Genomic DNA, 140,829 nt, shown 5'->3' on the forward strand with positions numbered 1-140,829 from the left:
AAGAGTGGGGGCTGTTTTACATATCACTGTCAAACGTATTTCAAAGCATATCTTCATCAGTTCACATATTAGCCATAGTAATTTCATTCTTCTTTAGCTTCCAAATAGGTCTGTGTGTGTGTGTGTGTGTTTGTGTGTGTGTGAGAGAGAGAGAGAGAGAGAGAGAGAGAGAGAGAGTGTTTGTACAGTATGTTTGTGAAAGAGAGATTCTGTGTGTCATGGAGCAGGAATGAGACAGAGTGTTCGTGTGTGTGTGTGTGTGTGTGTGTGTGTGTGTATGTGTTTGTTTGTTTGTTTGTTATCTTTTTTGCATATCAATTTGTAATCATAAAAAATTTGTCAAGAAGTGTTTCATGACCAGGTCATGATGTGAGTCATGATGTGAGTTCAGCAGACCATTTTTATCATAACCTGTAAAGCTCATTGTTAACATTGGTTTGGATGTAGAAATCACCTCCAATATCTCTTTTTGTATTTGAGAGAATTACCTAAGGACCACATGCTATTACATTTACTGGGTGTGTTACAGGGTAATTTAAACGAGGTAGTATGATGATGTTGTTGATATTTTACATTGAAACATGGACTATATTTTGAAGGATGCACATTAGCATTTCCACTATCATACACCATCGTGTATGTTCATTTAAAATTAGACTGGATTGAATTGAAATACGTCCTCTTTGTTCTGGGCCTTTCCTTTGATGAAACAAATGAAAACAAATGAATGTCAAATTTCAGTCTTTTCTTCCTACACAACCTGAGCAGATTCAGACCCAGTTGGCTACTTATAGCAGAAGACAGAGGAAACGAAAAGGGCAAACAGGCAAACAGCCTATCAAAAATAGGTTCAGATGTTAATTTACTGTTTTCTGTTTTTAGTTGAATGCTAAGGTTTTGATATTTAAATGTTTTTACTTAATTCAATAAACTAGTTTATATAGTGTTTACATTCACTGTAGTTTGAGTTTTGATAATAATAAATTAAAGATAGTCAAGGCTCTTGTGTTTTAACATTAGGACAATGGTAAGATAGACATACCTTTGTTTTTGTTAAACTGTATTTGCCATGTGGGAACAAGCTCATCCATTTACATTAGCAAACACTGTAGCAATGTAGTACTTAAACTATCAACACTTCAGAGAATTTGTGCTGTATTTATTATTGAACTACTGGGTACCTGTTATTGTAAATGTAAATGTATTAGTGTGATGATGTTGATGTTTTGTTTTGATCAAAACACAGACTTATATTTTGAAAAATGTACATTAGCCTTTACACGATCATGTTTCCTCAATTCCTTGTGTTCATACAGACAGGTGTTTTGTCCGTATGTTCATTTAAAATTAGACTGGATTGAATTTAAATTTGGGTTAGATAGTTTCTAAAAAGGGAAGTACTGCAGCATTTCATTTTCCAAATTACACTTGCTTCATTTCCAGTGGCTTTACTTCCTCTTTGTTTTGCGCCTTTCCTATGGAAGTTTATGCTACGCATTTGTTTTCGTTGTACCCAAAATGTGATGAAACAAATGAATTTCTTCACAGTTTCTGTTGGTGTGGGTGGCAGATATATTCCGTGAAGTGAGTCCTTTCTTTCTACACAACCTGAGCAGAGTCAGACCCAGGAGGTTATTTATAGAAGAAGACAGAGGAAATGAAAAGGGAAAACAGTCTGTTGCCTGTTAAAAATAATTCAGATGTTTTCTTAGGATTTGATATTTAAATGTTTGTTACTTTTTTCAATAAAGTGTAGAGTTTACATGCACTGTACTTTGATTTTTGAGATTATAAATTAAAGATGGCCAAGGCTTCTGTGTTTTAACATTAGGGAGGTGGTAAGATGAACATACCTTTGTTTTTGTTAAGCTGTATTTGTTGTGGGGCAAATTTCTATGGACTTTATCACTGACGTGGGAACAAATGCATCAAGTTACATTAGTATTACTATTATCAATGTACTATCAATGCTTCAGATTACAGCATAACCTTTAATTACCCGCTAACTAAAAGCAACAAGTGGGGAACTACCACCACATATACATGTAACGTATTCTGTAACTACAGAAAACAATTCAACAACAGTTTATTGTCAAAAGACTATTTTCATTACATGCAAAAGCAGGCTGTGCACAAAGCTGAAAAAGGGTAGGCCTAAGCTTGATGTTGATCCAACACAACTGCCAGAGAGAAGACTTTCAACATTTGAACGACCTCAAAACACCAAAACATAAGGGAGTGACATCCAGGGTAGGTGAGCCATGAAGACAGAAATGAGCGTTCAGTACTGAGGTTTGCTGCTGAGTGAGTCTTCAGAGGCTGACAGCATCTATGACGATACCCTGGACCTTTGTTCTGAAGTAAACGCACAGAGGCCAACATTATAAAGGAACAATGAAGTCTTTTTTTTACTTTGCTTGACAAGAGTTTTGGCCATCTCTGAGCAATCCAAGAGGGAAATTACTTTGCTGAGGTTAGTTTTTACATCTTCAGGGCAGATTGGAGTTGCTATCAGGCTAGCTGGTTAGCATGCTAACCTCAGATGTGATAGAGACAAGAGTTACGTTTAGTTTGGTGTTGCTTTCCACTGCTGGAGACAGCTCTTGGTGAGTAAAGGAAAGAAGTTTTGATGCTGAACTCGCAATGTTTCTTCAAGATTGGCAAGTAAACCGCTGTTAATGCTAACGTTAGCTAAAACTTACAAATAGCTCCTTTATGTGATGCAGAGGTCATCAGTTCATCTTCCCTGGAATTTCTCAACTTTTGCTCAGTTTCATGGTCACGCTCAAGGCCTATGCTGCAATTGTAATAGAAGTGGTGGGCTACCAAGTAGTTAAAGAGTAACTACAGTACCAATTCTCTCTTTAATTCTTCCTAAATGTCCATATTATTGCTCAGTAGGTTATATTAACCAATAACTTAGACAGTGAATAAAGATGGGCGTAGCCTCTGTGATGTCAGCCACAGGTTTCTGAAGAGCTCAGAGTGGGCTGCTCTGCTGGCGCCACCTTATCAGTGCCTTACTCCAATTAACTTCCGGCTAATTGGAAAATGGGCAAAGAGGTGGGGCATGTGAGGAGCTAAGACTTTCGTGTACGCCAGTGTGTGGCAAGCATACGCTCACTCACCTGTCACTCAAAGCAGCTCACCCTCAATTATGCATAACTTTAAGTTGTAATAAAATTTAAATGGGTGAGTTATATAAAAATTCACGCCCTGTACAGTTGTCACGAAGGGGGTAAATTTGCTATACAGACCAAAATTAGACCAGGCCGTAAACATGTTTATTTCTGCTGAAAAGTTGGGATTTTAACATGGGAGTGTATGGGGACTGGCTCACTTTTGGAGCCAGTTTTTAGCACTTTGGTGTTGGCTTCATTTTTCAGCCAGGAGGTTGGCACTTGGTAATAAAAGAATAGGCAACCAATTGTTACAAAATGTCTACATTGTAAGTTCTTTCAGATTGTTAACCTCTTGTTCGATTACTTCACATCCCCCAGTTTGCTGCAATGTGTACTGGTATTGCACTGGTACAATGTTTTTACAAAGATTACTCCATAACTCTGGACTAATGATGCTGTATGTTGCGGACTGTAATCTAAAGCATTATCATCATGGAAATATGAAGTTAGAATATAAATGCTTTAAAGACTTTTCATCCATGTTGCCTTAAATGTTGAGATTCATATTCACATCATTCATATTCACGTTATTTTTGAACTTAGAAACTCATAAATTACTTCTGGTGAGAAGCTCAGACCAAATTGAATATTAAGATCTATAATTCCACAACATCGGGGGAAACGTCCATCTGCTGATGAAGATCATGTGAAAAGACCAAAAGCTCCAGAAAGCTCTCATATTGCTGTTCCCAAGGCCAAGAATGAACTTTCAGTCTCAATTTGTATATTTCCAGTGCAATATGTGTTTACGCAAACCAAATCCTGCAATATTCTTGCAAATGCACAAACACCACCTGCCAGTATGATAACAGCAGTAAGTGGGCCTTTGATTGATGGATGCCTGCTTGTAGGCGCATGTGCATGCTGGTGGCAAAACGGATCATCAAGGAGAGAGGAGGCGTCCTGCACTGAATGAACCCTTGTTGCACTGAGCAGAGAGATACTTGTGAAAACAAACGAACATGGGTTAATATACAGGCTCCTCAGATCTGAGAGGTGCGGAGTGGTGTGTGCGTGGACAAACTTCAAAAGACCACCTGACATAAATCTAAACTTACATTTTTAACCGCAAAAGCATCGGATAAACACGCGCTCAAAAGCAACATGTTGTCAGTGTTACTTTTCACGTGAAAGCATCGCTGCTCCCCACGCATTCCCCGCGTAGTGGAAATATTTGCAGAATCCAGAGAAAAACACCTCAGAATTCACGTCCACATGGCTCCACTTTTTGCTTGTGGTGCCGTGTCATCACATGATCAAAAACCCCATTCATGCTTTCGTCCTCCTGGCTGACTCCCACCCACCCTCTGCCTGTCTGGCCGTCACTTTTTTCTGCATCAGAGTGGGATGTAGATTTCTATGAGGATCTTGCACGCAGCCTCTATTTGCGCTCCTGTTTTTTGAGCCCAGGAAATGATGGATCCTAGTCTGCTGGAAGCCGTTTGGATAGAGACGATTTTTTATTAATGAGGAGGAGAACATCGACTGGAAGTTGTTGGGGTATTTTTTTAATGTTTGCAGGTAGGAAATTTTGGGAATTTGTATTCCTTGCGTCTATTTCCCATGTGACATTTTTGTATCGTTTATGCACGAAGTGATAATCTTTTCAAAATAAAATCTCACATCACTAGCTTTCCTCTTAGTACTTACAAAAGTTATGTTTTTTTTTTTTCTTTTTTTGTATGTCCTTTTTCCCTGTACTGTTTCTTAACTATCCCGGACTTCAGACTGTCTAAGTTCTTTTCTAAAATGTATTACTCTTTATATAGGCTAATATAATAATATAAAGGAATAATATCTAATCTATAGGCTATATTGCAGAAACGTCAACCTTTCTCTGTGCCAGCAAATGACAGTTAACATTGGCTGTTGCATCTAATAATGATGGCATTTTGAAGTTTTTCATTCAACTGCAGACACCTGGTGTCAGTTAAAAAAACAAAATAATCACACTTTTCTCCCAATACACTTATTGTTTAGAAATTGATCTTGTGTGCCCCCTGCTGGCCAAATAATGTGTAAAAGCATCATGAATGCCGCTTGAAAGAGCGTGCACTCACTACTATTTCATTTTGTCTTCACTGTTTCAATCTCTAAAAAAGACTACGTCTAAGTGTTTCTCTCTTTTTGTATTTCTTTTCAGTGGAATGGGCCCAAAACACTTCCTCTGTCTGCTGCTCTGTGCAGCTTCCCTGAGAGTTTCTGGGGTTTTTGGTAAAGATGGGAACAGTGAGGCGTACAGGTGGACCAGGCAGAGCCTCCCGGTGCTGCTGGACACAAACACACAGTTTTTGAACACCCCTTTGTTCAGAGGGCAAGAGGAGAATGAGGAAAGAAAAGGCAGGGCAAAGACACTTTGTGGGATAGAGTGTCAAGGCAGCCTACCACCTGTGGACCAGACTGAGCAAGAGAGGATTCTGGGATATGAGACGATGTATGAGAATGGCACGCGCACACATACAGATATAAGTTTGCAGGGTTTTAATAAGACGTCTGCAAGAACACCAGCCAATTCACAAACCCGATCCCGAAGGAAACGACACATTTATGGACCAGATGGACGCTTTGTGATCTCTGATACGCATTTCATCACCAACTACCCGTTCTCTACTGCAGTCCGCCTCTCCACAGGCTGCTCTGGAGTCCTGGTGTCCCCGAAACATGTGCTGACAGCAGCACGCTGCATCCACGATGGGAGTGACTACCTAGAGGGTGTCAGGAGGCTTAAAGTAGGAGTGTTGCAGCTCAAAACCAAAAAAAGGAGAGGGGGAAGGAGGAGAGGAGGGCAGAGGAGGGGAGGGAGGAGAGGAGAAGCAGAGACGGGTGAGGAGAAGGGAGGAGAGCAGATAATGGAGGAAGCGGAGGAGCAGAATAGTATTGATGGAGATGTGGTGAGAGGAAGAAATAGAGGCAAAGGTGGGAGACGCAGAGGAAGAAGAGAGAGAGGTCATGCGGTAGCTAATGATGGAAGCACAGAGTTTAAAAGAAGAGGAAGGAAACGAAAGCGTCTCAACCGTTTTCGGCGCAGTGTTGAGCCAAAAAAGCAGCCTGTCTTCCGTTGGTCACGAGTTAAACAAACCCGAATCCCTCAAGGATGGATCCACACCAAGAACTCCACCAACTCAGTTTCCTCTGACTATGATTACGCCCTTCTGGAGCTGAAACGCCAAATCAAACAAAAGTACATGAAGCTCGGAGTGGCTCCCTCCGCCGCTCCCCTGGCACGGATCCACTTCTCAGGCTACGATGCTGACAAAAGCCTGCTGGATGGGCGTGGAGATGAGAAGGTGGTTTATCGTTTTTGCTCAGTGGCAAAGGAGTCTGATGATTTGATGTACCAGCAATGTGACGCGCAGCCAGGTGCGACAGGTGCAGGTGTTTACATTCGTCTGAGACAGGAAGCTGGGGGTGTAGATGGCAAAGGGAAGTGGCAGAGGAGGGTGATTGGGGTATTTTTAGGCCATCAGTGGGTGGAGGCAGACGGAGGTGAGCTGAGGGACTTTAATGTTGCTGTGAGCATCACTACCCCCAAGTACGCCCAGATCTGTCACTGGATCCACGGAGATCCAAGTCTTTGTGAAGAGGTCTGAACCTACAGAGCAATGGATGTACAAGAGCAAAAAAAAATCTGTCGTCACTTTCTAAGAGACTTAAAGATCAGGACTGGCATGTATAAAACATCACAGAACGGGTCCTATTGGTAAAAAGTAGGACTCAGATGCTTTGCTTAGGTGCTGACTGCAGTGATTCCAAATTGTTGTAAAATAAGGACTACAATCATGCCCTCCCTCCCAAAATGCCCTCTCTCAAGCACTGACACAGCCAATAAAGAGGCCTCCAAACGTGTCGTGGCTTTGTCACAACATCATGTACACATTGCCACCTTTAAGCCCACCCATCATTCATTGTAACCAACATTATAAGCTTCAGTATAAGAAGAAAGCTCATAAAAGATACAGTTATAGTTACAATATCAATGTGTACTATTTGGGATATTATTTATAAAAATCTTAAATGAGCCCAAAAAGGATAAAGCAATAATTGTTGAGCTAAACGTTAAACATTTCATTAAAAGAATATTCCACCAATTTATCAGTGCACTAACATTGTAAAATGAGGGGGGAATTACCTTTTAGTCTAAGTCAAACATCTGAGGGATTTAAAATCAAAATTTCACTGTGAGCAGCTTCTTACATACCAGCCCAGGAGTGCCGGTCTGATGTGATCTGGTGTGAATGACTCAAAAACTGCTAAAAACATGACCAAGTGTCTAAATTTGACATTAGTAAAATACTTCAATTCAGTTTTTTTTTGACAGAATTTAATTGTTACCTTTTCTAGACACCATAGTTGTTTGTCTGTCTCTGAAACACCTAATTTATATGACTGTAATAAACTGAGACTGTATGTAAAGGGGAAGACCAAATACTATGTTCTCACATGTTGCACAGTGTAAGAATCTTGCTTGGTTTGTTTTTGCAATAACGATTGTTAATGTTATTGCAAATCTGCGTATGAGTGTATGAGCAACTATGTCTTATATTGTCTTGTTATTGTTGTCTTGTCTGTCTGTTATTGACCTGGCCACAAACACATTTTCTTGTAACAAAATTAATTCATGTCTTGTTCATAAAACAAGCTGACAAAAGCAGACCAGCGATAAGTGATGAGCCGTGAGGATTGTTTGGATCAGTGTATTTGTCTTTTATTGCATCTCATTTGGACTCACATGCAGGTGGGGGTGAGGGAGGGAGGGCGATGCCATTGATATTAACCCAAAAAAAAAACCAAAAAAACAAACAAAAAAAAAGTCACAGCCTTCATATGAATACTTAGCAAACATTATTTATCCACATTCTTTTTGTTTTTATGTATCATAGTCATCTTTATTTTTCTTTCAACACTTTGTTAATGCCACAATGGATTAAGATACAGTCACTTTTGGAAATAAACAACACACAGAACATCCAGCGTATACTTGAGTACTTTACGGTGAGAGTCCCCAAGACTTCCAGTGACAGCACATGAAGAAATGTACTGACTGCTGCAGCGTCACAAATGACCCAAAGAGGACTGAGGCCACATTCCAATCACATACACAGATGCTTCCTTGTCTCCTTGGTTTCCACTTCAACATTAAGTCATTTTGTGTGGAGCGTGAGACAGGGAAAGGAGCTCTTAGAGAGTATTATGCAGAACGCATCCCAGATTGACCTGTGTCGCATGCTACAATGCAGTATCACTCCACACCAGCAGAGGGCGCAACAGTAAACACTCAGGGCAAAGTTTCCATTCAATACTGCCTCTGATTACAGATTGAAAGGTATGTACAAAGGAGGAGGGAAGTTTTTGAGTCTACTTGCCTTTTTTTTTTTGTCAACCATATAATTTGATGTAACTAAAAATATATGATACATTTTTATTCTCTCAAAATAAAGACTAAAGAAAATATGTATAATCTATCATTTAAAATAGTCTAAAATGCATATGTCAATTTGAACACATTTAACAAATTTTTGCATGTTCATACAATCCCTACAAAAAGATAAAGTAAAAATGAAACTGAACACTATGTGATGTGTTCGATGATAAGTCCAGATTTGCAGTGCAAGTTGTTTTCAGGTACATTTTGATTAAGAATCGTTGTCCAAAAACTTGAAGTAGACAGGTGGGAGGATGGATGGCCGAGTAGATATAGGAACAACCAAGTCTTTAATGACATAAACATAGCTCAGTATTAGTTTGGACGACAGGGGTAGAGGAGTGGGAGTAGGGGTTGGCCAGTGAAGTTACACACACCGAACACAGTCCACATTTAACAACACAGTCCTCGTCTGGGAGATGCGCAAAGAATCCAACATATATCCATTCCAAGTCAGCTGATACGCAGAAATCCAGAATGAATCTAAATACACATTTATAATTTTTTTGTTCATTTTTCAGAAGTATATTAAGTAAAGGTTAACACTGAGTTACACGCACACCCACACACACATAAACGGAATTTTGTTTTCTGCATCTAGGGTTCACATTCACAGTTGTGCTACAACATTAGATAAGGAGGGCAGGTTTCTTTTTAGGGGTCGCGGCTGGTAGGGGGTCAGAGGGCAAAGATCATAGATGTGATGGCTGGTTGGCTGAAGGGCTGGGGGCATGACTGAGGAGAGGCAGTGGGAAAGTGCAGACATCCACATCCACGGAGCTCCAGACACAATGACAAACCTACAGAGAGGGAAGCAGAGAGATAGGATAGAGACTTGATTAAAACAAGTGCTCTCAAGAGAAATAGGTCAGGTATAATAAAGTTGAGATCCCAGTGTGAACGCACAAAATATTACTTAGATTATTCAAAAGGTAAAAAAGTATCTTCTTCTACATCACTATGACATCATCAGAGATTATTCTCTCAGACTCGACAAAGCTCCTCCAGACCAACAGATCACAATAACCCATCCTATAAGTAAGGAGACAACAGGTGTACCTTGGGGGTTTATGGGTCAGTCAGTCTACATGAAGTCCTTAATATTGAGGTCATCCAGAGCGTTCCTGGGTGGTGGAGGCTTTCTGGGGCTCTGGGCCATTCCCGGAGACATCTGCAGACATGTCTACTTTTAGCACTTATATAAACTCATATGGACGTGTCATAACTGTGTGTGTATAATCGGTTTAAGAGTGAGTACATTACCGGTGCTCCGGGGGTTGCTCCAGTTGCAGGGAACCCTGGCCTCACCATGGGCATCATGGGAGCTCCAACACCTGGTGCTCCGGGCTTACACAGAGACAGACAAGAGGAAAAAGAGACAGTAAGACACAGTGTTGATTTTCTGATGGGTGTGAGGGACACCTAAAGGGAGTCATTGTCCATCAATGTCCAGTAATGTCCAGACTGGTTTAGGGATATTACTGGACTGGACTGGTGGTCTTACCATGCTGAAGCTGGGGTGAGTCCCCATAAAAGGAGGAACACCCATGGGTACGGTCTAAAGGTGTGGAGGGGAGGGAGAGGAGGAGTTGGGATGTTACTACACTACATATGAGACAGACACACACTGCAAGACAATGTACACACACAAAAAAAAAACAGTACACAATGCTAAAATGTTTTCTAGCAACATATAAAAGTAATGGTGAAAACAAATAGACTGGCACAAACCAAATGAAGACAGGCATGGCACAACAAAACCCTAACTTAACCTATGAGTTCGTATCCTTTATTTATACATGCACAAGGAGTTGAAGAGCAGAGGGGAAGCTTGCTGCAGGTAGTCTTCAGATGAGAGTGTGAGATCTATTTTTGCCAAATAGACAACTGAAATATCCATAAGAAGCAAATGTGTTGATGGAGGAGTGAGTTCAGCTATGAGGGGGAAAACCAGGTGTCTTGCCTGGACACTATCAGGCTACAAAGTAAATACAAACTCAGGAGAAGAAGAAGCTGTTTCCAAGCAACAGCTTCTGAATTTGGCACTCAATCATTTGCCACTTCATCACTCTCCAGTAGATATTTCATAAATATAAAACATGTTTTGAGCCAGACTTCATGTTAAAACTGCTTGAATTTCCGCCCTTGCTTTTGACAATTTTCTACACATTTCCTAGAAGTGCATGTGCTCTGAGGTTCTATGAGATTTATCATTTAAATAAATTCTACCAGTAAGTTATACTTTGATCAAGGTTTGTTATAAGTCTTGTTTCCTTGCTTCACTGTCACACGTCTCGGTTTCCTAGCTCTGTGATTGGACCTGGAACCTGGAGAGCCAGATGAAGGCAATGCTTGTGATTGCTGCTACAGGAATGCCCTGTCTGTCGCTGCCATGCAGCTCCACTCCATGCTATAAGACACAGACAACATTTACCATGGGAGCACCCCAACTGGGGGGAGCTACCTGAGGGGCCGCTGCGGTTCCCATTGTGAGATCTGAGACACAGACAGAGAGAGGGAGAGAAGAAGAGAGGTACTGCAAAATCACTGTTTTCATTAACTGACATTGTTGAGCCAACAGGATGTGATGCAATACAGTTGCAAGTTACAAGACAAGTTGAATTAAAGGAGTAGCTTAACATTTTGGGTAAAATTGATTACTTGCTTTCCTTGTGAGAGTGAGAGGAGATGATCCATACCAGTCTCATCTGTTAGCTAAGGAGCTTGAGCCAGGAGACGATTAGTTTGCTGTAGCTTAGCAGAGAGACTGGCAGCAGAGGGAAACAGCTAGCCCGGCTCTCTCCAAATTGCTTGCCTAACAATGCTTCCAAAACTCGCTGATAAACACGTTACATCTCTGCTTGATTCATTCTCAAAAAGTAATGTAAAAACTACAATTCAAGGTAGTTTTTACTTGTATCTATTTCCAGATGAACAAGAATCTCTAACTGGAAGTCACTGTGCCGGGCCACTAAGAAATATTATATAGCACATAACTCCCCATAAAACCACAAATATTTTTACGTTACTTATGTGCAGATAAACAAGACTAAGAATCTAAAGCGATATAGTGGCTTTGTGTAGTTGTGCTTGAGCTTGAGCTAACGTCAACATGCTAACATGTCCACAATGCCGATGCTTAGCAGGTTTGATGTTTAACATGTTTACCATCTTAATTAGAACTAACAAACTAACAAACATGTTCATTTGTTATCTTAGAAGTGATTGTAGGTGCATTTCAGAGAAAGCCAGGCTAGCTGTTTCCCTATGTTTCCAGTCTTCATGCTATGCTAAGCTAATTGCCAACCCACCCCAATCTATATATAATGTGCACGTGAGTGTGGTATTGATCTTCTCATCTTACTCTTTCTAAGAAAGCTAATGTCCCATAATGCTGAACTATTCCTTTCAGTCAGTATCTATGATATTGCCTCAGTTAATCTAAATGACTACTTACTACTTGCCATGTTAGCCATAGAGGTGTCAACATCACCCGCCTGAGGGGTCACAGTGGGCTTCATTACATCCCCTAGTCCATCAAATACTACAGGAGGAAGGGGGTTGGGGGGTGGGGCGGGGGAGATGAGGGGAGACGGAGGGAGATATTAGCATTCTTCAATGCGAGCTATCCTCACACTCAGTAGTAGACCTCCTTACTACTGGGGATTACCATGACAACCAATAGGTGTCTCCATGACAACAGAGAGAAGAGAGGAGCACTGGAATGTGAACTACCAGAGAGTAAGTTAATATCAAAAAACAGATATTAAGTATGATCTAAAGAAAATAGGAACATAGCCAATTTTTGCAAATTTATACAAATTTATATAAATGTTTTGTCATTTCAGTACAGAATCTGTATATAGACTGCAAGAAAAATGACAGTAGTATAATAATGTAGTGCAGGAGACATCTGTCAGGTCAGCTGCTCACTACTATTGCAATTTGGAGTCTGAAAATATGAACTCATCTAACTGTAATGATATGTGTCTGTGGGATAAATATGAATCTGAATTTGCAATCATATATGTGATAAACAGCACTACATCTTAACATCATAACATCACACACATTGTCAAGAATATATTTTCTGTGTTTATTTTGAGGTTTTTACTGTATCTGTGTGAGTGCAGCAGGAATTATAATGAGGGGGAAAGCACCGCAGCTAAAATGAAGCTGGGTTAAATGCTACAGAAGCACTAAATAATACTGCTACTTCACACACACTTTGTGACCATCGCGCTTCTGGTGGTAGAAGGGACAGTGCAGCTGAGCTTGCCTTACACCACTGCAATGCAGCAGTGCACTGTGGGAAATTAGCGTGTTAAAGAGCAAGGAAACTCACCCAATCAAATGGCAGGAAGCAAGCAATGAGCCAGCCCAAGAGCCAGATGGAGAGAGAGAAAGCGAGGAAGAGAGTGAGAGTGTGTGTGAGAGAGAGGAAAATAAGAAGCAGAGATGCCAGAGAGAGAGAAAAAAATGCAATGAGGTTTTAAAGGAGGGAGTGACAGTGAAACCATGAGAGGTTATTGTGCAAATGATAGAGAGAGGGGGAAGAAAGAGTTAAGCCTTAAAGCAGTAGTATTGCAGACCATCAGTTACATAACATGGAGACCAATGGCACAGGACAGGAGATGACCAGGAACCAGGTGAGCGGGACCCATGTTGCCATGGTTACAGTTACCATGGATATAATGGATTGTAGAGTCATGTAATGTGGAGATTGGAGAAATTCCCCAAAGACTAATGACAACAGTAGGACTATGCAAAACAGGTGATGCAATGATGATGCTATGACCACATATGGACATAGTCCAAATCCAGAGGACTCAAAAGTGACTTTACTTTGACGCTGAACCAACAAGAAGAAGTAGTTAAGAAAGAAATTACACACACGTTTCCAATGTACAACAACATATATAATCTAATTTTGTGTGTGAGAACGAGTGTATAAATCAAATAAAATGTAGAACAGCAAACTATTTCATTAACCATTACCAAAGTTAATAGAAACAGCGGCTGATCTACAATTAGCCACGTAGAAACCATCTTGTTAACAATCAAATGAAAGATGTCAACAAACTTGGCTTTAACTAACAATATTACTTCATTAGAATAGAAGAACAGAAGGCAGCATGCAATTACTAATGAATTAACAACATCTGTAGTCGGGCGTTTCAGTGAAATGGAAATATGCAATATGTTGGTATGCCCTCAACTGTACACATCGTCATGCAGGCTGGCACTTCACATTTAAAGGTTTTTACCTGACATGAGCTCAGCACCAGGGGCAGCAGGAGCAGCAGCTGCAGCAGCTGATGCATCTCCTCCTGTGGACTCTGGCAGGTTAACGCAACACATACCACGCCATACCATGCCAGGTCAAAGTAGGTCGAGCCGTTTCCATTGCAGCATAAGGGCAAAGAAGGGGTAATAATCAGCCTTCAGCGTCACACTGGTAATGCCAAACAAAGTGTTTAGAGTTAGAGAGGACGGCTGAAGGGATAAATAATCACATTCATTTCTAACAGAACTGAGAAACACTGCTTTTGGAATTTACACACACACATACACATGACTTATCATAATGCCATACTCTTTCAACAGTCACAGAAAAGCATCCCCATGCATTTTCAAATACACACATGTTCATACAATAGAATAGTTCTGACTACTCTAGCAACCTTGAATAAAGAACTAAAAATAAAGTAATGACAGAACTCCTGAGCCAAGTCATCGCAATAATTCGACTATTTAGATATTCAAGCTTCAGGTATCTGCTCGTTATGCTTCCATGATCTATCCACAAAGACATAAACATAGGAAACATAGAATATGCAGCAGCAAAATCTGTAGCTATGACCATATAGGGAAAGCATGACAGTATTAACATCAATATCAACTGTTTCATTTTATGTCCTCCTCTTCTTTGATGATGCGTTCATGAACGGGGGAGACAGAGGGGAGAGCAGGCAGTCATGTGAGTCACCCACCACCAAACAGGTTCATGAAGGCTCCCGTGTCAGTTTTGGATGGGGTTGTGGAGGAGAGGGTGGGGGCAGGGGAGATGAACACATCCGCTGGGGAGGGCAAGGTGGAGATGATGTTTAGAGCCCAAGCGAACTCACACAAATACACACAAGTACACACAAACTATTGACTGTGATTCATTATGATGCACATTTATCAACTGCAGATGCAGTGCACGCAGTACATGCTGAAATGGCAGAGGGGGTAGGAGTGATTTAGTAAACGTTTCAGACAGCTCAATAGCTTTTAGCTGACCCATGAGAGAGCAATCTCATTGCCTTCTTTTTCCCCCTTCCCTAATCAAAGCCAAGGACAAAAGTGGAAAAAACAGACACGGCAAGACAGGATATGAGAGTAGGAGCACACGCGAGATGGCAGACTGGGTGCAATAGGGTATACCTGCTGTAAACAAGTCAACACTGGGAGCGGGGTCTGCTTTGGTGAAGCTTGTGTCTGGCATGGAATCAAAGAGATCTACAAACACATGCGCACCCAGAGACAGGAATATTAAAATTCTCAAACACTTTAAAATGGTGGTGATGCTCACAAACAGCAGCCACGGTGAAGTGAAAGAGGCCTTCAATATGTGCACATTAGCCTGATGAAATCAATAAAGGAGAAGAACAAAAAGGGGTGATGAGAGATGAGAGAAGAGGACGGCAAGCAGACTAGAGAGCCAGGAGGATGCCAGTTAATATGACGAGACAGTGAGATTAGTATTGAAACACACAAATCTCTAACATTTACCGCTGAAAAGGTCAGTCGTTGGGTTGGCGGCACTGGGGGCTATGGGAGCTGAAATGGTTGCAGTGGTGGTGATGGTGCTGGATGCGGAGGTGAAGAGCGGTGAAGGGGAAGGGGACGGGGAGGGCTGGTGCACCACAGAGCTAAAACAGGCATCCAGCGAACTACCCGGGTTATTATTCTCCACTGTCATCAGGCCGAAAAGGTCTACACCTGAAGACGCTGCGTTGATGTTACCATCCGAGGGAGCGAAGGGGTCTTTTGGGAAGAGGTGGGTTGGAGGTGGTGGTGGGGCGAGGTGGAGATGTAACACATGGAGAGGAAGATGGAATGTTAGACAATTAGTTCGATACAAAACAGGGTGTCTCATGTGGGGATGATGAAAATACTGTAAAAATCATGAAAGCTGAGGTGAGAGAAATGAAAAAGCAAATGAGAGGAGTGATAGGAGGTGGAAATGTGCAGAGCTCCAACACACTCTCGCTGTCTGTTGAAACACTTATAGCTAAAAATAGCATTTTGATGAGAAAAAAAGTGACAAACAACTGAAGCGAGTCCTTCACAGTACATAAACCTAAAACCTACAACTAAAATCAGCAAACACCGTAGGCAACCTTTTCCATAACAGAAAAAGCACAAATCTTTTGAGGCCAAAAGATAAGAGACAGCTAAGAGCATCGTCCTCAGTCACCATGGTAACAACAATAGCACTATCCAGACACCAGCAGTAATGAATAGTGAATCTCTACGCCTACTATCCCTTCACAAAGCCTTGAGATGAAAACCTGATTAAAAATTGAGAGCAACAATAAAAGCACACACACACACACACACACACACACACACTAACACACACACACACAAGCATTTTCGCCTACACAAACTGTTCTGTAAGTTATTAAACATCTTTTTGTTCATGGTCAAGACACTCAAACGAGAGGTGGAAAAAGCATTCAGATCTTTAAGTAAAAGTAATATACCACAAAAAAATAAAAATATTCAATTGAACTAAGTTCTGCATTTTGAGTCTTTAAGTGAAAGTAGAGTAAAGGCTGTTAAATGTACTAAAAATAGCTCTACATTTTGGGAAATACGCTAATTTGCTTGCTTAAGAAGACTGACACAACTCTGATGTCTCTAAATAGGAAGCTACCACCAGCAGCTTGTTAGCATTGCTCAGCACAGTGTACTATTCTGTCAGTTTCCAGTCTTGAAAAAGGGAGAAACAGCTACTGTTTCTCTTTAAGATGACAAAAATCTGCCCACCAGATTATCTAAAGCTAAAGGGACAACACTAAAGCTTTAATTTACTCTTACATTAGTTATAATACACTGTTAGTGATTTTTACAGCAGGCATTTTAACCTGTGATAGAAGGAGAAGCACAGGTGTTAATATCATTAACAACTTTTCCTTATATTCAGGTGTCCCAGTGAGCTGTGACAGTGAGTCAGCAATAACATCAGGACCCTGAAACTGCAGCAGCACAATGAAATCCAGCCATTATTAACTTTATTATTAGCACCGCTGCTTTTTCTATTGTCACATTTCAAAATATCTTTAAAAAAGCTTACAGTGGATTATTGCTGTATTAGTTATTCATTCATGAACATAAACAACTGTCAGAGAATACAAAAGTAGACTTAAATACCCTGTTTGAAAGTTTGGACATAAGCAAAATATAATTAATCAAGTTAAAATATAGTTAAACCAAAATTAATGGAGTAAACAGTGCACCATTTTCTCCTGAGTTGTGGTGGAGCACAAGTTTGTCAATATTCCGAACAATTTTTAGACAGAAGTGGAACAAAAGAAATGGCTTTTCATTCATTTCATTTCTAACCAACAACTGTCAGTTTTGTGAGCTGAAATGACAACTGTAGCTAGTGTCCTCACCAGTTCATAATCCATGTAGACATGAAAACTAGTTCTTTTATTGCAGTGTAATTACACACAATTGCACATGTTCTTAGTCACTTTCCACCACTGACTCAAACACATACTCACTCACACACACAGACAGACTCAGTCACCCACCAGCTCCAGCGGCGGTGGCTGGGGCAGGCGTAGCGGCAGCCCCGCCTTCAGCTGCTGCTGCAGAGGCCTCAGTGGCAGGAGCAGGTGTTGCAAAGGCGTCTGAGGTTCACATAAACCCCAGCAGAGGAAAGAGACGCCCAGAGAGACGGATACGGATAAAGAAATAAAGATGAGAAGAGAAAATAGAGTCAAGAAACATGAGGAGCAAAAGAGAACATCATGGAAATAAAAGTAAGAATCGTAGCGTTTAAGACGACAGAGAGTAATCGGCACTTGTTACACTCTGTATTGAACTCCAAAAAACTGAAGCATACAGCATTGATATGTGACATTAATGACTCACAGGTGAATGGACAAATGGGAATACAGACAGGAGGCACTACAGCAAGGATTAATCTACTGTACAAAGAGCGGAATAAGCCTGAAATCTACAAGTGTTACAGCTGCCATCTGTAGCTGTAGCCATGTGACAGGGTTTGATAGAATTGCTTTTCACTGAGGTCAAAGAAAAGCATATCTGCCTATCAAACAAGACGCATGTGGAGAATGAGTGTAGCAGTATGTTTTTGTGCAGGCTGTTATTATGTGCAGTATATGTAGAGTGTGTGTGTGTGTGTGTGTGTGTGTGTGTGTGTGTGTGTGTGTTTGTATGTAACAGAGTAAATGAGATTACGTGTTTCTGTATATTATCATCTGGCAGGATCCGCAATATTTTGTATGGAACCCCAAGGTTGTCTATATTAAATAACTAATGGATCATAAAATAGTAATTAGTAAGTAATAAATAGCAATAAATTTATAGATAATCCAGTAATTTGTTAAATAATGAAAGGTATTTTTAAAATTTATAAAATAAATGTGATAGGGTTAGTGAAGACATAAAGGAAACTTAGAGTATGGGAATGACATACAGCAAAGGATCTCGTTGGCCGTGAAATAATGTGTTGAATATTGATTGAGTTTTAATAATATTTTACAATTAATTAATTTTCATTCATTGGTGTATTTGTTTTACACAATTTATTCATATTATCATTTCATAATGACTTATTTGTTCATTTTATATTGACTATATTACTTAGGGGCTCCATAATTTTGAGGCAGCTGATCGCTGAAAATGATGGTGGTGTGCATCAGTGCATTAGTAAGATCTGACTGGTCTTGATGATGTAACTTTGTTTGCAGGATACAGACAATACCACTGATAAATCAGCAAAGCCCTGTTCTGTTGGTGTTTGCACATGCATGTCTGTGTTATCATATTGTGTGATGGTTTTAGGTTTGAGCTTCCCAGAGTGATTCTTTTGTAGAGAATTTTCTGGAAGCTCACTGACCTCCCAACAGATCCATATTGGCGGCGCCAGGGGAAGTGGCGGCTGCTGTGCTAGTGGGAGGAGCTAGAGAGACTCCAGGTTCTGCCGCTGCAGGAGTGGGTGTTGCTGCTGCAGGGGAGGGGGCGGGCTCTGCCGTGAGGGTGGGTTCAGAAAGCAAGGAATCGCCCATTTCTGCGAGCACCAATGGGGTGTTTGAAATCCCCAAAGGAAGGCACCAAAATAAAGCCCCAAAAAGCAATAAAAATAACCAGTTGAGTCACCGTTCAAGAAGACAGTGACCAAAAGTAAGCCGAAACAAAGGCCCAATTCAAATCAAACCCAATTAAGATATTTTGGAATTGACCAACCAAAGCAAAATATATATTTTAACCAAATTAAAATTGCAAAATTATCCAACACCATCCAGTCATAATCAGCAAATAAAAAACCAACCAAAATAGCCCCCATTGAAAACCAAAAACAGACAATGGAGTATGTGGAGGGAGGGAAGAGAGGGAAGGTAGAGAGAAACAAAGAGACTACTCAGCCTAAAGAGAACAGCTTGAGGAGACAAACAGGGAGGTATCCATGTGACACTGGTACATTAAAGTCTATCTGAAAGCTCAGTTTGGAATAAAACATTGATGTTGTTTCCAGGTCACCTCAATTATAGATTAGAGTTTGTTGAAAATGAGAATTAGTTACACTGAGGTAACCCAGAGGATGATTTAAGGCTACACTAGTCTAGGCAAGAGGCTGGAGGAGAAGTGAAGAGTAGAGTAACACTCACCTGATCCAAGAAGGTCTGTGGAAGCAGAAAACGAGGGGACAGGGAAAATACATGTTTTATTCAACTGAATTAATATGTATTAGTTCAAGAATCAATATAAATCTAAGAATTTCAAATGACAAATCCAGCTATCAAGACTGACTGCAGGTAAATTTACCAAATGAACCAAATATACTGTAAATGCTGAGAGCATTCTTTCAGGTGAACCATCAGCTTATTTGACATCAAGGAGGCAGACTTACCTCCCCAAGATGTGGGGGCAGCTGATGGTGCTGAGGGACCCGAGGAGGACAGTGGATCCAGATCCAACAAGGAACTGGAGAGAGAGTGAGAGAGAGAGAGACAGACAGACAGACAACAACATCAGTTTGTGATCCTTTGCAGGAATCAGTGTTTTTAACTTCCTTTGTACTAAGCATCATAAATTCAGCTTCACAAGTATTTGGCCATAAACCAAAGTATTGGACAAATGAAAAACCTGAACCTTGACCTGATGATGATGATGAAAAGCCAAAGTTATTAGAATTTATCCACAAATATATTTTCAAATTTCAGGGAAAACAACAAAATACTCAATCAGTTAAATTCTTCCTCTAGGGACCATGAATGTTTGTATATATTTTCATAGCAATGAGATATTTCAGCACCTAAATAATCCAAGACATTATCACCTGCTACAAAATGAGCTTTTAGGTGTGGTTTTTAAACATTGCAAGGGCCATTAAAGGACAAACAATGCCAAATATGTGACCAAAAAAAGCTTTCCAAATATTTGGTGCAATGACGTGTAGCACACCAAATACTTGAGGTCACAGAAAGGCATGAGAGATGACACAGCACAGGGAGGTGACAGGTCACTTACTCTTCGGCTGGCTCAGGAGCAGCTGGAGCAGCGGCAGCAGCACTCTCCCCAGGAGGAGGCTGCAGTGTGGGAACAGCATTTGAAGATTTGGCTGGAGTCGATGTTGGAGACACATTGTTTGTTGGAGAGCCCTGAAACCCAGACAGGGAAGCCCCGTTTGAACAGTGCATCCAACTGGAACAACTTAACAAAAATGGAATACTATATCAAATGCGTATCTTACCTTCGTTGGAGACCTGAAAGAGTAAAAGAAGTGAAGGAATCGTAAGTGCTTTTGTTTGAAAAGGAGCGACCTGTGTGAAGACTGGGAGCTATTTGATGGATTTATTTTCATGTCTAAAAACCTAAACTCAAGAAATCAAAGAAATATGAAAGACAGATTGTATCATATGTGATCATATGAAGAGTTAATTTCCAAAGTAATATGTTGTATGTATGACGTATGTGCACAATATGAAAAAAGAAAGAAACCATCTGAAGGAGCCAATTGTTAAAAATACCCACTCTGTCCTACTAATTATTTTAACTTTGGAACAAAACCCTTCATATACTGATTCACATTGCATGTCAGGATGTGATAATGCACATGTGGTGACTTACTGTTTATCAACACATGTGTCTCTTGCAGAGTTCACACATGTGATCACACCGATACACACATTTCCACATGTGAACCTAGTTCCGCTAGTTTGGGTGCACAATGTGCAGAAGGTTTCTATCCACCTTCACACTGTGATTCACATGTGAATAATGTGTGAGTTTACCTCAGAGGGGAAATGGCAGTAAATACATCTGCACAGTTTTCTAAGAAATTAGTAAACTCCAAACAAAACATATAGTATATATGCTCACCCTTCACTGGTGATTCCAAATGAACATAAAAGGGAATAAGAGAGAGGAAGGGTTAACGGAAAAAACAGAGATATAGCACCTGAAAAGGCCTGTTTTCAACATTTCTCTTAGCTATGTAAGATTTTTAGTGACATAGCTCATAAAAAACAAAGAGGGATTTTCTCCAATGTCAGTCTCATTAACTGTGGCTGTTATGTGATCCTAATTCTTCAGTTCTGCCTTCACACTGGGTGTCATTCAGAGAATAAGAAGCACTTAAACTGAAATTTAAAAAATGTTATTAAACTTACCCCTTCTTTCCACCCTTTGTATCCTCAAGACCATTCATGTGTGTTTCCAGCGACTCCAGGATACTGCTGGGAGCCTAACAAAGAAAACAAAAACTGGAGTAATTAAAAATGTATCCTTTCCACACGTCTCCTGCATTCACAGTCCAAGTTTACATTTCAATTTCCAGAAAAAAAGCGGTAAAGCGTTGAGAGTGGCAGGGGCTTTGGAAAATCTCACTGCAATACCCACATGCATGTACACACACACACACAAACACACACGCGCCTGTGAGATTTGTGTGTTTGTCACATTGAATTAGGATCAACATGCTGACACTCCATCCTGCAAACAGGCACTCAGCCAGGGCGCCCTGTGTTTCTGTGGTTACCGGGTCCTCCAGAGGTTTAAAAGGACAGTCCTCATCATCTGAGTCTGCTAGATCCACCACTACCCCGGGGTGGAGACACTGGGTTGGGGAGATGGTGGTGGGTGAGACATGGGTGCTTCTGTGTGTTGCATGCGTGTGTTGTGTGTGTGTGAGAGAGAGGAGGGATGGGTGGCATTCATGTGCATCATATTCTTAGTCCCAGTGCTTCCAGGAAACAAAAAAACATGGGAGCCATGAGATGTGTTTACTTACGTAGTTGATGTCAGGAATGTCATTTTTGTCAACTCCAACTGTCTGTTGAATGAAAACAAATCAATAAATCAATATTGCTACACTGCTTTGTCATGGCATATACATCATTACAAATGCAAGGTTAAGGAGTGTCCTACCTCAGCCAGCTTCATGAATTCCCCAATCTTTGTCACCCTGGTCAGGAATCTTTTGTAGATCTCCAAGGCCTCCTTACAGTCGCTCTTCTTCATCTTGAAGTATTTCTCTGTGTGCGGAAAACAAGAGGTTTGCAGGTTCAGATTCACTGGGATCGTCGAGGTGCCAACGAGAAGTACTCATGCAGTACTGACCTAATAGGTTGATGATGCCGTCATTGTAGGATGCAAAGAGTTTGACCAGGTCCTTGAAGAGAAGCATAAATGCAGCATTGATGATCCCATTGTTCAGCTCCTTGGGATGAACCTGAAAGGATCAGGGACAGAGGTCAGAAGGGTTTTCAGGCAACTGTAAAACCTCCAAACTGAATAAAATAGTAGTAGAAATTAAGCAAAGTTGGACTCACGTCAAACTCCAGGAGTGTGTCGATCTGAGTCTGCAGAACAGGCATGCCTTTCAACAACTTCTCAGTGGTCATGGTCCTCATCACACCCTCAGCTCTGAGGAGACACAACAGACAGATGTTAAGATGCTCCGCAGGGATAAGAACGACCATAGGACATAACAAGTGACCGTAAGTGGAAAACTGACCAATGAGGTGAATTAGTGAATGACAAGGGCTCACTGATAAGCCAATGAAGTTCTTCAGCACAGAATATGATAATTATTGTTAACATACCCCTTCTTAACTCTGGTGAAGTCAAAAGCCATCTGGCGGTAGGCAAAAGCTTTCTCGTTCAGGTATCGTCCATACCGTCTGATGAACGTAGACATGTCATAACCTAAACACAATCAAATTCATGTCAGAGAGCACTCGGCAAAAACAGAGAGAGCTCATTTTTGTTCATTTTGAATAGCTGCAAATTTAGATAACACCCCCTTCAGTGCAAATACTATTTGAACCAGTGATTTTTGATTTGATGTGTTTGTGCCATAAACAGCATCTCATAATTCTTGGGCTAATTATGTGATGCCTATTCTAAGCTTTCCTTGAACCATGACAACGCTGTTTTCCAGAAGTTCATTTTGAGAGAGATGTAATGCCGACCAAATTTCATTTTTTAATGAAAATAATTTGCCCATGAGGACCTTGTGGTTGAATAAACTGCAGTGAACAGTGTCTTCTTATAGAAACAAGAACTTTTTGAAGTGCAGGACAAAAGGTCCAGGCAAAAATCTGTTAATACTGATCCATTCCTTCAAAAATTTACATTTTGAGTTAGGGAAAATCATTGAAATAACAATGATCATTAAAAAGGTAGAAATGTAGAGGTAGAAAAGCAGCATTTTTCTTGCAATTTTGACATATCATGCCTTTAAATATTTTCTTAGCACAGCTCTCTCTATATATATATATATATATATATATTGTATATACACACATATTGTTTTAATTATAGTAATAAAATGTTTGAATGTGAGAGCTTTAATTTAAATATATGTCATTAGATATTGGAGAGAGAGAAATACCAGCATCTGTTTGAATGCATGTGTGTATATGTATAAGAGTGTGTGAACAGCTGTGTGTACCAATACATGTGTGGTCCTCCTGTAATTTGTGTCATTCTTTCTATTTGCCAGACGGATCTATGTGTGCACCTCTTCCTGTTTCTATTTGCATTTCCAGATAATGAGAAGTTTGAGTAATGTGCCAGTATTGTCATCTGGAGAACAGATGATCTATGCACATACATTACACACTGCACACACCAAATAATCAGATTTCTGTGTTCTTACCGTGAGAGCCGGTTTTGTCGATAAAGTTGCTGAGGTTGAACAGGGAGGTCCTGGAAGCCAAGTACTGAATGAACCTCTGAGAAAGAGACAGAAAACACAGTAAACAGTCTTGTACCTGTCGAAGGCGGCGAAGGAAAGAAAGGTGTTACAGAAACACTCTAACACCTGTAACTAGGACTTGCTTTGCTGACATTTCATTCTATCATGTAGCAGCTTTTTACGAATCGGACTCCGTGGATGGCTGCTCACACAATGGACCCACAGGACTCATTTTTATTTGTTTGAGGAACTGTGGTCACATCTTATTTATCTGTCTATCAGCTCCATCAGCACCACTCAGAAGCTTTATCACACTCAGAGGAGCAATTTCAGCTCTCCAAAGTGGAAACCTCACAGGTTAATTACCAACACATTTATTATTTACCAAATCCGCTCATAGCCAGTGCCTTATTTCACTCTAAAATTGAAACAGTAACAAATTAAATGTAGCTTTCACATTTATCTAATATCACTGAATGAAAATGGAGTCAAGCTTGAACTGTATTTGCTCCAGATGTGATTCATCATCACATTCGCTGACCTCATTGCCGTGGACACACATGTGATGAGTGGTAACGAGGGCCTTGAAGACGACCACCCAGCTGGCATTGGTGGCTCGCTCAAACAGTGTGTCAGCCATCTGAGGGATGTTCACATTGGTGGTATTGGTGGCTGACACCAGGTCTGCAAAGAAACATTCGCACAAGGGTTAGATAAAACTGTCCCTTCCCTAGTTTGGGAAGCTTCACATTCATTTGGCATGCAAGACGAAAGTCACAGTTAGTATCCTTAGACAAACGCCTGCATAATTTCAATTGCCCTGATTAAACTTTGATTAAGTGTGAAAGCTAAATATTCAGAGCTTCTCTAGACACCCATGAGAATATTCAGCCAGGAGGGAGACCTGATGCAAATAGAAAATGAAGTTGGTGCACAAGCCCACACACACACACACACGTGCAAGCACACACACGCTGACAATGCAGAGAGAAAATAATGCTTTGTCATCTCCCCTCCTCTTACTGCCAGTTCAGACACTCAGACACAGAGAGGTCTCCAAAAGTAAAGTGTCCTGACCATTGCATGAAGTCAAATACAAGCAAATGTCTCATTGCTTGGACATTAATTATACATTTATCTGACTGAATCGAACACTGACTCATAGCTTTATTGAGGAATTGTCCAGAGATTTAAATTTCAGGAGAGTGTGACGCATAATTTCTCAGTCTATTTCAAGCACATTTTCTTTTGTTCCATAGTCACGAATGTGTTGCTGCAAATTACTTAAGATACCCCCCCTCCCATTTTTACCTGTTGAGAACATTATATTAAGTGTAATCGCCTGACAGTGAGGCAAAGAGATAGACAGAAGACAAATACTTTTTATGCACATATTCTATTATATATTACATTTGAGCTAAAAGGTAACAATTATTATCAATAATTAGTTAAGAAATCAATTAATCAACTTTTTAAAAGTTAAGAATAGTAAAAAATGCCTGACAAACACACCAAAACTCTGTTTGAAGAAGCTGGAACCAGAGAATGCGTGTATATCAGGATTTTTAAAACAAAATAGCCGCCAATTAAATTCCTGTCAAATAACACAGTTTGAATAACTGACTTATCATTTCAAACATTTGGACTACAGTGTATGTGTTGTGTTGTGTACATGGAGTCCATTTAAATAAAGTTGCAACAAAGCTGCTGCCATTTGAAATCTGCGTGTTAGCACTGCTCAAAATATAGGCTTTATAATGCAGGTCCCTGACTACCTGATGATGACATGCACTCTCACAACTCTTAATCAACAATGATTTATTTTTCAGCAGAAATATTTATTCATTCTTTGTCTGATGTGGGAGTTTCTATTGGTGCTGTTTCTCCGGAGAGAGGGGGAGTCAGGCAGACAGATGGCCACACAAACAGAAATCCAAATATAAAGTGAGAGCAAGAGCATTTGATCAAGCAAACAAAAGAAATGCCTTGAGAAAAGATTGACATTTTTAAATGTAGTGTTGCAGGATGTTTGCTGACAATGCCATATACATGACTCTAGGTCTGTAAATATGTTTGGCAGACATGATATAAATGTATTACATTTTCTGTGGGCACAGTGGTGGTGAAATACGAAGAGAATAACAATTTCAGTCTGAGCCTGACATTGATGGCTAAACAGCAAGGACGGGACTGAGTGTATCTATACAGAGTGCCAAAGAGGAATGCAGCAAATATTGGCAGGCAACTCTAATAATGGAAGGAGAGGAAGGCCGTTATATTGAACAGGCCTTGGTCTTGCCTCAAATAGGTAGGCACAAAACTGTAGACCCGAACATTCATGTGATGAGATGGCAGGAAGTAAGAGAGAGAGCAGACACTCAGGAGAGCGGCAGGGAGTCTGCTGAGGATCAGTTCTGTTGATGTGAATGTGTAAGAAATGAAGAGATATGAGAGTCAGAGCTGCTCAAGGTCATCAAAGCGTGGCAAGCTGGGATGGTTAGGGTGGTTGGGGGTTGTAAACAGATTATTACTAATCACTGGTTCTAGTCTTTCTATGGTGTCTGTCTCACTGCCCATCCCCCGTACAGCATACATACACCTGTTTTCACACCACCTGTTTCACACCATCTCTATTGTCTGCTTTTTGTCACCATTGCTGTTGAGTATAATGAGTCAGGTTTATTTCATTGTCTTCCTCCCACAAAATGGAAGAAACAATGTCAGTTTTAAGAATCAAAATGAAGTCAACTGCCAAATGAATTTTAAATATGAATGTCTTTTATCTGGTTTTAAGTGAATAGAGTAATCACTCAGCTCCGTCTGATCTTTGTGGAGCTAATTTTGCTGCAATCCATCTGTAGAGTTTGACCAGATGGTGACAGCCGCACAGCAACAGCTCTGTCTGTTGCTTTTATGTCTAATGATGGTTGCAGTAACATAGATCTGCTTCCCTACCATGGCTCCTATAGATATTACACAGTTCAGTAACACATTTCAGTTTTTATTCTAAAGGCTAATTTTCTCTCTCTTTCAAATCTTTTATTATTTCCAACCACTATCTTTGATTTCACTCTCTTTTTCCTGTCCCTCTTTTAGCCTCACATCTCTATGAAATGGCTGAAGGTTACACTCCCCTGCAGCTTTTTCAAATGACACACACACACACACACACACACACATACACACACATACACATAGAGACATGGTCAACAATGGCTGAAATGTGATTATATAACATTATCATGTCACTGGCACAGCTACTAAGTTAATATTCATTCTAGCATCATGAAGGCAGCTTTATCCACAGCTATTCCCTCAGACTTTCAGCTCATAATACCCACTTAGAACTGCGTATTTAGATATATCATAATATCTGTTTACTCATGTCTAATATGTTGCCATATGTGGCATATCATAGGCTATAATCTAGTTGTGGTATCATTACCCTGAAACATACACACATTCATGTAAGTAATGCGTATGTGTGTGTGTCTAATGAGGATTGGCCGAGCTAAATAAAGACTCTTACGGTAATCCACAGCCCACAGGAGAGATCTAAGAATGAACTGTGAGGCCTCATACTGTGCGAGTGTATGTTTGCGTGTGACTGTGTCTGTGTTAACTGTGTCTTTTTCTAGTCGGTCCCGGAGTCTGTCTACTATAACTGTGATTTAAAGTTGCACAACAAACCAATCCAGTAGTATCCAGAATAATCCAGATAAAATTAGACAGAACATACATGTTATCATTGTGTTAATGTGTAGATTTCATCCACATGGTCTAAATCCTGTCAGCTATCAACTAGTGGCACCTTGATGGAGCCTTTGAGGTGGTTTCAATTTACACCCTAGCTGTGTCCAAAATCACTCCGCTTCATCACTCCCTGTGTAATAGACACTCAAATCTATACTCAATTGTGAGCAGTAAAATAAGATTTTAATATGTAGCTATAAAGTTGAATATCTCTTCATGTTTGCATTCATTAAATGTGACGGTGTGTGTGTGCTGTGGAACTGTTAGCAAAATGCTAACATTGTTGAAATTTTTTAGGGCACTATATAGTCTAGCATATAAACTTTACACTCGGAATTTGGATGCTCACATAAAATGGCAAACCATGAATGCACAATAGAGTGCAAATGACATGTCAAGGTTTAATGAGTGGGACGACCCACCACTTGGCAGAGCAGATGAGTGGTTAAACATCTTAAATGTTAAAAGTAATAATTTTGCACTTTCAGAAAGTCACTTACTTCCATGCCAAGAGTTAGATGATAAGATTGTTCCCACTCTCATTTCCATATGCTAAATATAAAGCTACAGGTAGTTAGCTTAGCTTAGCACAAGGAAAGGAAACACATGGAAACAGCTAGCCCTCATTTTTACACTTTTTTTTTTTTTTTTTACAGATTAAACAAACAAGATATGGTTTGTTAAATACAGAGCTTTATAGGTGGTGTTAGGCAGATTTTTTTTATGTTTTTACCTTCAACCAGCTAGGCTAGCTGTTTACACACTGTTTCCAGTTCTTATGCTAGGCTAAACTAACTAGCTGCTGCCTGTATAACCTTACATTTTGGGCCCGGACATGAGTGTGGTATCAGTTTATTCATCCAACCATCAGCAGGAAAGTGTTTTTCCAAAATGTTAAAGAATATTTTTAATGACTACAGCAATTAGTTTAATTTCGACTTGCCCTCTTGAGATGCTAGCTGAACTGGCTCCTGCTATAGTGAGTCAAAGACACAGAGTAGTCTAGTGGAGACATATATTACACCCATTACATCCAGTACATTTACAACATGACCTCAGATGAATTCGAACCTATTGCCTTTGGTGCTGAGCAAACTGTACACTTTCAATTGACCTTGTGTAGAGCACGTGTTCTCTTCTGATTTGTAACACATTCCCTCCAGCACTCTTTTCATTAAATACATGATTACATAAATGCAAATATGAAACTCACTGGAGAGTGTTTTACAGTGAATAGCAAGAAATAACACATCTGTGACGCCTGGGTTTTATTCCCTGCATGCACTGTCTTACTTCACAAGAAATCTAAAACACGCATCAGAGCCAAAACGTAATGAGATATTGCTCTCCATACAGAGGAAAGTCCTGCTTTTATGTAGACCCTTTGCTAGTTTTATCTTGCAGTGTAATTGTGCGTCAAAAGGCACATTTCCACATCTGATGAGAAGACGATATTCTTTCCTCCTAAAAATCGACACAGGATTCTGTGAAGCACCAGCACAAATCATTTAGGAGCGCTTATCATTCAGTGTTTTGGCTTGGTTAAAGAACTCTACATTCATTTTGATTGTCTCTCCAGAGTTGACAGGCCTGTCATTTGCCGTCTTCCTTCTCACAATCTCCCTCTGTCATTACAGTGCCATCCCCTGGCATTCTCAATCTGTTGTCATGGCAACTGCACTGCACCGCCACCACCAACACACACCCACATCCGTCCACCCCAAGGGTCAGAGACTGTGTCTTTATGATAAAGGTTTAAATACGGCAAGTTATATATATATATCTAGTGTCAAATGGATCAAACAGGTTGAGAGGGACTTATTGTGTAGGCAGCCTTTACTTGTACTTTTTAGTGATTATGTTGCAATTACTTACAGGGCTTCACTTATTTGTGCCAAATTTATTTTCAGCCGAAACTGTATGAACACATTCAAATTTTATTTTTATTTAAATGTATTTTGTCTGTTTCTATTAACGTCTTGTTGGTCTCAGTGGAAATGTTTTTCAATTTTTTGAGGTTAGGAGTTTCCTCCAGCCAAGATACACCTGCAAGAGTAGCACAGTGGCCTACATACAGAGAGCTTGTTGAATTGCCCTAGAAATGGTTACAGCATAACCTCAAAGACTAAAATCCTGCAGGAAGACAATATTTCCATATGTGCAGTATAGCTTGATGAACTGGTTTGCAGGTGAAGCAAATAAGAATCCTTTTGTGTATCAAACATTGTTTGTGGTAACAAGGCTCTGTCCTAGGTCGTGACTCGTACCGGTGACAGTTTGCTAAGCAGCTACACGAGTCCAAGTCTGCGCTGTCAAAGTGAGAGACACAGAAAACAAACACATGAGAACAGCAGAAAAAAGGGGAAGCAATGGTCTCTGGTGCATTCTGGCATTAGCATTGTCACCTTTGGCTGTTTAAATAATGCAAAGCAGCCATTGGATGATTATTAAATTATTCAGCAGGTGAGCGGATCACAAGATATAAGGTCCCAGCCCAAGACACAGGACCAGACCTGCCCAGCGACCACACACAGACAGACAGACAAACATAAAACCAGAGGACACGTACGATTAGCTAGAGTACCCATCACTGTCTGTATTCAGTGCCACGCCACTGCTTTGGTCTGACTCAGTATTTGTGCTATATGATAGTGATTAATCATGATTTGTCATACGGTGGCCCCTGCTGTCATCAGTAGATGTGTCAATAAAGCTGTGAGGTTTGAATATTTTATTTAGCTGTGACTCTATGGTCCAATACTGAACTACAGACAACATGAAATCCAAATAAGTCTTTTTGCATGTTGTTTAGACAGCATCATATCCCGGAAATGTAATTTTAATTTAATGTGTGTGCACATGATTCACTAGCAGTATGCAGACCTTATCTGGTACAATAAATGCAATGTTAAGTAAAAATGACTTTGCAGGAGCACAGAAATCAATTAAATGGGATGACTTGTCAGTCTACTTAAAATATGACCTTTTCTCCCTACCTCTCTGTCTCCCACTTTCTCTCCCTCTCCATCATCTTTGCTAGGGGCGGACACACATGGTCAGCAGAGGGGTCGCCGTCGCGGCTACATCAATTCATTATGGCACCACACCCATTTAAGCAAAGGGAATTAACAAGTGACTGGTCATAATAGCTCTAAAGATTGTGATGGCATGGTGTGAGATGTGAGAGGCCTGTTTGCCCCCCACCCCCACCTTATAAAGCCAGGAAAGAAGATGAAGGACCACACTTACACTCCAGGTGCTTTTTCTTGGGCGCCATCACTTCATGAGTGGTGGCTTTGCAGACAGCCCGGGCCATATCTGATCCCGTTAGCTGGTATTGCGCAGCGGCAATGCGATCCGTGAGCGTTTGCCCCGACATTTTCTCTCCGCCGAATCGACCACCTCAGGAAATGTATCTCAACACGGGACGATGTTTTAAAAAAAAAAAAAAAAAAAAAAAAAAAAAAAAAAAAAGAAAGAATCCGACCAGTGGCTCAAGCAGCGGATCCCGTGCTTTCCTCTCCCCCGGCTGATAGGCCTGTGACCTTCTGTGTGGGCGGAAAGAAAACACACACAGGATGAGCTGGAAACACTAGATAAATGCTATTTTCGCATCAAATCACGTTGACGATATGTGTGGTGACATGAGTGGACTTACGCAAGGTTGTGAATTCCCCACGGCTTGTCCCGTTATAGGCTCCGGCCGTCCAGTTCAGCACCTTGGACAGCTAAAGCCACTCGGTTATGTAACACTCAGCTGGCGATGAAGGCTATTTTCTCAACCCCTGCTATTACTTCGAAAACAGACCAATGAAAAACGCTGCGCAAGCGAATCCCCTCTTATCATCAAAATGTTTTTTTGGAAATATAGCCTGTCGGCCTGAATCAGCTCTCCACAGGCCGGTCAAATATCCTGTTTGGAGCGGGCATCAGGTTTGGCTGCCTTTCCTCCCGCGTAAGTGCGTTAACAAAAAAAGAGAGATTTCAAAATAAGAGAAGAACCCGCAATGGTCCCTTCGCTTGTCAGACTGCGGTGTTTCTTCCCTCTCTGACTGTGTCCGTTTCGGCTCAGAAATGCCGCTTGAGATGCGCCGGTCCTCTCCTCAGACTGACAGAAAATGCGCACCGCTCCCAGGTAGCGTAGCCAACTCTGCGCAGCGCAAGATGCTCGAGAAGAGGAAAAGACAGACAGGAATTTCCTTATGTCCTTCCCCCCCCCCGTGTCGTTTGTTTATTTATTTGGCCTATCTATATGTCCATCTAGAATCTCCTCCCCCAACGGGTGCTTGCACAGGGTTGGATGACACACGTCGCATCCCACGTCTCTTAAAGGGGAGCCGACGTGGGGTCACTGTGCAGAAACTCCCGTCACGATGCGCCAAAAGGGTTAATGTCCTAATGCGTGGATGTGGCGGATGCGCCGCTGCATGTAGGCTCTGCATCGCACAGCATGCAGAACGACAGACGATGAAGGTGAAACATTTTCTACATGAGCAGACCCTCTAAATTGCCCAAATGTTTTGTAGTTATGATCATCAACGAGGTCATTAGATCCGAGCTGTGCTTTGGCACACAGCGCTTAAAGCTAAGCACAAACAGAGCATTACAAAAATGGATCCAGATAAATTGCGCTCAAAACATTTTTTTGGGGGGAAAAAAACAGCGTTTTATTGCTTTATTTAACAACATGTGTGTAACTAATAAAGTGAAATCATCAGATCCCATGTGGTCATTTAGCGTGTAGCTCAGGATGCATCCCTGCATCAGGGTGAAGTCACTGTGGGGAAGGCACGCTGAGCGTACTTGCGTCACATGACGTACGCGGAACTGGGGCCACGTCATCAGGGGAAGGAGAGGAGGAACCGCAGAAACAGGAAGCTTTTCATTGAGTACACTGCATACAAATCAACACAGTAAGTGAATTAAGAACAACTTCGTGTGCTAACTACTTTAACTTTTTTACGTTTAGCGCTGAGAACTCCACTTTGTTCTGTGTGTTGATATATATATATATATATATATATATATATATATATGTAGCAAGTCTGAGTGAGTCAGTTCAGTCATTCAGTTCATATGATTCAGTTTATTGAGCTTATCTTTTTAGCAGGCAACAGATTACTGCTGCAGTTTGCTGTAAACTTTGCCCCTCCTCCTGTCCTTTGACATTTTATACAAAAGTTTGGTCTAGGCTTTGTTTTCACAAAATATAGGTCTGTTATGTTTTAATGGATCTGTTTTCTTAAAAAACCTAAATGATGTATTTTCTTTCCTCAAACTATAGTTCCTGTCTTTGCTGTTTGGGTTTCTTCTAGTGATCTCTCAGGGATTTATCCCAGACAGAAACATCATTATTAAGAAATGCTTAATGCAAGTCTGTCTTAAGTTTTGGCTCCACCAATAGTTCCAGGAACTTAAATTTCTCAAGAACTGATGAGTAAGAATTTCACAGGGGTAAAAGTTCCTCCAGTGCTTTGTGATTTGCATTTCTACAGCAGGGACAAAGTACACTGGTCCCTAATGACAAAGTACGATCAAGACTGACAGAACAAATACTCCAACTCATGCTCCAAATCCAGAATGTAACAAATACCAAAACACATTCAACAAGAATTGCTATGAGAAGATTTGCTACACTAGAACTGCTCTGGTATACTAGAGGGAGAGATGGGCTCAATTTGGATAAACAGCATTGTTACAAGTAGACAGGGCAAAAGTTGCCAGTGAGTGTAGTAAAGGATACTCCTCTTATTCAATCTGTAATTAAAGGTTTCACACTCTGAGACCAAGTTTTATCTTCTCATATCTTTTTTATATTGCTTTTTATCTAAATGACTCACTCACGTATAGTGACACAGAGCCCTTTTGGCTCAGTGATTCTTGTTGCATGTGTTTTCCCTATTTCTATTTGAGAAAAAAGATTTGGTTACCAGTCAAACCAAAAGAATACTTTGCTGTTTTTGATGCAGTTCCCACTGCTTTTAGGCATGTTTTAAGGAACTGTAATGACATAAAGATTAACATTGTTAGTATTTGTATTGGAGAAATTGATAGGCCTATTTGACATGTTTTGAACCATGTTACATTTCCTGCAGAAAAATTTGTTTGGTCGTCCATTGTGGTTGATGTACTGTCTATATCCAATATAAATACAGCATTAGTGATAAAGAAGTGTCCCTCAAGGTTTTACATTATATTCACCCTGCATATAAGGATTGACCTGAGTGTTTCCTTCACCACTGACCAGTCTGTGTTTCATGTCTTTATAATGTTCAGTAATGGCCCAGTTCCAGGAAGTATCAGAGCAGTCCAGTCGGCATCCAAAGCCTGCAGGGTTGGTTTTGCAGTATGGCACCGCTGGCTTCAGGACCAGCGCCAATAAGCTGGACCACATCATGTTCAGGATGGGACTGCTGGCCACACTACGCTCCAAAAAAACCAAAGCCACCATCGGAGTCATGGTCACTGCATCACACAACCCAGAGGTCGTGTAATAAGAATTTGGATTTAAGTTTTAATTGTGGTGTTCTCATTGAAAAGCCACGCAAGTTTAAACAATCCCATAAACAAATAATCATAACTCTCCCCTTCACCCTCCTCCCCGTGCCTTTTTATTTGGACTGATGTAGGAGGACAATGGGGTGAAGCTGGTTGACCCCATGGGAGAGATGGTGACACCGGCATGGGAGGGCTACGCCACCCAGTTGGCCAACGCAGAGCAGGACGATTTACTCACAGCTCTGAGAGACATTATACAAAAGGAGGCCATAAACATGAGCCAGGAGGCTAATGTTTTTGTGGGCAAAGACACCAGGTACATTATGTTAACTAATCTGTTCTGTGTTCATCGTTATTGTGCTGACGTAGAGACTGGACCAACAATTTTCTTTTCAAATCTACAATCAAGTTTTAACCGAAAACTAAAAAATACCAGATTGAATCATTGAAAATACTCTGCTGGTTCACTTGAGAGCTGCATCTGTTTGACCTGACTTTTAAATCAACTGGAAATAATTGGTCCTCACCATAATATGCAACTAAACCTACAGATTTTCCCCAGAGTTGGTAAAGTAAAGCTAAAACCTGATTGTGATGCTTGAATTAATCTTTCTCATTCAAATTAAATATTTGTCCTTCATTCATAGGAGCAGTAGTGCCAGTCTTTCACAGGCCGTACTGGATGGGGTGTCTGCTCTCGGTGGTCACAGCAAAGGTAAGGTTAATTAAAGCAGTTCTCATATGAATTTATCTGATTCTTTACTTATGTTTGATACATTTCTTTTATAATTCTCTTCTCACCTCTTCTCACACTTTTTCCTGTCTTCTAATTCTCTCTGTCTGTCCTGTCAGACTATGGTTTGGTGACCACCCCGCAGCTCCACTACATGGTTTGCTGTCAGAACACGCAGGGTAAATATGGAGAGGCCACAGTGGAAGGATACTACCGCAAACTGTGCCAGGCTTTCATTCAGCTCATCAAGAATGTAAGAAAGCAGGCTGTGTCACGTGTTCCTGTGACTCCATTCGAACACAATTACTGTTTCCTGTTGGGTGTGTGTGTTTGTTTTTTCTGTTTGTCTGTTCAACAAGCAGTCACTCCTTTGTCCTTTCCCTCCATCTTTTCCTCCATTGTAGGCCTCCAACTGTACGGACGACCAGAAGCACCTGTCTGTGGATGGTGCCAATGGCATTGGGGCTCTGAAGGTGCGTGAGATGGAGAGTCACCTGAAGAGAGAGCTGCAGATTTCCCTCTTCAACGATGGCAGCAAAGGAAAACTCAACCACCAGTGTGGGGCCGACTTTGTCAAGGTGCAGCAGAAACCTCCAACAGGTAAAACAACAGTTTTAATGTCTGTCAGTTCTCCATATGGTTTAAAAGTGTGGAGAAAGCTCAAGAAGGTTTTTTAAAGAGCTGCTGCAGATGAAAATGGGCAACACATAAATAGATGTATTTATTTATCCCCATAAGGAAACTATTTCTGAACTTACTAAGCATGATATCTATCCAGAGTAACAGCAAAACCGTCGATATGATGTATTGTTTTAGTGGTTTATTTCATGTGAAATCATAGATGCAATGGTTGATCACAAGATGGAGACTTTTAATCAGCAAATTACTACAATAATTACTTCAATGTTTGGCCTTAAACTGACACAGTTTTTGCTTTTAAATTTTGAGTAATTTGCTGGTGTCTGCATCTCGACTGATGTAAAATGATCTGAATTTTCTAGAAATCCAAAAAGACAACCCACTAATGCTGATTTCTGTGAGTCTAGAATTGTATTAGAGAAGTGCTAGATTAATTTATATTGCAAAAGATACAAGAAGAAAAATGGAAAAGAAGCTGCTTTTGATTTAGCACTTCTCTCTTTTCCACCTTCTTTCTCTGCAAAGGGATTAAAATTAACCCAGGGGAGCGCTGCTGCTCCTTTGACGGTGATGCCGACCGAATAGTTTATTACTACACTGACTCTAAGGGACAGTTTCACCTGCTGGATGGAGACAAGATAGCTACTCTCATCAGCACTTTCCTTAAAGAGCTGCTCACTCAGGTACACACTCATATGCAAACATGTCAACAATAAATAGAAACACACACGCAAGCTCTTCATAAATAGTTTTTCTTTGTGGACGTACAGGCTGGTTTAGACTTGAAGATAGCAGTGGTGCAAACTGCTTATGCTAACGGCAGCTCGACACACTATCTGGAGGACACTATGAAGGTACGAAAACACACAAAGTGCATTCCTGTTATTTCTATTCTTATGTGGAGATGTTAGTGCTCATGTATTTTTCCATCACGTAGGTAATAGTGAGATGTACTAAGACTGGAGTGAAGCACCTTCACCATGCAGCCCAGGAGTTTGACATCGGTGTGTACTTTGAGGCCAACGGCCACGGAACTGTGAGTATATTAGACACAGACATACACTCAGACAAAAGCACAAATAATCCACAATCTATTACCATAATAAAAGCCATTAGTTTCTCTATCCATGCTCTGGCGTTATTACTGAATTATTCATTTTGGTCATACAATATGAGTATAATCAGGGTTGAGGTCTGAAACAGTGTGTTTGTGTTGTGTTCATGTAGGTGTTGTTCAGTAAAGCGGCTGAAGAGAAGATCCAGCAGCTCACTGAGGACCCCAACACCAACGATGAGAGGAAGAGAGCAGCTCTCCTGCTGCAGAACACGATCAACGTCATCAACCAGGTAGACACACGCCAACACACACATGTTGGACTGGGATGTGTATAATGTATATCATTCCAACACTGGAAGTTTTTTTTATGCCAAATAACAGAGGCAAAACAATTTTGCTAATATTGTGAATGTTGATGATGTTTGTGTTTTCCTCTTCTAAAGACTGTGGGTGACGCCATCTCCGACATGCTGCTGATTGAAGCTATATTAACCATCAGGGGTATGACTGTCCAGCAGTGGGATGCTATCTACAGTGACCTGCCTAACAGGCAGCTTAAAGTCAAGGTACTCACAAATTTATGCATATTCATGTATCATATTCCTCATCGTTGTCAAGGGAAACTGTTTGTCTTTGCCTCTCAGCGTTCAGTGTCAGTGTTCCTACAAAATAAGCCTTGAAAGTAATTGAATTTTATTTTAAATATTTAAAAATGAATGGACATACTATATTTGAATTACTTTTTGTTGTTGTAAAAAACTTTGTACCTAGATTTATGAGTAGGCCTCAGTTCTCTCCATCCTTGTATCAACACCGCACATCCAGAGGTATTGCTTCTGATGGATATTGGTTACTGATGTTTTGGCAGTTTTTAAATTACAAGATTAGAAGATTATGAGCAAGACATTTTTTGTTTGATTTGGACAGAATGTCTTAACAATAACATGACAGTCATTGTGAGTCGTGTGAGCAGCGTGTCCCCAGTTTGACTCTCAGCTGGTTGGACTATTTGCTGCATGTCATGCCCCTACTCTCTCCCTGCACTTCCTGTCTGTCTCCACTGTCACTATCTGTTGAAGGCATAAAATGATCAAAAAAGGCCCTTACAGTCAAGAAAAAGTACTTCAGTTTGATACACCTGTAAGTACAATAACCCCAGACCTGATCAGGTTTCAGTGTCCTGCTGAAGGACACTTCCACAGATTTCATAACAGCATGAACCTTCATGAATCTTGCCGACTTGTGTGTGTACCTCTTTTCCTGTTTTATACATACTCTGTAGTCCCCTCTGTACCAGTTCCACACTAGTACACTGTGCATATTCAGTTATAAATAACTGTGATGCGTATGAATTCTTTTCTGTAGGTGTCAGACCGCAGAGTGATAGACACGACAGACGCAGAGAGACGGGCGGTGAGCCCAGCTGGGCTGCAGGAGGCCATTGACAGTTTAGTGAAGAAGCACAAACTGGCTCGCTCCTTTGTGAGACCCTCCGGCACAGAGGACGTGGTGAGAGTTTACGCCGAGGCAGAAACACAGGTGAGAATCTTTTTTCTGTCCTTAACTCTCACACAAAAATCCCTGTGGATGAAATTGAATTGTGAGTAATGCTGTTGTTGTCCACACTGTATTTGTGTTTCAGGAGAGTGCTGATGCCCTCGCACATGAAGTCAGCCTCGCAGTTTATCGCCTTGCGGGGGGAGTGGGAGATGAACCCAAACCATTGCACTAGAAACACATTCACATGATATTGACCCTTGTCTCAGTTGGTACTTTTTGAATGGGATCTCTTTTCATTGCATCATTTTATGAAGCTGTGTTTTATCAAAATTGCCTGTTTTCGGTGAGGTGCCAAATTATTTTGTACGGCTAATTGCACTTGGTACTTTACACTACTTTTCTATTTCTTCATATTTGTCTGTCATTGTGAAGATGGGACACACTGGGGGAGACAATGAAGGGATTTTATGCAACTTAAGGTAATACTACTCTTGACTTGTTATTGACTCTCCAACAGGCAGCCATGTGCCTAATTATGGGTTTCACTGTAATCTGCTTAACTGTACATATGCTGTAATTACAACGTCAGTTGTTTTAACAAACAAAATTAAGAATGTTTAAGAGAGGGTTTCAGTTAATGGCTGGTTATAATTTAACTTGCTGTTAAGTGGAGTCTGACTGCACATTCACTGTAATGTCTTTGCTTTTCAAACCAGTGAAATCAAACGTTTACAAAGGGGAGTTGTATCAGTCTTACTTCCTTGATGGTTGTATGGGAAAAACTGTGATGCTCTAGTTCAAATAAACAATGGAAAAACAGGAAGAGAGAAGTGTTTAAGTATAAGACTGGGGTAATACCAATGACTCCTCTGCTCATCTGTTGATTTAAATGAAAACCACAACTATGCTTTCTTGCTGTTTATTTTGTTATTTTCAAAGACACGTTCCATACACAACAGGAGGATTAAAAGAGCAGAGAGGCGAGAAGAGGCTGACAGAGTTAGAAGCAGGCAGAGCAGAGTGACAGGACGCAGTGTGAAGTCTTGAATTACATTTATAATTTAAGGGGGATTTAAAGCATTGAAAAAACCTGACTAACATGACATGAAATGGTGTACAGCACAAAGTCAGCTAGTAAGATCTGGGAAAGATAAATGGTTTATTCTTCATCTGTGTCATCAGCTGCTCCAGAAATGGTGATGGTGCACTCCTGTGTGTTGCTCTCATAAGTGTCCTCATCTGTCTTAACTGTTCTGGGAAAAAAGGGCAACAGGCAGAAGAAAAAAAAAGATTAAGAAAGATCACTGTATTGTTTGGCCTCTAAGAGATTTGACTGAAGCATCACAGATGTGAGGGAGCAATCTGCATCTACCTGATGAGGACCGTCTTCCTCTCAGACATCTCTGTAGCCTGCTCCTCTAAGCTGCCGTCCGTCTGGGTGTCTGATGAGGCCACCTCCACTCGGGCTGTGCTGGCACCTGCGGGCTTCTCAGCCTTGCTACTGCTTGTGTCACTTAGGGTTTCATCCAGCTTTGAAGACACTGCAGGTGCTGTGGCTGAGGCTGAGGCAGTACGCATGCTAACACTGGAAGTGAGATGCACGCCTCCAGTCAGGGACAGGTTATGGACCATGGTGCTCAGACGGCTGTCTTCCCCTTCAATCAGCTTCCTGCCAAATAAACAGAAGGGAATGATGATGAAAGAGGTATACAGACATTTCTCCATTTTATATTCTCTACTTCAAAAACATATGAGGAAATGGCATCGTGATCTGCTCTGCTTGGGTCGTCCTTAACACTAAAAACCTATGCTTTTTTCACCTGTAGGCGGTGATCTCAATCTCCAGAGCCATCTTGACATTCAGTAGTTCCTGATATTCCCTCAGCAGCAGAGCTATCTTCTCCTTGGTCACCCTCAGATCCAGTTTAATGGCTTCTATATGCTCCTGTTGCAGTAGATAGAAGAAAATGGCTTTATTTAAAGTTTTGAGACACTGGTTGGCTGGAAAATATATAATGAAAATGTATAAATAAAGTATAAATAAATGCAATGCCACATCATACCTGTAACTCCTCCTCCACCTTTTTGTATTTCTCGGCTACATCACGGATCTGAGCCTCCAAATACTCATTCCTCGTATTCAGTGCTTCCAATTCACGTTCCTTGTTGAGGATCTAAACACACACACACATCCACACAGCTTTTTTAGGCTAAGAGGTGGTACCACCAGCCATAAATGAGGAGAAAATCGCACTCACGTTCTTCTTATAGCCTGCGATTTCCTGTCTAACACTTCGAACACTTTGAATGTGTTTGCTGGAGGCGTTGCTCAGGTCCTGAAACTTTGTCCGGTACCAGCTGTCCATTTCCTGCCAAAGAACAAACATGAAAATAATTTTTATAAGCTATAAAGCCTTTGTATTGCTGCACATGCTTTTACTTGTATGGTGTCTGAATTCAAACTCTAATGTGATTAGACTGCAGAGTATTTTCCACAGTTCCTTAAGATGTATTAAGACTTTTGTGAAAGAAGCAAACACCCCACCTGCAGGTTTTTGGCGGCAATGCTGTCATACTGAGACTGGATCTGTCTCAGAGCAGAGGAGAGGTCGGGGAGGCCGAACGTCAGGTCCACCTTGGAGGTTGCTGAGTAGATCTGCTGCATGAGCTCCTCAGTTTCCTGTCAGCGCATCACAAACAACCCGGGTTAGAAGAACAGCAATGCATGCAGCACTCTAACACTGGTTTATATCTCAAATTCATGTGAAATGTTGGTGTATATAATTTTTCTTGAGTAATATAACTCAGAAATAAGAAAGCATGTCATTAAGTAAGGTTCGGTGCACCACTCCACACTACAAGTTAGTCACAGCTTTACCCTTTAGCTTCCTCTGAGCCCTTCACACCACACTGATAATTGCCATGTTTATGGTGTTACTCACTCAATCCATCATCAAGCTCTCAATTTAAGTATAACCTGTCATAGTGATAATTGCGAGCCCATTAAACCATCAATGATCAAAGCCATGCCAGGCACCAGACACTGACTCATGTACACGGAGTGCTGTGGATGGACAGACGGGTGGACAGACACACGTACCTCTTTTTGAACTCTCTGCAGGAAGGCCAGCTCACTCTCCAGGTTTTCCAGCTGCTTCTCCAGAGCAAACCGGGCTGAGGTTGCTTTATCCACATCCTGGGACCGATTGAGATATTAGGTTTGTGAAATAAAAAAAATAATCTGTGCATTAGTGATCTGTTAAATTACAGCTTTGATTTCTTACTAAATTCAAAGCTGGGTAAAGCAAAATTTTCCACTATGTCTTACAGGACGTAACGCCTCAATGTCATGCTCCGTCCTTTTCCTGGCTTCCACAGCTTCATGGTATTTGGCTTTCAGTGTGTCCAGCTGGCCCAACATTGCCTCCTTGGCTGCCAAAGACATATCCTGTACAGACCAGGGGTACAGCGGTCAAACTTTTTTTTTTGAATTTAGCAGATAATGGAGTGGAAAGGAGCACCAATAAGACTAGCAAAAACATTCGCAACACTTATCACAACAAACCATGATCACATGTTGTGCTCTCACCCTCTTGACTCTCATCTGCTCAGCGTCCATGTTGAGTTCCCTCAGCTGAGATTCGTACAGCTGCCTGAGGCCTGATGGTCTGACATGCCGACCCTTTAGAGCCTCAATCTCAGCCTCCAGCACCTTGTTTTTCGACTCCAGTGTTCGCACCTACAAGAAGGACCAAACAAACTGACAAACTCGATGATCACAAGTTGAAAGCGCAAACAAACTGTCAGTAGTTGTATTGCTCTATTTGGTGGCCAAAATTAAATCAGACTTTAAAGTTCGGGTGTCAAGAAATGAAAGCGAGAAACCAACAAGTAAATACGTGTATCTGAGATCTTTTGTTACTATTTAAGAACTGAGACATGACCACCAATATACAAATGTGTGTCTGTGTATGAGGTGAGGAGACAATTACCTTTTCAATATAAGCTGCCAGGCGGTCATTGAGGGCTACCATCTCCTGCCTCTCACTGGTTCGAGTCATCATAAAGGCCTGGTTCTCTGCTGCAGCTGCATCCAGGTCCAGTTTTGGCCCAAGCCCCATGGACATACCAAAGCACAGCGCTCCCATACTCACACTGCTGTAGATGGGAGCAGAAGAGAGTAACCAACAGATTAATCATTCTATTGATTTAATCTATGTTTTCTATTTTAACAACTATAAGCTGCTTCATATTCATGCACTTATACATTAATTGGAGGTGCCCAGCGCAAAATGCCCCTGGACTCCACTACACTATTTTGACCACCCCATAAGCAAAACACTTAGTACTCATCATGCATTCACACTGTAATATCATATATCATATGATATCCTATAGAGGTTAGGTTAATTGCACAGCTGACCCACCTGGTCATGCGAGCCTTATTGGAGAGGGCCCTGCGCCCCATCGTCCCACCACTCCGGGTGAAGCTGGCCGACCGGTGCCGGGCCTCCCTGCGGGTGGGAGAGGGACTTGACACCCGGAGCTGGTAAGTAGGAGGGGCAGCCAAGACGCCCTCGAAATGACGGCGGTAAGAAGACATCCTCTCTGGACTGCAGCTCATGTTGACTTCTCTTTTAAATGCTGCAACTTTAGTTGGAGGCTGAAAGCTGGTCACTAACACCTTCAGCCTGCCGTGATGGGGTGTTTATATCCTCCTCAGCCCTTCCCTCAGCAGAGCAGAGGAATGTTGAGCCTTCCCAACCCCAGGCTACAAACATTTATCACAGTTACGTCAAGAAATTAACTTATTATAGGCGGCTGAAAGAATCTCAATTTTATAATTGTGAAATTCTCCACCAGACTAACCCATATGATGTAATGTAATGCGTCTTACCCACATGAACTGCACATACTACTGCACAATTTCTCATAATGTTTTATTAGGTATTTTGCTCGTAGTGTATTTAATTTAATTTCATAGCACTTCCATGAATTTGTCAATACACCCACCTACTAATTAATTCCTCCATCCACGTATTTTGCACATCTGTAATTTCTTTCAACTAAGATGACGAATACATGTATTTTGAATTTAATGATAACAAGAAAAGGGAGAAACTTTTAATCAAACCTTTGTGGTGTAGTTTTAAAGACGGAACTGAAGTTCCGGAACCTCTCTGTTGGGGCTCCGGAGGAGTTTTTATGTTACCCCAGTGTATACTTAGCATAACTACTTTACCTGTGGTATTCACTTCTTTGTAGGAAAGAAATATCTATTTTAAGTGTACTTCTCTACCTCAACTGCTACGACATGGCGGGAAACTTCTGGCAAAGTTCTCATTAGTAAGTTTTTACTAAAGATGATACATGTTACGTCTTTATTTTGTAAATCGCCGTCTTTGTTGTGAGGCCTAGCCGTGTCTGTGCGGCAACGGACGGCGTCGCTAGCTGTCTCTCCAGAACTCCTGCTATTATAGAAAATAGATACTGACATAGACAAACAGAGAGAAACACATTTATAGATATGTAGTTTAAGCTTAATTTGACCACCTTCCTTTTATAGTTTTTATGCTTCGTGACAGCAACGTATTTAACTAGTACAGTGGAATAAATAGTGATGTTGTGCTAGCCGCTAGCTAGGTTGCTCACAGTTTGACAAACCAGCATACGTGTGATTATATTTTCATAATGATGTTTATTTTGTCTTTTATAGTCTGCAGTGGGTCCTGGATAAACAGGACCTGATGAAAGAGCGGCAAAAGGACCTGAAGTTTCTCACAGAAGAGGAGTACTGGAAGCTGCAGATCTTCTTTGCCAATGGTATTTATATTTGTATGATCGTAAATACAGAACTAAGAATGACATCTGTTTTATTCTTCCCTTTTTGTCCACTGCACACTTACATGTTTGATAAAAACAGAAGAACTGTAGCATTTTTCTAAATCTCTTTCAGTGATCCAGGCTTTAGGGGAACACCTGAAGCTGCGGCAGCAGGTCATTGCCACTGCAACTGTCTACTTCAAACGCTTCTACGCCAGGTGAGGAAGAGGCAGAGCTTGGTTATAGCAATTATGTATTTAAATCTCATAATATTTTTAACTTATAGTAATAGATAGTAGAGTTTAATGTTGTCTCTTCATGCTGAACAATATTTCGAGGGCAAGATTGCATATACAGTGAATGACATCATCTGCTTGGCTGTTGTATCTAAGTTGGCATTTTTCAAAGCATAGATTTTGACATGACAGCAGGAAAACCACAGATATAATCAATCATGTCAATAAGTGCTGCCCACCATTTAGCTTTACACGTTTCAGTGTCCTAGCACTGTGTATGCTGATGATGCTGATTCACTGACAAGGTTTACTGGGTCACTTGACCGGGTCAAAGGATCCAAGCCACCGTTAACTGTATTAACTATACCTGTGCTTTTCCTGCCAGGAAAAGTCAAAATTATGGATAATATGTCTAATTTAGATTATAATAAATGCACCACTACAGTACCCACAATAATATTACATATAGAGATAGTTAGTGGGCACTATGCCACTTACTCTTAATGTGAGGTTATAAGTGTAATATCTTTCCTGTTCCTTTCTCAGTTTTTTTGTCCTAAGTCGTACTCATGGGATTTAAAAGTTGATATTTACTTATCTCTTCTTGTTTGCAGGTATTCTCTGAAAAGTATAGACCCGGTGCTCATGGCTCCTACCTGTGTGTTCCTGGCTTCCAAAGTTGAGGTATGGAAGTTTCTTTGTTTCCAGCAGCACGATAATTATACAGTAGCATATTTTGAGAATCTTGGGAAATGATGGAATGAGCAAAATACAAATCTGATGCCTGCATTAGATGTTTGACATGCGTTTTCTTGTATTTGTCTTAAACATTAATGTGCCTTTCAGGAATTTGGAGTTGTATCTAATACCAGGCTGATCTCTGCAGCAACATCTGTGTGTAAGTGACAACATTCATTAATATATTTACTAAACTTGTGAGTATAGCACCACTGTTGCAGTTCATATAGGTCAAAGTGCGCTTTCCTCTACAATGGCAATACAATGTTTTTTTTTATTTTTTATTCTCGGAACAGTGAAAACAAGGTTCTCCTATGCCTTCCCAAAGGAATTCCCTTACAGAATGAATCATGTAAGTAAAAAGTTTACGTTTACGTTTGTGGCATGTAGTTGCTGTTATACAGAGCAACTTACTGTTAGTACAATGTGCAAATAAGCATTAAATAACACTCATGAAACAGTGAATGTGACAACATAATAAATAAAAGTAAGGGTCAGGTTTGAGTGGAGGTCTAGATGTAGACATAAACTGTGTTTCAAACTAGTACTAAAACAGTAAAAGAAAACTAGACATAATTCGCTAGTAAAACCACTCAAATAGCCATGTGCCAGTAAATCTTGTATGCTAGTTGTTTTCCTGCTTCCTCTGCAAAGTTATTTATGCACTGCTGTGCTACATTACAGCATACCAACACAGTGTTGCCACATTAGTGTCTATCAATACGTGAGATTCCACAACTAACTTCGCAGTTCTATGATATAAACTCTGTTACTGTGCGAGAGAGCTTCGACTGCGGCCACCTGAGCACAAGTGTGCACGCACTCATTCTGCACAGCATCTCTCACTGTGGTGTCAAGTGCAGCATTTTATTTTTCCAGCGTCTCCACAGAATTGCCAGGACGTCACCAGGCCTGTTCTGACATGCTGCCTGTCCAGAAAACTGTGTTAACTATTATTTATAGTGAGCCACCATGGAGCGATAAAAGGAGGGAGCGGGTCACATAGTATAGAATAAGTTAGCGGGGTGCTGCAACTCGTACACATTAATTTTCATGTCCACTCTGCACATATAGTAAAAGTGAGTGATGATGGCTCAGGAACAAATGGAGTCAAGGAGAACAGCCATAGAGTTTGCAGCGTGTGTTTATCTATGATCCTTGCAAAAATTGCAAAAAGTAACTGAAGGCAAAATCTAGATTTTACTATATGTAAATATTCTATATAGTATGATTCACTGAGAAAATGAATGTGTGCTTTCAAATGCAACATTGCAGGTTGTCACATAAAAACACATGCAGTGACAACCCAGCTAGTCCACTTATATTTGAAGTTTAGTTTAACTGTTTTGACAATACAATTTAAACTTGTGTCTTTCCAGATATTAGAATGTGAGTTCTACCTTCTAGAGTTGATGGTGAGTAGAAAAAGATCTGTATCTTTGCTACTCAGTTTGGCTTAATTGAGTGGTTGTCTGGATGACTTATCAGTGATATAACTCATGTTTCAGGACTGCTGCCTGATCGTGTACCACCCCTACAGACCACTGTTGCAGTATGTGCAGGATATGGGACAGGAGGACATGCTGCTGCCACTGGCTTGGTATGATACCGTCTGTGGACGTTCATCTGTTGCTTTTGTGACAGAAATGTATATGTGTAACTGCAAAAAGCTGCTTTTGGCACCCTCACTCACTGTGCTGTCATGTGTCTGTACCAGGCGAATAGTGAATGACACATACAGGACAGATCTGTGTCTGCTCTACCCCCCCTTCATGATTGCCCTGGGTAAGCTCTGTCCCTATGCATTTCTCATTGCTGCTATGTAATGTAGTTACTGACTTGAAACAAGCTTTATTAGATGTAACATGATCAGTTTTTATCCTTCTCTGCCCACAGCCTGTCTGCATGTCGCTTGTGTGGTACAACAGAAAGATGCCAGGCAGTGGTTTGCGGAGCTGTCTGTTGACATGGACAAAGTAAGACCTCTGTTGCATTATCATTAGTTGCCTCTAGTATTCTGATGAGGAAGAATCTCAACATTTTCTTGTCAAAACAATAACTACCCTTTAGATATACATTTTACAACTTCACTTCTACGACAGTAAAATGGCGTGTAAGTCATCTCCTAGTTCCCCTGGTTTTGATGTGTTCACACGTGATGTGCCACTCATCTTCATGGGATGTCAGATGTGGTTCACGATGAGTTAACTTGTGTTTGTGTATGTTTTTTTCTGACAAGATCCTGGAGATTATCCGTGTCATTTTGAAGCTCTACGACCAGTGGAAAAATTTTGACGACAGGAAGGAGATAGCTGCTGTGCTAAACAAGATGCCTAAGCCCAAACCTCCTCCTAACAGGTAAATCTGATTTGGTTCTGTATGTCAGCCCTGGTGCTGTAATCAATATATACATATTTCATTCGATAGAGTGTGGCCATTTCATTTTTTTCAATTAATATAAAGTAAATAAAATACAGTGAGTACAATAAATCATTTGTAAACAGCATAAAGCTGCATTTACCTGGTGTCATGTTGAATCAGAACTTACTGGAGTGGGTTTTTCCATACGTAACAAAGACAAAAATACTCTTACTTAATGCTGTATACTGCACTGTCCAATCATAATATCATGCACATACACCTTTCAAGGAGTTTTTAAGACATATTTACAAGAAAAGTCAGTTTTAAATAAATGCAGACATGCTAATGAGTTAATTAAGTAACTACAGATCAACAAATTTATATTTATTGAATTCCAAGTTTCTGCAGTTATCTTTCCTCCCAACTGCAGTTAACTTCACTTTGTCTGCGAAGAAATGAAAGTGAAGAGCACATTATAGAGAGTTTCCATCTTTCTCTCCATCCTGTCTCTAGTGAGAGCGACCAGAGCTCCAACGGGAACCAAAGCAACTCCTACAGCCAGTCTTAGTGCGGTGTCTGTGTTTCCATGGGAATCCATAATGTTGATGTAGAGAAGGTTGGACCTTTTTAAAATGTCACGCGCCACAAACCTTGCAATGTCAGTTTGGAAAATCACTCGCATCAGCTGACCAAGATGTCCCCTCATCTTCTACCGACACCCCCCAGTAAACTCAGACACCCACGTCTTCACTTTCTCCTTCTCTGATCAATATGGGTTTATGGATTGAGCAAGCAGTCATTGAAATGCCTGCAGTGAACAGCAGGTTGGTGACAGCAGCTTCGTAGTCTCAATGAGGCCACACTACTCTGCTATGGACTTGAAATGAACTAAAACTGAGGAACATTTGGGGGGGGAGGGGGAAAGGGAAGCAGAGAATGTTGGGTAAACTGATAGGAGAAGTGCGGGGGTAGAAACTTGCCATTGTGATGATCCTGACGTCCTTGAAAAGCCCAGAGGAGCACGTCACTTGACGCGGAGCTCCATGGGATTCGAGAAAACTTGATCACAAGTACTGTGTATGCATGTGTGTGTGTCTGTGTGTGTACAACATGTGAGCAGCCAGCCTGGGTGGGTTTTCATTCCTCAGGGACCATTGTACAGTAGTCTTCTCTGTAAGATAATTTGATCCTGTGCTGTTTAAAGAGAGGATCTGTATGGCTATCACCCTGTGCAACTGTGATGTGATTGGATACCCCTGCCCTCTGATGGTTGATCATGAACCTTGGCAGGAAAAATCCCAAGAGAGGCTCCTCTTTAAGGTAGAAATGAGCTCTTTTAACAAGAATTTACTGTTTTGAATCATGACAATTACACCTCCTTCCTCCCGTTCCCTCCTCCCTGTTGTAAATATCCTTATTCATTAATTTTATCCTTCATGTTTTTGCTTAATTAAGGAAACTGATGGAAATCATGAGCTGGCTTATCTTCGTACTCGTGCTTAAGATTAAAGTGCCCCTGTTTGTTTCACTGTCATGATTCGTTTTGCCTGCTGCAATGCTTATTCTTCTTTTTACTGTAATTATTTGTCCATTTATTCTGCTTTAGTTGTAGAATAGTGTCAGGTGTAAAGCAATTTTTGTTAAACTTTTGTTTTTAGTTTTGGTTGTACATTTTTATTTACCTTCTGCCATCTATTTAATCATTGAATTGTGGCAAGATATGTGTACATATACCTGTAGATGTCTTTATATAATTTTGTGCTGTAATGCTGTGGGAGCTGTGTGTGTGGCTGTACTCAAAACAAGGTGCTTGAAAGCCTTAAGAAATAAAAGCTGCTGGTTAGAGAAACCCCTTCATAATAGCACATTGTCCCATTCAGGTGAACGGTAAAATGAATTTTTAAGGGTTAAAGTTGTCGTATTAGTTGGATTCGTTGTCATTTTTTTTCCCTCAGTGACTTCAGGTGCACTTGTCTCTATAGGTAAACAACCTAAACAGGGACATAAACATCTCATTAAAGGCCACCCCATGTCACTTTCTCATACTGAGTGAGTAGACAGAAGTGAAATAGTGAATCCTTTGAGGCATGTCCCACCCGGCCTTGTTCTGGTATTTTCCTCCCCTCCAGCGAGCTCCATCTGTTACATGACTGTTCTCATGAATGAGCCTGAAAATAAAAGGGCTTCACCCCACCTAAATTTTCCGACTGGTTCTGTTAAAGTTTTTTCCCAGAATTGTTACTTGAAAGTTTATCGTTTTGGAAGATCATTTATGGTAATAAAATGTATGATGTGCAAAACAAAGTGGGTCGCTGGTGTTACTCAAGCTCTTATGTCTTGTTCATACAGTATGTAAAGGGCTTTGGAGAATCTTCCAGCATGTTATAAAAGTCATACACAGTCCTTTTACCTAACGTCAATGTCACTTCAATGCAGTGGCTGTGGTTGGACCCCTAGTGGTGAATACAGAGAATATGTAACATGCTTCATATCAGTTTTGATATGAAAAGTATGTACCTTTAATAACCGAGAGCTAAAGTCAAAGTAGGCATAGCACACCAAACAAATGACACATTCTGCTCTTTTTTATGGTTGGATAATTATAAGTTGAATGATTGAGTAGTATCACAGCATGTATTTACCAGTAGCTGCCTCTAGGAGTTTGTACCATATGTACAGTCTGTCCCTGTGATGTCACTGTAGCTGCATGAAGCTTACAGAGAGCAGCGGAAATAATACTACAAGCTACATTATGTCTCCTCCAAAATAAAAGCTGTAATCAGTCACTTAAGAGTACCCACCATGGGATCCTAGACCAAAGACACCTGCCCCTCCAACTGTCTGCATTAAATAACTTGTCACCTCTTCATCAAGTGCAGCATTCAATTGTTTGTGTCAAATTACCACACATTGTTTAAGCTAAGTGTCCACCCTTTCTGTGGCTCCTGGGCGATCTGGGGCATGTGTTAGATCAGTTGGCTAGGTTGGTAATTCAGTATTGTCGCCATATTTAATGCACATTCTGAATAGGACATGTAGGAAGCAAGAAACAAATGTATTCACTTTGGGATTTATCTGTTATTATTTGGCATTTGTCCAAGAACGTTGCAAAACACAACCGTGACAATGGCTTTTATTTTTTTAAGATCTAACCGGAAGCCGCGTTGTGTATTTTCTCTGACTTGACGGTGGCAGCAGGGAGGCCACAACCAGCGAGCTCCAAGCGGGCTGCGGAGGATGTCGACCCCGCTGCGGGGACAAGCCCCGGGCGGGATGCTTGCGTCCAGCCGGCTGCCGCTCACCCAGTCGCCCCGCACCTGCAGCCCTCGGCACCCATGAAGCCCCCGCTGATGAAGCCCCGAGCTGCCAGAGTGAGGCGGAAAGTGGCCGGAGACAGAGAGCATGTACTGGCGCGTCGGGTTCGCCTGGACGCGGTCGTGTGTGGTTGATCTTGGCCAGAACCAGAGCTTCTCCTCCGGCCTGCTGGGCTCCGATGAGCAGCTCTCGTTTTATGGGTACATCATCGCCTACCCACTGCAGGACTACGGCGGGATAATGTCAGCTTTGGGCTCGGACTCGTGGTGGCGGAAAACGCTGTATTTGACTGGAGGGGCTCTGCTCGCTGCCGCTGCGTATTTGCTGCACGAACTGCTGGCCATCAGGTACCAATAACACAGATGCTGTCAGAGGAGTCACTGTAAAAGCTGCAGAGCTCATCACTTCCCACTGACGGGCCTCATGGGCTAGAGCTCTGTGGATCTTATTCTGTCCATACTGTCACTCCAGATCTCCCAGGTCTGCCGTATTTTCACTGGGGTTTGATATTACTTAATCTCGTCAGGTTGGGCGGGGTGAGAGCAGAGTCGGTGGAAAATAAGGAATCGTGAGTGGGTGGGTTATGATGTAACGGAACCCCCCACCCCCAGCTCCTTCCTCGCAAGCACACACATTAGGAGATTACCATCTTTCTTGGCTTATTTTTGTGAATTAATGGCGTGAGCGACCTGCTGCAAGGGCTTTTATTTTGGCATCGGTCATTCAAAAATAATTACGATTATGAAATCATGATTAGGCTCATATCCCATGTTGTTTGTTTGAGGTGAGTCTGCCAACCGGAGGGCCTATTACGCACAGCTCTCTTCTCACAGGAACTGACATTACAGACTATGACAGCAGGTCACTTTCATTTGTCTGTATTTCAAGGACGAGGCGACATGATGTATGTAGGTTCACCTTTTGTTTGCTTTATTGTGACCCCCCCCCAGCCTTGTTGCACAGGTTCCGGTGTTAGGTTTCAGTCTAAATCACTGCGGTTATGGGGAAAAACCTTTTACAACCTCAGTCAAACACCAAAGCCAGGCATGCTAGTTGTAAAGGAAAAGGTAATGTGTCTGATATATAGTTGCATTCGCTGTTATTGACTATTCATTGTCAGGAGTGCGGGCTTGACTGACCGAGTCTGTCTCGGGTTACTTGCAGTCCAGGCGCACAGCTGTACGACAACGGAAGGACACTTGATATTACAACAAAAGTCAGAGGGTGGCAAGACAATATTGGACGCGTAAGGGAAATTAAAACAGATATTTATTTGATTTTTTTTTTTTTTACCTCTACTGACAAGGAGTGGCATTCTGGTGTGCAGGCCCTGCACACAGCAGACTGGTCTCCTTATAGCTGTTGTTAATGCGGGTCGATTTTTATACGTTTATGGCGGAATTACGGGCCTTTTCTTGTGCAGTGAAATATTGCATCTCTCTCTCTCTCTGTCTCTCTCTTCATATAGGTATATATAATAACCTCTGTATCAAACGGCAGTGCATTCTTTACATGGCCCTTTTAAGAGCTGCTCTTGTTGGAGTCAGTGGGCATTTCAGCACCACAGTGGAACAGACAGCTCCTCTGCGCTCAGGCTGCTGCTTGTGTTTTTTGTTTTTTTACGGTTCAGCACCTCTCACAGTGGACAGCTCCCTGTAATTCTGCATTGTGCCCAGGTGAAGTTGTTGCCATTTGTAGGCTCTTGCGTGTGTATCTCCAGCACTGTCCATGTGAATGCACCGTAATCTTTCAGAAGGGTATGCTTTATTATTTTGACACTGCAGTTGTCCCTCAGCCAGTGCAAATGGCCCAGGGCTGACAGTCACTTAGGGCCGGTTAAAGGACCTTGGTTGCAGATCATTCGATTTACTCAGTCAATCACAGTCACTTGATTCATGATATGATGGCCTATTCTGCCCACACTCCCACAGGCACTGGCACAAAAATGCACACATTTGTCTGTCTATACTTGTGAGGACCCTCATTTAAATATCACAATGCCTAAATGTCCACTGCACCTCCAGCTCTTACTTTTGAGGCAGCTGTGGTCGTCCATTACTCAGAAAGTCGGTGGGTCGATTCCTGGCTCCTCCAGATCGCATGTCAAAGCGTCCTTTGGCAAGACAGTGAACCCCAAATTTCCTCCATGCATGTATCATTGGTGTGTTAGTGTGTGTGTATGTGTGTGATGTGAAAAAGCGCTGTATGAAAGTGTAAGTGAATGGTGAATGTGGCTTGTAGCGTAAAGTGCTTTAAGCTTGATAAGACTAGAAAAGCACTATATAACTGCGGTCCATTAACCTAAAGCTAAATCTTTAGGTTAATGGACTGCAATGAAATCTTGCTAAATCTAAATTTTGTCACTTAGGAGGATATTGTGTTGACTTCCATTAATGCCCTGGAGACTTACCCTAGCTTCATGCCTTATTGCAGTGCGTATGTCATTTGCTGCCTCCAACTTCTCATTAGTTCAGTGCAATCATATAACACCTATAATGGATTACTACTTAATTTGTGTAAATTTGATTACATTTATTTACTTTATTTAGATATATACAGAGCATGTGAACACAATATGAACTGAAATAACTGAAAACTAGTTTTGACAGAGAGCCACAGTGCAAGAGAAGGCCACAAAAATACATAAAATAACCAAATTATCAAAAACAATTTACAGACAATGAACCCGAGGATTTTGTGGCCCCAGGTCAGTGAACTGCTTTGCACTGTTGGTAATCCAGCTTTACCTTAATGAAGCCATAACCTCAAGATAACTGACCCAAACCTTAACTTTAAAGCTTAAGCCTCAAATTGAATGGTTACCACTGTGGGAACTGGCTTGTTGTCCCTAAATGAGAGGCAAGTCCCCAGAATGTGAACAGAGATATGTGTGTGCAGCATTACTAATCCACACACACACACACACACACACACACACACACACACACACACACACACAGAGTTTGTTTTTACAAGCCTTTCCTCATACTTGATGTGCAGCCTTGTCATTCTTTGCTCCACACAGAAAGGAAGAAGAGCTGGACTCTAAAGATGCCATCATACTCCACCAGTTTTCCAGGCCCAAAACTGGCGCCCCGTCCCTGTCCCCTTTCTGCCTTAAGCTGGAGACCTACCTCCGCATGGTTGACCTGCCCTACCAGGTACAGCTGTGCTTAAATGCTACCACTTTGTCTCTATAAAAGTGTATGTTTAGAATTGAGCGTGAGGAGGTTTTATTCTCTGTTTCTTTGTGGAAAAATCCTTAGTTTGTTCTTCTGCTGTAATCACTTCTGCTGTGATTAATTATTGCCAAACTCTGAGTCTCTGCTGTCTGCAGTCACTCAGTTTCCTGCAAGGGATAATTAAAATTTCCATTAAATGTTTTCTCTTGATCCAATTACAATTTAATTCACCTAATGCTTATCACCAGCCACTTTCTCTGTTCTTGTCTCTGTGTTTTTTTTAATTCATCTTCTCCTTTATCATGTCCTCCTACGCCCCTCCTTTCGTCAATCCTTTTTCTCCTGCAGAACTACTTCGATGGGAAGCTCTCACCGCAGGGAAAGATGCCGTGGATCGAGTACAACCAGGAGCAGGTGTGTGGAACTGAGTTCATCATCGACTTCCTGGAGGAGAGGCTGGGCGTGAGCCTCAACAAGAGCCTGACGTCGCAGGAGAAGGCCATGTCCCGCGCCATCACCAAAATGGTGGAGGAACATTTCTACTGGTGAGGGACTAGTGTTTGTTTATTTATTTTGTCCCACAGTAATGTTGTTCCTTTACATGAATCCAGAGTGTGCTTGTTTTACAGCATTTATTTTATTTGGCTGAGAAAAGCCAAGGAAAGGTTCTTCTTAACATTCTTGGCTGCAGTAGCAGTTGTAGCACTGCTATTCATTCTGACATGTACGTTATGTGTGTGTACAAATGCACATGTATTTGTGTCCCAGGACCATAGCTTACTGTCAGTGGGTGGATAACCTGGAGGAGACCCAGAAGATGCTGGCAGTGAGCGGGCCGCTGAGCGACCTGCTCAAGTGGATCCTGAGTCACCTTACCGGCGGGATCGTCAAGAGGGAGATGTACGGGCATGGGATCGGGCGGTTTTCTAAAGACGAGGTTTACGCCCTGATGGAGAAGGACATGCGCACTCTGGCCACTCTGCTAGGTGACAAAACTATTTCATTTATAAATAATAGCATGATTTGAAAGTTGAAAGAATCTATTTGAATATATTTTTAAGAGTTATTGTGACCCACTGGGGGAGGTGAGAGTATGTTTTTGCGGAGAAAACTATGAGTTAACCCAAGTAACTTTGAATTTGGCCATATAATAGTCTTCAGCACAACATAGGTGTATTTTCTTTTGTATTTATGAGTCCGCTCTGTAGCCAAAGAGATTTGTGGTCTTTGTCGTTGTCACAATTTTTGTCACCTGTGTGTTCACAATGTTTAACCTGCAAGTGGATAGACAGGTTTATTTGCAAATGTATGGCTTTTCAGTGTGTGTATTGAGAAATACAACCAGCCTCATCGTGTGTGTACTTGTCAATGGATAGCAGGAAAGCTCAATAGTGACCCCCTGTGGTGAAATTTAACATTGTAGTCTAAACCAGTTCATCACCTCAGGTAGTTTATGATAGGAGATGCATGAAAGACATATCTAAGAGCATGTGGTGGGAAGTGTTGTTTGGCCATGATAAATAGCACTTGCTAAGGTTAAAGGTTATAAGGCTAAAGGCATCAACTCATTTCTGATGCCTTTCACTTTTTGTCCAGAAGTGAATCTTTTTTCCTTCTTATATATACACTTTCCATATATTTTTTTTTTCTAATGTCAGTAGTTAAGATTATATAACAATGCCCAACGTCTTTGAAAATACAGCAGCTTTTCATACCAGACAGCAGAGGTGGGAGTAGGTCACACACGTAGAAGTTACAAGCAAGTCTCAAGTTACTGTGGCCAAGTTGTTGTTGCTCAGATCAAGCAAGTCACAAGTCAAATTATATGAAATTGTGATGATCAACCTCAGTTTCAACATTTAAATCAGTTAGAAAACACTGTTCATGAAAAGTTAAGTTTTACTTTCAGTGTTTACAAAGATTGTTGCCGCTGTCTGCACTTTACAAATCTTACTGATATTTGACATTTTGTGGCAATCTAGAGTCTGGATCTGTGACCGAAAGCCACCCACTGCCACAATTATCATTTTCGATCTTATCAATACCTCTGCCAAGGAGGTTATGGTTTCACCTGTGTCTGTTTGTTTGTCAGCAAAAAGCACTGAACTGATTTGCACCAAACTTGGTGGAGGGATGGGGCATAGGCCAGAGACGAACCCATTAAATTTTGATACAAATCTGGGCAGAGGGGCAGATCCAGGAATTTATTTTATCACTGTCCTCACTGTGTAGGATAGTTTGGCCTTGGTGGAGGTATAGACTCCACTGAGTGCTATTCTAGTTATTACTATTACTCTACATCTCTATGCGAGATTAGGATTGTGCTTGTGCTTTGTGTAATCCAGAATGTAGTATTTTTGGACTTCCATGTCCCTCCATGATAGCTGATTTGCAGGTGTTGCAATAGAAATCACTTAAATCTGATTTATGTCAGACTTGAGTCAGACTTAAGTCAAATCGTGGGACTCAAGTTCCCCACCTCTGCCAGACAGTTAGAGGGACAGCATGCTCACACAATAATTGTATGTTTTTAACCTGACATATTTCTTCTCTGTGCTGTCTTAGGTGATAAGAAGTACCTCATGGGCTCTAAGCTTTCAACAGTAGACGCTGCAGTGTTCAGTCACCTGGCCCCTGCTATGTGGACGCTACCAGGAACACGTCCAGAGCAGCTAATCAAAGGTGAGCTCATCAAAATGGGCCAGATTATAGCCACTTTTAAAGGATTAGTTCAACCAAATTCCCACTAGGCATCCCGACATGCCGACAGTTTCAGATTTATTTGCAGAGATCTATCATATGCTGGTGGAAACATCTGTGGATAGATGTTTTTTTTTAAATATAAACCATACTCTTCCTAAAACTGTTTTGACTCTATGCACCGTTAGGGCAGTGTCTTTAAAACATCATGTAAAACTATAACTTTTGTGTTGCTAAATCAAATGTTCTCTGCCATAATTTTTTACACATACTGTTCTATGTCCAGTTTGTCTGATGTTTGTCTCCTTTAAAGAGTCAAACACATTTCTTCTTTTTTACTAACTGACTTTATTATAATCTTGACAGCTTAAAAAAGCACAGAGCAGATGTTCAGATATGATTCACTGATTTAAGTGTAATGTGCTTGATACAAAAAGGATGAGTCACCTGCAAAGAGTGTTTTTTAAGTCATACCTCTGTATCTCAATCTGTAAGCAGTTTTTAATTAATCTTATGGAACTTCTGTCATCACTATATTGAAGATAGATATTTGATATTGATCACGATTGTGACTTTTCTTGCCTTCCTGCAGAGATATCAGAGCACAGGTTTGCTGTAGACCAGTACCTAAGGAGCTGATAGGTTATCTGGGTCAAGATCAGGGAAATTTCCATGTTGAGTAGGAGGGAGGAAAGGGAATAGAAGTGGTCTCCAAGCCAAGGAAAGTCTAATCACAAGTTGCATATGTCTATGAACTGTGAGCAGTTCAATAAAAAAGTGCTGTAAAAGGATGTTTTATTGTGATAGAGGTACAGTTCAGAGAACTCTTTTCTTCTTCTGTCTTTCTTGTCAATCATCTTAAGAGGCCTCAGATTTAGTTAGTTAGGGCTCCAACTTATGGTTACCGCCAATATTTTTTCATCTGTAGTTCATTGTCTTGGCTAATCAATTAGTTGTTCGGTCTATAAAATATCAAAAAAATGTAAAAAAAAAAAATCCAAAATATTCTGTTTAGTATCACATGAGATAAGGAAAAGCAGCAAAACTCCAGAATCAGAAGGTAGAAGTAGAGAATTTTTGATATTTTCGCTTGAATAATTACATAAACCATAAAAGAAAAATCACTTGTTGCCATTTATTGTTCTGCCGAACGACAAATCGATTAATTGACAAATTGTTTTAGCTCTAATGCCCATGGTGTTTTATTCATGAGTAGGATTGCATGCCGTTTTCACGGCACCCTACCCACTCAGCTGTGTGTTCCCTCCAGGTGAGTTGATCAACCTGGCCATGTACTGTGAGCGTATCCGCCGGCGTTTCTGGCCCGAGTGGTTCGTGGACCTGGAGGACTTCTGCTACAACGACATCACAGAGGGCAGCGACTCCAAACTCCCTGATCTGGGTCTATACTCCCGCACGGACACTTTCCAGGACGATACACACACACACACCCCACACACCCACACACCACAGAACCCGCCGTCGCTCGACAGCGACCCTACAGGCCACTCGCTATATGACTCTGACATGGACACTGAGTGCTCTGAAATAGACCAGCTCAAGTGTTGACAAAGCATACACTTACAGGACACACTACAAATGCGCACACCACAGGAGGGTGCTGCATCCCACCTGCACACAAGCCCCCTACCTCTCTGAACAGAAAATAACTGGGGCGTGTTTTTGTTGTCGCCTGTGCTAGTGGAGAAGTTGAGGATGGCGCGCTGTAGTTTAGGAACGATTGCAACAGAAGGAAAGGCAGCGAGGCAGAGGTCCAAAAGGAAGAAGGTCAGAGATGGGCAGAGGAAAAATGAGGCAGCATATAAAGAAAGGTGGAGGGAAGGGGAAAGATTGGAAAATGAGAACTAGAAGTATGAAAACCAGGAGTAAATGATGCCACTGCTGAGAAACTCCTCCATGTGGTCGACATTATCTGCAGTCACAACCTTCTACCTGTCATCCCGTTGCTGTAACCTTGGCAACTATGTGCGTGTGACCCCCTCCTCCCTGCTGTCCCTTGTAGGAACTTGCACCACCCAGCCTTGTGTGTTTTCAACTGAACCCTTAAACGCCTTGTATTGATATGACATTGACACGTAGGGAAACTGTACAGGATTTATGTGAATGAACACAATTCAGTGTAAATATATAAATGGATCTGATTTGATTCTCAGATTTAATAGATAGAATATTTGATTCTATATGAGTATAAATAGTATAGATAGCCTGCAAATATAAAATCATCCACTCTGTCATATGGTGTAAAAAATGTAGGTGTTTCTTATATAAAACCCTGTATGTGTTGGACACAATGACCAAGCTGTCTTGTAGTAGTAGCCATGAATACCCACTCTGCTGGTCTAGGATCAGTATGAGGAGCCCTATGACCTCCGGTGTGCATCTGTCTGTACAGCTGGGAGTAATGCCTGCTGCCCATATTCATATAGTGCAGTAAAATTTCATGGAAGATAATGGATGGTAAACCGCAATCTGCCGTAAGCACTTTGAAACTATCTTTTGTCTTACTGAGACATTTATTTTGCCAAAAAAAATGTTGATTTTGTCCCACATCAGAAGCATAGTATGACAACATACACTCTCAGGCTCCTGAGTTGTTAGGATCATCATTGAGGACAATAGCTTTAGGTCACATAGACATTTTACATGTTCAAGTATCGAGAGCGAGTCAAACAATCATGTAGAAATAGATTCAATAGATATATAGTCTGAATGAAAGTGCATGGCTGGCACGTGCCAATGAAAATGTCCCTTTACACTTAATGTGTATATATATTATCTATATTTCTTTGCTGGCCTATTTAAGTTTAATTTTATGATGCATTTTTTTTCTTGTGCCTCTGGTCAAATCAGCCACACAAAGATGGCAAAGATGTAGCCGATGGATCTTGAATTTTTGTTCCTTTCAGCAGTTGAATTTTTGTGACAGATGCCTCATCTTTCAAAATGATGGATTGCTTGGAAAAACATTATGTAAAGCAATAAGAGAGCAGACACAGATCCACTCTGTTCATCTTTAATTTTATGCTAGGGTGGGTGGCATTTTTGGTGTGTGATGGCAAGAGGCAGGTTTTTTATGTGTGTTTGTCATTCAGCAAATGCACATTAAGGCTACTTATATGGCTGCAAGCAAGGGGTATACAGTATGTACTTTGTGCTTCTGTCCATGCTGCGCATGGATGAGTCGCTCTCTGTGTGTGAATGATGACGCACTGATGAGGAGTTCACAGCTGAGCCCCTCCTGCCTAACACACACACACACACACACACACACACACCCACTGTCATGATTTTGATGTTCATTTCGGCAGTAGAAAAGGTGGTTGTCTGAGAAAAAAGAGCAATAGTGATAGTGTGGTGTTTTATTGATAATGCTGCTTCTTATTTATGGTCCAACTTTAAATATTGTTTGTGTTAGGTATGAATATGAATCTTCACAGGGCCATCACAGAGACAGACTGATTTATTGACAATATATTGGCTAATCCTGGCTTAAAGGCCTGTTCACACCAGAAAGTGGCACAGTAAAATTATTCTGCGTGTCTTTGTGAAAGATTTGGCTTTAGAAGTTTGGTGACATAACCTCTGTATTTGCCAGACTAGCTGGTGAACGGCTGTAACTAGGGAGCTCACTGCTAACTTGCTAGCTAACTGGGCTAGCACTGGTCGGTCACAAGAGTTAGCAGAAGTTGACTCCTGTCTCTTAACTGTCTTCAAACCACTGCTCCTTTGTGGAGCAGTTTGTACTCTACGGAAGTGTAATGCATTCACTTGAGGTGAAATTTTTATTTTTTTTATTTCTACATGAAAAGTTTTTTTTTTACGTAAAAAAATGTTACACTTCCATAGTACTCCAACAGAGGAGGCTGGTAAAGGTTAATAAGCTATGATAGCTTCCTCCATTTTGGACTCTCCAGCTTTTCGTCACCTCAGAGGTTAGCACTGTAAACACAGCTTGTTATTGGTTGACAGTGCAAATTTGTGAATCAGAGTTAATCAGAACTGACCTGAAATGCATTGGAATAAACTGAAATTCCTGCAGAATTTTGTTGTTCTTAACATGCTGGTGTGACCAGGCCTTAATGCAGATATATTTGTATTGGCGTATATATGCTGGCCTGACAAGTATCAAGAGAAATGGCAAAAATATCTTGGAAACAACTTAGGAATAGTGTCTCCATTACATTGTTTTTAGAAAGTTTTTTTTCAGCTACCAAATGTCCCACTCAGTGCATATGTTGGTCACATTTCTTTGAAAACCAAATGAAGGGATCGTCCTCAAAAACATTTGTAATTAGTTTTTTTGAAACATGAATATCGGCCAGTATATCATTTTTGGATTTTTTTAAACTCTCAAATCACGACAACCAGCCTGGAAGAGCTGCCACAAGTCAGGCTCTACCTGTGAAAATGAAATTTATATTGAATTAAAAACATGTAGCATTAATATGTAGCAGTATATTGTGAAATAAGAAACAAGAATGTGATGCCATAAATGGAATCTCATCAACACACCATTATGAATCAGATGTTTAAGTCGGACCATGATGTTGATAATGCTGAGTTAGAATTTAATGATGAGTTCATGACGGCAAAAATCACCTTCTTCCTCTGTAAGACTTACATCCTGGCTTCTCTGTCAAAAGCATATCTGAGTTGGGCTTCAAATCGAGGAGGGAGACAGCAGACACATGGACAGTAATGCCTTTATGTGTGTGTGTGCTGCAGTTGATTTTCAGTACAATAATATAGTCGGAACTTGAAAATATTAACCTAGAATTTCAATTTGTGTCTTAAAATCCCTTGCCTGCATGCTCTTGCCTTCGCTCCTCATCAATAGTCAGATTTAGCCTTATGAACTGACTCCTGAAGCTGTTTACTTTATACTAGTGCCAGCGTATGACTTATGTTTTTATATGTCATATTTATTTATTGTTTATTTATTCCATGTTCATTATGTTATTGATAATGATGGTGGATGTGCTTGAATTTAAAAAAAAATAATATGTTTTTTTTATTTTATTACTTTGCACTTTTCTTCTCATGTACACGTGTTTCGTTCTGTGGCAGAGAATTCCTATCGAGCTAATTGATTAATTGATCTGTGTATTAGTGCAATAATGTAGATCCTCTGACTTCTGTTGACATGTAACACTGAAGAAGATGCATATTTTCACGTTGCCAGTCATTGCTGTGATTGCATGTTTGTCCACGTTTTGAGATGTCATTAGGTAAATGTTAAAACTCATATCACGTATTGCAGCAGTTTGGTGTTAGTCCATCATTCGCTGCAAAAAGTGTAGTTGAAACCATAAAAAAAAAAAAAAAAAAAAAATGAAATACTGAGGTAAAATACCAAACTGACCACGAGCAGGGTGAGGTCAGTCATCCTGCTGTTCAGCTGATGATCAGTGTCTCCACTCGCTCTTGTAAAACTCACCCATTACCGGAAAAATCGAAAAACTCCTTCCAGATCAGTGTCTGTGGGCAACTTCGTCTGTCTCAGTGTTCCTCAGCAGTTAAAGGTCAGGGGTCGGGGGTTCAGCCCTGTCGTGTGTGTCACTTTCCCATTGAGATTTCTGCTTGTAGACGTTAGAAGCCATATAGCATTGTCTCTTGGTGTTGTGTGTGCTGAAACACTTGTGGAATCTCATCAAACTGTAAATAAGAAAGCTGGAGAAAAAAAAAAAAAGGCAAATTACTATGTGAAGATGACCTAAAAGAAAACGCTCTGTAACATAAAAAAAGATTCTTATGAATGTATCATACCTAGAGATAAAAAGCTGTATGACAATGGACGAGTCATAATATTTCATTAAATATAGCTGTGGTATTTTCCTCTTGTTTTGTTTCAGTTATTGTGCGCATCAGTGAGGGTTAAAATCATACCTGAGGAAGAAAAAGCAAAAAAAAAACTGCTCCGTATCAGCACTTAGAGGTGGGTAGGTGGCATATATCTGTCTCATAATCCCTCTCCCTCTGTGCTTGCTACCATACGACAATACTAAGCCCACCCAACAATGCTGAAGGATTAGCTCTCTGCCCTTTTCTTTGTGCTCGTGCTGAAGCTTTGGAGAAACACAGAGAAAAAGGAGGGCAGAGGAGGAGAAAAAGCAAGTCGTGGGAGCACCACTGTGGAGATGGAGCGTTAGTTTGGCTGAGAAAGGGGGGATGAAAAGGGAAAGAGACAGATGACTGACATTTGATGACTTTGGCTGGCTGCATTTCTGTCGCCATTGTGCAGGATCCCTATGAGATCCCATCCACACAAGACAGAGAAGACAATTCAGGACTGACAATGACACCAGAGTATAAACCATCTCTGGTGAGTCAGAGATGGCGTACAGTGTCGGAGGCAGCGGGTGTGTGTGTGTATGTGTGTGTGTGTATGTGTGTAGCTGTGTGCACAATGTGTGAGGTTGGGTGTTGTGTGCAGGGAGGAGTGAATGTGCCTGTGTGTGTGTTTAAATCAGTGTGTGTGTGTGTGTGTGCATGTAAAAATATGAATAATGCAAAGGATGCCTGTAGGAGTGTGAGGGCCAGGAGGAGGGCAGATGGTCGCCTGCTGATAGGACAGAATCCAAGCAACATGGTCCTCCAGAGAGCTGGGTTTAGACCTGGCTTAACACACACGCACACACACACACAAAGCATGTGCATGCTTCTTTCTTTTTTCTGTCTGAAATCACTCTCTTTTTGCCACAGAACTGCACAGACCGGTTCAGATTTCAACATAAAAGCCTTGATATTAATAGTTGGGATGAAACTATGAAATAATACAGCTGTAAATAGGCCACTTTGAAAAGAAACTGAAGCCTGTCTTCGCCAGATTTATCTCCAGTTGTTTAGAGACTTGACTGAAAATGAATTTAAAACATAAAGACGGAAATTTTTCATTCACACATTCTGACTTATTCATACATTTTAATTAAGTACATTTGTGATTTGATATATAAATGAAACTGAATTGTCTTTACTCAAGATAAAGGGGTTGCAGATAAGGATCATACATTACAAGAAGTACTGTAGCCAGGTTTGTAGAGATGGTCTTTGAATCTTTTTAATTATTTAGATTTTTCAGAGATAGCTTTGGTTTTCAATTATATTTTCTACAAAGTTTTTATTTACATGTCAAGGAAATTCCTCTAAAAATTCAACAGCAACTTGTAAATTCAACACAACTAACTAAACTCCAAATCTGATTCCAAATATTTGAGCTTGGTCTCTATTCTCCCTTTGATTGTTGCCAGGTTACATCTTTCTTTTCAGGAAACTTTCAAGGAAATTAATTGGAATTTGCAGATGCGTAAAATAAAGTGTTTTATTTCCCTGAACTGCCAGGAAATAAATGCTGGCGGAGGAATTCGGAATCTTGAGGGAAAAACACTGGGTCTCCAAATATGAGAATGAGTCCAATGATTTTTAAGTTTGACTTTTCCCAGGTTGAGAAACTCTCTTGAAACCCAAGACAAAGTACAGAGGATGTGACCCCACTGCAACTTATAAGTTATGTTATGTTAAAAGGTATAATTTAGAAAAAAAAAAAAAATAGTAGCGCCTCCATGGCTGCATTAACATTCACTGTCCATGAAGCAATTACCCTCCATTTATCCCGAGCCTTCTTCAAACCTACTAACATCCACTAGGTGGCGTCGGCGCACTAATCCTGATTTGGCCATTGATGAGCTCCGGCACATGATAAGAAACATTACACATGAGGTGAAGACAACCAGAGGGACAGAGAGGTGCTGAAGGATAAGAAACCCTGATTCTAACAGGTGAAATCAGGCCAAAGCTCCTTCTGCAAAATAAATAAATAAATAAATACTCAGACATGTCTGAAACAAGAGAGAAGCTCGGTGTTGAAATGTACACTGCGGCCACAGGTTTCTCAGCTTTCTCAATAAAAACCCTGGTTATTTTAACGCAGTTCTTCAGTGTTAGGCTATATGTGTACGCACAAATATTTTGCATCTCTACAATGATTCAAATATTTCCTAGTACATTCAAACGATACATAGGACATATTAATAATTATTTTTTATCAAGTCTAATAAAAGCAATAGGCCGGATTATACATAAAACACTAACAACTCTGCTCTATACTGCACCACTGTCCTACACCTGGAGTTAGGCCTTCCTGTCTGCTTGTGTTTTAGCCACCGCTCACACACAGGCCTGACGTTTGCCTCTCTGCAAACACAAAGGCTTTAATTGCTCTGATATTCCACGTTACGTCTCATCATAATTGTCCATTAGTTTTCATATTTAGCCCGATGACAAATATTAATTACCGCTGGCGTGTATTTCACTTTTAGGCCGTCCACCGGCTGGATTATCTCCCCACACAGTGAACACTTTACCGAAACAGCTGAAGGACAATTTGAAGCAACCGAGACGGATTGATAAAATGCATAACTACAATGCAAGGAGTGGAAAAAAAAAAAAAAAAAAAAAAGCTTGTTGCCAGAGTTGCAACTTTTCCTGAAGCTCAACAAACGTGCAAAAGACTGCAGTGTTGTAGAAAACAAATACGATTTAATGACAAAAAGCATATAGAAATTGTGCAATCGTTGATTTCTTTTTTTTCCTCCCCCCTCCCCTCTCTTCGTTTGATCACAGATTTCAGGTCAATGCTATTTTGTTTTGGTTTTGTTGATTTTTTTTTTTTTTTTTTTTTTTTTTTTCTCTCTCCACCTCAGAAACTCAAATTCAGCTGAAGGATTACAGTGATGTAGTCAGACCAACAATAATCTTTTTAAATCAGAGAAATCTCAGGCCTTATTTAAATCAAAGGCCAATAATTATGTAATATATCCTATAATGCGGAAAACGCGTAAAAATGACATAAAATATTGCTCTGCTTTCTTTTGATTGATTAGCGATGAAAGAATTAAAAACGGAAGTGGAGCGTTTGGTTTGACATTGTTCACTGGGCCTATTCAGAAAGTTTTTCCAAATGCAAAACGCCTCATGGAAATTCTGTAAAATTCAGATCATGAATCTGTTCAAATATTATCATTGTTTTTCGCACCAGCCACTTGCGCCCTTCAGCTGGATTTGTGTTTCTGAATTTCTCTGTTTTCTTTAAATTTCCAGTCAGAGAATGCATCTCCAAAAACGGGTGGATTCCCCCCTCACAGCCTCCCACCATCAGATCAGGTTATTAGTCACAGGATTAAAGTGGCACAAGAACACGTGTCTGTGTTTGTGCTTTGGCACAGACCGACAGAGGAAAACGGAACAAACAAACAAACGAACATACAAACAAACAAACAAAGAAACGAAGCCGTACAAAAACGAATGGAGATACATCCCACAAATAGTATTCTCAGTGAATGAGTGAGTCATACAGTAGTAGTAGAGCCACTGCGGCCAGAGCTGGTACCAGGATATATTTCAGTTTTGTTTTTGTTTTTTTTGTTTTGTTTTGTTTTTTGTTGTTTTTGTTGTTTTCTTCTTTTTGTTTTGTTTTTGTGGGTTTTTTTTTCTTTTTCTTTCCTTCTTCTTCTTCTTAGGAAAGGAAGGCAAAATGGGCTGGATTGCTTTGAGTGTTCCAGCCGGACAGTCTCGGTCTTTCTCGTCACAGCATTTTGGAAAAGTACAGAAATAACATAATAAACAGCAAAACACTGTAAACAGGCGCCAAGAAATGTCTGCACAGAAAGAAAAGCATTAAAGTCAACCAATACTCAGTCTCTATGGTAACAGTATTATTGTTATAGTTATAGTTATTATTATTATTATTATTATTATTATTACTCATCATTATTATTTAAAATGGACTGCAATGTAAGAAATTTTAGCAAGCAGGATACATTTTAAATTTATAGTATATTCATATATAAATTGTGGGTGCGTTTGACACTAGACAATCAATAAATCAGATTAAATAATAATAATAATAATAATAATAATAATAATAATATATAGGCTGGTACTGGCTTTCGTTTTTAACATTGTACAGCAGGTGTCTGCCATTTCAGCCCTCTCTTGCCACAAGCTTCGAAGAACCCCTGTTGCTTTTGTTATGATGGAAAGATGGCGTTTATTTACCCACACTGGCTGCGACTTAACATCCTGCCCGAAGCTTGTTTTGAGATGTTTCCCCCTGCGGACACCTCGCGTCCACGCCACACTCTGCCTCTCTTTAATGACACATGACATAATGACACACTGGCGCCTCGGTAGAAGGTATAGAAAAGCATTTCCTATCAATGTCGGACGTGTTTTTTTTTTTTTTTTTTTTTTTTTTTTTTTGGTTAGCACACACCAGCCGTATCCCGATATGCTCGGCAGTTCCGCGGCGTGAAAGCTCTCCACACGGCTCTCAGCTATGCGTATTTTTAGTGCTTGACTGCCACTGTATATCCCCACTGTGTGTGTCCGTGGGTCCAACATTTAAACTGGCTGAGGTCCAGTTCCGAGCGATCCAGCTCAGAGAGTCAAACAAACAAGGAAGGAATTATACCTCCGTAAGGGGTCTGTGTTTTGCTCGGAATAACGGCCTGGGGTCACTGCACAGGAGTTTGTCCACCGTGGTGAGGAGGGGTGTCCCCGTACATGTCCTCTCCTCCCGGTATCTGTCCCCCAACGGGTGTCATCCTCTTCTCTTTCTGCCGCCGGTTACAAAACCAAACCCTCACCACCTCCTTCTCCAGCTGCAGGCTGTCCGCTAGGGAGTTGATCTCCGCTGCTCCTGGTTTTGGACATTTGAGAAAATGGCTCTCCAGAGCCCCTTTGACGCCCACCTCGATGGAGGTCCTCTTTTTCCTTTTTCTTCCCTGTGCCGCGATTTTATCCAGGCTAGTGGGGCTCCCCGAGGTGGAGTCCGCCTCCTCCAGCCACTTGTTCAACAAGGGCTTGAGTTTACACATGTTTTTGAAGCTGAGTTGAAGCGCCTCGAACCTGCAAATGGTGGTCTGAGAAAAGACGTTTCCATACAGCGTCCCAAGAGCCAGTCCCACATCCGCCTGGGTGAAGCCCAGCTTGATGCGCCGCTGCTTAAACTGCTTGGCAAACTGCTCCAACTCGTCGGAGGTCGGTGTGTCCTCGTCTGACTGGTCCTGATGGCCCCCGTGCTGGTGATGGTGTGAGAGAGACTGCTGGTGGGCCCCAGGGCCGCCTCCGTGTTCACTGAGGTGCGGGCTGTGGCTGTGGTGGTCCTCATCCCGCAGGGGGTGGTGGTGCATCCCCCCTTGCTCTCCCCCCGGCATCAGACCGAAGCCGGACTGGGAATACACCAGGCTCTGGCCCTCAGATGTCGCCATACCGGGGATGTGCGTGGTGGCTGTGCTGGTTCGCCATGCTCTGGCGTCGTGATGCGCCTGCTGGTGCGCTAGGTGAGGGTGTCGCTGTTGCTGCTGCTGCTGCTGCTGCTGCTGCTGCTGCTGCTGCAGACTGCTGGAGTTCTGCAGCTCCTCTCGGTCACTGTCGTGCAGTACGGGCTTCACGTCCTGCTCTCCGAGGGGACTGGACGGCCAGGGCGCCCCACTGTCACCGTGAGACAGCGCCGTGATCCACTGGTGCGCGTGGCTGAGAGGATGTCCGCCGCCCGGTAACGAGCCGTAGTCGCTCTGGAGCAGGGTGTGCGCGTCCCTGTACGCTGCCGCCTGCTGCATGCTCCCGGACTCCGAGTGCGGCGGCGGCGCGCTGCTGGGGGTGGTGAGGACGCTGTAGTGGTTGGACGTTGCGGTCGCCATAACTATCGGAGCCAGAGTGATAGCTGGAGTTAAAAGGAGGCTGCCTTTGACAGTAACTCTTTTGCGCCACGGGGCAGCAAGGCGTCTCTCTCCAGCATCTCCCGGGCGCTGTGCCAAGGGGACGCAGAGGCGCGCACCTGTGGTCCGCCTCGCTCCGCTCTTTATTGGCCAAGAACGGTTGACAGATGTGGTTACCCCTGACAGCACCCCGCTCATTGGTCACGGGAGATTGTACAGAAACCCCAATCGCTCTGCCCAACAATACTAGCAGTCCTGCAGCATGCAGGAGTACAAAGTGGAGGGAGCTGCCGAGTGTAAACACAGAAAAGACTGAACAAGCTCAGCTCTGAGAAAAAGAAAGGAGGCATTTTCTTCTTGTTTAAAAGTAGTTTATCAACCTTGATCTGGGTCAGTGGGTCACATCTGTCGGTTTCGTGCGTCAAAACGATGCGTAAAAGTTGCACAGAATTCGCACATTTATTGATGTAGTGACTATATATATAAAAAAAACAAAAACAAAAACAAAAAAACTTTCAGGCTCCAAACTCTCCAAACTGCCAAACGCTGCTTTTACAGTTTTTCGTGCATTTCAAGTAGAATAGGCGGGATATTTTGCGCCATGAAACAGTGAGAGGTGATCATGAGGAGAAACCCGCAGCTGCCTCTCTGCCCTCAGGACGCCGTCTCCAGAGAGAGGGGCCGCGTGCTTCCAGGGCCTCTGCCCCGTTGCCATGGCGAACACGGTGAATGGAACAACAACGCCCACGTCACAGCTGCGGTTCGCTCCAAAGGCTCATTGGAGCCGCGCGCTCCGCCGCCGGGACAAATAATGGGGGGCGAGTGGAGAGGGCAGCTCGGGGCCACAGAGAGGAGGCTGCAAGAAAGGATCTTTCAGGGCTGCTCTGCGCCCACGGTGCCCCCTTCCGCCTGCGTGTTGGGTAAACTTTGAGACGGACGCACCCACAGCGGCACGCGAGGCTTGGTTTCCTCCAAAAAAAAAGAAGAAGAACAGGCCGTGAGTTTTCGATAGTTTGATGAGGAAAAAAAAGTCCTCTCTACCTGTCCGAGGCGCAAAACTTCCCAAATTCGCTCCATTAATATGTCGGTCTCACTGCAACACAGCGGCGGTGGAAAGTTACTTAAAACATTCAGCCGAGTGTTGTAGCTGAGATACTCGGTCTTTACTTGGCTCTCATCACTTTTTCCTTCATACTCCACTTCATGCTGTTACTTATAAAACATGACCAACTGATAAATTAAGATGCATTGTTTTTGATTAGACAACCCAACAGTTGGCTCCACCAGGACCAACTCCAATATTAAAACGCTGCCTGTTAATGCATCTGTAATAATAATCCATCAATACAAAGGGCCCATTCTGCATAGTGAATACTCTGAAGTAAATTTTGTTAATAATACTTTTGTACTTTGAATGCAGGACTTTTACTTACTCTCCTATTATTATTTTTTGGTTTATTAAAGCATATGACTACTTGACTACGTTGACTACGAAACCATTTGGTCATCTGTTAGTTCATGAAGATGGGTAAAAGCACCAGTTTTGCGCTCTCTGACAGTCCTGTCTATAAATGAATGCAACGATGCTGAAATGAATCTAATCCTCATTCTGTTGAGCCCCTCTGAAACCCTTTTAGCCCCCTGGGGGGGTCCCTGGACCTACTTTGGCAAACTACTGGTATTTAGGAGATGTGATTTTATTGGCTCAAAGTGGGACACCAGCTGTAAAACAGCTACTGGGAGGTTAAAGGAACCTCGAAGGGCAAAAAATATGCAAGTTTCACCTTCAAACAGGGGTGCCGTGCAACATTATTGGCACCAATGGAAATACGTGAACATATTTAGCGAATTTAAAGTCATAGTTACAAATACAATAAGAATTGCTTTACTAAAGACCATGCCACAATACAATCATACATAGGAAGTGATAGGTTAATCAATAAATCTTATTAAGCTGAGGATGCGTAGACATAAAGTGACGCACATTGAATTATAGAGATCGAAAGAACACTGGCTTATGATTAGGGTGTAATTCTGAGAATTACCAAATGTGTCGCCAGGGGCTCTGACAAGCCGTGTGTTAAGAGAGGCAAAACATATTACCCTAATAGACTAATATGCAAACTACTGGCTGCCCAATTACAGGACTTAATAACGCATAAACGATGCAGGTCCTGTTCTTACAAGAGGAAGAGGTCGCTGTTAATTCAGTCAAAGGGCTGGGTATGCTGTCAACACAGGCAGCAGTTCCACGCACATACTGTTTCTGTTTCCCTGTGACTCGTTCTGTATTCAGGAGTGAGAGTTAATGATGGAGAATCTGAGCGTTAAATTAACAGTAATTATATGGCCCCAGTGCTGTAAAGATTCAATTTCTTTGCAAGTCTAATGGGCCTAAGTGTCCCTGTGTGCCGGCAGAACTCTCTATGAGATATTTATGATTGAAAGGCGCACAGACAGAATAAAAACAAACCCACACACAGACGTGGAAACACCTATAGAATAAAGGCATCCGTGGCTATGTAGATGTACATTTAGATTGGAAGAGATATTTTCTGATGTAAAAGTGCAGCACTAAAATTGCAGGCCAGCACTCTTGAAATCCAGATGTGAAAAGCCACTATTTTGCTCTTGTGTAAATAGTGCCACCTGCTCTCCTACATTAGTTTGAGAAACAGTGGTTCAAGTGCGAGGTGAAGCCATTTATGTGAGTGAATGTTTGCAAGAGAATCAGTATTGTGGTTGCTTTCACTTTCTCCAGACCAGTGTGTGACCGGCCCACGTCCCTCCCCCTGTGGGAACCCTAACGCAGGGGTAACTAGGGCAGGGGGGGGCTTCTTTATGCTGCCGGACACAGGGAGATAATGGCCATTCCTCCACAGCTGGCCCACACAATCAAAGAGAGAGGGGGCTCGGAGGATTCCAGCTTTAACCAGGCCATTGTCTGGGCTAATTACATCTGAATGCAAGACCCCGAGAACCCACCTCCCCCCTGACCAAAACCTGCACAGAATACCCCAAACAACCCTTCAGGGATGAGGGAGAGTGCACAGACACGGGGCACACACACAGAAATATATAAACCCTGGACTCCTTCATTACCCCTAAACATAAGCACACAAGCAGACATGCACACACTCGTTCATTACCCATACACACTCACAACCCCAGCAGGCTCTCATCAAAGTGCTGTGTCTCTCTCACACACACTCACATGTGGCACTCGGCATTAGATCAGATCTCAGCTTGCTGTGCTCAGAAGAGATGAGGAGGTCTTAGAGGACTTAGGTTGAATAGAAAACACGCTGAAGAGCCTTTCCCCAGTGCACCCCCATAATCCCAATCTATGCACTCCCTCTGCCCCCCAACCGCCACGTCTTGGCTCCATCTGTAGCCTGAACCGTGCAGCCTCAGCTCAGTACGGTGCAGTTCGCGTCTGTAAAAAAAAAACCAGCAGATTGATGTCAGGATGTCCTGTTTTTGTTTGATTTCGCAGTCTGAAAATTCATCCAGCTCGTTTCCTCACCAACAGACCGATGCACTGATTCCCTCCAGTATGATGAGCTGTGTGGTGTGTTTGTTTCTGTGCAAGTGCGACACAGAAAGGGAGTTGTTCGAAACTGTCCTGAAGACATACAAGAAAACGGCTAAGTGTGCTTGCTTACGCTGAAAACTGCAGGTGCAAACATTGTTATTGGGCCAAAATGTTACTTGTTTGCTCCTGAGACGTTGACTGGGAGTTGCCATTTAGGTTCAAGCTCTTAAAACAGTTGAAATTGAAGCAACAAAAGAGTTTGGGAGTGTCTTTTGAAACGTTAAGAGCCGAAAGCATTTGAAATTTTATTAATTTAGCAATGAAATGTCAGTTGAAGTGTGAAAGATGAAAGCAGTTGAAATATCAGATGAAGATGAAGCGCCCGAGATAGTGTGAGCGTGTTGTTAAGAGCTGAAGTGTCAGTCGGTACGTAAGACGTGACGAACATTGAATGGCTGTTAGTTGAAGCATCAGCTGATGTGTAGAGGCTGAAAGCTGAAGTTGAAGCGGTGGTGATGGTTAAAGTGTGTACGCTGTAAATGGTCCAGGTGCCAGGAGGCTCAAGAACTGAAGAGGTAGAGTGTGATGAGGTCTCCCACTCCAGGTTTGAACATCCTGTGCTATACACACCAGTGCAGAAGGAACCAACCAAGCCTGCTTCTTTTCCTCTTTTCTCTTAGCCTGAATTCAAGTTTCTATAGATATATGGTCTTAAACATCATTTTTCCTGGACACGTTTCATTTGTGTGTGTGTGTGTGTGTGTGTGTGTGTGTGTGTGTGTGTGTGTGTGTGACAGTACCAGGGTTAGGAGGTCTCGCTGGTGCTCAGTTTAGCATTGATTTATTCTCTTTCTCCAATTTATTTCCCCTTCGCCTGCTCTGCCTCTAGGAGGACAAATGGAGGAGAAATGGCAAGCCCAGTAACCATCCCTCACACACACACACACACACACATACACACACACACACAGACACACACACACATTTGCACACACTCACATACACGGTGACAAATGTTTCTACAAGCAGAAATGCGCTCAAATTCATATTTCTGCAAAGAGCTGGCGAGCAAACGCACACACAATCACATACTCAAATACGTCTAAAACCCAGGTTTTCAATTTCCAGCGTTACTGTGCTGGACCAGTGAGAGAGGTGACCATTCTGTGGATCTATAAATTCACAACACTCCCTAAGTCCCAAGGCACCAGGGCTCCTATAAGACTTCCCATGTTGTCCCATATAACTGTCTTCAGAGGACCCATAAAGACGTAAGGGGACGCTCCTACCTCTAGGTGAGTGGTCATAATTCACCAGCAGGTATTTTTACTGTGACATTGCTGTCAAGATGCACAGATTCATCTCGTCTCCCGCTTTATAATGTCCTACACAAACTCCAGATAGGAGAAGCATGAGTGCAGTCATATTTTACAGGCAGCATGCTGTCACATCCTACTGTAATGGTTTGGTGGTGAAAAAGGAGTGTGTCTGAGGGGGAGTGTGTGGGCTCTTGGGGTCCTAGCTTAACATCTCACGTCACTTCTGCTTTCGGGTGTAATAACAAACCTCTCCCTCTCCTTCCCAATTAGAAAAAGAGTGCGTCTGAAACTGGGGAGCGAGGGACGGGAGGAGGGGCAGGTAGGTCGTTAAACCCACTTGAAAGCTCAGCGCCCTGATCAATAGTCTTGGGCCAAGCAGGGATTAAAATCTGGCTAAGTCTGTTCTAATCAATACTGATGGCTAACCCTGGGGTTAAAACAGGTGTAAATCTCCATACACGTCCATACACAAGTCTGCACTATGGCCTACAGTACAGATAAATCTACAGCTATCCATGCAAATGGACACACAATGGGTTACAGTCCATACATAGTCGATATGAATGTGCTGTATAGGCCTTCAGCAGCAGCACATCTAGTTGTATCTATGTGAGAATACACTCCAGTGTCCAGTTAAGAAATTGAGGCAGCAAATTTAGACTCGTCGATGGAGCTGACCAGAGTGAGTAAAGTGCTCATAAATTTGTTTGAGGGGCTGCAGTGCGTGTGTGTGTGAAGAGTGAGCAACAAACAGTATTTTTTGTTTCTGTGTCTGCGCCTATACACACAGCGAAGCAATAAAAGTGGCAAGAATGTCTTACAGACAGAGAGCTGACATGCTTGATTGACTGTTTCACACCCTAATGGTGGACAGGCAGCACTGCTCGGATTGATTGTACAAGCACAGGTCTGCGTATCAATTACCAATACTGATCAGTGTAGCTATGGCCAGACAACAGCAGGGAAAAAAAGTGTTGCACACCTATATTCTGATCAGCTAATTCTACCAGTGTAGAGATTTATGTCTCTTTCTTAAATGGTTATCTGTTTCCTCTAATCATTGGGGACAGATTTCCGAGCACACACAGTCCTCACAGGACTGAAGTGAAATTGATAATGTTTAAAGAATAGTTTGACATTTTGGGAAACACGCTAATTTTCTGTCTTGCAGAGTTAGATGGGAAGATCATTGCCACTCTTCTGGCTGTACAGTGAAGCTGCAGGTACCCTCCACTTAGCTTAGCACAAAAACTGGAAAGGGAGAAACAGCTAGCTCTCGGCAAGAAGGCAAATTCCCCAAAATGTCAAACTATTCCTTAAACGCTACTTGTCTTGGGCTGAGGACTATTTTCTGATCAGAAGTCAGCATTAGGCCGAAGACTGGAAACACTTACACAACTTGCTGTTACACTTTGGTTTTCAGATGAAACAAATCAAATATAAAGTGTTAATAGTGAACATAAAAGGTGCCAGCAGGAAGATATTGTTGCCTTTGGACAGAGCAAGGGTAGCTGTTTCCACCTGTTTCAAGTTTTCATGCTAAGATAATCTAGCTGGCCGGTTTTAGCTCTGTATTCACTCATGTTTTGTTAAATTTCTTGTTTAACTCGGCAAAAAAACTTCAATGCACCTTGAAATATTACAGACATATATTACGTCACCAATATGTATTAGAGGAGTATAAGTTGTTTTTACAAGTTCTTTGATACATTTTCTTTTCTGAATTGTTTACATGCTAACACCAAACCTGATATACAAAGACAAAAACCTCACACCACTGTCCCAAACCCTTGAAACCAATTCTTCAAAAGTACAAGCACAATTTCTGCTTCTCACTTACATGGCAACTCTAAATCACACTTTTTTTTTTTTTCAAATACACAGCACACAATTCACCTCATTTGGCACAGTCTTCCTAACCAGTCTCTTGTTTTCATGGGGACATCATTGTCCTTCAAAACACTGAAGCAACATGATCAATTGGTCACACTGATGACTCGCAGGTGCAAACACTAGTTACTAAATTGGTCAATTACAAACCAGAACAGGGCTGAAGGTGAGCTCTCCTGTTTTGGAGATGAATGGAAACGATGCAGAGCGATATGCAGCGACAGGATAGTCAGGGTGAGAGGAGGAAGGGAGGAGGAGGAGGGCAAAAAAAGAGGGAGAGGAAGTGGTCATCATGTGGTCACCATTTTTGAGCGTCAAGCTGAGCACTTTACTGCTGCTCCCATTATTTGTGCTTTTAAAGTAGTAATATTCAAGTGAGCCTTACACACTACACCAGTGTTGTAGTCAACTCACTAAACCTTGAGTCCCAGTTGAGTCATGAGTCCAAAGTCCAAAGCCAAGTCACCAAAGAAGAGTCCAGATCAAGTCTGAGTCAAGTCCCCATTACCTGAGTCTGAGTCATCAAGGTTGAGTCTGAGTTGTGTTTGAAGATGGGCTGCAAAACTAACTAACTAAAATTAACACAGAAGTCGAGTGCCCAACATCCGAGTCCGAATGTAATCAATGCTCAAGTCCGAGACCAAGGCCGAGTTGTCGGTGCTCTAGTCCTGAAAATCAGGACTCGAGCCTGACTCCTAGTCTTAAGTAGCCTACATACAGTTTTCTTAATTACTGCAGTGTGTACTGTATTTTTGGGTGTCTGCATTCGAATCACACATTTTGTTTGTTTATGTGTTATATCTGTTTTATTGATATTTCAACACCTGGATTAAGTTAAAAAAAATCTGCAATATCATCTATATATCATCTGTGAAAAGCTAAAATTGATGTTGAATGGAGCAAAGAATATATATTTATATATATATATATATATATATATATATGAAATTTACTTTATACACACTTTCTTATGCCAAACAAGTAAGAAGTTATCAGTTTGTTTCTTTCATGACTGGCCATGACACAAACAAACCTGATTGCAGATCTCATTTCAGATTTTCATTTCAGATAATACAATATACTGTATAAATGTCTTTTTTAAACCAGAACACTTGCCACAGATATTAATGAGACGAGCCAACAGTTTTTCCTGTGCAAAGTGCTCACATTGTCACTTGTCATGTGTTTTCTCAACCATGGTTTTTTTTAGGCAGCTTGCTTCTCCGTCCCTTTGCCAGAGACCCCAGCTGTCCCTCCACCACACTGTGTCCTCCATGTCTCCTACAAACTAGGGGGCAGGGCAGAGGGAGGCCTATTGAATAGACCTCTTACTTTTGTGTCGCCTTATTAAACACCCCTCCAAACACAGAGACCCCTGCCACTGCAACATGCAATACTCCGAGCCAGGCCCAAATGCAAACGCTGGAGAAAGCAAGAACCATTCTCCTGAATTTATAAGACAACGCAAACATCACGTTTCATTGCGTTGCCTGTTAAAATAGCCTTTACTGAAATGAATTACTGTTCTACTTAAACTCTCTTTAACTTTTTCAAACATCAAGGTCAAGGTCAAAATGTGAGATACAATGAGTCCCACTGAATAGTGATGTTGTAAGGCGTGACTTAATCCACGACTACATTTAAAGATTCTCTCCTGAAACTGGGCCAAGGTGTATGTCCAGGGATCGAACCAAGATGGATAGGGGAGAGACCTCAGGGAGCGATAACGGTTGTTCTCAGTGTGGTAATCAAACTAATCTCTGTCTTGTTCTCTCACTTGTTTTCTGCCTGTAACGCACAAGCACAAACATAATGTCTCTCTTCCTCATCAAGATTTTTTTGTTACCTTCTCTAAATGTACCTTTACTCTGCAGTGACAGATTTCAGGATATTGAAAGGTAAGAGGTATACTCCCCCTGTATTTCCTGTCTGTAGTTACTATGGGATACAGATGTGCACAAGTTTGTTACAGTGTCTCTCAGCATGTGGAATTTGTGTGGCTCGTAATGAATGAACAAACTCACCTTCAAAAACAGAGTCAAAGCAGTGCAGTGCATGCCAAAAGGAAATGTTTCTGTTGGACTGTATCTAATACATTCAGAGCTGTACTCCTGTGTATTATTAGCCTATATGTTGAAGGAGTTAGACATATACTGAGACATAACCGTTCCTCTCATTATGAGTGGCAGATGCACAAAAGTGTAGGAATGAAAGCAAACATTGCTTTTGTGAAGCAACACTGCTTTACACGCCTTTTTCCATGCATATCAAATGTGTTTCGGCAATTGGAAAGCATAATTCAGGGTGGAGGAAAAAAACAGAGGAGCAACTCTTGGAGGCAACCTAGCCAATTAATTTGCAGCTCAGATCTCAAAGCCTCACTGGTGAGGTGCTAGGCTACATACCACTAGGCTAATTTGTGTAGCAGGTCTGTATTTAATATATGCATGAGGCTAATTCAGTTAGTGTCGTAGCCCTGTAGCTGTGGTGAGCGAGGCGCTAGCTCCCATTAGCGATGTTTCTGCCTCCAGTGGAAATCAACAGAAGTCGAGGCCCATGCCGCTTTTTTGCATAAAGCAAACAAAATTAAATTTGCTTCACTAAATCAAAGTGTAGTGCCAAATGTGGGACTCTTTTTCTCTCTCTCTCTCTCTCTCTCTCACTCGCTCCCGCTGTCTCTCCCTCTCTGTACGTCCGTCTGTCTGTCTTGTTCTCTCTCTGAGGGATAAATTACTCCAGAATCATAAAAGAGTAAAGAATTACACACAGAGAGGAAAAGAGAGATTTCAGTCAAGTGGGATTCCCCCTCCCAAACAATCCCAGCATGCTCTTGCTTACCGAGATGTTGGCTTATGTGTCTCCAGCGTGTTGTGAGTGTTTCTCTGATTTTATCTGTGTGTCTGAGCATGTTTCCCTCTGTCTCTTCGGTTGTATGATGCATGTATTTACAGTATTTGTATGTTTCTCTCTCACAGGGGCATTTGCACTTATTTGTACAGAAATTAATGCTGTGTTTTGTGTCTGATGTGTACAAAAATGGAGCAGATTGTGTGAATGCTTTTTTAGATTTACGCAAGTGGAGCCATGACCAAAACCTCACCCAGACTGAACCAAATCGACAATATTTGAGTCTAATATTACTCTTTAACCTTGAATTGGACTTACAACAATGGGATAAGTTGTTTTTTTTTCATTCAGTTCATACTGAAGGTGTTACACTTAGAGGTGATGGATGCTTGAGAATGTCATTCCATCATGCAGCCATATGTTCATTTATTTTGTATAGTTTTATTGTCAGATTCAGGCGCCAGAGTCAGTATGTGCAAAAAGAACAGAGAGAAAGAGTGTGCCTGTATCATTGTGTATATGTGTTTTTGTGTGTGTGTGTGAGAGAGAGAGAGAGAGAAAGAGAGACAAGGACTGAGAGCTCTTTGCAGTATACTGCAGAGCAAGTCTGTAAAGAAAAAAAAAAAAGGGCCGCTTAGCTGTTCCTATTGAACTTGACCTGCGGGCCAGATCAATGTATGTGTGAGTGTTTATGTGTGTGAGAGACAACCCTGGTGTGTGTGTGTGTGTGTGTGTGTGTAGGTGCGCATCCACAAGCGTGAGTGCGTGCTGCCAGATCAATGTGTCTCCGTGTGCCACGGAATGAGAGAGCACACTGATTACCCAGGGGTGGCGGGAGGGAGGGGAGGAGGAGGAGGAGGAGGAGGAGGAGGAGGAGGAGAGGGGAGGTGGGAGGGATGAGAGGATGGAGGAAGAGGATGATGATACAGAGGGGAGGAAGGGAGGAGAAGGGAGGGGAGGGGGGAGGGTGATGAGATTGAGCAGAGGACAGAGCTGAGACCAGGATCAGGAGAGAAGCTCAGCTCATTTCATTTTCATTTTCCCTTCATTTCACTGCGAGCTGAGCCGTGTGTCGGGGCATTCCACATGGATGGGGTGCCAAAATTTAGATCCACAGCCAGATGGCATAGATCAGTGGGGAAATAGCAACACAATCTGAATGGAATGGGATGGTTGGGGGTCAGTGATCCGTGCTCCTTTCTTCCCTTCTTCTTTTTTCTTCCCCCCTTTTTTTTTCTGCAAAGCACCTGAACATTGATAAACCCAGCACTCACATGACCAGAAGGGATGTGTGGCTGGTTTATAAGGTAGATATAAAATCCTGCCAGCCTCAAGGCCATTGACAGTATTTCTTTATGCCGGTATCAAGATGTTTGCTGTCTGTGTCCTCGCCTGCGTCTCTTGTCTTGCTTTTTGATGTTTTCATTGTTGAGAGTATGAAGGACTGTGGCCCAATCCTCAGCGCTGCAGGGGCTCCTCTCATCTCTCTCTCTCTCTCTGTATTTCCAGTCTCTAGCAGTTCTGTTTGCAAACCCCTGCCCGTGTCCAATCAGCACGTAGCCAGTGTAAAGTGTATCTGTGTGTGTGTGTGTGTGAAGGAGAAAGAGAAGGAGGTATGAGTGGAGGTGGGAGGTGCTCTTCTGCCTTCTTTCTGAAGGGCTATATTTCATCTGTGATGTATTCTGTATGGGTGTATAATACAGCCCATGAGAATTGTACACCTCATCCCAAATGTATAACGACATAATGGTGTGTGCATTTATGTGTGTGTGTGTATGAAAGAGTTGAAAAACCTTTGGCAAATCCCCCAGTTGTGGGAGAAAATTCATTCCCAGATTTTGTGTTTAATTAAAGCTGCAGTGTGAAAGAAAAAAAAAAAGCATGTTTTCACACCAAACATTCAAGTGCAACACTGTGCAGGGTAAGGTCCTTATTTTCATTGGTGAGTGGGGCTCTACTGTTCATCTGCGCCAGCCATAGCAGTACACCCTGCAATATTTTTTCCAGTAAACTGAACTTTTGACCTCCACATATGCCAGTGTTTAAAAAAAAAAATAGTGCCAGTTTTACAGTGACGGAGAAGAAGAGTTATGTAACTCTACTCTCCATCCTCACATGGAAAAAAATCTCAAGTTCGGAAGAAAAATTTATGACAATTTCTGATGTGACTGGTAAAATTCAAAGTTTGTTGTTCATACAGTTTGCTGCCATATAGATTTTCAGACAGTTCATAGTGTTGTTTGTACACATCAAAGCTTACATGCAGCTTACACACAGCGACTCATCAGATTTATGCTGTGAGTATAATGTCTGCCATTGGGCACCTGTTTAAGGTGGTATTCCTTCACTTTCCGCTTCCCCTGCCTGCTACCATTTTTAAAATCCCCTTCCCTACGCGAAACAACAACCTCTCAGCTGGCAACCTACATGCTGAAAATGGCAAGTTTTGATTAAGATTTCACTTGTGCAATGTGAAGTGGACATATGTCTTTACTGATTTTTGTGGCATTTTCTTTGCAGGGAATTCGCCATTTTAATGACAGTGCTCCTTTGCTCACATGCAAATGTTCCACTAAAATGAGTTCCCCTCGGACACCAACGCTGCATCCTGGGCTCAGTGCTGCCAAAGACGATTGTGATTGCGTTAAAGAAGCCAAAGCATTTTTCCCCCATACCGATATGATAATGGGTGCAGCCAGACCATTCTGTGAAACTAATACAGTAGTTATGTAAAGAATAAAAAAAGAGACCTTTAAGGAGAAGCTCAACTCTTGCTCTTTCCTCACCTCTGCTCAGCTGGCCAATCATGGCATGAAGAAATGGTTGGATGCATGGATGGTTGGACACATCTAAAACAGCTGTAATGATTTGATGAACGATTTGACCATGTTGAGTGACCGAGAGAAGTGTCAATAAGCCTACTTGAAATTCCATCTGTGCTATAGGCAAATCACTAAATGTTTCAGATTAAATGCTGCCAGGCTAATCATAAACATGACTTATTACTGATACCCGATGAAAATGAACAAATATTTTATAACACTGACAATGATCTGAATTGGTGAGCCCCCTTTAAAAAGTTGTAACCTATAATACATGTCTGAGGAATTTTAAAATGTCCTTTGAACAGGTGAAAATGTATCTGTGCATATGTGAAAACACTGCAGCTTATTGACTGGAGGAGCTGTATTGAAGCTATTATGACTGTTCCACTGTTTCCATACCTCCATATGTGTACCTGAGTGTGTGTTTTTGATGTCAGGACATCACAGATACTCATACTACACACATACACACACATACACACACTCACACACACACACACACACACACACGCCCTCCTCCCTCTAACCCCTGTCTGTGTAGCTCTACCTCAGAAGGAAATTGAATTGGAGAGTTGACCCTTCCTGACACAAGGCAAGCACCATTGATTTTTATTGAAACTGGAGCCATCGATACTGAAATTGCTTTTGATTTGTGGTGTGCCTGCTTCCGTGTGTTTGTTTCCCCAGTGAGTGGCACGATCTGGGCCTGATTGTGATTTCAGTCATCTTCTTGTCATAATTTGAGTTGTGACGCACTTAAAAATCCCATAGTTCATAAATTACATTGGAGAAACCATTTCAATTTATACAAATTAATATCAGATATTTACAAAATAAAATTGGCTTGGGTTCCAGTGATAAAGCTATTATGCTGAAAGAAAAACTGAAATGGAATTTGACTTCCATCAACTGAGTTAATAAGGATATTATTTATAGGCCATGTAACACTGTAATTATGAATTTTGGATAACAGGTTAGTTCATTGCTTTATATTAAATATCCAAACTAATTTATGTTTCAAAGTTAATTCATGAAACAGCAAGTGACAAAATAATCACACCTGGAGGTTCATTTAGTAGCTATTCTGGAGCTTTTAGTCATGTGACATGTTCTTCACAAGCAGATGGGATTTCCTCAGTGTTATGGATTTGCAAGATTTTCCAATTTCTGTGTTCAATTTCTATTGAACAGATTACATCTGCTGAAGAAGATCATATAATATGATAAAACATATGATAAAAAGCCCCAGAATGGCTACAAAATAGTAGTTTTTTTTTTTGTTTTTTTTGTTGTCCTCAAATCCAAGCAAATGTTGTGACATTCAACTGTGAAACAATGGAAGATTGGGAAGATCTAATGAATCTCCCTGCTGCCAATTCAAAACATCATCCAGAGATTTATGTTGTTATTTTTATTTTTCATATGAATATTTACCAAAGCAGTACACTGGGAAAATAAATAGCTTGAGTGGCTCTTAACAGTCTCCGATTCGTCTTTAATGTTAATGTTTACAAAAATACACCAGTTGTAATAGTGTACGTCATGGTAACATATAATGCCACTTATATCACTACAGTATAATATTACCATATTAATTTGTCATAACTGTATTTTATATTATAGTAAATAGTATGGTATTCTTTACATTTTCATCATATATATCCAACAGTATTGCGTTATTGCTGTGTTGTATGTTACATATACTACACATACATCGTTTACATTTACATTTACTAATGATAGATACTTTGGTCCAAAGCGACTTACAAGTGAAGGACATCAGTAAAGCTTCAGTGCAGTGGGAAACTTTGGTGTAAGTGTTAAGTACTACATCAATGTAATAAAATATCATATGTAACACATTAATACATTATTGTGTGTCTTGTATTATTATTCATACCTTTGTTACAATCAGTACACGCATGTTGTCATTTAATAACTTGTGATTATGTCATCTCACTAATTTAATTTCTTATTTTCTTTTCATTTATGTGTTTGCATACGTCTTAGACTTTCTCTGTGCTGCCGTAACATGTGACTTTCCTCTCTGGGATCAATACACTTCTGTCTTCAAGTGGAAAGTGGTCACCTCTCACACTGTCACACACTTACTTGGATCATGTTTAGATGGAATGTTTGATTGGATTTGTGTCATTTAATACTACACCTTGCTCTCGGCTGACCACTTAATATTATCACGACTCTGGACAAAGAACATCACTCTGCCTCTTTCAACCTTGATACGACCACAGCACACTCAGAGTAAATGAGCCTTTAAAAAATAGGCACATAAACACAAAACCCCACACACCATTGCTTTTACATGAGATAATTACAGAAACACGCATGTGATCTGTCAGCACAGGTCCTTACCAAAACACACACACACATACACACACACACACACTCCTTCACTCACACTTGACTGATGAAATCCAGTGTGGAGGGGCTGTGGTGGTGCATATTGATGCCCAGCCAAGAGCTCCCTGCAGGTCTTAACTTGATCCTGTTGTGCCCCTGGATGGCTTTGCAACTCTGGAGACCTACTCTCTGGTTAACCTGCAACACACACACACACATACACACATATAGATGGGCGCACACACTCCCCACAAAGCCCAGCACACCCTCAGCTCTAGTATGTTTTATGAGTCTGAATTTGGCTTTCAGCACACAGCTGCAATTCACTGTCACCAGAAAACAAAGCACAGCGACCTGTGTGATGTGTGTATGTGTGTGTGTGGGTCAGTGTGTACCTCCACACATACTGTGTGTGAACACAGTGTGTGTGGAGTTGTCAGTGCTGCTCCTAGCTGGGACTCTTACTCCTTCCCTCACTAACACATGCTGATAGACACTCATATTTCCTGTGGTAACAAGCGTGAAAATGGCCTCATAAATCCAAAGTGGTTTTACAGAGACCACATCAGCGGCCTAAAGGAGATGTATTATGTAAATAAAACAACACGCCATCAGTAATACTGGCTCGCCACCAGATCATAATGACTCAGTGGGAGACTTTTAGTGGAATACAGCAACAGTTCGATGAGGTGTGCTGTCGTACATACTGTATGTATGTGTGTGTGTGTGTGTGTGTGTGTGTGTGTGTGTGTGTGTGTGTGTGTGTGTGTGTGTGCGAGCCCCCACACAGACACACTCCCCTGCTACATAATTTGATATTTCATCGTAAGTCTCTATCCCAGCATGGTGTGGCTCTTTGCAGTCTGCCATGGTCCAATGATCTGTCAGCAGCACACAGGGAAGGCAGGGCCAATCCGCTTCCTTGGTGTCACGCACAAACACTCACACACCACTCACACTGTTTATTAAAGGTGAAGGAGCGAGGAAAGGTGCATGCGTCTGTGTGTGTGTGTGTGTATGAAAGCTTGCATACAAATATAAAGTGGACCGACGTGTTCAGTGTGTGCAGCTGTGGTGCTTTGATACACAATCACAACTGAGACTCACATATTCTGTCATTCAAACACACACACACACACACACACACACACATACACACACACACGCCCTCACGGCTTGCCCAGCTCCGACCCGTGATGGATTGGCTGCACTCCTGCCGTGACAGACGAGCAATGGATGGAGAGCTGAGAAGATGAAGGGAAGAAAAGGACAGAGGGGGGAGTGTGTGTGTGTGTGTGTGTTGGGGTGTGTGTGTGTGAGTGTGTGTGTGTGTGTGTTGGTGTGTGTGTGTGTGTGTGTGTGTGTGTGTGTGTGTGTGTGAGGGCGTGTTGGAGGAGAGAAAAGAGCTGAGTGCAGTGGTCTTGGTGCCAGAGAGGATCTTACATGGGGCCAAGCAGATCATTTCCTCCTCGGCAGCACGTGTCATTTCCTCTAAACAAACAGCCCTTCTGTGGACAGGAGAGAGGCTGGAGGCCTGCCCTGTCAATCTCCCTCCCTCCCTCCCTCCTCACCTCACCTCCATCTCCCTCTGTCCTCCTCCGTCTCCTCTATATGTGTGATTAGGTGTGTGCATATTTCATACCAGTGAATACACAAACAAAAGAGTAAGTACAGTATCCTTTTTGGCTCCAAAATCAAAGCTAAAATGATTAGTTAATTAATTGATTAATTGAGAGAAAATTAATCAATAGAACTTTCAATTGTTTAAAAGAGCACTTCACAATTGTTATACATGAAGATCAGCTTACTTGTCATGAGCAGTACCACTCAGCCCATGTATAATGTGTTCTGTGGGTCTGGAGAGAGTGTAAGAAAATAACCTGATGATGTCATGGTGATGTCATCAGCGTTATCTCAGGCTGAGCGTGGGGACTTAAAATTTGTGACAGAACACCTTTTACAAAGTACTGCAGGGGCACGTAATTTGAACGCTGAGGACATTTCTCAGTCATGGAAGGTCTAACAAAATACGTTATGTACAAGTTGCATTATGGGAAATGTAGGTGTCAGAATTTTAGGAACTTGGCAAATACTAGGGACTAAAAGACAGGAACTTAGAATTTGATGCTTTAATTTCTTTTTTAATGTGTCTGGCACAAGTCCCCCAACTTTCAGGAAGTGCAATATCAAATCGCAGGAGCACTCCTTCAATAGTTTAAAGCTATGGTTCGATCAAAACAAATACAGCCCCCTCTTAAATTTCAGTGGGAACACTGCGTTGATGCAACAGGTTGGCAGCACAGAGAGCTTCAGAAAAAAAAACATGTTGGATTTTCTGGGAAATAAGTTAAACCTGGCTTAACTTTTGCTGCCGGTGCAGTGTCTTCCAGAAACACACTGCACCGGCAAATCAAATACAGGCAAGTGCACATGCCTCAGTAGATTACTTTGCATCATATAATCTCCTTTCTCATAGTATTAGTAATATAGTATTTGGTGTCTCAGAAGCCTGTCAACTGAAACTGAACTCTGTGTGTCATATTTCACCTAAAATAAGTGAAGAAATGAAATGTAAAGATTTACCTTTTTTTCTTTGTTTAATATCATGGGAAATTGATTATCTGTTGGTATTGGATTTTTGGTTGGACAAAACAAGTAAGAAGACATTCTAACATGTTACAGACTAAACAATAATCAATTTACTGAAAAAAAAAAATTGACACTTGGGGTGTCCCCGTGGCCTAGTGATTAAGTAACCAAAATGTCCCTGTTTCGATTACGGACTTAAGCTGGATGTCATGGATATACCCCCTCCCCTCTCTCTCTCTCTCCTCACATTTCCTATCTATATCTACACTGCTTGCTATAAACAGTTAAATCAATAATGAAAATAATCATTAGTCGCAGCCCCATGTAAAATGCAAATAAATACTGAATATGCATTTGTGCTGCACATACATGTGGATATGTGTATAGAGGAAGTGCCTAGACCACCTGTCGTTTCTGCAGTAAATAGCCATGTTAGGCATAGTGTCAGACATGATTTGTGTTTTCCAACCAGGAGTGTGTTGTGTGTGCAAACCACCAATTACGCTTGCTCCTAATTATGCACTTAAAGACGTAATTAGGCCTGTCTGTTCCATTGCTACACAAAGCGATATCACACAGTACACCAAGGCACTCTGTGCAGGGAGAAGGTTCACACATGGGCAAGCAAACCTGCACACACACACACACACACACACACACACACAAACACAAACACACACGTGCATTTTAATTAACATATTAATCGTGCACACTTAACATATATGGAAAACAACTTGGGAACAAACATAATGGGCCGCTAATGGATTTATGTACTGTAGGTTGATTTCTTAGAACGGTCGAGAGAGCTCATACCGCCATTTAAGAAAATACATGCAAATGAACAAACACAAAGAAAAACATCTACACTACTTTGACAAAATATATGTCACATTAGACAAAGATGCTGCATATAAATACGACACAAGCAAATTAGGAATCACAGTCACACAAATTACCAAACTTAAATGGCATAAAGAAAAAATCTGTAAATACAGAAAACAATAAAGACTAAGATTGCCAAAGATTTGCTGAAGTCCCCCATTCATCACTGAAAATTTGTTAATTATGTTTTAGTTTTAACACTCTGATTCTGTGTGTCCAACACTGCTGGTGATGCTGGCTGTACCATTCATTAGCATGTTTATCATCAGGTATGCCATAGTGTCACACAGAGACTTCTGTGTTGTATTTCCATTGTGTTTTGCACAATTTGCAGCATTTTTGTATTTGCTTCTTTTTCTTTCTGAAGACAGCTGCCTTCTGCATCTGGAAACAATGCAGATGAGAGTGGTGAGAGTTAAGCTGTGGGCTGTAAAACCAAAACAATGGCCTAAAAGAGGCTAAAAACCATTGTAGAGCTGAGGGGAACTGTAGTCAGGTGATAATTTCCACTGGGTGCATCACCATGAGCGACGAGTTTCACATAATGCACACTAATTTAAGCCATTGTAGATGTAAAAATAATGATCAAAGCAGCTTTAAAGTACGGTGCATTTTGGTCTTTTACCCACTGTACTTTCTAACAAGTTGGATCAGTCAGGATGTCCTTGCATGTACCGAGCTAAAGGTGTACTTTATACTACCAACATGCTGCTTAGCATCCTCTCCATCCTTGTCCATTCACTCAAATGAAAATGTCACTGCATTAAAAATAACCTAAAAAGTCAATAAATGTGATCAAAATAAAGATATGACACCCAGGGAAATCACAGACAGAAGCGCAGAAGCGCGCAAACACACCTAATCGTTACCTCAACAAGCACGCTGGGGCTCCGAGGCAGCGAGCTACAAGAGGAATGAGGCACAAGCCTTCGTCTGAACCTTGAGATATGAGCGGTGTGTGTGTGTGTGTGTGTGTGTGTGTGTGTGTGTGTATTTAGCAGCCCTCACTCTCTAGCTGGCTGCTTAAGAATCCAGTCACATCTCTTGCTAGCAGGCAGGCAGTAAGGCGCTTTCACGCTCACAGGTTTGCTGTGGTTGGGTCTAATACCCCTTTCTCTCTCTGTATGTGTATGTGTATGTGTGTGCGTGTGTGGGTGTGTGCACGTCAGCACATGCCTAAATCTGACTCTATGTGTAGCTAACTCCGCACTTCTTTGTTTCTTTACTTTCTGGTTGTGTGTGACAGTTGTGTGTTCATGTTTATACCATGTGTGTGTGTGTGTGTGCCTGTGTGTGTGTGTTTGTGTGTGTGTGTGTGTGTGTGTGTGTGTGTGTGTGTGTGTGTGTGTGTGTGTGTTGGCTCTCGGCAGCACTGATAAACCCACTTAGACTCTCCCCTGATCTGTTCGCTCTGGGCTGACAGCCCCCTGCCTTGGCTCACACACACACACACACACACACACACACACACAGAGCCCTCTGCTTTAGCTGCTAGCTGATCTGTGACGGCCTGCCACTCAAACGCAGCTCTGTTGAGACACTGCACAAAGGAGTAGAGGAGGCTGGGAGTGGAGGGAGGAAGAGAGGAGGGGGAGGAAGGGGTGGCAGTGGTGAGGAGGAGCAAGAGTGTGAGAGAGAGAGAGAGAGAGAGAGTATCAGTGTCTTTCTTAAGGGTGCCTGCTAGCTCCCGCTCTCTGGCTGTCTCCTTATCTCCCTACTCCTCACTCTCCTCCAACTGACTGGCTTTGGCAGCTGCTCTTCACTCCCCAACTCCCAAACCCAGCACCACTCCACGCCATCACCCCCACCCTCTCTCTCTTTCTCTCGCTCTCTCCATGCCCCATCTCTATTTTCTCCTGTCTTTATTTTCCTACCTGACCAAATGTCAGTTCATCTCCCTCTCATTTACTTCTCGAGACAGGAAGACTTAGCAAAAGATGAAAGAGAAAAAGCAAAAGGAATGAAAGAGAGGCAGAGCGCGCCACGGAGACAGTCTGCAAAGGCATTTTGCAAAAAAATTTATGGAAGAGAGAAAAACATGGTATACCAAAGAAAGACACAGGAAAGAGGGGGTGAAGGCAGATAAAACAGCAGTGCTCATACCTGCACAGTTTGTGTCTAGGCCTTATCACTGGGATGCAGCGAACATACAGGAATAATCTATGACCAGCAGCTCAAGACTGGTCGTGCTGTGCAGCTAGCAGTGTTTGAATTTCTACAGCAACCCCATACATATACCCAATTACCATAAACTAACACAGATAATTAAAGGATAGGTTCACCCAAATTAGGAAAAAATGATTTTCTCTCTTAATTCTAACTAGACATGCAGGTAGGCTTGGTTTAATTTGTCCACATTTTGAGATATCCGTCTATTTCCTCCTCTGACAAAGTATAATATAGGTTTTGTTTGAAAAATGAAATTAAACATTCAACAGCAACATTTCTTTCTTGAAACGGCGTGTCACTGTTATTTTGGATAAACCACAGAGCAACAGTTTTCATGGGAACTATTGTTTTGTTAGAAACTAGTTCCCATGAAAACTGTTCATAGTGAGGTCTTTGATTTATTCAGTGGGACCACCACAAATTAAATGTCATTCACTTCCATTGTATTGTGGTGGCAGCAGAATATTTCACAGAGCTCAAAACACTGACAAAAAAAATCAAAACTCTCTGCATGACTAGATAAACATTAGAGGTGACTTATTTATTTATTTGTAATTTTAGTGAATCAATCCTTCATAATTTTGTGCTTGTGTGTAAATTAACGCTGCATTTATCAGTATTTTATATTAATGATGGAATAAATTACATAGTGATGAACCCACAGATAATTATTAACATAATCTGCAGTTCCCCTTAGCATTATATTTTAGCGTCTTTCAGCATATTGTTTTGTTCTTCTGAACTGCAGTTTCAAGGTTTTGGTTCACTAGGTTTGGTCTCAACATTGGTAGACACAAAACAACCCCACCACTCCTCCAAAAAAAAGAGGACTTTTTTAATGCTATTTGTGGAATGTTTATTAAAATATGAGATATGTATTTACATCTATATACAACTATACAGGGTAACACATCAATGACTAAAAGTGAATTCTAGGAAATTACATGTTAATGAAAAAACTAACAATATTTTTCCATCCAAAATCATCATTTTGAAATCAGTACGCCTATCAGGGTTACAGTTCCCCTTTTCCCCTTGTTTTCACATTTAAAATTAGCTCCTAGCTAAACTAGCACCTAGCACACCAGCTACAGCCAACAATCCAGTGATGCATCAGTATTAATAATCTGATGATGTAAGCCTAGTGACCAGGCTAGGAATTTCATATATCATTTTAGGGGCAATGCCATTTGGCCTTTGGTGTCACAAAAGATTTTAGGGCACGAAGGCCATTGAGTGATTTGATGCTTACAAATAAATAACTTGACTTTCTGATAAGACAAAAACAAGAAAATAACACAAATTACATGAAAATCATGGATTATTAACTTTATTAATATAATAAAAAATAAAGCATAAACATTATATTCATCATGTAATTTGAATATACTCCTTTTTGTGGGAGCTATTGTGGGGCTATTGTCTCTGGAAGCTACCTCGACTTCCAGCCATATAGTTTTCGTGGGTGTCACTGTGTCCTGTTGACCATGACTGGAGCTTTTCAAAGGAAGAGGACACAAGGCGTTGTGGGGTGATTTATGATATTGCAGCATTAGACACATGTGCAGACATGTGTGGAAAGTAAACTTGCGCATTAAGCACTAAGACGCAGAAGTAACAAGTAAACAAGCAAATTCAACTGATTTATTATGTCTGTGCAAGATCTGCTGTAAGTTTGAAAAGTTTGAGGCAGAATATTGTTAGACAAGTAGAACAGCTCCTTTTAGGAATAGCAAGGTAGGTAGGTTATGTACATAGCAGGCAAGAGAGAGAGTGGGAGAGAGACAGAGAGAGAGGGAGAGAGACTTAGCTAGTTAGACGTTAGCAGTACAGTATGTGCACAGGCAATCCAAGCTGTAAGGACTGCTGCAGTGACACTTTTAAAGCAACCCAGAGATTTTGACAGTAGGCTACAATGATTATGTACACAGAGCATTTAGAGGCTAAAGAGCCAGATATTTCTCTCAGGAGTTGATGGCGAAGTTAACAGAGCTAAAAGCAGACTGAATATTGGACTTATATATTGGCCATAAACAAGACTCCAGATAAATACTAATGTTGCTCTGTGTCAGCTGGATGTGTAAATTGGGAACTGCTTGCTAACATATTTGGTATAAAATCTTTATAAAAATGCTAATTTGTCATTGCTGTGTTTACAGCTCAGCCGACGTAGCCAAACAAATCAATTAAGGGAATAAAAAAGGCGCTTCTAAGAAATCTGAAGAGGTGGTTTTCCTTGTCAGCACTGGGAAACCAACACTACAGCAGCTCCTGCCGCTGTATTTCATTAAAGTGAGGACAGTGAGAAACAGCATATGACAAAACAATGGGGATAGTGGAAGCTTCTATAAGTAGAGGACTGCATGGAGGAGGATGAAGAAAGATGCAGTGGGACAGAACAGGAAAGCAAAGGACAAAGAGGACTTGAGAAACAGAAAACCAGAGTCATGATCCCCAACAGGCTGAGATGAATGACAGCAACAAAGTAGGCAATAAGGTTGAGGTGGAGTATAGAGACAAAGCAAGGAGTTTTGTGGTGGAGGAGAAAAAGCGTGCTCAGCAATATGGATCCATAGCCCTGGGTTAGTGAAGACTGAGAGAACTCTTCATCAGCACCTCAACTGCTGCCGATATCGCTGAGTCATCATCGCCCTGACACACAGCTGCAGGATAAGAAAAAAAAAAAAGGCCTTCAACATCACCACCTTCATTATCACTCATCAGCCTCGTCATCAGCCCGACACAAGATAAAAGCCATCATGTGTATCATTTAATATGAGAGAATGCAGAAATATTAACATTTAATTCATGTTCTTAATGAATCAAAGTGTTGGTGGAGTTCATCCCCCTTAACTATTCTTCCCAAAGCCTAGTAGGAGGCGCCTGGAGCTATTGGGCATCTTTCCCAGTGCCAGCCTCGCACCTGCCCCTGGCAAAAACAGAATAACTATGCAAAACTCTCTTTCACTCTTGCAGGCTCCCTCTCCTTCCTTGTTTCCTCTTTTCCCTCTTTCGGTTTTTAATTAAACAGAAGCAGAGGGCTGCGAAAACCTGCTTCTAATTACACAGCCGCTGCCTCTCTCTCCCTCGCTTTCTCTCTCCTCTGTTTGCTTGTTTCTCTCCTTTCCTCTCCCTACACTTCTCTCTCCCTCTCTCTCTCTCTGTGAGCTGAGCTGGAGCTCCGCCAACAGCCTGTGGAATCACTTACCAGCTTCCACGACGGGGGAGAGAACGTACACTTGTCGGCGTCCCCACACACAAATGCGAGGAGTCACATGCGCGCAGACACATTGGCACAAAACGTGTACGTGCACAGATGCAGAGAAGCCCGTTCGCAAGTTAAAATGTGCAAAATGCAGACTCACAAACACACACACACACACACACACAGGTCACACTCAAGACATCCTGACACATTTGTGCTTAGCCATTTAGCAGCTTTGCTTTCACGCTGTAACTGTGTGAGTGTGTGTGTGTGTGTGTGTGTGTGTGTGTGTGTGTGGCGGGCATGAGGGTGATCAGCTCCCTAATGAGAGAGAACACTAATCATATTTCACACTGACACATACACAATCACAACATCTGTACTGTGGGCCGCCCTCTCATTCCTCTCCCCCTTTTCCTCAAATGCACAGTAGCCTCCCTCCCCCTCTCCTCCTCTCCTCCTCTCCTCACATCCTTCACCTCAATCCCCTGCTTCCCCTCCATCCTTTCCATCATATTCTCCACTTTCTATCACTCCCATCCCTCTCCTCTGTCGTCTCGCTTTTTTTTTTTTCCCTTTCTGGAGTGATCAAGCAGGCTCTGAATACACAGAGATAGACAGCTTGAGGCTGACACCGCTCTCAACCTACTCTCTCTGTCTCCCTTCATCAAACTATGTATCTCTTTTCTTCTATTTCTTTTTCCCTCCTTTCCATCTTCATACAGCGCGCTCTTATTTAAGCTTGTGCTTTGAGCAGGGTGGCGGCGACACTGTAATTTAACAACCGGTAGTCCAATCCATCACACAGACAGTGTACACACACACACTGCTGCCATGCATCACCTGCAGGCGAGTGTGTGCATTTGTGGCTGTGGTGTGTTTGAGTGTGTTTTGAGAGCAAAAGAGTAAATCAGTGCGAAGCAAAAAAAGGGGCAAAATAGGGGGTTGGAGGACTGGGGGGGGTGGGACAGAGAGAAAGGGAAGGAAGTCATGGCAAAGATAACACAGAGTGTGATATAAAGACAAGTGTAGAGTCACATCCGCAGAGGAAACACACAATAATGGTGTTAGACAGAGCAGGGAGTGATAAAACAGGAGTGGTAGCTTGATGATAGGAGGTAGCGGGAGCAGATAGAGAGATGCAGCTTTACAAAGTAGCCGGACAGCAGGAGTGGGCGGGACACAGGAGCCCCCTCTGCCGCAATCAAGCCTCTGTCACCATCTGGACGCCATTTTAAAACCATCAGCTCTGGCTCCCCATGTAAACAAGGGCGCGACCCCAAACATGCTCCCCTCACTAAATGGGCTTTTGCTGGCAGCTGCAGACCCCAAAATGGCTGACTTTGTGGGGTGAGAACTGGAGCCAGAATGGCTGACTGACTGTATTACAGGCGAGGGCGTTCTGTTCTTCATTACTGCAGAATTTCTGACTGTGTGCAAAAGATGTTGCGTTGTCATTTATCCAACATGTGTTAGTAGCAGTGAGTTGAGCGCTCCAACACCTCCATAACTGATGACTTTGAGGAAGGAGGGGATGCATGGTGTCTGGTTCAACTGAATTTTACATTTGTTCCGGTCTGCGGACAGATAGGCAAGATAAGGACAGAGCATGTGCTGGCTCATCAGTAAATCACTATTCTTTTGATGCAGAACCAATTTGTACGGACTTCACGCTCATGAACATGGGGAATCTAATCTTAGGTGTTTATGCAGTCGGGATCCAAAAGGTGGCCAAAATCTTTCCATTTAGCCAGTAATGACAGTTCATTTACATTTACGTGTACATCTACTCATTTGGCAGATGCTTTTATCCAAACCAACTCACAGGTGCGGGCCAACACTAAAGCGGCATCTGACATTTTTTAAATTTTGAGCGACTGAATAATGCTGAGTCCATAAAATGTCAAAAAAAAGAATGAATAAATTAATTAATAAAAGGCCAAGTTTACATCTTTAGATTATATGTTTTGTCCGACCAACAATTTACAATCCAATGGTATTTAATTTGCAGAAAACCAACAAATATTCACCTTTGAAAAGCCAGAACCCATTAATCTTTGGCACGTTTGCTTAAAAAATGTCTTAAATGACTAATTGATTAATAAAATAGTTGTTTTTTATATCCTGTTGATTTACTAATTGATAAATCAGCTATTAGTTTCAGCTCTTACTGTTAAGTTAGCTAAGGATATACACTAAACAAGCTAAAATTTGCTTAAAAAAATAGATTGTTGCCGTGGATACAGGTCAACAAAACAGGCCCACCTCTTTGTCTAAAATAAAGCCGTTCTAGCCTTTCCATTAACAGGTTAATTTTAATTGGCATTTAGATTAACACAAACAAATAAGAAAACAAGGATTATGAATGGCAGATTATTGAGAATTATGATGTGCTTACATGGATGTGGGACAGAGATAGAGAGATAGAGTCTGACAGTGAAAAACAGAGGGAGCATGTCAGAGGGATGTGTGTATTCCTACGGGGGATTGTGTGTGTGTGTGTGTGTGTGTGTGTGTGTGAGCAACAGAGAGAGAAACAGTTGAAGATCTGATGCAAAGTTCAGACACATGCACACACGCGTGCACACACACAGACAGACATATTGCAGGCAGCAGTGCGATAATGACATGGAAATGATATGGTAATGATATGGTAATCTGGCAACATTATTCTGCCCACCAGAGACTAGGAGGGAGAAGAACCTGCCACAAACTACACACATACACACTCACACACACACACAGACCGGCGCACTGGGATAAGGTAAAAACTGTGGACTGACATGGCAAAGAAGAGTTAGACCCGAGTGGGGGAGGGGGTGTGTCATTGTCAAAATGTCGATGGTGAGAGGAAGTGTCTTTGACTGATTACACAAAAACACATCTTTAGAGGTAAATTGTAACATACTGCAAAGTGCACCACTTTTCAAAACATACAATAAAAAATCTGTGCTGCACAAGTAAATGTTTATTTATGGAGTTTGACACAAAAAAAAAAAAAAAAAACTAACTTAAGGTCCACTCAATAGACTTCTTCCACAGCTTTTGAGTCTTACCAACAGCAACTGAATAAACTCCTGCTGATAAATTGGACCTGTCCAAACTCTGGTTTGTGGTGCTGATTAATTATGTTGTTTGGTTCTGAGAGGTGTTTCAAATATTTTGTCCAGCCCATTTATGTCAGTGTGTGAGGGCTGAAGGAGAGAAACACCTGTCAGTACCACACAATGAAATTTATCAGGATCACAAACTGCAGCCTCCAAAATGATCATACAGTTGAATTAACAAACTAAAACCTTTGTGATGGTTGGATTTATTACTGAACTGTTGTATTAGACTGCATTAGTTTTACCCAGCTGTGCCAGTGTAGCTATATAGAGGATATACATTACAGTCTGAATAGACCTAAAAACAGACCTAAAGCATCAAAATAGAGTACATCATAAAGCACTGGATATTAATAGACCTTTTATTACACAGGCTGAAAATTTCTTACAATGAATACAACACTGCCACCCTCTGGATAAACCTCTATACTGCAATATTTTTAAAGTACACAATATACAATATACTAATTGTAAAAGACAGGATGAATAATTGTTATGTGAGTATATGAAAATGAAATGACAATGTTAAGCAAGACTGCAGAGCCGGAGATTTTTATCAATATGCATGACGATGGGTTTTTCCATATAAAAAAAAGTATATATATATATATATATATATATATATATATATATATATATATACACACACATATATAAAAATCAGTGAGGTTCTTCTGACCCTTTTTGTACTTTTGTATGAAATATTTAAGATTATAGTTTTGTGATATTTATATCCTTTAGAAATTTACTGTAGGATTTCAATACTGTAGGATGGAGGAGTAAAGACTGGGGAATGAAAATAAACAAAAACAATCCAGAGCATGCAAGTTCATTCTTGTCCTTGGAAACAGTGGTTTGACCAAAAGAAACTAAATCTTCCAGTCTATTAAGCTTTTCCAGAGCTTTCAGCAGCATCTTGCAGTCATCTTTAGTGGATGTTGTTTGCTCATTATTTCAGACAACTCCTACAATATCTGTATTGTAGTACATTTATTAAATTTGCTGATCAGACTGCATTTGCTGAGAGATATGGAAAGATCCACAGGAGAAAAGTAACTGAGACTGGAGTGAGAATTTTTTTAATGTGGAAAAAAATAAAGCAGTTTCAAAGGTAAACTGGATGTTGCCGGCCCAGTTTTCTCTCTGTCTTCCTCCCTGGTTGTCAGTGTTTCCCTAGCTACTCCCCTTTAAGTGGCTGTGACTGACAGGTGGGCTATATCCATGCAATATCACCCAGCGCACGTTCCTATTCCCTCCTGGAGCCTTCATCCGCCGGTCAAATTAACCTTCCGTGCCAACGGGAGGGGGCCCTGCGTGGGCCAATCAGCAGGTGATTAGGCCGGGGGTGGGAGGGGTGAGGGGTCACTGCGATGGGGCCATCGCAAGCCTGATTGGTTTCAATCAGTGGCCAGCCGCAAGGACAGCTGGGAGCTGAGCTGCACTGAGCGCTAATCAACGCGTCCCACAGTGAGGCATGAACACTCACCACACACACACACACACTCACACTCAAACACACAAGTAGATTGATGTTGGCAGACACACACTGACAACACGGACATCACTGTGTGTACACATTCACAGAGAGACACACACAAATACACACAGCAAGACATGGGAAGCAGAAATGAACAGTCAAGACCACAACAGATAAACAGAAAATCCCATAATGGAAAAGCAGAGAGGAGAGAGAGAGAGAGAGAGAGAGAGACAGACATACTCAGAACAACCACTGAATCCCACAGTAAATTGAATGACTAATTGCATTGGATTCGTTAATTTGACCACTGGCACATCTGATAGGGGCTTGTGACGTTGGTTATCAATGCTCTGTGCAACAAACCACAACAACACATCTACTGTGATGTCTCAAATGTGGAACAATCCAGATTCTCTCTGCTACGTCTCATGTTATGCTACTTCTTGTTCAAATCTCCGTAAATCACAGCATTGACCAATCACTGATCAGATGAGATGAGAGAAGTCACAAAGAGCATATTATATAGCTGCTCTCCATGGGTGAAAGAGGAGAAGACACACTGATCTGCTCTGGTTTCTGTTCATGACAGTGTTACTGACTCCTTTGGGTGGAGGAATGTCTCAGCAGCTACAGGAGTTGGGCCCATTTTAAATTTAGACTTTTCTTTTAAACCTTTTCTTTGACAAATGTGATACGAAGCCCAAGAATGAGACTTGCTCAAGGTTGTTTCTACATAAGCTCTGTCTCCATTAATGTGAAGTAACCAGTTTTACTGCAACAGTGCAACCAGTTTTTCACATTCGACCTTTTAATAGCACTGTCAACATGCCACAGCTTCTCGCTTCTCTTCTCCCCTCAAGGAAGAGAAAAATATATAACTACTTCCTTCATCATTCAAAAATACACAACAAGGAAGATAAAGATTTTCTTTAACTAGGTTATCTCCCAGCACTGGGAGACATCTCAGTTTTATCTTTTACCAGTGAAAGATTACAATCAATAGACTCTTTTTGAAAAATTTATCAGTCACTCATCACTTTTTCCATCCTCACAAGGTACATAGAGACATAAGAAAACACAAATTTCAGAGGAATTGCAATGCAATAATCATAGTATAGTTTATGAGACTTGAAGATGAGATTGCTTGACTTAAAGAAAAGTTTATTTTCAAAACATATGATTGCCTTTCCAGTCTAATGCTTATGTGAAACAATCAGTAGAAATATATTCATTATTCTCAATGATCACATATATTTAAATAGATATATAAAAAACACAACAGAGAATACAGAGCAAAAAAATTCAGAATGGCAATGCAGTCATTACAGAGCAGAGTACTGACTGTTGCTGTGATAGCTTTTAACAGAAGGAGTTTCTGGATCTAGTACAGCGTACTACAGTGTTTTGTCCCATTCATCTGTTGAATTACATTTACATTCACATTTATTCATTTGGCAGATGCTTTTATCCAAAGCAACTCACAAGTGAAGAGCAATAGTAAAGCTACAGTGCGGTTTGAAACCTTTGTGTAAGTATTATCTATTTAATAAGTGCTGAGAGATTGCATAAGGAAGTGCATCAAAAAGTGCATAGTAAGTGCTAGTTATTGACTTTATAGATTTATCACACTGGGGAATTATTACATCATTATAACATGGTTATTATCATAGCTTAAACGTGATAAGTTATTTTCTGTAATTCACCAGTTATACTGTAAACACCAATCATTCCGCTGTGAGTGTTTTTGTCTTTAAAAACTTTCAATATCACATTTGGAACTGAAACAGTCATTTAACATTCAGCAACAATTGTGACAATCAATTAATCACTTCAGTCATTTTTCAAGTATTATTCTATAGCTATGCTAGCAGTTCAGTGAGAATGTTAATGGTGCACAGTGACACGCAGTAAGTTATTACTATTGTCAAAATATTGACAATGGTTTAGTGCTAACATGGTCTTTAGTAGTCATGTTCACCAGCTAGATTTAGTTTTTAAACCGACTGTGGTCCTAAAAGTAAAGTTAAATGATCATCAAAATGACAGCAGTATATCCTGAGGGAAACATGAATATTTTTTTTATCAACTTTCATGGCAATCCATACGATAAACCACAAATGCCAACCTCTAGAGGAAAATTCAGGAGATCATCAAAGTCATTAGGATTAATCTCGGGACCATGAATGGCTGTAAAACATTTTGTGCCAGTGTGAGTAGATCTTGACAAATTTCACCGGGTAAGTTAAAATAACAGAACTGCTGGTGGCTTTAGATGAAAAGTCAGTGGATCATGAAGGCTTTGAGATTTAAAATATAAGGACTTGGTGCTTTGCTTGAAATCACAGTAAACTTAAAATCCATTTTGGCATTGAATTAATCAATCTGGATAAGTCACATTTACATTTACATTTTCTTTTTTACTATTTTCGGACATTTTATAAACTAAACAATTACTTTATTAATATAAAAAAATGATTGGCACATTAATTAATAAGCCTTAATAATATTTGAACCATTACATTTTGTGCTACAATTGTAAATATTTTAATAGTTTTTTTAACCATTGAGTATCACCTTGTTAGTTATGCTGGTAAGCTTAAATATCTCCTTAACTGCTTCTTTTTGCTGTTGCACTGCGTTATGAACCGTGTGCTCGAGACTGATAAAAAAGAGAATGATGACATATCAGAGTTAATGGATTGGCTCCTTTGATCTGAACTTGACACTGGTGACTCCACATCTACAGCAGTGTTTTGGATCCTTCCAGATGAGACCCAGTTACCATCCTCATCTATGATTTGACCCAAGGAAAAATTCCTAATATCCTGGCGGAAAGCAGCTTCCGTGTTTGCTTTCTGCTTGAACAGAATAATGTAACACTTTACAAAGAACTGACAGAACAGGATGCCGTATGCTGAGATGAGGATGACGACCATCTCCACTGCTGTACGATACGGGGCTGTTACATTGACATAAACTGGGCCAAAAATGATCCAGCAGATGAAGAAAATCAGCATAGCAAAGGTGATGAACTTTGCATCATTGTAACTTTGAGGCAGCTTTCTGCCCTTGAAAGCGACACCAAAGCAGATGAGAGCTAAAACACCGATGTAGGCTAGCATGGCTCCAAATGCGGGAAAGGACACCTCATCGCAAATGAGCAGACGTTCCTCATTGTTTTTCGATTTGTCCCATCTGCGTTTTGGAGGCCAGAGGGAAAGCCACAAGGCACAGATCAGCACTTGACCTGCCATGCACACTGCAATAATGATGTAAGGCTTGTAGAGCCTCTTCAGGATTCTCTTAACAGTGGGGTCAAACTCAAAGGCCAAGATGATCTTAAAGGACTTGACCATGATGCAGGAGACAGACAGAGTGAAGCTCAAGCCAAACAGCACCTGCCTTGCTTGGCACTGCATGTCGTTTGGTTCACCACCAAATAATATCACACTCACAAATGTGCTCAAGAGAGAGAAGAGGAGGATGATGCAGATGGGGCCCACAGAGGCACGCACAACTGGGGTTTTCCAGCATGCGAGGAAGATGATCACAACAACAATGGTAAGCAGCGCCCCTAGAACAATAAATGCCTGCAACACATGATGATACACATTTTTCCATTCCAGGTATACGCTTTTCTTGCTTAAACACCTGTGACTTCCGCTGAGGGAGTACTCAGAGTCAGGGCTGCACTCATAACACATGGTGGAATCTGCAAACAGATGACAAATGCTCATTATAATCATAAAGTTGGATGTACTGTACGGTATTCCTGATAGGTGACAGGCTTCATAGTATCAGCATTTTGTCCTGCAGAGTTATTGTTTTGTTTTGTATTGCAGGATACAGGTCATCAATGTTATTGGTGTTTACTTTTGTCTGACACACACCTGTGGTGTTGGAAAAGTAGCCTGCATGACACTCCTGGCATATATAGCAGCAAACAGGCTGGCCCGGAGCCAAGTGCTTCCGGTAGCCTGGAGGACAGCTGTTTGAGCACCTGGAAACCACATTTCCCTGAAAAGAGAAAGTATCCTCATCATGTAGTCTTTTTTGATACATTAAATTTTAATCATGGTTTAATCATAGTTGTCAAGACTTTTCACTCAAAAACAAAAATGTCAACCTCACAGTGGTGCCAGGTTGACATTGCTAAATGGTTGCTAAGGTTGCTAAATCATCAAATGTTTCCTCTGGGAACTATTGTTGAAGTTGTTGAAGTCTGGGCCAAAGCGGTGGACCAACTGACCAACATTGCTATACAGAAAGTCACATCACTAACATGGACTGTAGATTATTAGGGCACATATAATAGAAATAAAAGAGTGATAAACAAATGTTAAAATAATAACTCATCAGAGGACGGCAAATCCTTACTGTGACATTGATGACAGCTTGAGATGTTTGCTGTGAGTTGAAAGTCAGGTTCTTTGTTTCTATACTGTAAGTAGCTACAACGTTGTGTACGTCAACAACGTTTGGTGAAGTCTGCCTCCACAGGATGACATCATATCCTGAGTTGAGGTCACCTCTCCTGTCGAATGAATAGTTTTTCCCATCCATGTGGAAAATTGCTTCTCTTAAGGCTTCTCGAATCTGAAAGCGTTGAAGACAGTGAGTTTGTGATCATGCTGAAAGAGAATTTCATTTTCATGACTTTGAAGCATTGTATGTCACTTTATTTCACATTTAGTCTTTGTGTGTGTGTGTGTGTGTGTGTGTGTGTGTGTGTGCGTGTGTGTATTTACCTCCACTGGCTCTAATCTCTGGCTTGTCTTACAGTCCCGATTGATGCAGAGGTCTGCAACAGCCTGAGCAATTGCTCTAACTGCCAACTTGATGCTGAACACAGCATATGGAAATATCTTCTCTATTAATACATCGGTGGTTGTGCCCATGGGATTCTCACTTTGCACCAGTCTGACAACATGGTCGAGATTCACACCCACTTCTCCCTGTGGGGAACTGGTGTTTTGTCCAGCCTCAAATCTCTCATTTTTTTGCTGTTGTTCCTTTAGAAAGTTATACAAGAATGGGTTGTTCTTGTGGTGATCAGGGTTCACATCAAGATTCCTGAGATACTGCATCAACCTGGTTGTTTTTCCAGACTTTAGAGTTATCCCAATAATTGTTCCTACATCACTCAGACTCCAGTTTGCCAGTACATCAACTGATTCTGACCAAATGTCACCGGCCACCCAAACTTTCCCTCTGCCTTGAGGATCCTTGAGGAGGTCATTGAAAAGATACATCATGTGGTGAGGTCTGGCAAAGGACACAATGACAGTGGCATTTACATTTTCAGTAATGCGTTTGACTGCAGCGATGATGCTTTCATTGCGTCTTTCGTGATTCAGATCGTCTGGAAGAACAGAGGTAAAGGCTAAGCAGATGTTTTTGTCGGCTGCATGCTCCTGGAAGCGATTAGCTACGTAGCGACCATAGTCGCTATCAGTTGTCACTAAACCAACCCAATTCCAGTTGTGATTCTGTAGAATCGTCACGATGGCTTGTGCTTGGTGATCGTCCTCTGGTACTGTCCTCATAAAGCTTGGAAAACGTTTTTTATCACTCAGGAAACCAGAGGTTGCACCATAACTTATCTATGGAAATTATAAAACATCAGTCACATGGGTGGAGTTACATTAGATAAACATACAGTAGTAATATAACAAATTTTAGCTGCATTCATATACTTGATAGATTAAAAAAGAAATAGTTTGACACTTTTTGAAAGATGTACATATTTGCTTTCCTGCAGAGAGGTAGATGAGAAAATTGATGCAACAAAGAAGGTGAATAAGTTTATTTCCCCAAATGCTAAACTATTCCTTTAATATTGCTGAGCTGAGCCAATTTTTGATTTCATGTTAAGAATTTTCTTCAGTTTAGATCGAAGCTCTGAGATTTATGAATGCACAAACTGTCAACCACGATTTATCAGCTTTACTTAACTCAAGAGTTCGTCTCTGAGCTCAGTCATACCTGTGGGATGTACTCCAGGTGAAGGTGCCTAGCAACTGCTATGGATATCTCCGAGTAGTAATCACCGACTACAGCCAACACAGGTGGGGGAGTCCACTCTGTACAATCTGGGTTAATTATATTATAATTACATTATAATATAAATATATAAAATAATTACATTATATTATAAAAGAAATTCTTTTGAATTTTAATTCACACAAATCATTGCTATTGTCACTTCTGATAATCCAATCACTTTTACTATTTTTACTATTACTGTGTATTAAACTATTCTAGTTTTATTTAAAACCATCCATTATCTTCATCTTGTCCCTTTTTCATTGCAGGACTATAGCATGACCCAGTCAAGGTTCCTTTAAATCAACAGCGGTCATAATCAGTAAGACAGAAAAAGTTAGATCTTGAGACTTCATAAACTACATAGACTCAAATATTTACTAGCTACTACTGTAACACTTGGCTGAAATATTGTGTAATTCCCCCACTAAAAATGGCAGAACAGAATCAACAATATTGGGTTATGATTTTGGAATTACTACGGTCAACATTTGAGCAAAGAGAATGATAACTTGACGTACATAAAGAAAGCTGATAAATAAAAGAGAATAACAAGTTTCTTATTGTCCATTATTAACACTTTAAATATGGCTGTTTTAATTTGTTTTTTCAAATATTTGTTTAGTACAGTTCCTGATAGATGTAGATCATGACGTATTCCTAAATCAACATGTTACATAAACTACTTACTCTTTCTCTTCATGAAGGACTGGATGTTTGTCAGGGCAGTGGTAACATCAGAGCAGGAGTCCAGTATAGAATATCCCAGGGTGAGATTCCCCAACTCATGTCTCTTATTTACATCCTCCACCGCCTGCACCATAATCAGAGACTGGACCAGCCGAGCTACGCTGTACCTGTTGGATTCGCAAAAGTATTTGACACACAAATTCAAACAGTTACTGCTCAGTGCGCTACAGAGGAACCACATCACCACACACATCATGGTTAAAAACCTACCTGTTACACATCCTGCTTTCAGTACCATTCTCTCTAGTGGTGACATTAACGCCTTCATGTATAGGGAACAATCCCCCAATAATAATGTCACCTGGAGCTGTGGCAACATCAAAACCTGTCGCCCTAAAAACATGGTTTAGTAAAACTAAGAAAAAGATGTGGAAACTAAGGAAAAATTTCATCTCCTTCCTTTTTTCTTTTGGTTAGCTCAAATCTTCTCTGTATCTCTGATCAGCTGTATAACTCAAGCGTTTGTCTCTCAGGTGTGTCTGCAGAAGACAAAGCTGTGCATGACCTCTTGAAAAACAACTTATCGTTTCCCCTTTCGTGAGCTGAAGTAATGCACCTGGAATGTAGAAAATGCTGGCTTTCTTCCTGATTCTTTCGTTAGGCCATGGAACCATGAATCAGCAGACGGGAACATATATTTTTATTTATTTATTGTAATTTGTTGAATACATGAAGTGGAATATCTCTCTATCTATCTATAGCTATAAATTCTGAAATGGTTTAAAAAATAAAAACTAACAATTTTATGTTGAATTAACTTAAAAAAAACAAACAAAAAAAAAAAGCATGTAATTACAAAAGGGTAATGATAAAAGATGAATTAATTCCACTTTGTTCCTGCATGAGGATTTACAGCGCAGCATCTCACCCAACTGAATCTATGGAGGAGGATACAGCAGGGTGTTTCCAGGGTTAAAAATAAATCTTTGAGAGGCTAAAGGAAGTAAAGCTTGCTGCCAATATTACAACTCAGTAATATGTAATAGATCGGAATTCAAATGATAGAAACATTTTTAAAAATCTATTTCCTTGTCTCTTGTACTGCCTTGTCTCCTTGTTTCTATTACATTCCTTCTCCAGCAAAACACACAGGTATTCTGTTACAAAACAGGGCATATATTTCTAAGATATGTTATTTAATACGCCACAATATTTCAGAAGGAAATATTAGATTTTTTTTACCCTGCTTTGTTTATTTGACAGCTTCATTTTTTCAATTTTATTACTATTCAACTTATTTTATCTTATTGTTTTGATCTCATTTTACGTTTTTAATACGTTTTCATGTTCATGTCTTTTTCATGAGAAGCCCTTGGTGCATCTCATTTCTTTGTTGTAAAACACTTTGAGCTGCAATTCTTGCATTAAGCATGCTATACAAAAAAAAGTAAAGTAAATGAAGTTTATTATTATTATTATTTACCATTACAGTTGTAGATTAACTACATAAGAATATATTAGGCAGTTCAAATGAGCTTTAGCACTTGGTAAAACAACATTAAACATTAATGTATCAGTAGTAATGTAATAGTAATTCAACAATATAATCTAACACCCTGACTAGGCCAAATGAGTACTTTAACTTTTGATAATTTATGTACATTTTGCTGATATAAGACTATTATTTGCAATGGACCATTTTTAGAGTGTGTTAATACTTACATATTTACTTATATTTACTTAAGGTTAGGTTGTAATGCTTTTACATTTACTTAAGAGCGGGGAAGCACAGAAATCTGGACCCTATACATATGCAGTCTGATTGGGCCCCCATCACAACACATCACTGAATCAGCGAGTAAAGATGCCTCTGCATCGGTTTTTGGTTTAATCAATAGTGAAGTCTTTATAATGCATTTAGGAAAAGCCTGCAGAACAATTGATCTTAGTATATTTTGGCCCTCTTTTTGACAGACTGTAATTACTTTGTGATGCTTTCACTAAAAGGTTTTACAATTTATACATTATTTCCATCAGGATTTGTTCTTCATCGCCTCAGCATACAACAACGTTAGAAATCCATCTTACTCTAGCTCTGCTGAGAAAGGCCCTCTTCCCTGGCTGTATTTTTCAGTTACTAGCATAGTTACAAATGTCAGTGTGGTTTTGAATGAGGTTTTCTTACTTCTGGAACAGAACCTGGAAGTTAAAGTATCACTTTGGCTCTCTACACAGGGAATGCTTTTAAATAAGTTTGAGATAAAAACATACACTATTACTATTTATACTACTACTGTCAAGCTATTTATTTATTTTATTTTAATAGCCTACACTAAAAGTTTAATTATAGGGCTACTGACTGAACTCTCCCATAATAAAATCTAACTTGTACTGCAGTGCGTCGCCGGGACCTCCCCCAGTGTTGGGGTCCTGGATGTTTAGTTCCACTTTCCCTTCACTGCTTCAACCGCTGCTTTTGTGTCACGTCCATCCGTCAGTATTTCCTCCCTCTTCACTTTATTCCCAGCAAGGAAATAGTTGCGTTTGCGCCAAAACCACGCAAGTGTGTGAGGTCTTCACACGAACAGCGACAGACCGCTGCTCCGCTGCTCCTTGGAGGCTGGAGGACTGACCGGGACCCTGATCACGGGAGCGTCTGCGCATGTGCGGAACATAAACGGGACGGGAGCGCAGACGGGGTTCATCGGTATTTCCAGTGAAAAAGCAAGTTTCCTTCACGTCAAGAGTGAAAGGCGGATTTACAGGTGAGACCGTTTACATGCCACACATCTGCGTAACAACCCGAGACCACAAGTTATGCGAGTTAATCAAGTTGCGTCAGCGGATGTTGACATGTACTTGTAGCCGTTGGTGGAGTTGGCGAAACTCATTAGCATTAGCAAAGTTTTCTGTAACTCTGGAGGAGTGTAGCTGCCTCCTAAGTGTTGCTGTAGTCGGTCTGCTCAGGTCAGTGTAATACGCTTTCCTTTGCTTTCAGCCTGGTGAGTTAAGTATCTCGACACTGCTCTGTCGACATGTTGAGCCCAGCGTCAATATAAGGAACAGCTGTTAGAGCCAAGAGCTATCACCCTGACAGACATGCCTGCGGTCAAGCTAAGAGTAGAGAGGTTGCTTCATCTGTGAGCTCTTCTGTGGGGTTTTCATTTCAGGATTAATTTACAAAAGTCTGGGGTTATATCATACTTTATAACTTGTAACTCGTGACTCCGTGAGCTTGGTCCATCTATGTCAGGAAAGGTGGGGCGGCGGCGCTCTGAGCTACTTGTGACGAGAGGGATTTGACATGGACTCCAGTCCCAGTCACGCTTTAAGCATGACAAAATCCCCTAATACTGCGTTCAGGCTCAGAAAAATTAAAAACCACAGGCATAATTATACTGCTGCCGCCGATGTCTTTCAGAATACACTGCTGTAAAGTGTAGGGCCTCAAACTATGAACCAAGCAGGGGTGGAGTGTGTACTTGCACCTACACTTTACTTGACTACTTCCGTTTCATGCAACATTTGTAGAATAAACAGTCCAATAATATACAGTACATTACTGTGCAAAAGCACTGTATTTGCAGAAAATACTTAACATGGCTTTAAAATTTTGATTGCAGGAAGTTTACTTCTAACATTGTAATGTTGTTACTTTTAATTAAGTAAACTGTACTGAATCAGCATCTAGGCATTCAGTGCAATCAAAGACAATACCAGCTAATTTTCTAACTTCCTCACTTAGCAGTTGTGATGAAAAGCTGCTGCCTCTTGGTTCTCCAGTGGTGCATTGTAGCTCCTCCTGATAGGCCAAGGAGCCTACTGCAGGAAGTGATATGACTAGCTGATTAATCAGTTAGTAGACTGACAGAATATGTTGATATTCAGTCAATAATTTAAGTAATTTCTCAAGAAAAAACTTAAATATTTGCTGGTTACAGATTCTCACATGTGAGAATTTGCTGCTTTTCTCTGTTTTATGACAATATAAATTGAATGTCTCCAGGTTTTTGACTGTTAGTCAGACAAAACAAAACATTTGCAGATGTCATCCTGAGCTCCAGGAAAGTGTTTTAGGCATTTTTCACTATCTTCATTTTTTCAGCCTTAAAAAAAATAGTTGCTTCATTGATGGTGACAATAGTTGGCAGTTGCATCCCTACTGCAGTGTGTTGTTAAGGTCAGAAGTGTGGTAGATTATCATTGCAAGCTGTGTTAATCAGTCATGAAAATCTGTGTACATGCTCCATAGGCTCATGGTCTGAGACCCCTGATGTCGGCATTACCTTATAATGCCTTCATGTTTCTCCTGCAAAGACAGCATCCCTCTGTCTTTACCCTTCTTTTCAGTGCAGCAACTAATTTAAAAATAGGTCTAGATTCCTAATGTTATATTAATTATATTATTATTATATAATATTAGGGCAAAAATTAGTCAGCAACACTGTTTGGTTATTTGTTCAGAAATAAATGTAAAATATATGCAGATTCCAGCCTCTCAAGTGTAAAGATTACCTCTCTTTTCTTCTATTTAGAAAAAAAAAAGAACTTTTTACTTTTTTCCCCCAATGTTTGGACAAATCAGGCTATTTGAAGATGTCACCTTGGGAAACTGTGACCCACATTTTCAACATTTTCAGACATTTTATCACCAAAACAATTAATTTAAACAAGAAAAATAATCAGCAGTTTATTTCATAATGAAAATACTTGTTACCAGCCGTACAATTTTTTCTATCACTGTGAGAACAGATTTGGCTCTTGGAGGTCATTTCTCAAAATATACTACTGTTAATGTCCACAGACAAACTGCTGGTTCCACTCCAGTGATGACTTACCTGTGGTGGCTGATCACAAATGCCTCTGACTTCCGGGACAACAGCACCTGTTTCAGCTCCACACAGAGCACCGTACTCAATGGAGGCGACTTTGGAGGCGTGCCAGTTGTGCTACTGCTCGATTTCTCTGTCTTTTTGGTATGTGTCTGTCTGATGTGATTCTGATCAAATTAATGAAGAGTTCAAATATTGTGACCCCAGTTATTTGTACTGTCTTGTTTTCAAAGGCAGAACATGCTTAATATCTGCTTTATTCTTGTAAATAAATGTAAAGATAGTGCAAAAAAGTTATTTCTACTTGGCAATAATAATCTATAATGACTTTTCTTTCCACCTACAGGTGTTGCTGTTCCTCTTTTCTATTATCAGGAGGAAGTTTTGGGACTATGGGCGTCTAGCACTGGTCGCAGACAATGAAGGGTCAGTTTACAACCTGACAATACTTTTTTTTCCAGCCATGGTGGCATGATCTAAGGCTTGGGCTAGGTGTGGTAGACATACTGATTAGAATAAATATTGTAAACCAGGTGAAATGGTGAATTGAATCATCCAGTTTGATTTCATCCTTGACATTGAACATTGTGTTTTAGGTTCACTGAGTCAACACACCGTCGCTATGGACGCATGTCATCCATTGCGTCCAGTGTGGATGACGTGGAGTATGAACAGGTATAAAAAAGAAAATCTTTGTAGTCAGTTCCAGCAGCAAAATCAGGATTCATAAAGCATAAAAGACTGATCAATATGCCAAGTCAACACTGCTATTTGAACATTGTTTTAGACGCACTTCAGTTGCAGTTTTTCAATACACTTTAGTAATCATTTTGACCCACACCTTTAAGATCACACACAGAATAACCTTCTGTAGAGATATGGTTTTAGTCCCACCATGCTTATGGGAAAACATGAAGAACATTACAAATATGTTTATTGTATGTGTAATGAAAATATCTCTCTTTCTCTTTAGGGATTCTGCTCTTGGCTGCCTTACATTCTCAGAATGGAGTGAGTAACTGTGCTTTGTTTTTTCTTCTTCTATTTTTTATCATGCTGTCCATACAAGCCATGTGCAGGTTTCTTCAAATCATTGTGTGTGTGTGTGTGTGTGTTTCAGTGAGGAAAAAATTAAAGCCAGATGTGGTATGGATGCTGTTCACTACTTATCCTTCCAGCGTCATCTGATCGTCTTGCTGTTGGTCATAACTGTCACCTCCCTGTCAATCATACTGCCTGTCAACCTGAGTGGAAACCTGCTGGGTGGGTTTGACATTACACTCTGTCTCTGATTACAGGCAGAGACACAAGTGCACAACGATAACAACCTGTGTCTGAAAACTAAAAATTACAGTTCCCTTACATATTTTTTAAGGCTGTTTTATATACTGATTATGGGTCAGGTGTGTATTTTATGGTGGCTTCAAATGCGAATCACGCAATCAGAACTGAGGCACTGCACCGTCCACTTCATAATCAGTGACTTGTCTCGAAATTGCATATTTTTCTGTAGGTGATTTTGACTGAACCCTGGCTTAGGTTGCTTTTAATTTTGATCTTTATCTGTTCATGTTCTTGTCTCTACTTTCTTACATTTTCTTAAAAAAATAGTATTTATTTCTTTCAGGTAATAAGCCCAAAGATTTTGGAAGGACAACTGTTGGGAATCTTCAAAAGGGGTAACTACTGTATAAGAGTATGAAATAAAAACTTTATAAGGAATAATAAGTAAAAGTTTTTATTGCAGAGATTTGTCATTTGGTCATACCAAAATGTTTATTGGTGTCTGTCATTTTTGCCTCTAGAAACAACCTGCTATGGCTGCACACAGTGTTTGCAGTCCTCTACCTGGCCCTGACAGTTGTTCTACTGCGACATTACACATCACAAATGAAAGGCATACGCAGAGAAACAGTGAGTCTCTGACCACTTCAGACTAGATTTGATGTTATTTTATATAAAGTTCTGAACATCCACACTTGGTCTGGATGTCACAGTTGCATAGACTTATACTGAGTCCTTATTACTTTCTTTTTTACCTTAATTTGATTAAACCTGTCTGTGAGGACTTCAATGCATTATGAAAGCCATACCAGATTAAAGTGTGGTGAATCACTTTAACTAGCTCTCACTGACCTGTGATGGCATCTGACCAATCTGTCACTCTGGCTTTCACTTTATAGACGAGAAACACCTTGTTTCTTCGTTCAGTTCCTAAAACAGCAACGGAAGAAGCTGTAATGACGCATTTCACGTGAGTGCACCGAACTTTCACATCCACTGTTTCTGTATTGTGTAAAGTTGACTTCCAGTCTTGACACATTGTTCTTGCATATTACCATCATAGCCATCTGTTCCAGTCCTCAGTGCCAGTATTGTTTTCTATAGAGAGGCGTATCCTACCTGTCGAGTCTGTGCTGTGACCCTAGGATATGATGTGGCCAAGCTCACGCATCTTGATAAGGAAAGGTAAGAAAGCAGAAGTAACTGCATATAAAAATCATTTTTGGTTTGTGTCACAGCTACAAACCCACAGATTAATAATTGTCACTTAACCCAACAACTCCACTGAGCCTTTTAGCCTCATAAAGCTCATTGTTTTTGTTTTATGGCTCAAAATTTACTGTATGTTTCAGTCTCATTCTTACTGGTCAATATTTGAATGGTTTTATATATTTTACCCATGTCTGCAGAGGAAATGTCTACAACTTGCAGTGTGCAAAATATATTCCAGGTTTAGAAGTATGTGTTTAAAATGTTAAATTAAACCAAGTTGTATATTGTATATTTGTTTTTACACTCCAGAATCCAAGCTGGGAAGAACCTGCGCTACTATGAGCGTGTCCTAGAGAAAACAGGAAAACGTGAGTTGATTAACCCCCGTTTGTGTGGGCACCTCTGTTGCTGCACCAACTCTGAGGTGAGATGGACCAGATGATAGCACTGTTTTGGCAGAGTGTCGGAATGCTTTTATTTATTCATTTATTTATTTATTTATTTATTTTCCTTAATGTAATGATTTATAATAAAAGTACATTGGACTAAATGCAGTTTTTAATTGCAGAAAAATTTTAATTCTTGTGATGAAATAAAAAGCGTGTTTTAGTGCTATTCATTCACATGCACTGTAAATCAGCAAGCATGGTAACTATTTTACACCAAGATTGAAATGAAGGTGTAAAGCATTTAATCAGTGTGTATCTGTGTATGTTTCCTCAGGTTGACGCCATAGAATACTACACCACTAAAGAAAAAGACCTGCTGGGAGAGGTGAGGAAGCAGGTAGAACTGGTGCCACAGCGCCCCTTGGGGATCGCCTTTGTGACCCTGCAGACTGAGGCCATGGCCAAGTAGTGAGTAGTTTTTTGTCAGTGCTTGCATTTGTATTTACAGGTGGAGGAAACAACAGTATCGTCTGTATTATTTGATGAAAAACCTGAGACATGATAATAAAGTCCAGTCCAACAGCAATGCAACCAGTACTACCATTGGGAAGTAGTTTTAGTTGTACTGTATTAGTGAGGCATTGATCCAAATCTAATAATTATTTCTTCGGCCGTTCTTTCCATTTCTCAAATTATGTTTCTTTTTTGAAAATGGAGCAACATGCTTTTGTCAGAGACAGTAACATCACTGCTATGACAAGAGGTGACTGTTTAGCAAACAGTATGTGCCATTGTTTTCTGCCATGAGAAGTTGTTTCACGGCCTGGAGACAGCAATATCATGTGAGCTGACAATGGTTGTCAGATCAGATCAGTTTTCTCACAGTTTTATTGCCACCTCATGACTTTTTGTTTGATAGCTGGTTAATGTGTATCACAAACACCTGTCATCTACTCACCTCAGCATTATGAAAGACTTCAATGCACTCGAGTGTGGTGGCACAGGCAGCTGCTGTTGGAAGAGGCGCCAACCTTCATCCAATAGTGAAACTCTGAAAGTGAACCAGTGGACAGTCAGCTTTGCACCACATCCCAAAAATGTCTACTGGTAAGGTCTGAGACACCAACCCTTCACACAGTATGTGCTCCATGCAGATCATATGACTCAGTATTTATAACACTGGTGCCAGCAGGGAAGGGAAATAATTCAATATTATCATTTAGTGATTTGTAGTGGATTCATGTGGCTACAAAATTCTGATGGCAAATAAATTATTCCAGTTAAACTGTAATTAAACAAAATGAGTTGTTTATTTTTTGCTTGACGTAATACGTAACAGTGGAACCCAAAACATTATATTGAACACCAGTTTAATTATTTCATATATAATCTTACTCACATTCTTATATTGTGGCGATATTCATCACATGAAAATATCCCTGTTAATATTGTAACATTGATTTCAACCATATCAACCAACCGTATGAGGTATTAACAAGGTGTTTTAAAGACAGTACTTCAAGATGTAGTAAAATCGATTATTCGTCCCACTCTAGTGAAAAAACCTGTTTATGAGAATTTATTATAAAATTCTTATTCACCATAGGTTATATACTGTGGATAATGTCATCAGTGAAAGTTTTAATTTAGTTACCTGATGAAGAGGAGGAGGTGGAGGAATAAGAATGGGCCCCAGACATATGTTTTCTCAGCTTTGTGCTGCCTCTCTGTGTGTAACTGTCCTGTTGCTTCTGTTTTCCCTATTTTCCCTGTCCTACAGGGACAATCTGTCAGTGCGGGGTTTTCCCTGGTTCATGCGCTATGTGATGCTCAACTTCCTCATTTTCTTCTTGCTCACCTTCCTCACGACTCCCACCGTTATTATCAACACCATTGACAAGATCAACGTGACTAAGCCCATCCAGTATCTCAATGTGAGACTTGCACATGCACATACACATATTTGCCACAGGTTTGCTTTCAAAACTATGAATCTACACTTGTTTTTTTTTTCACCTCAGAGCCCCATTATCAGTCAGTTCTTCCCCACTCTCCTGCTGTGGACCTTCTCCGCATTGCTACCTACCATCGTCTACTACTCTACACTAGGAGAAGCACACTGGAGCAGGTATCACACATACATACACACACAGGCAGTGCAGTGATTGGTTCCTGAGAGGAAAATGTTTCGATCCAGTTCCCTCTCTGTTTCAGGTCCAGTGAGCAGCTGAGTATATTGCGCAAGCTCTACCTCTTTCTGCTCTTCATGGTGCTTATCCTCCCCTCACTTGGACTCACCAGGTAATTTGTGTTACCATTAGTTTGAATAAGCAACAGTTCATCATCCAGGTTAATTTTTGTATTTACAGGTATAATTCATAGTTTAGCAATAAGTGTATGTTAAACACAGTAATAAATGGGGAGCTTACACATTAAAAAAAATTAGGAGGCAAAAGATAAGACAGGTATAAGTAGGTTGTTAATGCGACGTACCATTTTCTGTCACACAAGATAAAAATAAATGCAATAAGTAATGTCATCATTTAAATGCAGTGAAAATAAACATTTCTTTACCTTACATGTAGCTGTTGTTATAAAAACTGATTTGTTTTTAAATTTTTCAGCCAAATCTCAAAATTCGTCCTATGGTGTAACTTTATTTGAAGGACCCTTTTAAGGTCATGTTACTAAAGCCTCTGTGTAACTCATGACATGTGCATGGCCTGTTCTCAGACTTGTTCAAATATTTAACTTTTTTACAAGTTAAAGACCCAAAAGGCTGAAACATGCTTTGATATGACACCTGTACTGTCACACTGGATGACAAGGTCTCTTTTAGAAGCTTTTCCAACATTTTTTTCTTTTTTGAGCATTTTCAATTTTTTTGTTTTTTTTAAATTAAACAATTACATAAAAATATTGTTTGCTGTTTTTATAGAAAATATTTAGACTACTGTTATAAAGTGTCATGAAAATAAGTATAATGTGTATAAAATGTGAGGCAGAAAGACCCAAGGAAGAGAAATGAGTGGGAGTACTTTAATATGATACCTATCACCTTTTCTTCAATGCAATAACCACTATTTCTGGCCTTCAGTGTGATATATGTCCAAAATGTGAAATTTTTTTTATTTTATCTCAAAATATCTTAAAAGAGTTGAGTGTTGAGCATTAGAGGAGATGTAATCATTATTCATCTTAAATTGGTATACATTTCAATAGTTCTGAAAAGATTACAGCAAAGTTTGACCCGCATTTATTGAAAAAGTCCAACAAGTTCAACTAGTCATGAGGAAAATAGTGTTATTCATAATTAATATAAAATTTGTAGCACACCATAGGACACATTTATGGTGCTGTTCAGAGAAAATGTAAAAAAGAAAGAAAAGAAAAAAACAGTGAAAGAACTGACAAAGTTAGTGACCCTAGATTTCAAATATACTTTATGTATTTTATCTTCAAAAATAGTGTTTTACCAAAAAAAATCAAAAGCATTTTTACTATAATACTTTGTCATATTTGTCAACTGCTCAAATACAAAAGCAAATTTAAGTTGGCAGAGGATATTAGCTCAGGCTAATTGTTGTATTTTCATATAGTTAGATTGGGTATTGTTATTGGTATTGGAATAAGCATTTTTCTTTTTTCAGTCTCGCAGTGTTGTTCCGCTGGTTGTTTGATAAAGAGTTTCTCTCAGGTGGGACATTGCGATTCGAGTAAGTATTCCCTCTTTTCTGCTTCTTGGTTTTGTTTTGTTTTTTTCAATTCTATTTAAAAATTTACTAATTAATTCAAAGTATGAGTACTTCATAGAAAGAGAGAGAAATTAAAATGTTATGTCAGTTTTAGAGATAATTAAAAACAGAAAGATCCCTCAGTGGCAATTTTTCACAGACTCCTGTTGCAGTCCCGTTTTGAATCTTACTTCCCTAAGTTCGGTCGTCATTTCATTTACAACTTTTTTTCTAAAGTTGCCAGTTTTTGTTGAACCTGATATGGCTAGTAAAAAACTTGGGAAACATAACAAAAGAAAATGTTCTCGCATGTGACCTGTTGGTTTTTATAATTTGTGGACAGAATTTCATATTCTTAAAAGTCCCCTTTTTCTTTAATGTCTTTTCCTCACTGGTTCGACTTCATTTGATTCTTTTCTTTTATCTTTTTGTTTTCCTTTCCTTTCTTACACCAGGTGCGTGTTTTTACCTGACCAAGGGGCATTTTTTGTCAACTATGTGATCACAGCAGGCCTGGTGGGGTCTGGGATGGAGTTGCTGCGGTTGCCAGGGTTGCTGCTTTACACCATTCGTATGGCATTTGCCCGCTCTGCTGCTGAAAGGAAATACGTCAAAGAGGTTTGTAATGGTATTGTCCATTAAAGCAATGCTATACCAGGGGCTAAAGTCTTCCTGTTTTAGTGAAAATAGAGAAAATGTATACATTTGGACATTATTTTAAAAAGTTTGTGTGATTTTTTTTATACTGTTTACTTTACCAGTATCAATATATAACTTTATAACTGTAAACAGCTGGAATATGTGTAATAGAAACATATTAAGTGTTTTGGCCAAAGAATGATCCATTTGCTTTCTGACTAAATTGATTTATGCAGTGTTATCTTTTCCTGTAAACTCAAGTCAATGAAAAGTTAAACAAGAAGAATGGAATATTTTGTTTGTTGATTTCTTTATTCTCAGCCTCATTTCAACATTTATAAGTCACTCAACTTGTGCTTACAGAACCAAGCCTATGAATTTGAATATGGAGCCATGTATGGCTGGACCCTCTGTGTGTTCACTGTCATTATGGCTTACAGCATCATTTGTCCTATGATTGTGCCTTTTGGTGAGTAGTTAGTTGGACCATATACAAGCATGCTCTCACACACACAACACATTTCTTCATGTAAGGTTTATCATCAGTAGATGTATTTGCCATTCTCTTGATTACGCCACTTTGTCAGAGAGATCAATGTCCCTTTATACTTTTGTACATACAACATATGTCCAGTCACTTCCATGGTATGGTTCATAATGGCTGTATTGTGTGTGTCTGACTCCATCAGGTCTCCTGTACATGCTGCTGAAGCACCTGGTAGACAAACACAACCTATACTTTGCCTACCTGCCTGCCCGCATAGAACGCCAGGTCCACCTAGGAGCAGTCAATCAAGCTCTGGCCGCACCCATCATCTGCCTCATATGGGTTTACTTCTTTTCTGTCCTCAGAACAGGTAAGAAACAAGCAAGTGCTTAACCTGAAAAAGCTGACATCAAGTGACTTTGTGACAAAGTCACCTGAGATTCACTGATGGCAATTAACCACTAGAGCTGAGAGATATCTAGTTATGTTAAAACCTGTAAATACAGAAAAACAAAAACTGTAAACTGTTTTGGCTTTAAGAAAGAATGTGCATTTGTGGACACTACCTGTGGTCATACCATATTAATTTACAGAATTTTACATGCATGAAAATTTGTGTTAAGATTACACCCGGTTACTGAAAACAACTGTTCTTTTTATTTTTCAACATATATGTACACATATATTTTCCTGCTTGCAGCTACGTAAGAGAAATTTCCATGCAACTATTTCTATGTGACTGTGTGGTTTCAGGTTTCATGGCCTCCACATCTCTTTTTACCCTGGTGGTCCTGTGTATTACTGTCTTCATCTGCATCAGCGTCACCTGCTTTGGCCATTTCAAATACCTCAGTCCACACAACTATACGGTAAGGGCATGTTTGTGCACATATATGTCAGACTCGCCCTTTCTATCCCTCACACTAAGCCCTCATATTGTTTGTGTTCTTTTGCAGGTGAAAGAGGAGGACGAGGATACAGCAAAGGGAGAGGAAGAAAACACCAAGGTATTGTACTGAACTAACAAATTCCACTGCATGAACGAAGATCAAATGTACTTAGATTTTAGGAGAACTTACCTTAAGTTTTCTTGACATCCTTTTGTTATGTTATTCATTAACAAAGTAGGTACCAGGTTAGTGCTTTCTGAACAATATGCTAAAGTCCTCACTGATCAGAATACACTGTTCGTGCATTGGACCTTGGAACTTTTCAGTCATTTTTGCAGGCCAAGTTCATATCTAATGGATCCCAGTTTGCCTAATACATTGTCAGGAGCTTTATCTCTTTATTGTGTAATCTTCAGCATTTGTTTTGTATCAAAGTCATACTTTGGCCATGACATCCAATATTGCATCAAACACATCAGGGAGAACAAAAGAACACACAAAATGAACATTGAGAAACATCCTTAAGAACCCTTTGATTGTTTGCATCACTCATCTCTCCCTTTTGTAATGTAAAATTACAGGTCTACCTTCCCAGAGTGCTCAATCCCAAATCACCTGTCAGCACCACACAGGAGTCTAAACCTCAGCAGTCTTATGGCTCTACAGAGGACAGCTTGGCCTACCGCCCCAGCCCAGTGGACGAGAGCATGTCAGATGGCTGAATAAGTATATTTCAACACAGAGTCAAAGCTTTGGAGCTAAGACTCCCTCGACTCCTGATTGTAAATCTGCTCCCTTCACAACGATTTCAGTATTGAAGTCAGAAATTGCATTCATCCCCATCCTCCTGTTCAGTCAAACACAGCCTGTCCCTGGGGCCTCATTTATAAATGTTGCAAAACAGAGCCTGAAAGAGGCATACATGACTTCCCCACGCAAAAGTTAATAGAAACAAGCTTGAGGAAAGAATGCAAGCACCTGTATGCAAACTCTGACCCATGCGTACAAACATATTGGAGACAGGAGAAACTGGCAATGCAAATGGTGAGGTGATGAACTGAAACCGGATTGTAGAAATGAAATGTGAGAGGCATCGTTATACATAATCATAATCACAAAAACCAACTCAAATCTCAAATAACGTTCCGCTCAAAATTTCATCAGCGCTGTCTCACTATCACATTCCCCACCACAGAGCGCAGAGGGTAGAGGCCAGACTGTAGCTACTGACACTCATGGTGAGTTGCTGAGCCACTGCAGCTGTTCAAATGCCAGGATGTGACAGGTGGCAGGATCCAGGAAAGTCTGGCTGCTGCCTTGTCCTAATATTAAGTGTGAATATACTGACCCCTTTTCACCTCAAACATGTTAACTAGGCTAAACTGATTAAATTATCATTATTGGTTGTTGAAATACAAGATATCATCAAATAGCATTAAAGAATACCAGAACAGAGCATCAATAGTTTTCAATAATACTAATACTGTAATACTGTGTATAATATTATTACTGTGCATATTTCACCAAGAACAATTTTAGTTTGTTTGTGCAAAATGACAATGAGAGAAACACTTATATGTTCGTTTGGAGTTAAATACAGCATTTATTGTGCTTTTTTAGATACTGTGATTTCATCAGCTACCTACGTGTCTATAGCCTATAGATGCTTAACACTTGTTTTGGTGTCTCTGCGCCTGGTTGGTCCATGCTCTGACTGTGTGCATCAAAGCATTCAAGGCACCCACCTGCACGTCTGATCACTTTGTTTAATCTCTGAAATATTCCTGTTTGTTGCATGAACAGCTGCTGCAGACACGGGCCTCTCAAACTCTGTTTTGTTTGTAACCCTCTGTCCATTCTACACGGAACAATATGTATATCGATATTCATGAGGGATTTGCAGTGATCATTTATGGTTAATTGTGGGAGTGTTTAGGGCAGAGCATGAGGGTTGTCCAAGTGCACAGATTTTGATAGTGATTTATAAAGGGGAGTTGCATGGAGGCATGTGTGCACACAGGTTTATAAATCTGATTTCTTTTTTTGCGTGTGCCTTTTTTTAGCTTTTTGTGCATGCGTACACTTTTAGCATAGATTCTAAACACTGTTTTATAAATGAGGCCCCCGGCACTGTGCCACCCACACTGGTCCAACATCTTACCTGTTCTTCAAATTTGAATTGCTTTCTACAGGAATGAAGGTAAATAGTAATTTATTTGATATTTTGATCATTATTTGCACTTGACCAGCACAGCACACACATCCATGTCCACATATCCAAAACCTACCAAGTAGTCTCTCTCAGTCTTGTCTGTCATAAAACACGCTAACATGTTGTCTGTTTCTGTATGAGACCTTTCTGATAAGGACCAATTTAACCAAAAATGTTTAACCAAAATCTGCCATTTCAATCAAACCATAATGTGTGAGAAAAAATACTGAAATAATTTTTTTGCACATGAATTATAAGGCAAATTATGCAGTGAAGGTAATTATGCAAATATGTCCAGAACAAGATAATGGCCATGACATGACATGACATGAGATGGACAAGCAGAGCTGTCTGTTTTTTCTCCAGATTTCTCCCAAGTGCCTTTTTTAATGCCAGAGGACAATGTCTGCCAAGGGAATAACTTATTGCCTAATGTTTATAATGCTCTTTTATATCAAAAGAGGTGTGTCTTTTTGTGTACTAACAAGAATTTAATATTGTTACTTTTGTAATAAGACATGAAAGCGAATATTTATATCAGTATTGCAGGAGTTTTGTGACCAAAAACTTTGTTTAATCCATATATTGCAATGGTTAGAGCTGTTATTTGCATTGTTGTTTAAGGTACTAAAATTATGCTGTACTATTAATGATGTCTTTGAAGAGATCAGGGCTTATTTGTATTATTGTACTTTAAAGTTAAGTTTTTGCAGCTTTTTTTTAAAAATATGCATTTTAACAAGGAACTAAACCTGAACCTTTCAGTGTTGTTTTTTTCCAAAGTTAAACAGATAAAATGTCTTCAGGCTGAATATGTTAAGAGGAGCACAGTCTTAGTTTTGTATATATTATGACAAATGAACAATCTTATGTGCTGTTTTAAAATATAAACAGGAACAAGTGTACAAGTGTGAGTACTTCTTGCCATTGGGGGGCACTGTTGAACTGCACTATGATAGCTTTACCTCTGAAATATTCATAAGGCAGTGAAAAAAGACAAATGTACATTGTTGCATTGAGGATTTCTAACTTATTCTGACACTGGTATGAGCCAGTTTACTAAGCAACAGTCACATTAGCTCCACCCTCTCACCTGATCTTTTACTACTGTCTCCCTTTCTGTTCCCTTTTGATCTTTTTCCTGCCCTTCTCTCCTTTCTCGCCATAGTGCCTGCTTCAGACGAAAAAGACCTCTGTTATCATTTAAGGACTTTTGAATGCTGATTAACAGTTGTTAAATATGGCTAATGAAGTGCTAAGTTAACTTATAGGTTATTAGCTGTGGCAAACAGAGGTACCCTGATGGAGCTTCACAATAGTTCTTGAACTGAAGAACAAAAATCAGGAGGAGCAGCTAAGTGGTTCTTAATTGCTTAACATTAGTTCTTCCTGGCTCCAGCAGTTGACACACTTGAAGATTGTTTACACAGACAAATATCTATTTTTTAGAGCAATATAAATTCTGTGAAATCTGAGTGCACATAGGTTATTGACTGTATTTTACCCCTACTGTTGAACAAAGATGAAATATTACAAAACAATCTCTCAGTTGTTTGTTCTTGCTCAAGTATTGTTTCACTGTGTGTGTGAGAGAGAGAGAGAGAGAGAGAGAGAGAGAGAGAGAGAGAGAGAGAGAGAGAGAGAGAGAGAGAGAGAGAGAGAGAGAGAGAGAGAGAGAGAGAGAGAGAGAGAGAGAGAGAGAGAGAGAGAGAGAGAGAGAGAGAGAGAGAGAGAGAGAGAGAGAGAGCAGTAAAGACACTATTCTCAGTGTTAAATGATCTCCGGTATGCTGGAGGTGATAGTGTTACTCACTCTATAGCCTGGTTTCTTGATGAAAATCTAAAATCACATAAACATACACTGCATGACTCCCATGCATAGAGACTTGAAGACTGATTTGAACAGACATACCTCAACAAAATCACATGAGAAAGCTGTGCAGGGTCAGGATGCAAGGGCACTAATAACTTGCAGATATCCTCATGTGGCTCTGAGGATGAGCTGGGAAAGAGATGAGAGTTTGATATTAGACACCTGATATACTGTTGGTTCAGTCTGTTTAATGTGCATTTAATGTATGTTCACTGTTAGAGACAGCCTTCTGCTAGCTCAGTGGAGCAGGAGTAATGTGGATGTTAGGGCTGCAGGAGCCTGGGAAGCAGCTCAGTCCTGACAGCAGCAGAAGCCAGAACTACAGTATGCAGCTTTCCAAAACCACACACCAAACTTTGACCTGATGTTAAACACACCACTAATTCACTGGCTCATTTTTGGCTCACACGGTTCTTGGCCTCTGGTGATGGGTGTGTGAGAATCTAATCTGAAGTTTGATCCTATTACATGCAAACTGGGAGCAGTTTGTGTAAAAATTTTTTCAAACAGTCTGCTTAGATGTTCAAATTGTTGACTCACTTTATACCAGCAATAAGGTAATATTAGCTGACATATTAGCCTGGCCTATTTATCAGTCTGTTTCTAATCTGATCTAAACTGACAGAGAGGAAGTGTTGATACTGAACAGATTCAGAAAATATAGTTAAGTAAATGAGGAGAGTAAAAATGAGCTTTGAAATGTGAGTAAAACAGATAAAACCTACTGATTATGATAATTACTGTTTTTGAGCAGATGGTTGGCACCCCAGGTCAAATGAAACCGCAGTGATTCAGCCTGTAAGGTATTACTAGTTTACACAACACGCCCTTGTCTGGATCAAAATATTTATCCAGTCTTAATCCAAACCTCTGTGACTGTTTTTGTTTAGGTGTGCAACCCACTGAACTCAGCGCCCTCAATGCATTCTTGGTATTGTTGTTGTCTGTGCTTTTGTACACCACAGACACTATTATTTAGTCACTTCACTCCCTCTCTCTCAGTATTCACTTAATTCTGCACTCCCAGGCCACTGGACTTAAGAAAGAGCCGCTGTGTTTCCGCATGTGTGTGTGTGTGTGTGTGTGTGTGTGTGTGTGTGTGTGTGTGTGTGTGTGTGTGTGTGTGTGTGTGTGTATCAAATAGGAATTAAACCCATTTGGAGTTCTGAGGTTTTGGGGTCAGGTTTCCTTCATGTCACCACAAAGATCGATGGATGTGACCTCTGACTGCTCCAATTTGTATATAAACATGGCACTGGCCAATCACAGCATCGCGTGGGATCATGCCAACCAATGAGAATGTCTGGCAGCATCGTGCTCTGTGGCACTCCCATCTTTTGTCCGTCAGGATTAGTGCCGTGGCAACGCTGGTCGCCTGGGAGGTGAGTTTCCCAGAGCAGCGGGACCAGGACAGAAACAGACCGCTTCGTTCCAAGTATTACTTCCTTCCCGGCCAATTGGGAAACACAAATGAAGTGGTGTGTATGTGTGTGGGTCACTTCGTGTCTTGCAACTTCACCTAGACGGCCAACTCTAATGAGGTGCCATCCTGAGCAACAAGTTCTAAGTGTGTTTGTCTGTGTGAGTGAGTGGGAGGGTTGGTGAGGGGCTGTCCTTGTGTATTCTCTTCTGTGTGGGGTACTCTTTGGAGAAGTCACCCCACTCTCCCTCCCTTTTCTGTTGGTGGACTACATTAGCCGGAAGGGCAGGGAGCCAGGCAGCTGAAATCACCGCTGCTGATCAAGCATGTGACTCCAGACCGAGCCCTTTTGTTTGGACAATTACAGCCAACACACAGAGTCCAGAAATTTCACTGTGGCATGGGAATAGGCAAGCATGGGAATGAATAGACTTTAGAAATTATTAAAATCTGGTGGTGTTTAAATTTCTGTTATTGAAAAAAATGGTCTGCAATGTTTTTTGTTTATTTATACCCCTTGGAATTTCATAAAATCAAAGCCCATTTTTGATAGAATTTATGGTCGACATTTTTTCTGCAGTAGCCATTCAATGTATTTACATTCTCCCCTCAATATAGTTGTTCTCATAGGTAGTGCCACGGACGGTGACAGTAAATATCATGGTACATTCTGTCATCCGACATCGTTTTCTGCTCAATGGCTGACTTTTTAAAGATGAACCATGTCCATATAATGGAAGTTGCACTGCTCTTTTTTAACCAACTTCACCTCCTCTTTGTTTTCAGCCATTTCTAAACTTCCAAACAAAGGATTGACTGTCACGTTTTCCAGACAATTCACTGATTCAGTATGATTACGAAGAAGCCTATGACAAATCTTCCTCTTCTTTCTGGCAGACTAGTTATGATTTAGTGCATTGCTGCCTTCCACTGGTGTAGTTATGTCATTGCCACTTTAGCTATATGAGGGCTCTACCAGTCAGCACGGTATGATCAGTATCCATTTTGTAGGGCAAAGTCATGTTTACTTTCTGTACCATTAAGACCATCCACCCTGAGCCACAATACAAACAGACCTCATTTCATATGAATCTGCTGTGCGTTCGAAGACAACAGAGTGGCTATTACAGAAAAGATGACAACCATAAATAGTATCAAAAATGGTGTTTAATTTCAGGAAAGTCTTAGGGGTTATAACTTTAAATGGTGAGAAAAAATTGTAGAGGACAGGGGTAATAAAACAGTCCTCCAGCATGAATGGGAACTCTTTTTTATTGTATTGTTTGTTCTGTTTTATTGCATCCAAATTAAGTTCCCCATTCAGAAACCCTCACATACTTGGATTTCAGGGCCATATAAGTCGTCTGGCAAAATTGAAGACAGTGAAAATCAAGACAGTCTAACAAGATGAGGGACCAGAACAGACTCGTCAAGCACAAGATTGGCCCAACACCAATACAGACAGTCCAAAATCATTTGTTGGACAGTAGCCAATCATATTTCTCAAAGTGTAACTTAAGCCAACTTCATACTGCTTACAAGACTGCTGGAAGTGAGCCAGGATAAACCAAACAACCGATGGTCCATTTAACGTCTTTTAAACAGGATTTGCTTCACAGGCTGCTCAGAGCAACCAGTGATTTAAGCAATACTAAGTCTGCCTGAAATCAGTCAACTGGTAATAACATGGAAGTGATAGGAGAGGATTCACCTGGAGTGTCAAGACGCTGGAGTGGGTGGAAGATGAAAACCCTTTGGTTAAATGTTGCAAGACAGTCGGATGATCATGATGGTGACAGGATGGTGGAGCTTTGCCCAATACCCAGTCTAAAAGACACAATCAAAGATATTCTGAGGTCAGATTGGTAGACAGATGGCTGATGTCAAATATAGTATGAAATTTGACAGCATGGCAAAGAGAAAATTAATGAAAAGCCTGAAATTTATGAATGAAGATTTGAGCAGAAAGATGATCTCACCAGTAGAAGAGAGAGAGAAAAGATTTGTGCTTATTGCTCAGTGAAGCTTTTCCTTTCCAAAACTTTACCAGCTGACCATTAAACCAACAGTGATTAAACCAAGTCACATAACAAGTAGTACAGACGGAGGCAACCCACTCTCAAAATAAAACTCTTTGCTATGTCACCCTTGACAAGCAAACAGATTTGACTGTCAAATACAAAGCATCCAAGTGCAAATGTTCAACACAATAACAAACACGGTGACACCTATCCCATTCTTCCTCCTCTTCTATGTTTCAGCTATTTCAGTTGCAGCCAAAGCACCTCTACAGCCACAACCTGAAAACAGACATGCACACACGCCTTTTTTTCTGGCTTTAAAAATCGATTCTTGAAACCGCAGTAAGCCCAAAGAAAGACAGAGTTTATGTCAGAAGCTGGTAAGTTACCGTGAAATATTATGGGAAGACATAACAAACTTATCTCCAGCATATCTCATTGTGAATTACAAGTGGACACCAAACCTCACTCATGCTGTTTCTGTTCCGTAAATTGCAGATAAACACACACAATGACTGTGTGCACACAGACATTCTGCAATGATTTCCAAGGACTATTCACTCCTATTCCCATGTGCCATGCAGTCACGTTAGAGGGATCTGAGCATGCATCCTGCCAGCTGTGCAAAGGGCTTAACCAATTCTGTCCTCCAGACACTTTAGTCGAAACTGCCAGACACAAAACTGCCAATCTTTGGTCCGTCCCTTCCTCTGCTTGTTTCCCTCTCTGCCATGAGCTTCATGGGTGAAAGAGGGAGAGTGCTTGAAGCCAACAAAAGAGCCCACGCTCAGCACTAAGGAGAAGTTACCAACAGCTCAAAAATGTGAGATTCTGTCTGTTAGAAGACGGAAAATAACAAAGTTATTCTACTAACTACATTAGACATTAGTCTATTAATCATGTACTGCATATGAAAGGACAGCTCAGAAAACTATGTTGTGTGTCTTTGCTCCTCTTTCTCACACCATGTATATGCACAGTACATGTGAATCTCATTCAGTCGGCTCTATCTTCTAAGGTACTCAACACATACTGTACTGCCACATAAAGCAAAGACATTAAGGAGGGGAGAGGAAAATTAATCAACATCATTATCAATAAGCAAAATCAAGCATTTCCTCTGTGCGGACAATATTGCACTACAGTTAACAATAATAAGAATAACAACAATAAGAAGAGGAAGAAATGATACTGACTGTGGTTCAGCAATTTTTCACAGATTTCTCTTCTAGTTTTAATGTATTGTACTTTTGTACTCTAATTTATTGTACTGTTTTGCATGTTAAGTCTAAGTCAGACCAAAAGCAGAGGCGTACTCAATTACATCAGTGATGGTTACCTTCCATTTAAGTGTCCCCTGCTTTTATGCATGAACTGGTGCATCCTCACTGTCATGGCCTCCTCGGGAACTTAAATGGAAAGGAGCCATTATTATCGATATCTGTTGTACCTGTGCTTTTCCCTGCGTGACAGGTTGTCTGGCATTAAAAAAAGTCCATTGGCCTGAGACTAGTTGAAGTTCCTGATATTATAAAGTGTTCGGCGAGTTGTAGAGCTGGGCAATGTTGCAACATTGTGAGATGAACAGATATTTTGTTCAGTTGTGTTACATAACAATAACACAAACATCTGTGCCAACTGGCTGTTCTCGCTGAGTGGAATAAATAATAAATGCCACTAACTTACCGCACAGGACTTATTCACAATATCATTCTTTTTCAACATTTTTTTTTTTTTTTTTTTTAATGTGTGTGTTTATATCATACCTTCCACAAGCAACGGAGTTTGTGCAGAAACATCAGGCCATTACTTGTTCTCACAGTGACAAACTAAATTGAGCGCAGCCATGTTGATTTTCACGGACTCCTTCTGTCCGCTGGGACCGCTGCTCCTTGCACGCACACACTTGAGAGGAAGGGCGATGACGTCAGACCAAACTCCCGCGTAATCTGGTTTGTATTACCGCAACAATGAAACAACACCCAAAAAAGTATGTGTGGCAACAATTTGTTTTGTTTCTTTCATGTGCAGTGGCAGCACACCCAACTCAAAAAGCTCTAAAAAAAAAAAAAAAAAGGTTATTTGCAAAAGAAAGAAAGGAAGAAAACAAAACAACTCGGGCGTTGCTATGGCAACCACGTCGACGCGGTTTGTCGTCATTGGCAACCAGTGTGGTAGCGTTTAGACCTGATAGCTTTTGGTAGCTTACAGCTAGTTAGCAAGTAGTTTAAAAAAAACATCAACGTTAAGTTAAGTAATATCTATGTTGTAAGGCCGCTTATTGGATAAACAATGGACTCAAACTCGTTATACTATTCCTTGGATCTCGTTGCCGGCAGCGGGTATACTTTGAATGTTGAGCAAAGAACCGCCCTAGAGACTTCCTTGGTGATTCTGAAGAAAAACTACAAATTCCATCGAGTCTTGTTTTGGGGCAAAATATTGGGATTAAAGGAGGATTATTTTATTGCTCAGGGGAGAGGAGAAGATGAGATGAAGGATAAAAGGAATCTGTATAGGTAGTATAGCCTCAACTGCGTTTCTGTTTCATTTACCACTGTATGTCTGCCCTCGACTGAGTGAGATACCTGTTTGTGTATCTTTTGGCTGTTATCTCCAGCTTCAACTGCATGGACTGGTTCCTGCTGCCCCCTGCCACAGAGTCTATGATTGATGAAGTGTCCAGAGCTGCCAAGAATCGCTTCGTAGGAGATCCCTCATATGTGTATGAGCACCTTGAGATCCACAGGCAAGGTGAAGGAAATGAGGCCGAAGAGGAGGAGGTATGGGTAAGTGTGATCCATAATGTGTACTTGTAAACTGAACATATAAGACTGTCAGATGAAACTCAAGACCAAGTACTTCCAATCATGCAGAAGAAAAAAATACTTTGGGACAGCAATATGCAGTAGAACTGTAAATAAAGCCAAAACAAAGAGGAATGGGGGACCAAAGATATCTCAGGTCAGCAAAAAACAAATGTTTTTGGTTTTTTTTCATTAAGGGTTAGTGCTAAAGAGAATTGCAGATTAGTCTCAAAACTGAGGTAATTCAGTGATACATTTTTTTCTTGATATTAACACTACCTGTACAATCATGAAATTCCAGCTTGGTGATGGACTGTTCTTGGTTTCAGACCAAAGTCAGTGAGGAGAGCAGGCTGGCAGTGACAGTTCATCAGATCGATGAGGAAGTGTCTGTCGTACCACGTGGTGCCTTTGTCAAGAATCCACATGGCCTTGTCCAGATCAACCGCAGCTTTGGAGGTAAATACATATTACTGTGTCACACTGTGTAACTTGCTGGTTCAGTCCTCAGTGTAAGTTTGAGCTTCTTGTCTATGTGCATTGTTCCTCAGGTCTCTCTCACTCAGAAGCTGGGAAGCTCAGCAGTTTCCTTCACTTCAGCGAACCAAAGAATCTGAAGAAGAAATCCGTCCTGGAAATGGGTGAATTGAACCCAGCTGTTGACTTCCTGGATGTACTGAGTGATGACATTCCTAAAGGTGAAGCCATAGGGCTCGGTCCACCGTACACTAAAACATGTCACCCGTTGTTTCATTACATACAATTGAAAAAATATGACATCTTACAGATCTTGTTGCAAATATTTGCACTCCTCTTTGCTACCCCTTTTATTTTATTATTAGTGAGGGCTTGTAAAGAAAACTACAGTATATCCAATCAGTCAAGAAAACTGTCATCATATAATCTGGACCCATTAACACACAGCTATGTAGTGGATATTTTCACACAATGCCTTTACAATGTCTATGATACAACTTGAGGTTATTCACTTTCACTGTGTTCCAACTGCCATGGTACATTACAGCTAATGAGGTGTGATATAACAGAAATCATTAAGGTGATTCAACTGACTGAAAGTCAAGAGCGATGTCTTCCAAGTAACAGAACAATTGAATCATTTTAACTGTAAAATGCTAGATTTAAGCAAGGCTACACTGATAAAACTTTCTGATGTCAAACCACCTGCCAGATGGAAGAGGTTTTCTGGGAATGCTGCAAGACTTTCTCTTTAACTTTTCTCAAGAATTTTTTTACAAATAGTGATTTGATAACCCCACTCCTACCATTACCATAGTTTTTAGAAGAAATGTCTTGGCTCTTAGTCCTGGATTAATGGCGCACATACTGCAACTAGAAAAGTTCAGAGAACAGTACATGGGAAGAGGACCAACAGAAACCAAACTGATTTTAGATGATTAATGGGGCTGCATACATCTGCAGATAAAACTAAAACAATTCAAGTTATAATAGTGTTTTAGGAAGTTTTGGCTGATTTAACAAATGACAACTGCCAGGTATTATCCAGAGCACACACGTCGTAGATTCATCATTCTTCCAAGCAGGCAGAATTTTAGTGCAGTATGACAATGAACTTGTGGAGACTTGTTATCTTGAGAAGGCTAATTCCCCACAAGTGATACTGTATTGCCTTTAATAATTTGTCAAATGTATAATTGTGGCAATGTGGTTGAAAGCATGAAATGATGATGTTGAGTCTTTGAGGTTTGTGTTTTTTGTGTTCAAATGCTGGTGAGTTGTTGAACAGTATGCCATTTATTGGAAAAAAAAAAATCTAACTCAGGGGGCAGACAATGAGCAAACATCAATAATGTAAACAGAAGAATGTGAATTTAGTGAGTGTATGAGTGTGAAAGGCTGAAAGAAAAACTGCTTAGTGTCCACGACCAAACATGCAACAGATGTCTGATTTTCTTCCACATGTGTATTTGTTTGTGTGTTCTTTGAGCTGATATGGATGTTAGCAGTGTCATCACTGCAACAGACACAACACAGCTGTCTTAATACCACACTCACTGCTGCCGTCTTAACAGCAGATCCCATGCATTTGCTGAACAGGAGAAAGAGTTAACATTTTCCAAATGGGACTCTGGGGAAAATGTGGGATGATGTATCTTGACGAGAAGACAGGTGCTTTCCTCTGAAATCCATTTTCCACATCCACTGTTTCCAGTTCCTGATTTACAGTTTTAGGCTTCCTCAGCTTGAGCAGAAAGCACCTGGGCATTACATTCTAAACTTCAGTGTAATTTTTGCTATTGCTTGTATCATACCCTGTCACTTTCAAAGGGAAAAAGTAGTGAAGCAAATGTCTTATTTATCTTTCATGAAAAGGAATCAATCAAATGACTTTGTGTTTACATAGTAGAAGATACAGTTCTTGTTCTCAATTCCCTGGGTCATGGGTTCATGGACACACCCAAACATATTGAGAAACAGGTTAGACTGTAGATATCAAGAGTGCAAAGGGTTGATTTATTGGAGTATCCTTTGGCTGCCCCTAGCATGTAAATAGTATAATCGTCTTGAAATCATTTCCAAAGATTACTCTACTCATCTACTTTGCAGTCAGCCAACATGATGTATCGGCCTCTTGCATTTAGCATCAACTGTTTACAAGCTTTTCAATGTTTGTGTGCAGGATCATGGAGTCTCCAGTTTGAATGTGCCAGCAAAGTGTGTGTGCTACGCAGTCTGTTGTGGCTCGGCCTGACCTTCTACCACGTGCCAATGACGCCACAGCACGGATACATCTACATCGGTGATGGGACCAAGAATTTGGACCTTCCCTTCATGCTATAAAGAAACGTCTTAAGAATTATTTTAAGGTACAAATCTCTCCTGTTCCTCTGTTCATATCAATCTTCAAAACCAAAATGAATTCTATGTAACTTAACACAGGACTTTTTGATTGCCTTATCTTGAAACAAATAAAGGGTTCCAGTCATGCAGTTTGTGTCTACAAGCTTTTTGTTCCATTTAGTTCTCATGCATAAAAGATATTCCTATACAGTAAACAAAAGGAGAGGCAGAGTAAACAGACGTTTTATTTACACATCTGTGTTGCCTTTAGTATATACAGTCAACATACCACCTACTTTGAAAGTGTAACACTGACCCGGTTGTTGCTCACATTAAGTTGTCAGTGAGTTCACTTCAAGGGCTTTTTTGAAAACTCAGACACAAAATAGATGGGTCTGTGTGGGGCTCAGCGTGATTCATTAAAAGCATGACGAAACTTAATAAACAAAAGGTAGAATAAATACAGATGGATGAAGCTTTTAGGCTTTTTCCCAAGGTGGTGTAACAAAGGTCAGGGTAAATTACAGATCTACTTGAAAGGCGTGGAAATCCACTGCATCTTGCATAATGGATCCACCCACTCTCCTACAGTTGATGTGCTGATTCGTCAGGCTTTCTGTCCTTCAGTGTTTTACATAAAGGGGCTTCACACTGTAACGCACATTGTCCTTGAGTGCTGGGTGGCCAACTAACATGCGCTTCTTACACCACTTCAGTCCAGTTTTATAGATGGGTTTCACTGAGTTAATGGACCAGCGAGTCAGGTATCTGTGCAAAAACAGACATGTAAAAGGTATAATTATTGTTTAGAATTGGTAGATAATAGTGAAAACATACACAGACACAGATGCATGCATCACCTGTTAAGTTGTGGCTTGGGCCTCTTCGGGACATGGCCCTCTGGAAGTTTGGGTCTGTGGTCAGGGAGGAGACCTTGAACACAAAGACAAGTTTCACTTAAATGTGTCAGAGACTCACAAAATAAAGACAAATTTCATTTGGGTTCTATTGATGCCATACATTAAAATTCCCCATTTCCCACCAAATTTACACTGAAAAATGAACTCCATATCCCTGTCACCAAACTTTGCACAGTCTGACAGGTGATAGTTTTTAAAATCAGTTTGAACCAGCATCATGACAAGCTGACATAATTCAGCTTCAGTACTTATAATAACTTAAAATAAATTTACAATATATTGGGATATTAATATATTAGGGGTTTGAGTTGACACTAACCCTATCCTGTTATCATGTCTTGGCTCAGTTTGCAATTGCCAATTTGCCATTTTGCAGTGTACGGCTCCAGACTAACTTTTCCACTGGTACCACCCTTTTTTGTGATCAGAGTCCCACTTTAGCTATGTTATAGGCGGTGTTGAACTTGATCACCACTTCATTCTGTCATTCTGTTATCATCTAACCACTGAAAAGACTTGAGGAGGGGCTCTGTGTTTCAGCTGATGCATTGATCTCTGTGGGTTTTGTGTTTCTTACTGTCGTTGTGCAACTTCAATGTTTCAAGTTTGAAATGTATGGACTCTGTAACATGTTTCGTGTTGCCTTTAATGGACAGGCCACATTGCCTACAATGCATACAGCGCAGCATTCCCCTCATACTGAACACATGGGTACTGCATTAGCCATTGTGGTTGAAAGTACTTTTTTTTCTTCTTTACTAACTCAGTGGGTCCCTCCCTGCCTGCACCTGCACTCTCATTATCAGGTGTGTCTGAGTCAGGACATGTCGTTGGCTCTCCCTCTCCACCAGCCTCCTCCTCTCTCCTCTTAAAATAATCTGCTATAGACCGCTTCATCTTGGGAACACTATAACAGCTAAATCAACTGTTTTGTGTAAGCAAGGAGAGACCAACTGAGCCAGTGAAGAAGATAAGATACCACTTTCAACAACAAAGGCTAATGCAGTGCCTGTGCCGGAGGGGCACCAAAACAGTCTATAATGATCATCGTGCACTTCCACATGAAATTTTAACTTGCACAATCTCAAAAAATGGTCACATATGACAGTCTGGAGCCCTGCAGTGTCAAAATCAATACTTTCATATGATTGCCTCCACCACATCCAGTGTTGAAACAGACAAGCCAAGTGAGGATATCTTGGAATGTGAAACTACGCAAACAAGGGTCAGGCAGTGACACAGACCTGCTCTGTGAGCCATCTGCACACAGACGGCAATCTTGCGATGTTCCTCTGGGCAGAGACCTGTGACTCTCCTTGGCAACATCCCTCCATCTGATCTGATGAACTGACTGAGCAACAAGACATCCTGGGAGGGGGGAAACAAGAAAATCATGCACTTTAAACAGCTGTTACCTTGTCAATAATATCTCTAATTATTTGGTCATTGCACGCCTGCAAACGTATTTACCGTGTAGTTGTATTTGTGCTGCAGGTTCCATCTGTAGATAGGACATTTGGCTGAGGGGTTTGGAGGCTGTGGTCCTGGTGCAACATCCACGGTATGTCCCTCAATCTGTCAACAGATGAAGATCACCACGGTTAGTCTACCAATAAGCTATGGTAGCTCCTTTGTCAGGTTCATCTTCTTAGAGTAGTGTGAGAAAGTGTTTCTTTTTTTAATCCCTCACACTGTCTATCTAACTGTTGGTTACAGAGGTGTGCCAGTGCAGGTCAGAGGAGCCTCTCCTTTGCAAAACAAGGTGATGTGGTGTATTGCTCTCATTGCAATTAATACCTTTTGGTGTTGTTTTTTTTTTTTTTTATTGCCATTATCATGTTGCATCTAAAACATCAAAGCACTGGGTGCATCACAAATAAAACTGACAGAGGCCTATATATTAAAATCAAAACACTATATACAGTCATCATCGGTTTCATATTGCAGAAATTTTATACTTACGGTTGTTGTTTTACCCTCTTTCTTCTCCACCACTGTAGAAAAAGACATTGTATAACAGTCATTATAACAATCATCGATCACAAATATTGCCATTCTGTTTTTCTATACTGCCTTCCTACTCTGTGAAAGACATGTTAACAATGACAGTGCCAAGTAATACAACTATTAAGTTGTTTGATGGCGAGGAAAATACTATTTAACTTGAGTCACCATCTCAAAACAAACTTGATAGCAATTTGTGTTTACAATAAATCTTAATTCATATGGACGATACAATTAGTACTTTTCATGTGTAGACATATGTGTAACATTTGGATTCATAAACCACCCATTTATTGAAGGACATTAAAGTGAGGAGAAACAGTTATTTGGTTGAAAAGATGTACGGAGGGAAGAACTGCCCATTTGAACGCACGGCTTCTGCCTTTTTCCAAAATTCACGTTTTCTTTGACATATTTAGCTGGATTGCTAAGACGAGGCACTGCTTCCTCACAGGTGTACACTGGATGCAGGTCTTCATGGGATGAAATAACTGCGCTGAGTTGTCTGATATCACTGCCTTCACAGTAACATGCTAGCTAACACAGCGACAAGCTAAACCGTAAAGTTCGCAGAAAAGTCTCACCTTGGCGGATCCCTCTGCTCTGCATGGTTAAAGCAGACAGCTGAGGAACATTTATCCTCTCAAGGGCACTCACGCTGGAACCTGTGGCCCCTATTTTTAAGCCCGCAAATGAGGTCCACACAGACCTCAGCACACTGCGGGCCGCCATGTTTAATTTCTGACCTTCGCCTTCCTCTCTTCCTGTTTGATAATCTCGCGAGATTGAAAACAGCGACACGCTCGGCGAACACCTCTTATTACAAGGTATTGAAGCTCATGTTACTCTGAACAAACTCAACAGAAAGCGGGTTACCAAACTACATAAATCAATTTAAATTGCAGCTGTGTCCCTGTATGAAATTTGTTTGTGTTTTATGAACTGGCCTGATAAAAAAAAGTTTGTATGGCCAAGGGGAAATTCCTTTCAAAGTCCAGATAAATATATTAATGGCTCGGCTTTATGGACCTTTATCAAAAGCTTTACCTCAAAGGACAACATATTATGAGCCAAGATCTAAATATAATTAATCTTCGGTTAACCACAAAACACACTGCGGCACAGTGTCAAACAAAATTAAACACTAGAGGAAAATACAATGTCCAAGAATGTGTTTTCAACAAGACACAGTGAAAAGACATTAAAACTATCAAACCAATCTAAGACAAGGGATCACTTCTGGGAAAAGTACAAAAAAACAAAAAAAAAAATCTTTGTCTAGATAAAGCTAGAAGAGCCAAGAAAAAGATGTAGAAGACTTTGTCTGCATATAAGATTTAAACATAACGTGCCAGTGTGGGTGAAAATAAATGCTGCAGTCTATACAGTGAACTGCAGGATGTATCTTTGGATCTGAGCGATCGCTAGGAGATGCTTTTCCTTAGATGCTCAAAGTTCATAACAAAGACAGGGCCACTTTTCATACCTCCATTCATACCAGGCTCATCTGATGAAAGTATGAGGGGCACCTAGAGGAGCAGTGCAGGAACACGCCAAACTTTTGTCGCAGAAAGCAAAAGATACAGGTAGATTCTTCATGCACAGATAAAGAGACTCAGAGAAGATAAAGAGCTTGATGTTTGATAGTGTTATCATGAGAACACTGTGCCATTGTCCAGCTGTGATGTTTTTGTGTGCTGTTTTTAAAGTTTTGTCTCATGGCTTCATCTGTTTGCATTAAGAAAGCCAAGCCAACAATAGATCTACTTACAGAAGTTCTTTCATGGATGCAGGAAAATACATTTGTGGAACATATTCTTGTAAAATGAGAGGGGTAACAGCATAACATAGCATAGCATAGTGTAGCCTTAATGAAACATTGACTTCTTTTGCAGGATATCCTACAATTGCACAGATTTATGCTGGCGACTATTCTCCTTTGTTTGGTTTGGTTTTTTGTCCTCAAGGTGGATCTAAAATTTCACAAAACAAAATAATAATAGTAGTAATATGAAACTTTAACTTGGCCTTGAGCTTCAAAGTACATGCAACATTCTCTCTATGAACATATTGTTGTTGCTCATTTTTGGGTTCCTTTTATTATTTTTGGCCACTAGTAGCACTATGGACCAATGTTATTATGAGCTCACATACATGAGCAAGAGCACACAAGCAACTTCAGCAATTCAATATACAGTTCTGCCAAAGGTTTCACATTACTTCACTGACTGACAGTTAGTGGCAGTAACACTCAAAAAACAAAGGTAAGGAGGAAGAAGACTACAAGCGATTAAACATGGATGTAATCAGTGCACAATTTTGTTGGTTTACAATAAAAACACTGGGCACATTTAAGGTTTTGAAATCTGGTATTTTTGGAAGAGAAGATATTGCAGGTTGTAGACACTGGAGATCATGGTGATTTTTGGATGGATAAGTAAGGATTTCTCAGATCGATGCACAGATGATGTTAAAATTTCACCAACGTTTGGGATATTGTATTGTATATGTAACTTGTAAATTGCCTCCATTTCCCTTGCATATTGGTGCAATTGTGCAAGAATGCGCTGAGAAATGGAGCAATACGCCATCAAAGGCAGTGACGAAGAAGGCAGAAAACAAGTTAACCTGAATGTAAAAAAAATGGAGGTTTCAAAACATCCACAAATCTTTGTAAATGTTTTATGAGTAAGTAATTCCGTTCGACACGTTTGTTGGACGTCACACACAGGATACCTGCAATGTGTTTTGATGAGTAACTCTAAATGTACACTTAACTTTTGTTTGTTTACTAGAAAACTCAACAGGGCAACTTAAATGTCAAACATTTCTGGGATTGTCGAGTATATTCCTTCAGCTGTTGATTCACCAAAGCTTACTGTGAATGCACCGTGATAAATATAAGTATAGGGTACGTCAGGATGTTTGCCATCATGGTTCCTTGGGTTCACAGCCAAAAATGTGAACAATTTCTCAAATGCCATCTAAACCGTGAAGCCTAAAAAAGCTGCACACTGGGATGCAAATGGACTTCTGTGACCGTCTTGTCCACATAGCAGAGAGTAGATAGAGATTACTGTCACCCTGCCGCCACAAAGGAGGCATTGTCTCAGTGATTAGGTTCCTTCGTCAAGGACACTTAAGCAGTCACATTCCTCGAGAGAAGCCCAAAAAATGGCATTTAAAGTGTCTGGCCACCTCCTCACAGGCTTTGATATTCAAATGAAACATGGCCCTGTACAAACAGGCGCCTCAGCTGAGGAAGCGGGGGGAGAGTAAATCAGATAGGATTTCCCTCAGATGAAAAGAGCTCGTCTGACATTTTCACAGCAAGCACTGAGGGACACTGAAGCAATGTTGGTTTGATGTCATGGTGGGAAGTTATTGCAGTGTGGAAAAGGTTAGCGTTTTCACCCCTGCCTCCCTGGATAAACTGCTAAAACGCAGCATGGAACAAGCAGATGAGCTGAGACTGGAGCGAAGCTTAGCGGGCATGGTCCCATCACACAAAAACAAATCCAACCCACCCTGCTGCATTCCTCTTTTATTGTCACACTGGTCAGTTTGTTTGGTCTTTAATGTTTTGGTGTAGACTGAAGGGCCCCTGGTGATAGCTGCTGCTGAAGAGTAGAAACACAAAAAGATCTGGAAGAGGGCCATAATAGCAAAACTGTGGGATCTGAGCGTAGAATTTAGGCTGGTACCTTTAATCAAAATCACCGAATTACACACTCTGACTGTTGTGGCGTAGCTTTCTAATACCTCTTTCTGATGTATGTTTCCTTAGATTAAGATTTCTTTCAGTGAGAACCGAAGGTTTTCGACAGAATATCTCATTCCCATGCAGATGGAATGTGTGGATTTGCTGCCATCAAATTGATGGGCACAGTCTGGTATGCAATTAAGGCATAGCTGTCACTAAGAGGCTTTCCTGGCTGATTAACTTGTAAGGGCTGTTGCATCCAAGGAAGTCAACTGAACACAATTAGCCTATTTCGAGGGAATGAGTTTGGTTAAAGGCCCCCACAGTTCATAAGATGAGTTGAGAAGAGAATCGCTGAAGCAAGACAACTGGAGATCAAGACGCAGCTTTCATCGACCAGAGAGTGGAGCTCGTGGTCTAGAATGACATTCAAACTACATCCATTACTCTTCTTCTTCTTTATTTACTTTGATTTCATTTACTTCAATCAATAATTTTTTTTGAAGGTGGGTAAAGCTTTCATGCAAGTGACATGAATCCTTATCATCACCCCAGTATCAGCCTAGGACCCCCCCCCCTCCCCCCACGCCTCTTATGTCTCTCAGCCCTCTCTCTCACCACCTTTCCCATACTTATTTGGGTGTACGTGCTAAATGGCACTGGCTTCTCCAACAAATTCACCGCTCTTTGAAGAGGCTCTTACCCCCCTCTTACCCCCCTCTTACCCCCCCCCCCACTTGGCCAGCTTCTATCCTCTGCTCTCACACACATACCCACACATACTCTGCCTGCCTGTAGGTACACATACACACACAATCAAACACAAAACTCTTCAGATGTTTGAAAACATTTTGTTCTCTCCCTTTGCTATTTTTCTTCCTGCTGGGGTGTAGTTTTTGTTTTAGTTTGGAACTACTGCTGCACCTCCTGAGGTCCAGTCCCCTTCGGTTGAGTTGTGTTTGTCTGACTTTTTAAAGCTTCAGCCCCAATGGCTAGCAACAAGGAAGTCAATTAAAGCAGCAAGGGGATAACATCTGAAGAGTATAAAGACACAGCAAACTTGTTTTCATCAGGATCAATGCCGCTGTCTTCTCTCCATCTGTTTTAAATTAAAGAATTGTGTTTCACCTGTAGGAACAATGAGCAAATATATAGCCAGTGTTTAATAAAAGCTCGGGAGGATGATTTAATGTGATACAGGGATGTCTCATGCTGGGCTGATTTGTGCACCACTGCCCAAATTAGTTTCCCACCATGGCTGCCCCTGCTCTTAACTTCCTCCTTGTGCATGTTGCCATGACGCCTGCAGCAGCATTCTCACATAGACCAGATGGTTTCCAGTCAGCTGCCGTCCTCTTTATTAAAAGGCTGTCGGCTGGTGGTCATGTGACTTATGAGGTGAGCATTTATGTTAAAGGAGCTGCGACTTATTTTCTCTGTTTATTGGAGTTACTGACTGTTCATCCTGTTTGATATCTGGCTCACAACATGTGCATGAATTTTATATTTTATGGGAGTATTGATAGATTTTTGGCCAATTGGGCGCAGCACAACAAGTTACAAACACAACGCTGGTGTATTATCACCGTATAAGGTTGATATGGCTTTGTAAAACTATTAGCAAACAGTAGTATATTTAAATATCAAGCAGACATGAAGCAACATTGGCATTAATTTATAGTTCAGTGTCCACCTGATGAATGTGAGTCATGTAAGGAGGGTTATTTTGTGACCAACAAAATAAAAACTAAAACTTTGTGATCACCATTTAAAAAGAAAAAAAAAATCAAAGTTCGAGTAGTGTCTACTCTGCCTAATGCAAAGAAGAAGAAAAACTAGAGCTTCAGTAGGTTATGGAGCTGAAATCAAAGCAAACCACTTCTTAAGAGACGATGTAGTCTGCCACTGTCGTTGTTTCACTTGGCACTAGCATCATACACAGTGACATAATGATGTGGCTCTATGGTGGCTCTCTAGCTCTTGGAAAAGCAAACTCAGAACTCACACTACAGCATCAGCCCAGAACAAGCACTAGGTTTGTGCTGGGCGGGAAGGGTATAGTTTATTCAAGTTTTTCTGCTGCCTGGTGTGCTGTGAGAATGAATCAAAAGATAAAAGTTGTGGGTTGTAAAACCAAAATAAATGACTTAAAGATGCAAAAATGCTCTGTTGAGCTGAGGGGAACTGCAAAAGAGCAGCTTTAAGACAGTAATATATCAATTCTGTGTGTTCTTACACAAGTAAATATGTGATGATTAAACTCCAGAGCTTTCTTCTGCCTCGAAACCAGTTTTATTTATGAGATGTGGTGCCATTGTGCTTGTGAGTAAACTGTATATAGATTGACAAACCAATTGTTGGCTGATGTTGACCCTCGCTACTTCTGACCAGGTGTTATTACATATTAGGGTTATTTTTGTCCATTGACCTACATGGAAAATGAGTTGTTGACAGTCCCATTTCACGTCACTGAGGTCCTGCTAAGTCTTGTGCTTTGTTCACTGCTGCACATTTCATCACAGTAATGCTTATCTTGACATAGCCATTCTTCACCATGCCGAAAAAGTCACGTCAGACTTTGTCGTGAAATCTGTCATTTTATTGGTGATTTGCTTGTATCTACAGTATGTCACATGCACCACCATTGCTACTTATTTCAGCAAAATGTCTCACAGTCTTTATAAATTATCACACAGTCACTGCAGCATTTTCTTTACCCTCGTTTGTCTGTTTCCCACAATGACTGAAACTAGGGGAATGTATTAACAGTATAGACAAGACATTAGGCTGCTTTGCAGACAGGTGGAGCCCAGCAGGGGGCAGTGGTGATTGTCAGGTGACACTGCTTGCCTCCCACTTTCCTAGTAGACACCCTGCAGCAGCCAGTCAGTTACCAAGACCTTGAGGATTAAATATTAAAACAGATTCAACTGGATGTTATCAAGGACTCTAAACACAGATTTCACAACTTTTAAGGCCTAGTATGTTTCCATTATTGCTACATCTTGCACAGTAATGGTACTAGTCATATATAGTAAACCTTTCAAAAACTGTTTCACAAATGTAAAGGGAATGTTATAAAGGTGGGATGACAGAATAAACTGTGTTATGTTCACAAATGTAATAAATACTCTCAGACACTTAATGACTTTTCCTCCAGAGCAATGTGTTTTCAAACCTAAGAAACCTCTCTTCCGCCACCAGGATATGTTATGTGGGCTACCTGATGGGGAACATGATCTTTGTCCCTTGTTCTCTTCCTTTCCCAGTTGGGGGTCATTCATAGAAACAACTTGAGACCGTCTTTTTTTCTTATTTTTACTGCCGTCTTTTTTGTTGTATTTTTAACACCGTGTCCAATACATCTTATCCACTGAATGAGAATGTAAAAACCCTTCTGTCTATGTGTGTGTGTGTGTGTGTGTGTGTGTGTCTGTGTCTGTCTGCCTGTCTTGCCCTGGTGAGAAGAAGTCGTACAGTCAACAGCAATCAGTCAAGTGTTTCTCCAGTCTTTATGCATCAGGCTTAATTAGGAGACATTCAATCGCACAAAGAGACATGATGCAACAAAAGAGTGGACGCTGAAAAGAAGCAAATCTGAAGTCCTTCCATCTCCCATTCACTCGTATGTATAAAGACTGGGCAGTCAAACACAAGGCAAACTCTCCAGTAAAATTCCATCACTGGAAAACACAGGACTAAGAACAGCGATAAAGGAAGAGGCACATTTTCCCAAAGTACTGCTTGGTCATCAAGTGGCAGCACACACATGTTTAATTCTTTCCATTTACAACGAACAACTTAATGTAGTGACCAACTTTGCACTTCATGGTCAAATGTTGTAAGTTAACATTTGCCATGTTTCAGATTTCAGGACCTGCACTCACTGACAGATTGAATCCTGCTTTAAAGTGGAACTATGCAACTTTTGAGGCCATTGTGGCAACAAGTGGCAATTAAAGGGATAACGGCACCGCACATTGAAATTCCCCACATTTCCCAAAATTCTCTTGAATCAGTTCCTCTAAAGACATGATCATCAAGCACCCTGACTGAGAGGAGCTGGAGCAGGGAGACTCTTGACTGACCACTAAGACTCGCTACATCTCATGATGTTACTATGGCTACTATACCAGCAAGCTAATCTGCTAGCAAGTTTAGGGTTAGGTTTGCAACAAGTCTTAAGTTTCTCTTGCATTGCAACATTTCAAAATATTAGCATTGTTCAAATCACAATTTGTCAAAGCTAAATACAGGTTTAAAAATAACCCATGCTGCATTTCCCCTATGTTGAACAGCATTTACTAATCTTTC

General features: G+C 40.8%; 11 protein-coding genes across 20 annotated transcripts; 6 read left to right on the forward strand and 5 right to left on the reverse strand.

Annotated features, from left to right (window-relative positions):
• Positions 1-4,204: 4,204 nt before the first annotated feature.
• LOC139621973 (inactive serine protease 35-like) lies at positions 4,205-8,146 on the forward strand. Its single transcript, XM_071478979.1, has 2 exons — positions 4,205-4,703; positions 5,326-8,146. The coding sequence occupies exon 2, from the start codon at positions 5,330-5,332 to the stop codon at positions 6,770-6,772; it is 1,443 nt and encodes a 480-aa protein (XP_071335080.1). The 5' UTR covers positions 4,205-4,703; positions 5,326-5,329; the 3' UTR covers positions 6,773-8,146.
• On the reverse strand, positions 7,872-32,053 carry LOC139621969 (clathrin coat assembly protein AP180-like). 4 transcript variants are annotated; one of them, XM_071478975.1, is made up of 26 exons: positions 31,464-32,053; positions 31,055-31,353; positions 24,594-24,736; positions 24,014-24,089; positions 22,956-23,058; positions 22,683-22,776; positions 22,471-22,582; positions 22,279-22,385; positions 22,142-22,183; positions 21,522-21,595; positions 20,603-20,615; positions 20,380-20,510; positions 19,760-19,833; positions 19,518-19,532; positions 18,749-18,919; positions 17,415-17,513; positions 15,382-15,636; positions 15,034-15,108; positions 14,598-14,684; positions 13,872-13,943; positions 12,062-12,148; positions 11,039-11,100; positions 10,109-10,162; positions 9,868-9,951; positions 9,664-9,775; positions 7,872-9,404 (listed from the first exon to the last, which is right to left on the reverse strand). In XM_071478975.1, exons 2-25 carry the CDS (start codon positions 31,182-31,184, stop codon positions 9,689-9,691), a joined length of 2,247 nt encoding a protein of 748 aa, XP_071335076.1. In that variant the 5' UTR covers positions 31,185-31,353; positions 31,464-32,053; the 3' UTR covers positions 7,872-9,404; positions 9,664-9,688. The 4 variants fall into 4 exon arrangements, 1 of the variants encoding a protein (XP_071335076.1); XR_011691123.1 differs by lacking the exons at positions 7,872-9,404; positions 9,664-9,775; positions 9,868-9,951; positions 10,109-10,162; positions 11,039-11,100 and having other exon boundaries at positions 12,072-12,148; positions 13,872-14,059; positions 31,464-32,051; XR_011691124.1 differs by lacking the exons at positions 7,872-9,404; positions 9,664-9,775; positions 9,868-9,951; ... (1 more) ...; positions 11,039-11,100; positions 15,034-15,108 and having other exon boundaries at positions 12,072-12,148; positions 13,872-14,059; positions 31,464-32,049.
• A 523-nt stretch (positions 32,054-32,576) lies between these two features.
• pgm3 (phosphoglucomutase 3) lies at positions 32,577-39,055 on the forward strand. Its single transcript, XM_071478976.1, has 13 exons — positions 32,577-32,718; positions 34,082-34,290; positions 34,435-34,619; positions 34,951-35,018; positions 35,156-35,289; positions 35,441-35,636; positions 36,201-36,358; positions 36,446-36,529; positions 36,613-36,711; positions 36,903-37,022; positions 37,176-37,298; positions 38,098-38,271; positions 38,375-39,055. Exons 2-13 carry the CDS (start codon positions 34,084-34,086, stop codon positions 38,462-38,464), a joined length of 1,638 nt encoding a protein of 545 aa, XP_071335077.1. The 5' UTR covers positions 32,577-32,718; positions 34,082-34,083; the 3' UTR covers positions 38,465-39,055.
• An 82-nt stretch (positions 39,056-39,137) lies between these two features.
• ngs (notochord granular surface) lies at positions 39,138-43,107 on the reverse strand. 2 transcript variants are annotated; one of them, XM_071478977.1, is made up of 11 exons: positions 42,660-43,107; positions 42,225-42,390; positions 41,822-41,971; positions 41,561-41,680; positions 41,333-41,428; positions 40,778-40,912; positions 40,491-40,601; positions 40,296-40,406; positions 40,053-40,177; positions 39,605-39,901; positions 39,138-39,485 (listed from the first exon to the last, which is right to left on the reverse strand). In XM_071478977.1, the coding sequence occupies exons 1-11, from the start codon at positions 42,854-42,856 to the stop codon at positions 39,392-39,394; spliced, it is 1,602 nt and encodes a 533-aa protein (XP_071335078.1). In that variant the 5' UTR covers positions 42,857-43,107; the 3' UTR covers positions 39,138-39,391. The 2 variants fall into 2 exon arrangements, with proteins under 2 accessions (XP_071335078.1, XP_071335079.1); XM_071478978.1 differs by having other exon boundaries at positions 39,138-39,480; positions 42,660-43,104.
• Positions 43,108-43,434: 327 nt separating this feature from the next.
• ccnc (cyclin C) lies at positions 43,435-49,694 on the forward strand. The gene is made up of 12 exons (XM_071478980.1): positions 43,435-43,578; positions 43,949-44,055; positions 44,189-44,273; positions 44,906-44,975; positions 45,138-45,189; positions 45,326-45,381; positions 46,409-46,444; positions 46,538-46,629; positions 46,747-46,814; positions 46,926-47,005; positions 47,269-47,387; positions 47,904-49,694. The coding sequence occupies exons 1-12, from the start codon at positions 43,547-43,549 to the stop codon at positions 47,956-47,958; spliced, it is 852 nt and encodes a 283-aa protein (XP_071335081.1). The 5' UTR covers positions 43,435-43,546; the 3' UTR covers positions 47,959-49,694.
• Positions 49,695-50,595: 901 nt separating this feature from the next.
• On the forward strand, positions 50,596-61,627 carry faxca (failed axon connections homolog, metaxin like GST domain containing a). The gene is made up of 6 exons (XM_071478982.1): positions 50,596-51,052; positions 53,731-53,866; positions 54,236-54,432; positions 54,656-54,873; positions 56,453-56,569; positions 57,858-61,627. Exons 1-6 carry the CDS (start codon positions 50,793-50,795, stop codon positions 58,154-58,156), a joined length of 1,227 nt encoding a protein of 408 aa, XP_071335083.1. The 5' UTR covers positions 50,596-50,792; the 3' UTR covers positions 58,157-61,627.
• Positions 61,628-65,297: 3,670 nt separating this feature from the next.
• pou3f2a (POU class 3 homeobox 2a) lies at positions 65,298-68,550 on the reverse strand. The gene has a single exon (XM_071478983.1). It carries the CDS (start codon positions 68,521-68,523, stop codon positions 67,120-67,122), a length of 1,404 nt encoding a protein of 467 aa, XP_071335084.1. The 5' UTR covers positions 68,524-68,550; the 3' UTR covers positions 65,298-67,119.
• A 29,108-nt stretch (positions 68,551-97,658) lies between these two features.
• On the reverse strand, positions 97,659-126,213 carry LOC139621977 (G-protein coupled receptor family C group 6 member A-like). 4 transcript variants are annotated; one of them, XM_071478986.1, is made up of 11 exons: positions 126,028-126,213; positions 125,601-125,670; positions 123,952-124,067; positions 120,860-120,949; positions 111,945-112,037; positions 103,270-103,436; positions 102,520-102,626; positions 101,283-102,137; positions 100,912-101,130; positions 100,425-100,551; positions 97,659-100,246 (listed from the first exon to the last, which is right to left on the reverse strand). In XM_071478986.1, exons 5-11 carry the CDS (start codon positions 111,950-111,952, stop codon positions 99,117-99,119), a joined length of 2,613 nt encoding a protein of 870 aa, XP_071335087.1. In that variant the 5' UTR covers positions 111,953-112,037; positions 120,860-120,949; positions 123,952-124,067; positions 125,601-125,670; positions 126,028-126,213; the 3' UTR covers positions 97,659-99,116. The 4 variants fall into 4 exon arrangements, with proteins under 4 accessions (XP_071335087.1, XP_071335086.1, XP_071335088.1 ...); XM_071478985.1 differs by lacking the exon at positions 125,601-125,670; XM_071478987.1 differs by lacking the exons at positions 123,952-124,067; positions 125,601-125,670.
• On the forward strand, positions 105,899-120,489 carry tmem63a (transmembrane protein 63A). 2 transcript variants are annotated; one of them, XM_071478989.1, is made up of 23 exons: positions 105,899-106,034; positions 108,074-108,245; positions 108,448-108,527; positions 108,698-108,776; positions 109,075-109,112; positions 109,222-109,364; positions 109,729-109,780; positions 109,907-110,015; positions 110,285-110,355; positions 110,490-110,570; positions 110,907-111,021; positions 111,321-111,454; positions 111,950-112,093; positions 112,767-112,920; positions 113,008-113,114; positions 113,201-113,287; positions 114,637-114,702; positions 115,176-115,338; positions 115,723-115,828; positions 116,049-116,216; positions 116,600-116,715; positions 116,803-116,853; positions 117,318-120,489. In XM_071478989.1, the coding sequence occupies exons 2-23, from the start codon at positions 108,099-108,101 to the stop codon at positions 117,456-117,458; spliced, it is 2,352 nt and encodes a 783-aa protein (XP_071335090.1). In that variant the 5' UTR covers positions 105,899-106,034; positions 108,074-108,098; the 3' UTR covers positions 117,459-120,489. The 2 variants fall into 2 exon arrangements, with proteins under 2 accessions (XP_071335090.1, XP_071335089.1); XM_071478988.1 differs by lacking the exon at positions 105,899-106,034 and adding an exon at positions 106,088-106,236.
• Positions 126,214-126,271: 58 nt separating the features above from the next.
• Positions 126,272-130,031, forward strand: rsph9 (radial spoke head component 9). Of its 2 annotated transcripts, none has more exons than XM_071478991.1 (5): positions 126,272-126,780; positions 126,882-127,044; positions 127,398-127,527; positions 127,620-127,766; positions 129,728-130,031. In XM_071478991.1, the coding sequence occupies exons 1-5, from the start codon at positions 126,554-126,556 to the stop codon at positions 129,886-129,888; spliced, it is 828 nt and encodes a 275-aa protein (XP_071335092.1). In that variant the 5' UTR covers positions 126,272-126,553; the 3' UTR covers positions 129,889-130,031. The 2 variants fall into 2 exon arrangements, with proteins under 2 accessions (XP_071335092.1, XP_071335091.1); XM_071478990.1 differs by having other exon boundaries at positions 126,281-126,780; positions 126,882-127,050.
• An 84-nt stretch (positions 130,032-130,115) lies between these two features.
• On the reverse strand, positions 130,116-133,584 carry mrps18a (mitochondrial ribosomal protein S18A). The gene is made up of 6 exons (XM_071478992.1): positions 133,397-133,584; positions 132,771-132,802; positions 132,279-132,383; positions 132,053-132,176; positions 130,749-130,821; positions 130,116-130,656 (listed from the first exon to the last, which is right to left on the reverse strand). The coding sequence occupies exons 1-6, from the start codon at positions 133,542-133,544 to the stop codon at positions 130,512-130,514; spliced, it is 627 nt and encodes a 208-aa protein (XP_071335093.1). The 5' UTR covers positions 133,545-133,584; the 3' UTR covers positions 130,116-130,511.
• Positions 133,585-140,829: the final 7,245 nt, after the last annotated feature.

This window comes from Trachinotus anak, unplaced genomic scaffold (genome assembly GCF_046630095.1).
Source record: "Trachinotus anak isolate AG129_WGS33_773 ecotype Australia unplaced genomic scaffold, CSIRO_AGI_Tana_v1 ptg000005l, whole genome shotgun sequence".
In the NCBI taxonomy this organism is placed as follows: domain Eukaryota; kingdom Metazoa; phylum Chordata; class Actinopteri; order Carangiformes; family Carangidae; genus Trachinotus; species Trachinotus anak.

Excerpts from the sequence above, each read along its gene's own strand:
- LOC139621973 (XM_071478979.1), top strand. The coding sequence starts at position 5,330 with ATGGGCCCAAAACACTTCCTCTGTCTGCTGCTCTGTGCAGCTTCCCTG.
- LOC139621969 (XM_071478975.1), bottom strand. The coding sequence starts at position 31,184 with ATGTCGGGGCAAACGCTCACGGATCGCATTGCCGCTGCGCAATACCAG. Across the intron at positions 24,737-31,054 it reads CAAGAAAAAGCACCTGGAGT|ACCTGGTGTCAGCCACCAAT; the intron begins GTAAGTGTGGTC and ends GTTTCTTTGCAG. Across the intron at positions 9,776-9,867 it reads GAGCAACCCCCGGAGCACCG|ATGTCTCCGGGAATGGCCCA; the intron begins GTAATGTACTCA and ends ACATGTCTGCAG.
- pgm3 (XM_071478976.1), top strand. The coding sequence starts at position 34,084 with ATGGCCCAGTTCCAGGAAGTATCAGAGCAGTCCAGTCGGCATCCAAAG. Across the intron at positions 35,637-36,200 it reads GCAGCAGAAACCTCCAACAG|GGATTAAAATTAACCCAGGG; the intron begins GTAAAACAACAG and ends TTCTCTGCAAAG. Across the intron at positions 38,272-38,374 it reads ACGCCGAGGCAGAAACACAG|GAGAGTGCTGATGCCCTCGC; the intron begins GTGAGAATCTTT and ends TTTGTGTTTCAG.
- ngs (XM_071478977.1), bottom strand. The coding sequence starts at position 42,856 with ATGAGCTGCAGTCCAGAGAGGATGTCTTCTTACCGCCGTCATTTCGAG. Across the intron at positions 40,407-40,490 it reads TCGCAGGCTATAAGAAGAAC|ATCCTCAACAAGGAACGTGA; the intron begins GTGAGTGCGATT and ends GTGTGTGTTTAG. Across the intron at positions 39,486-39,604 it reads AGGAAGACGGTCCTCATCAG|AACAGTTAAGACAGATGAGG; the intron begins GTAGATGCAGAT and ends CTTTTTTCCCAG.
- ccnc (XM_071478980.1), top strand. The coding sequence starts at position 43,547 with ATGGCGGGAAACTTCTGGCAAAGTTCTCATTA. Across the intron at positions 43,579-43,948 it reads TTCTGGCAAAGTTCTCATTA|TCTGCAGTGGGTCCTGGATA; the intron begins GTAAGTTTTTAC and ends TGTCTTTTATAG. Across the intron at positions 44,976-45,137 it reads TCCTGGCTTCCAAAGTTGAG|GAATTTGGAGTTGTATCTAA; the intron begins GTATGGAAGTTT and ends TGTGCCTTTCAG.
- faxca (XM_071478982.1), top strand. The coding sequence starts at position 50,793 with ATGTACTGGCGCGTCGGGTTCGCCTGGACGCGGTCGTGTGTGGTTGAT. Across the intron at positions 53,867-54,235 it reads TGGTTGACCTGCCCTACCAG|AACTACTTCGATGGGAAGCT; the intron begins GTACAGCTGTGC and ends TTTCTCCTGCAG. Across the intron at positions 54,874-56,452 it reads CACTCTGGCCACTCTGCTAG|GTGATAAGAAGTACCTCATG; the intron begins GTGACAAAACTA and ends GTGCTGTCTTAG.
- pou3f2a (XM_071478983.1), bottom strand. The coding sequence starts at position 68,523 with ATGAGCGGGGTGCTGTCAGGGGTAACCACATCTGTCAACCGTTCTTGG.
- LOC139621977 (XM_071478984.1), bottom strand. The coding sequence starts at position 103,721 with ATGAAATTTTTCCTTAGTTTCCACATCTTTTTCTTAGTTTTACTAAAC. Across the intron at positions 102,627-103,269 it reads GTCCTTCATGAAGAGAAAGA|ATTGTACAGAGTGGACTCCC; the intron begins GTAAGTAGTTTA and ends TAATTAACCCAG. Across the intron at positions 100,247-100,424 it reads CTACTTTTCCAACACCACAG|ATTCCACCATGTGTTATGAG; the intron begins GTGTGTGTCAGA and ends ATCTGTTTGCAG.
- tmem63a (XM_071478988.1), top strand. The coding sequence starts at position 106,115 with ATGTTGACATGTACTTGTAGCCGTTGGTGGAGTTGGCGAAACTCATTA. Across the intron at positions 109,781-109,906 it reads GTTGGGAATCTTCAAAAGGG|AAACAACCTGCTATGGCTGC; the intron begins GTAACTACTGTA and ends TTTTGCCTCTAG. Across the intron at positions 116,716-116,802 it reads TCAGTCCACACAACTATACG|GTGAAAGAGGAGGACGAGGA; the intron begins GTAAGGGCATGT and ends GTTCTTTTGCAG.
- rsph9 (XM_071478990.1), top strand. The coding sequence starts at position 126,554 with ATGGACTCAAACTCGTTATACTATTCCTTGGATCTCGTTGCCGGCAGC. Across the intron at positions 127,051-127,397 it reads CCGAAGAGGAGGAGGTATGG|ACCAAAGTCAGTGAGGAGAG; the intron begins GTAAGTGTGATC and ends TCTTGGTTTCAG. Across the intron at positions 127,767-129,727 it reads GAGTGATGACATTCCTAAAG|GATCATGGAGTCTCCAGTTT; the intron begins GTGAAGCCATAG and ends GTTTGTGTGCAG.
- mrps18a (XM_071478992.1), bottom strand. The coding sequence starts at position 133,544 with ATGGCGGCCCGCAGTGTGCTGAGGTCTGTGTGGACCTCATTTGCGGGC. Across the intron at positions 132,803-133,396 it reads GAGCAGAGGGATCCGCCAAG|TGGTGGAGAAGAAAGAGGGT; the intron begins GTGAGACTTTTC and ends CTTTTTCTACAG. Across the intron at positions 132,177-132,278 it reads AGCACAAATACAACTACACG|GATGTCTTGTTGCTCAGTCA; the intron begins GTAAATACGTTT and ends CCCCCCTCCCAG.